This window comes from Salvia hispanica, chromosome 1 (assembly GCF_029641045.1).
Source record: "Salvia hispanica isolate PSC_SH4W2 chromosome 1, Shi_PSC_v1, whole genome shotgun sequence".
Classification (NCBI taxonomy): domain Eukaryota; kingdom Viridiplantae; phylum Streptophyta; class Magnoliopsida; order Lamiales; family Lamiaceae; genus Salvia; species Salvia hispanica.
Window position 1 is genome coordinate 60640547 of NC_142692.1, and position 144179 is coordinate 60784725.

The 144179-nt window shown below is 36.1% G+C and overlaps 10 protein-coding genes and 5 long non-coding RNA genes across 21 annotated transcripts; 5 read left to right on the forward strand and 10 right to left on the reverse strand.

Annotated features, from left to right (window-relative positions):
- Positions 1–9719: 9719 nt before the first annotated feature.
- Positions 9720–13728, reverse strand: LOC125208484 (serine/threonine-protein phosphatase PP2A-2 catalytic subunit). The gene is made up of 6 exons (XM_089067991.1): positions 13159–13728; positions 12174–12288; positions 11148–11256; positions 10985–11062; positions 10375–10566; positions 9720–10296 (listed from the first exon to the last, which is right to left on the reverse strand). Exons 1-6 carry the CDS (start codon positions 13409–13411, stop codon positions 10123–10125), a joined length of 921 nt encoding a protein of 306 aa, XP_088924117.1. The 5' UTR covers positions 13412–13728; the 3' UTR covers positions 9720–10122.
- Positions 13729–21286: 7558 nt separating this feature from the next.
- On the reverse strand, positions 21287–32206 carry LOC125208488 (phospholipid-transporting ATPase 3-like). The gene is made up of 26 exons (XM_089067996.1): positions 31677–32206; positions 31110–31175; positions 30415–30476; positions 29658–29739; positions 29439–29549; positions 28627–28704; positions 28124–28220; positions 27083–27189; positions 26725–26790; positions 26338–26459; positions 26164–26245; positions 25996–26073; positions 25813–25929; positions 25478–25702; positions 24902–25044; positions 24728–24829; positions 24572–24635; positions 24270–24482; positions 23971–24136; positions 23804–23883; positions 23467–23706; positions 22890–23111; positions 22642–22809; positions 22191–22553; positions 21999–22105; positions 21287–21928 (listed from the first exon to the last, which is right to left on the reverse strand). Exons 1-26 carry the CDS (start codon positions 31839–31841, stop codon positions 21595–21597), a joined length of 3660 nt encoding a protein of 1219 aa, XP_088924122.1. The 5' UTR covers positions 31842–32206; the 3' UTR covers positions 21287–21594.
- Positions 32207–32465: 259 nt separating this feature from the next.
- On the reverse strand, positions 32466–34737 carry LOC148934294 (uncharacterized). The gene has a single exon (XM_089067998.1). It carries the CDS (start codon positions 34530–34532, stop codon positions 32613–32615), a length of 1920 nt encoding a protein of 639 aa, XP_088924124.1. The 5' UTR covers positions 34533–34737; the 3' UTR covers positions 32466–32612.
- Positions 34738–39643: 4906 nt separating this feature from the next.
- On the reverse strand, positions 39644–40928 carry LOC148934295 (uncharacterized). Its single transcript, XR_016136137.1, has 3 exons — positions 40838–40928; positions 40586–40648; positions 39644–39871 (listed from the first exon to the last, which is right to left on the reverse strand). It is a non-coding gene; the product is annotated as an uncharacterized LOC148934295 (long non-coding RNA).
- A 10381-nt stretch (positions 40929–51309) lies between these two features.
- On the reverse strand, positions 51310–53825 carry LOC125218059 (glycerol-3-phosphate acyltransferase RAM2-like). Its single transcript, XM_048119658.2, has 2 exons — positions 53274–53825; positions 51310–52200 (listed from the first exon to the last, which is right to left on the reverse strand). Exons 1-2 carry the CDS (start codon positions 53808–53810, stop codon positions 51310–51312), a joined length of 1428 nt encoding a protein of 475 aa, XP_047975615.2. The 5' UTR covers positions 53811–53825.
- A 10260-nt stretch (positions 53826–64085) lies between these two features.
- On the forward strand, positions 64086–68782 carry LOC125219056 (uncharacterized). Of its 2 annotated transcripts, none has more exons than XM_048120918.2 (4): positions 64086–64933; positions 66654–67250; positions 68046–68334; positions 68415–68782. In XM_048120918.2, the coding sequence occupies exons 1-4, from the start codon at positions 64316–64318 to the stop codon at positions 68456–68458; spliced, it is 1548 nt and encodes a 515-aa protein (XP_047976875.1). In that variant the 5' UTR covers positions 64086–64315; the 3' UTR covers positions 68459–68782. The 2 variants fall into 2 exon arrangements, with proteins under 2 accessions (XP_047976875.1, XP_088924136.1); XM_089068010.1 differs by lacking the exon at positions 64086–64933 and adding an exon at positions 66337–66432.
- Positions 68783–72271: 3489 nt separating this feature from the next.
- LOC125185309 (uncharacterized) lies at positions 72272–74169 on the forward strand. Its single transcript, XM_048081832.2, has 2 exons — positions 72272–72915; positions 73503–74169. The coding sequence occupies exons 1-2, from the start codon at positions 72497–72499 to the stop codon at positions 73948–73950; spliced, it is 867 nt and encodes a 288-aa protein (XP_047937789.1). The 5' UTR covers positions 72272–72496; the 3' UTR covers positions 73951–74169.
- A 42-nt stretch (positions 74170–74211) lies between these two features.
- On the reverse strand, positions 74212–75371 carry LOC125185310 (thioredoxin H2-like). The gene is made up of 3 exons (XM_048081833.2): positions 74800–75371; positions 74604–74726; positions 74212–74521 (listed from the first exon to the last, which is right to left on the reverse strand). The coding sequence occupies exons 1-3, from the start codon at positions 74941–74943 to the stop codon at positions 74390–74392; spliced, it is 399 nt and encodes a 132-aa protein (XP_047937790.1). The 5' UTR covers positions 74944–75371; the 3' UTR covers positions 74212–74389.
- Positions 75372–75651: 280 nt separating this feature from the next.
- LOC125185308 (uncharacterized) lies at positions 75652–82845 on the reverse strand. 4 transcript variants are annotated; one of them, XM_048081831.2, is made up of 5 exons: positions 81972–82845; positions 80986–81185; positions 79466–79540; positions 78941–79342; positions 75652–76019 (listed from the first exon to the last, which is right to left on the reverse strand). In XM_048081831.2, the coding sequence occupies exons 1-4, from the start codon at positions 82669–82671 to the stop codon at positions 78980–78982; spliced, it is 1338 nt and encodes a 445-aa protein (XP_047937788.1). In that variant the 5' UTR covers positions 82672–82845; the 3' UTR covers positions 75652–76019; positions 78941–78979. The 4 variants fall into 4 exon arrangements, with proteins under 4 accessions (XP_047937788.1, XP_047937787.1, XP_047937786.1 ...); XM_048081830.2 differs by lacking the exon at positions 75652–76019 and adding an exon at positions 76657–76890; XM_048081829.2 differs by lacking the exon at positions 75652–76019 and adding an exon at positions 78806–78858.
- A 5031-nt stretch (positions 82846–87876) lies between these two features.
- On the reverse strand, positions 87877–89443 carry LOC125218998 (homeobox leucine zipper protein). Its single transcript, XM_048120834.2, has 2 exons — positions 89038–89443; positions 87877–88435 (listed from the first exon to the last, which is right to left on the reverse strand). The coding sequence occupies exons 1-2, from the start codon at positions 89374–89376 to the stop codon at positions 88148–88150; spliced, it is 627 nt and encodes a 208-aa protein (XP_047976791.1). The 5' UTR covers positions 89377–89443; the 3' UTR covers positions 87877–88147.
- Positions 89444–92589: 3146 nt separating this feature from the next.
- Positions 92590–94068, forward strand: LOC125185490 (uncharacterized). The gene is made up of 2 exons (XR_007170157.2): positions 92590–92924; positions 93619–94068. It is a non-coding gene; the product is annotated as an uncharacterized LOC125185490 (long non-coding RNA).
- A 5119-nt stretch (positions 94069–99187) lies between these two features.
- Positions 99188–107220, reverse strand: LOC125218541 (monooxygenase 2-like). The gene is made up of 6 exons (XM_048120229.2): positions 106967–107220; positions 100540–100836; positions 100424–100474; positions 100189–100354; positions 99878–100109; positions 99188–99796 (listed from the first exon to the last, which is right to left on the reverse strand). The coding sequence occupies exons 2-6, from the start codon at positions 100767–100769 to the stop codon at positions 99264–99266; spliced, it is 1212 nt and encodes a 403-aa protein (XP_047976186.1). The 5' UTR covers positions 100770–100836; positions 106967–107220; the 3' UTR covers positions 99188–99263.
- Positions 106980–107470, forward strand: LOC148934296 (uncharacterized). The gene is made up of 2 exons (XR_016136954.1): positions 106980–107120; positions 107218–107470. It is a non-coding gene; the product is annotated as an uncharacterized LOC148934296 (long non-coding RNA).
- A 1171-nt stretch (positions 107471–108641) lies between these two features.
- LOC148934297 (uncharacterized) lies at positions 108642–114533 on the reverse strand. 3 transcript variants are annotated; one of them, XR_016136961.1, is made up of 5 exons: positions 114404–114533; positions 113191–113228; positions 112935–113114; positions 112640–112792; positions 108642–109083 (listed from the first exon to the last, which is right to left on the reverse strand). It is a non-coding gene; the product is annotated as an uncharacterized LOC148934297 (long non-coding RNA). The 3 variants fall into 3 exon arrangements; XR_016136962.1 differs by having other exon boundaries at positions 113210–113228; positions 114404–114527; XR_016136960.1 differs by lacking the exon at positions 113191–113228 and having other exon boundaries at positions 114404–114525.
- LOC125218542 (uncharacterized) lies at positions 114426–114907 on the forward strand. Its single transcript, XR_007175972.2, has 2 exons — positions 114426–114557; positions 114655–114907. It is a non-coding gene; the product is annotated as an uncharacterized LOC125218542 (long non-coding RNA).
- The last annotated feature ends 29272 nt before the right edge of the window (positions 114908–144179 follow it).

Here is a 144179-nt window from a genome sequence, read left to right on the forward strand (position 1 = left end):
CATATTTTGGAGATTTTTTTCCTTCTACAACAAGGCATGGTTTTTCCCTATAAATAAGACTTCAAGCTTCATCAAAAAGAGAGAACTTCTACTTGTAAAATACTTCATAGAGATCAAGACCTAGAGTACTTCATTCGTGCAAGGAGTTGGAGAAGGATTTCAAGAACATCAAGAACGACAAGGATTCAACCCACGGGTTTTATTTGCTTTAGTTTTATGTTCAAATTGTCTTACTTCAGTCTATGTTTTTAGCTTATTCAATTATGTGTAACTAAACTCATAGGATTCTAGGGATGTGTTAGTAACGACTTTGGTTATACAAAATCCTTTTTTTATCTAATATCCGTTTCGTTTTTACTTTGTTTCTTCCCTAAGTAGTTTTGATGCTACATGATTAAGTGACACAATCGTGTATGATTTAATATAACTTGCTTCATAACTGTGACAGAGTTCTAGCGAGTTAGATTCACTTAGCAGACACTACAGTTAGCTTCCCTTAAAATGGCACTGTTAATTGAGAGTGAGGACTTTTCAAGGGTCTTAGGAGCTTTTTGGAGTTACGTGTTAGGATTGACAACCCTAATCTTGTAATCAACACTTGTATCGCATGAGCATAAGCTAGGTGACTCGTCCTTTCAAAGTATAAATTGTGCTAGGGTATTGTAGTTGGAATTTTGTATAACTATAACTGTGAACACACATCCCTGGGATTCCCTTATCTCTATCGTCTTTCTCTGTGTTTTATTCGCTTTTTAGTTGGTCTATGCTTTCTATTGTTTTTAGTTTTCAAAAGTTTTCAAAACCCAATTGTTTTTCCAGATAGTATTTGAGTCTTAGTAGAGGATAGACACTTTGTGTACATCTTTCCCGTGTTCGATACCCGGTACTAACCTTTTGCTATACTATACCTACTCTGTATACTTGCAGGTTTATTTAGTGCTAATAAAAAGTGCATCACTATACCAAGTTGAGCTTTCATATACTCAATTCCGTCCATATGGGCTGAAACTTGGGCAGGAGTCATTTTTGAAAGGTCAGCCATCGTGGCGACCAGGTACATGGACATTAGGGTGTTCGAGCCCGTGCCCGTGCCGGAGCCCGAGCCCTCGCCCACCTGGCTTGATTCGCCGCGGCCCCTCCCTCTCCCTCTCCCTCTCGCTCTCGCCGCCTTGGTCCCTTGCGGCCGACGCCGTGAACCGAAAGAAGACCCCCCTGCATCATCGGTTGGCGTGCCCTCACGTGAGGTGTTGCCTTCCCCGCCGTCACTAGACGAGTAGTGGCCACGCGCCGTGTGCTTCGTTCGTTTCGAGCCCGACTCGACACCGCCAGCCCACCTTTCAAGGTGGTTGACTTGCGACCAAACATCGACAAACTTGAAATATTTACCGACGTCGTCTTTGAAGACCCGCAACGCCGCTCTCAGAATGTCGGCTCCACTGGCTCTGCTTTGATAATTCGCCACCTCTGCCCTATATATCGCGCAAAATTTTTTGACATCTTTGTCGCATCGGTCCCAATGACTGCGGAGCATCTTCAAGTTGCGGGCAAAGGTGTTCTTCGGCCTTCGTGCGTTGTAAACTTCGGTGACTTTTTTCTAAAAAGACTTGTTGGTTTGTTGATTCCCGATGACAGGATCGTACGAGACGCTGATCCAAGCGTCGTACAGAGCCAACGTCTCTTTTTGGCTGTATGGATGACGGGTGCCGTCCCCCACAACCTCGTGGCCGCCCTCTTCTTCCTCTTCCTCCTCGGCATTGACGCCGATCTTGAGGCCGATCCTGCTGGAGCCGGAGCCGGAGCCTCCACCTATTGGCCAGTCGGGCAAAGTGCCTTCAGGCGGCAAAAAATTCTCCGGAATTTGGGATAAACCCGGCGATTGGCCGTACCTCTGGGGGGGAGGGACGATAGTAAGCATCCACATCAAAATGTGGTGTTTGGTACGCCGGCGGAGTGGTCGAGGCTTGGGTGCCCGGCGACGAACCGGGAGTACCCAAAAAGTTGTACATGCTCGCCCAATCGTCGAACGAGTTCAAGTCGAACCCGCCAGAGCGCCGCCTGCCGGAGCCGCCGCCGCCGCCGTCGCCACCGCTGGAGTTTCCATCGCCGGACATTTTTTCAACAATTTGAGAGAAAGGAATAGATGAATGTAGTGAATGGAAGAGGAATGAGAGTAGTGTTTGTGTGTAAAATGGTGAATGGAGTATGGAGTATATTTATAGAATAATAAAAGAAAATTAAATAAAAATAATTTAAAAAAATCGACCGTTGGTTTCAACGGTCGTCTGACCGTTTAAATTTTTATTTTTTTTTATTAAATTCGAATTTTTTGAATTTATAAAAAAAAATTATTACGTCATAATTCCGACGCCCACTCGCGGGCCGGCGAGTGGGCGTCACGCCATACTCAAGCGCGCGCCACGTGGGGCGCAACGCTGTCTCGATACTGTCTCGTCTCGTCGAGACGAGACTGAGACAGCATCGCGTCTGCGATGCGGATGCCCTTATTGCTACAGGAGACGTCCTGACGGATGTCCCATCGGCTAGGAGGAAGGGCGTGGCGAACGTCTGCTATTACTTTAGGCTAACGCGATGGACATCCGCAAGACGGACAAGCTCTCATCTGCGGAAAACATCCATTAGCCGATCGCTGGCCGCCTATTGCGCAGCGAGCGATAGGCTAACCGATTTTTTTATATATACTCTATATTTACAACTCATTGCACTTTATTTTTTTAATATTTAATAAACACCAACAATTAAAATGAATTAGTCGTAATTGTCAATTTATTAGCTAGACTAGGCGTTGGCTAGCCTATTGTTGGGCTGTGGGAAGTCCTTGATGACGTAGCAGACTGTGGCAAATCCTTAATGATGTGGCAGGAAGAATTTTTGGTCTGTCTATTGCTAGCCTATGGCTAGTCCATGGCTTATTATAAATGCTCAAAGAGAGAGAAAATGGAGACAAGAGAAATTAAAAAGTTAAAACAATAGTCACCAAATAGTGTTCTTGTATAGTGAGAAAGAAAAACTGGGAAAGGATGAAAATGTATCTCAAAGGAATCAAAACTTTTGTCAAAAAACCCCAGGTGCATTTTATTTGTACGATATGACACAAATATACGTATAAGATCATTTTTGCAGTTCACTATAAAAATTACTATATCATAAATTAAAGTATCATATAGACATAAAAATAGGAATAAAATCACATTATTTATGGAGGATTAATTGAGAATACATTAATTTTTTCAATAATTATTCCTGTATTAGTATTCGTATATGCTTATTATTTAGAACAGCAGCATTAAGATTTGTTTGTGTTTTTTTAACTAATTTTTTAATGATTTTTTTGTGTTTTTTTAACTAGTAATTTTTATTTTCTCTATCACTTAGTCAGTGAAAAATCAGTTATGACAAATCGAAAGGAAAATAGGTTAAATAGTAAAAATAATATAAAAAATATGATTTTTAGTGCTTTTCTTATAGATTAAAAGGTGCAAAATGGATTTTTGATGAATTAAATTTTAAGTTCACTCTATATTTAAAAAAAATGTAAAATTTATATAGTTTAGTGGAAAGAAATAGTACTCCGTTCGTCCACTCCACAAATGATATCATATCTGTGAGATGGTACGAGACTTTAGGAGGTTTAACTTTTTATGTTAAATGAAGAGAGAGATTATAATTTTTATATTATTATGTGAGAGAAGTTTTATTAAAAATGAAAATATGATATTTTTAGTTGAACAAACTAAAAAGGAAAGTGAAATATCTTCGGTGATATAGAAGGAATACTAGTATACTAATATTACCTACTTCGTTTGATTAAGTTGGTAAGAAAACATATTAGTGCAACCAGCTCAATGGATCATAATCACTTTATAAGTTTAGAATGTGTCAAGTACAGGGTGTCATGTTTGACCATATATCAAATTTTAATATTTTATCTTCAAGAAAAGGTTGACGGAAGACTAAGAATTGGTCATATTATATTAATTCAACAATAACACTATATTCTCCTACTACTATTTTTGATAAAACAAAATCAAACCAAAGGACGAGTTATTATAACGTGATGATTGAAATCAAAATCAAAGACGAGTTATTGATATGTACATAATAACCGTGACTGAATTTTCAAAATATAATACTCTCCTGTCTCATAAAAGATAATGAAAGTAGCGTAAATGCATCGTGAGAATTAGAATTATTCTAATTTTAAAGAAAATACTAAAATGACATAACGAAAGGAGAGAGTATATTGTCACAAGTGTTCTTAAATTTAGAGAGTATTAGTAGTAAGTCATTATCCTTTCAAGCGATTGATTTGAATTAGAATAGCATTAAGTAAGTAGGGTTACAAACATTTTTTTAATATGATTCTTAAATAAGGACAAAGTGGCAAATTTGCAGCGTAATTTGATTATGTTTTCTATCGTGTTATATATGTTGTATAGAAATTAGACATAATTTCGAAACCCACTAAATAATGACCACATTTTATTTTATTTGAAAACAGAGGGAATAGTTTTTACTTTTATTTTGTTTGATCATGGTTGTACCAAATATTATATTTGGCGGAATCTAACTAGTTTTGCTCGATCAGATTTACGAATTAAGGCCGAAAGTCTCTCAGTGAATGACGGGGTTTGAGCCCATAACCTCAGTATTAGTAGTTTTTAAATAGTCAATAATTGCCAAATGATCATAGAATTACTAATATAATTGATGGGCAGTGATATAATGCAAACTCATACTCCCTTCGTCCCAAGATAAGTGAGTACAAACTTGTCGGTACGGGATTTAAGGAAATGGGGTTTTGTTAGTAGAGTGGAAAGTGAATAAAGTAAGAGAGTTAATAAAGTAGAGAAAAAAAAAGTAAGAGAGAGAATACCAAAAAAGGAAATGTGTCACTTATCTTGGGACGTGCCAAAAAAGAATGTAAGTCGCTTATCTTGGGACGGAGGGAGTATATTGTACAAACTCCAAACTATGATCTGGATTATTAAAAAATATCAACAGATAACAAAATAGTAGCAAAAGAAAATGTCAACACAATATCAACACATCATCAACCGTTGACACTATATTGACATTTTCTGTTGCTACTATTTTGTCATCTGTTGACATTTTTTAATGGTCCAAATCATAGTTTGGAGTTTGTACAATATTTAGAGTTTGCATTTAATCACATTCATATAATTGATTATATCATTGAATGATCTCCGTGAACGAATTACATACATGGATATAAATATGATATATTCAAATAATGAGGATGATATGCTGTATACCTTAGGTGAGCTCTTTATATGAGCATCACTCTCGTTTAACGCACGTTTAGCATTGTTCTTTTCGATTTATATATTTAGTTTGATTTTAATGCATTAAAAAATGTTATTTAAATTTTTAATTTCACAAAATTCATAAAAATCAAAGCTTGATTTGCTATATTATTAATTTATTTGAAATTATAGAGAAAATGAGCAAATCGAATATTGATTTTTATGAATTTTGTGAAATTAAAATTTCAATAACATTTTTTAATGCATTAGGATTAAACTAAATATATAAATCGAAACAAATAATACTAAACGAGCGTCCAACAAGAGTGACGATAAGGAGCTCATATAAGGTATGTAGCATATTATCATTCCTCTTAAAATAATAATTCTATAACTTAAAAGAGTAAAGATAAATTGACACAAATTGTATCTTAAAACTAATCTGGAACAATAGGGTTTCAAAATCCGATGGCGCCTGCAAAGGCAAAATGTCATCTGCTTTAGCAAAAATAAGAAGATAAGGGGATATTAATCATTTTGTCATAAATTTGGAAATAGGATTTTGATCTACATAAAACTCAATCTTAATACAAAAACCAAGCCTACGGAGGTCATATTTCGGTCTTTGCTAGTTAATTTTTAGGTTATTATAGTAAAGATGATCTAAAATTATCTTAATATGACCTCAAATCCGAATTTTATAATATGACCTAAATCTGCTTTATAATGAGTTAATGACCCTATGTGTTTTTGATTAATTATTCAATACAAAAATGCATCTCAATATAAATTCCAAACTAAATCCTGACCATGATCGGATGGTCAATAATTAATTAGTTAATCATTAGATCACCTAATTTAGTAGCTAAAAAATAATCTTAATTTGGGATTGCTTGATTATGAAAAATCAGTGCAGACCAATCAATATATAATTAAATTTTATAAAACAATCAATGTTAATCCAAAAAATGCCGAAATCTAAAAATGATTTTAAAATAACTTAAAATATGTAAGGCGGTTGCGAAACAGACCATGGAGTAAAATTCATCGCATTTGGCTATGTTACACAATGAATTTAGTCATCAAAAATCATTTTAAGGTGTGAAATCATCGTTTTTCGGGGATTATTTTAATTTATATTTATTGAATTTGTGTATAGGTTTGTGTTAAAATGACAATCTCTCTTAAAGTGACACCATGACACCACTTATACAACAATATTATAAACGCTACACAGCAATCTATAGATTGTTGTATAGCGTGTTGGACAATCTCTCTTAAAGTGACACCATGACACCACTTATACAACAATATTATAAACGCTACACAGCAATCTATAGATTGTTGTATAGCGTGTTGGATATTGCTGGCCAAGAAAAATTGTTGTATAGTGTTCAATATATTGCTGGCCGTCTTTTCCAGATATTTTTTTTTTGCCACGTGGCAGCTTATTATTCGTTCATGTGTATAAATGATTGGCTAGAAATGGTGATATGGTATTATTTTAAGAGGTGGTGACACCCTAACACTCCCAGTGTATATATTACAACGTGTTATATACTTATTTTACTCGTTATATATTTATTCGACTCTTAATATTTACGATGTACATTTGTTATAGACTTTTTAACTGAAAAAATCAAATTGCTATTCCAGAAATGGTATATCATGATCTTTTGGTTTTAAAAGTCAATCACAACAACCAATTCCATATTAAACAAGTGCCTATTTTGGTGGATGAGATCTTCTCCTGTCCAACAAAACGCCATAAATGTTCGGTTTAAATAGAAGAAAACAAGGAATAAACGACAAATCTGATTCTTTTCCTTTTTAGTTGTGTATTTTTATTTTGGAAAATATTTTAGAGACATAATGTCTCCAAGTCATAATGCTATAATGAGGTTAAAATAGTCATTTTAGCTTGTTTTAGATTTTTATTTAAATTTATGTTTTGTAGATATACCATACTAGGGAGGTGATCAATTGTTAACTAATTAGCAATCCAAAATTGAGATCAATTTTTAACCATTAGATTAGAAGATCTTGTGGTTGATATAATGCCAAGTGTAATATATTTTAAATTTAAATAATAATTAATTAAATTAAAAGAGTATTAATGTCAAACCCTATATGTAGTAATTATAACTAACTACTTTCTCTCCTCAAAATCATCTCAAATCTTTAAATTTACGTAACTCTCTCAATTTAAATTATTTTTTCGCAAAAAATATATCAAATTAAAGATAATTTAATAAGGATTCCAACGAGATCTCAATTGCATATGTTCCGACGATGTTCGGGTGATGAAATTTGATAAATTATATTTCAATTTTCGTACATGTTGATAAGCAACTTTTATCAACAAATGGAATGAAAAATCTCAATATATTGTAGGCAAAATCTCAATATTATGCATGTTCAATCTCAATAAAAATGTGTTGATATTTTCTTGTCCTTGTATTGATATTCTAATGTCATATTGTTGATATTTGTAATACACAATATTGATATAAAAAAACACCCACGAAAATTATCATATAATAACATAATGACGATATTACCCTTTTGTTGATATTTTGTCTACTATTTATTGAGATTTGTGAGCTTTAATCTCATCCACTCATTTTAAAATCCAAGGGTGGAGATTTAGTCTTAATTTTGAATTAGGGTGCTATAAGCATTACAATAAACCCTATCATACTAACCTTATATTTATAAAATGTTTATTAGTGTATTTAATGACTTGATTATGGAAAGTTATGTGGAGTATAAGATATAGTACAGATTTCGGTGGATTAATTAAATTGCTATTTACAATTCAATACTAACCTTATATTTATAAAATGTTTATTAGTGTATTTAATGACTTGATTATGGAAAGTTATGTGGAGTATAAGATATAGTAAAGATTTCGGTGGATTAATTAAATTGCTATTTACAATTCTCCATGAACTCATGTGTCTCCACATTTGCAATTCTTTCTTGTATTCATTTCAGAGAAAATATGAGAAATAATTTAGTTTTGATTTTAATAATCACTTTGAACAAACAAATATATAATTTTAAGATAAAATACGAATAGAAATATAAACAAAGCAATGAGCAAAAATATGGAAAATGGAAACAATGTGTATAATTTGGAATAAAGAGAAATATTAAATAAATCGGAATTTATTATATTAAAATTTCAATAGTTATTTGATGCGAATAACATTTATCATTTTAATTTACTTTTAGATATCAAACTTAATTGTATTTCATGATTTTAAGTAGCGATATAGATTACACAAGGAGATACAATACTTAATCATCCTTAGTTCATTGAATGGTACCACCAACAAATTAAGTATAAATACAATTAGCCGTTTTCATATCTTTACTAATTTTAATATTTTTTTTATAATAAAATAATTTGATGCAAATAAATAGTTATTATTGCTTATTAGATGAGTAAACTTAATTCAAAAGTTAATTTTTATATTAGTGTTCGAATAAAATAAAATTCTCAATCTTAAGGTAAATTAATTCAAATCTTTTTATATTATGCAAATTAGAAGAAAGTTATTAATTGACTTAACTATAATTTCTCAAAATTATTGAAAGTTACTATTAAGATAGTTAATTTGCATTGATTTGACTTTTTTTTAATAATTATACGGTTATACTATATAACTATTTAGCTAATTTCCTTTCATTTGAAATAAGGGAATGTTTGTCCATACATAAATTATTCTTATGGCAAAAAAACATAAGGGCATTATGGCATGAGACATTATGTCTCTAAATCACGTCCTCTTTTATTTTATTAGGCCATGTGTTTCCATTTAAACAATACTCCTAGAAGAAACATTCTCACAAATTATAATTATCATATCAAATATTATGCGTATTTTTTTTGTATCAATATACTTTTTATATTAAAATAAAAATATAAATAAAACCTAAAATGGTATGTGATCAAATACTAACTAAATTACAGTAATAACTAATAACTAATACCAATTTTGTATGTTAAAAATATTAACACAAAGACATAATTTTATCAATGTTCTTGTGTTGATAAACTTATGCCTTATGCCTTTGTGTTGATATTTAAATTTTACATGTTATATTGATATAATTATATCTTTGTGTTGATAATTTTAATACACAGAACTGAAAGTTATTAGTTATTACTGTAAATTAGTTAGCACGCTAGCGCAACCCTAATATAAATTAAACATACACCATATTAGAAATGATAATAATAGCATAGTTCAGTGCTTAATGGAAAATCATAGCTAACATGAAAAGAAAAGAATCTGATTTTCCGTTTCATTTTTGCGCTTTGAACACAACTCCATTTGCTAAACAAAAATGTTAGTATCACCTAACAAAAGACACAGCAGCAGCATCTTTCAACTCAGCTACTATATTCACAACTCCCGAGAAAGCTAAACAACATATACTATGTCTATATGTATCTCTCCCACACCATCATCACATCATTAACTCAAATATCCAAAAAATTCAATTCTACAAACTAATTTCAGGCAAGCAATGAGTTTATTTTCAATGCTACTTGTGATCTTTCTAAAAACCTGGATCCTATCAAAGCCTTTTTAAATTACATAACACCATAAAGATTGTTTTTCAGCTTTGAGTTGGATTTGGGGTAAAATATACAAAACACTCTCCCTGCCATGGTCAGTTACGGCGAGAACGAAACAACGAAACGGGAATTCAGAGGCAGGGCCTAACTCCAAACAAAGAATGATGTCGACAGTAACCGTTGAATAACAACACTTTTTTTTTCCTATTAAGACACATCCACCGTAATTTTAACTGACCTCAGAGCTCACAAGAAGTAGTCTGGTGTTTTGCGGGTTGTGTCAGGCTCAATCTGCCGGGGAGCTGGATCAAACTGAAGGAAGTTCTGCTCCATGTTCTCCCCGATTTCTAGTATTGCAGCCATGTTTCCACAACGGTAGCAGTAGTTTGGGGCGCTAAACACTGTCACCACGTTCTTTTCCTACAACATGGAATATAGCCAGATAAGTTCAGGTTTATGATTTGCATGAGAGATCGATCATTCTAACCCGAGTCCAACCTGACACCAATTAAAACCCTCCATCACAAGCTGGTGGGCCCTTGAAATTAGGGTGAGGCCATTCGTGTGGTTGAACTGAGCAGCTATATCCTGTCCAAAGGTGTAGCCAGCCCCACGTGGTGATATTCCCCATCCGCAGCGATCATCCGGATCAGACCATAAAAGGTCGCACATTGGTCCTTCATGTGGAACCTAGTAAGGACATTGATGAAATACATTTAGCTAGATAACAAAAACTTATAGTTCATTCATATTAAGGTCTTTAATTTTTTAAAATCGAAACAATACTTCACTATCAAAGCAGACAACAGAAATGTGGGAAAATTGAAGATGAAATTTTAGGAAGGCTACCACCTTTTGTTTATTGCAAGAAAAGAAGCAAAAATTCCATTTTGCTAAATTTTGAAATACTATTTTTATCAATCATCAGCCTCAAAATAAAATTGGAGACTAGCACACAAATCAGATTATGGGAGCTGTTGCACTTAAATGAACACTGGGACCAACACTGAAAATATAATAAACAAAAGGTTAAAAAAGGAGATATTTAAAAGCTTTTGCATTCGTTTAATATAAGAAAACAAAAAAGGAAAAAAAAGCTCAGTTGTACCTCCTGTATGCGGTCTAAAGCTCGAATGTTATCCAAGGTATCCAGTGACGGTGAAAGACCCCCATGCAAACAAAAGACCTACAATTAGACCAAAAAGCATCAGATACAGACTTACAGTAAACACACTATAGTCAATACAGATGTGTGTTTTTGTTGGCCAAACCTGACTTTCGATAAGTGCTGTCAACGGCAAATAATCAAATAGATCAGTGAAAGACTTCCATACATTGGCATTGCCATACTTTCTCAAGCACTCATCATAGAACCCATACCTGGCACAAGAAAAAATATGTAATGTTCCTGGAACATTCCAAATCTAAAAAAGTCACAAATTCATAGCTTGAATTTGAATTCTTGCTAATTCTGTCACATATAATTATTTTATACTATCAGATTTTTTTTTACAGACTTCATCCACTCACATATCTAACAATTAGTAGAGTTCTTCACAATTTCTACACCTGGAAAAGAATTATTGCTAATTCTGTCACTTATTTATATACTACTATTAGACTTTTTTCACAGACTTCATCCACTCACATATCTTACAATTAGTAGAATCCTTCACAATTTCTACTTGGAAAAGATGAAGATCACAAATCCTACATTTTTTTTTTTTTTGCATTTTTAGGCCAGAAATCTGTATACTTTTATAAAATAAATCACGACAATATTCTAAGAGAGTTATGCTTCAGATCTTAGAGCATCTTATTTACGTAGAATCTACAATAACAAAGAGATACAAATAGAATCACCCTGGCACTGTCCCTTTGGAGAGATTACGTAGACTCTACAATAACACATAGATACAAATAGAACGTCACTAGGGACTAACTATACTTCTCTAAGACACCTATAAAATTTAACAGCCATGTAACCATATCTTGACAGATGGGGCATCCATACCAGCCATGGTTAGAAAGATTCAGTAAACAAAAAAATATGATCATATTCGTACACCTGTAAACACCATTATTTTAAACAAAATCATCCAAGAACATTATTATTTTTTGAAGTTCACGTTTGGATGTCATTACTGCTTTATACTACAAACTCCCAGATAGGAGGATATGGAAATAAAATCAATTCTTCATGAGTTTTAATATTTGCATATCATTAATTTGGAACCGGAGATCAATTAAAAGAAATTTAACCAGAAGTTCATAAAGGAATAAGATAGATGTCGTACACTTGAGTGATTTGCCGACTTTCATGATTTCCTCTGAGAATTGTGATTCGATCTCTATAACGAACTTTCAAGGCCACTAAGAGTGTGACCGTCTCCACAGAATAGTACCCACGGTCTGCAGCAAGAACATTTTGTTAATCAAATGCTATGAACTAGCCCGAAAGAATGACAGTGAAGATCACATAAAGCAAACCATTTAGTAAGGCAGGTGCATGCATATGCAGTAAAATAAAAAAAAATCACAAGTAACAAACTTCAAAAAAGAAAAGAACACAATAAAAGAAGGCGAAGAAGAAAACCTCTATTATATGTAAGAAAATCTATCCCATCTCCACAAATACGCAAAATCTATCCTATCAAGAATAAATATTGAATAAACATTTCTGACAATAAACTTCCTCAATTACAGGTCAACTTTCCACGCAAACCTTTGCCTTACATAACAAAACCCACAACAAAATATAGTGACACCAGCCATAATTGAAACAGTGTATAATGGAATTGGCTTGGAAGTTGGAACAAATTTACAACCCCGCCATTTCCGCAATCGACTGGAATGAACAATTCCACCGCATCAGAAATAGTTTGCTCCAAGATATCAAACGTCATGCTTAGTACATAGAAAACAAGTCTAGTCATTTACTAGTATATCTATAATCTACATAGTTAAATCCCAGCGACCAATTCAGAGAAAAATACAGCTCACCAGCTCATCAGAAAGCTCAATAAGTAATCTACAATCTTCACAAGCTATGACAACAGTATTATACGCTAGGAATCAGCTCCATATAATTACATTTTGCATCAAGCTACACAAGATGAAGATAGTATAGGATCATCTTCTACTGGAAAATTCCTTCAGATTAAACGAGACGTACACACAAATTCAGCTATGAACCAATTCAGACATCCTCGCCCTAAGATCCCTCGAGACAGCTACTTTAAATTAAGAAAAAGGCCTCAATAAATTCGACAAAAAACTCACCTACGTAGTCCCCCATAAAAAGATAATTCGTATCAGGAGCATTGCCGCCAATCCGGAACAGCTCGATCAGATCGTAAAATTGTCCGTGGATATCGCCGCACACAGTGACGGGGCATTTCACTGGCTGCACATTCCACTCCTCCACCAGAATCGCCCGCGCCTGATCGCACAAAATCTTCACCTCCGCCTCCGATAGCGGCTTGCACTCCATCAATTGCTCTATTTGCCTATCCAGATTCCCATGCCCCGGCATTTTCGCCTCGAAAAAAAATCTATTAGCTGCCTAAATACCGATCTAAAAGTCCTTGAATCCAAGAACACAACAGAAAAATTATTTCCGCCGACGAATCGACGGAGATCTAGAATCGGAGATTGCTAAGAAAAACAATCACAAGCTCCTTCCCCTCATGATTTCTTCGAGCTGAAACTCGCCGCCATTCTGCGATTACAGAAAAGCTGATAAATTAATTGGATTTTTTTTTCTACAAATAGGAACTGTATATATACATTTGAATGGAGATCTCCGTGTGCTGTGTGTTTGTGTGTGAAGACCGAGACGAAATGGTCGAATGCGAAATGAAACTCAAATGAACTCCAAATGAAAGGAAATTAGAAATTTCTCGCCTCCGCTCCAAAACGATTGGTGGGCTGCACATTCGGCATATGATAGAAGTAGTGAGCTCGATATAATGGGCCGGGCTATTTAATTTATTGGGCCTATGATCAAATTTGGTATATTAGGAAAATTTTAATAATATATATGTCACCTTAGTAATTCCAATAAAAAAAGTTTATGACAAATATAAAAGGAGAGAACAAAATTTACTTCTTAAAAAACCTAAATACACCTTCTTTAAGAAATCCTCGGTCCACGAATAAGAGTCCCAGTTCATAATTACCATAAATGGTAAAGAGACCCCACATTCCACTAACTCATTCCACTCACGTATCATTTAAAACTAATATATACAAGTGGGACCCTTATTCCACTAACTTTCTTCCACCCACTGTTCTTAACATTTCTTAAAACCCGTGCCATTTAGAAATGAGACTCTTAATCGTGGACGGAGGGTGTAACCAATTTAAAGGAAAGAAGGTAAATTAACAAAATTGTATACAAATAAAAATTCTCCCTCTGTCCGTGAATATGAGTCTCGTTTTTCCACTTTAGTCCGTCTGCGAATAAGAGTCCCGGTTCACTTTTACCAGAAATGGTAATGGGGTCTCACCTTCTACTAACTCATTTCACTCACAATTTATTCAAAACTAATACATACAAGTGAGACCTCTATTTCACTAACTTTTTTCCACCCACTTTTCTTAACATTTCTTAAAACTTGTGTCACCCATAAATGGAACTCGGGAATGGATCCCCTGCTGTGCAAAATGCCACAGCAGGGGATGTTGTGTCAATCTTCACCCTACAAATGAAAACAAACCAAAATAATCTAAGTATTTAAAATTTAATGGATGGTGAAGATTGGCACAGCATCCTCTGCTGTGGCATTTTGCACAGCAGGGGATCCATTCCTATGGGACTCCTAATGGCGAACAGAGGGAGTACATGTTAACCTTTTGTGTGGATTTTTTTTTTAAAAATTACCTATTTTTAAATTAAAGAAGGTATAATATCTTATCAATTATTCTTACCATTAGTTATTTTTTAAAAAAAATTACCATTAGTTATTTCCTCTCTATTTCTCTTTGTCTCTCTATTTAATTCCTCCTTTAGAGATGCTCTTAGTCCCTAAACATTGCACTAATATTATTTGCTGTTGAAAATGGTGAATCGATTTGGACGGATAAACCTTCATTGAAGGAGGAAGGAAAAACTGCTCCTAAACCACACTACCGTTAGAGACGAGAGGAAAGGGAAAAGGGGGAATATTCATTATGAACTACATTTTGGAAAAGTTAACTACAAATTACAACAAACGACGTTGCTTCATGAATATCTCAGATGATATTGTGCTTGATGCAAAGCAATAAAATAGAGGATATAACAAATAATTCGGTGGGCGATACAGAGATGTCTATCGCGTATGATGGGAACCCGCGAGACAAAATTACTCGAAGAAAAATTGAAAGAATGTTACTTACTTTGTCACACCAGAATGCAGCATTGCAGAAATGGAACCCCCATTTCAATGACACGACAATGGTGATGTTGGTGATGATAGCAACCATGGCGTTCCAAGCGTCCGTCAGCCCACCGGGTGGCATGTGGCAGGAGGGCACGTCATCACACAGTGCCGGAAAAGCAGTGATGGCATCTACTCATCCCAGACTATACAAACAATTCGTCAGTGATACTAGCACGGACGATGGGATCATCTCTCATCACAGCCTTCGTTTCATCTCTCATCACAATCTTCCTCATCACCACTGGAATAACAAATGTAAGTGTCTATTTCCTTCTTTTAGCCAAGCTTACTATGTTCACTGGCGGATACAATTAAGAATAAAGGGGTACGAATGTACCCCCAAAAATTCCAAGTAGCCTAGCGGTAACATACTCATATTTAACAGCGTTAACCAGGGTTCGACTCCCGTCTAGTGCATTTTTAACAATTCAGTGCGTTGTTTTTCACTATTCAGTGATTCAGTGCCTTTATGATTTCTAATTAATCTTTGAATAGATATATTTGTTCTCTCATTTGTTTAATAAAGAATTTTACTGTTTAATTTATTCTTTATTATTCATGGTTTTATTTTTCCTTATCATATTTCAGATTATATAGAAAATAATACCTGTTTTATTTTAGTTTAAATATTTCATACTTTCTCCAAACTAAAATAAACTCCTTATTGTATAAACATCTTAGAATTACCATTTCATAAATGAAATATTTTCAAGTATAAACACTAAAATAATCTCTTTTATACACAATTACAGACTCATTGCAAAAAGAAATAAAGAACAATTCAGTGCGTTGTTTTTCACTATTCAATGATTCAGTGCCTTTATGATTTCTAATTAATCTTTGAATAGATATATCTATTCTCTCATTTGTTTAATAAAGAATTTTACTGTTTAATTTATTCTTTATTATTCATGGTTTTATTTTTCCTTATCATATTTAAGATTATATAGAAAATAATATGTTTTATTTTAGTTTAAATATTTCATACTTTCTCCAAACTAAAATAAACTCCTTATTGTATAAACATCTTAGAATTACCATTTCATAAATGAAATATTCTCAAGTATAAACACTAAAATAATCTCTTTTATACACAATTACAGACTCATTGCAAAAAGAAATAGAGAACAATTCAGTGCGTTGTTTTTCACTATTCAGTGATTCAGTGCCTTTATGATTTCTAATTAATCTTTAAATAAATATATCTATTCTCTCATTTGTTTAGTAAAGAATTTTACTGTTTAATTTATTCTTTATTATTCATGGTTTTATTTTTCCTTATCATATTTCAGATTATATAGAAAATAATATGTTTTATTTTAGTTTAAATATTTCATACTTTCTCCAAACTAAAATAAACTCCTTATTGTATAAACATCTTAGAATTACCATTTCATAAATGAAATATTTTCAAGTATAAACACTAAAATAATCTCTTTTATACACAATTACAGACTCATTGCAAAATGAAATAGAGATAACAGAAGAAAAGAAATTGATTTAATTTTTAAGTCATTTGTAATTATTTATCGTACCCCCAATTTGTAATTCCCGAATCCGCCACTAACTATGTTGGTGTCGATGGGATCTATTGGAGTGAGTTATGGAATGTCCTTGAGCATGACCGATCCCATGGAAACACTGTCAGTTGATATCTTGTTGGGATAGTATTTTATGTCTTTTTAGGCTTTATTGTATTAATTATCTTCTTAGAAGTTATGGACCGTTTAAGAAAGCGATTCCACATGAAAGAATGGCAGCAGATGAATCTTACATCTATACATGAAGATATAGTGCGTGATATTTTACTATTTGACGGCTTGAATGCAGTCGGAAAGTTGCATTCAAATTCAAATTCTCTGCTCCCCTCGTAAATCTGTACTTGTGCCGGATATATTACGGTTAAAGAAATATGTTTAAAATCATTTCTCACTTTGTTTTCAATTTACGTAACTACTCTCATGTCCATAAAGTACTATTCCATAGCCCATATGTTATGTTATTTGTTTTTTAAATTTATTTTATGATTTTCTTATACTATTTGTATTATACTCCCTTTGTCCACGAAAAATAGTCTCATTTTGCCATTTTGGGATATCCACAAAAAATAGTCTTATTAAACTTTTTCACCTACTGTGCTATGCACGGGCCAAATGATTTTCAAAAATAAAAAAATATACTTAAAAGGAATTAAATCAAATTAAAAAATATATAGAAAAAATGTAAAAATTATTGCAAATTATAAATAGAAACTATTTAAGTTTGTATTCATAAGATTATAAAGATTTAAAAAACATACTTCTACTTCTACATCTATCAATCTATCAATTCACTGTAACGGAAGGACAAGAGGGAAAAAAAAAACAGAAACAAAATATGTCATACAAACAAAAGATTGAGAAATACTCCCTCCGTCTCATAGTAGATGTCACACTTTCCTTTTTAGTTTTTCCCACAAAAGTTGTCACATTTCCTCTTTTGGAAAAAGTTTCTTCTCACATCAATTATAAAATTATATTTTCTCTCACTACTTAACACACAAAATAACATTTTCTAAAATCACGTGTCATCTCCCAAGTGTGGCATCTACTATGAGACGAAGGGAATTGTGACATCACCTACTCGGCCTGCGGACGATCGGGTGGGGGGATGTTACAAAATGGAACAAACTTTGTGGGACGGAGAGAGTAATATATACAAGTGCAATCAACTTTCCACTAACTCTTTTCAACTCACATTTCTTAACATTTCTTAAAATCTGTGCCGGAAAGAAATGAGACTACTAATGGCGGACGGAGGGAGTATTAAATATACATATTACTACTCCCTCCGTCCACAATTAAGAGTCTCATTTCTAAATGACGCGGGTTTTAAAAAGTGTTAAGAAAAGTGGGTGGAAGAAAGTTAGTGGAATAGGGGTCCCACTTATATATATTCGTTTTAAATGATATGTGAGTGGATAGAGTTAGTGGAATGAACCGGGACTCTTATTCGTGGACGGACCAAAATGAAAAAACGGGACTCTTATTCGTGGACGAGGGAGTACATGTTAAGCTTTTAATATAATAATAAATAAATAAATTTAAATTCACTAAAAAAATATTTAAATTTATAAATATGCTTTAAAATTTCTCGAAATATGTTTTAGTTGGTCCTAAACATATGGAATTTTTTACGAATTTGGTCAAGAACATTATCTTTTGAATTATTCTGTCACTCACAAATGAAAACGGGTCAGATTTAGTCCTTTTTGGACAACACCGTTTAAACTTAACAGTCAATGACTCTTTAGCCGATTTTGACTGGATTAAGTTACTATTATGTCTAATTAACGACTAATTAAAACAAAATTTTTCAAGAATAATTTAAAACTAAAAATGATTTAAAATAAAAAAAAAAAAAACAAAAAATACAACAAAACCTAAAATTAAGAATCGTTGCCTCTCTCCCTCTCTCTCAGTTTGCACAAAATCAAACTAAAACTCTCACGTTTGTTCTCGGGGCAGTGACAATGAAGAAGCCACGATGTCGTCTTCGTCGATTGGCTCACACCATTTTAAAAAACGGCAATCTTTTCTCTCACAAATAAAGTATAGCTTCCACATTGTAGGTTTTCCATGGCTGTTGACGATTCAGAGTGAAGCCCGATTCTTGCAATGACAAAATTCGTACCGGAATCGGAGGTCACTGCCGAGACTTGTGGTTCGAACGGTCCATAGTTGACGATGTTGGGTTACTGCCGAGACTTGTGGTTCTTGCAAGAACTAGGTTCCTCTCATGTACATGAACCAAGGATGAAGATGAATGAGAATGGAAAAGAATGTAAAATTAGAACTGGGGGTTGGCGACGTGTTTATAAAAGACAAGCTTTTCTTTAAATATTTTTTTTGAATTAAATTGTTATATTTTTTGAAAAAATATAAAAATTCTAATACACACTCTTAATCCGGTCAAAATTCGTAAACAGTCCTTGACTGTTAAATTTAAACAATGCCATCCAAAAGGACTAAATTCGACCCGTTTTCATTTGTGAGGGATTGAATAATTCAAAAGATAATGTTATGGACCAAATTTGTAAAATCTCCATATGTTTAGGACCACATTGAGCCTTTACTCTTTTATTTATACAAATGTTTGAGCATATATCTCAAAGTTATCAATAATTGAATGTTTTACATCCTATAAATATAATTGATTATTATCATTATGTATTGGATTGATAATATGTTAATTTTATCGGCACTAACCTGATTAGCGCCTAGCCCAAAACCTGAACCTATAGGGTTAGGGTTGAACTTTTATAACCGGTTACAAATCACAACCCGATTAACCCGAACCCGATTGACTCGCAACCCGAGTAGGGTTGGCCCGATTGGCATCCCTACTTATTTCTATTTAATTATATCAAATTTGTATTAAGTAAGTGAAAATCATGTGACCCGTGTGTAGCTGATATGAAGTAAGTTTGTGTGACAATTCTCTTTTCTATATGGTGCGTGATTCAACTTGTCAGGAGGAAACCTAGACCTAGTTTTATCGTTGAGACTTGTCTACTCTTGGTATCAAAACCTCAACCACTTCTAGTGGCTAGTATAGTGGAGTAATGATCGATCCCACAGAGATAGAGATGACGTGATACACTTGTGAAGATATCTTGGAAAGGGTTGGCTTGTTGCCACGCATTTGTGGGGTTGAGACTAACTAATATTGACTCAAATGAAAACAGATTCTCTACCTAAGCTGACTAGAAGGTCGGGTATGACTCGAAGTGCAACATATTAATAAATAGTGTGTGTGAATATGGAAGACTTAAACCTAACATCAAAAGCTACTAGGCGAAACTTACTAAAAATGGACTAGACAAAAGGTAAAAGCAACAGGGGACCACTAGCTAACTAACTATCTAGGCGCAGGAAAACTGAAAAAGTAAAAGCTATCTGTTTATTGGACGACTTGACATCAATCCCTAGGGATACTTCTCTCTTGCTTTGAAAAAACTAACCTTCGCGATCTTCTAAGCTAGCTTCCTCCTCTGATGCTCTAATTCCACGGTGCAGTCTACTTACCAGTTCGCACTTTTTTGCTTCTTTTCACTTGATTTTCCTTCGAAACCCCCTAACCACTAAATTGCGCATATTATCGTTTAAGCACGGTAAACTTACTAGTAACCAAGGCACAAAACTCGATTGGTGATGATACTAGTTAACTTTGATATGTAAGTAAGAAAATAAGAGTGAGCAAGAGTGTGATATTTCTTGATCATAACTGGTGACTTGAGCATGTAGTAAAGATCTTTACCAATGGGTCTAATTAGAGTTCATGCTTCAGGCCTTGCAATGCCAAATCGCTCTGATCGGGGAAATGAAACTAATCCATACAACGAAAACTGAAAATTCCGAGGCATCTAGGCAAGGAACCTGCATTATGCGTCAGTATTTTCTACTTTAAGGTTATTCTACATTAGAGGTTTTCAAAATGGGATTTTTTTTTTAGTTTGCATCGGTGGTAAAATGAGTTTTTAAAACGAATTTCGCGTACGTATGCATAAAAACAAATTGAGCAATTGATCATGAGGAGAGCCTAAATATTCATATTTTGTAAAAATCTAGGCATTCCGTTCCACATTATTGCAGACATTTCTTTTTGGCACGTATTTAAGAGAAAATGTATTAAGTGAGTTGAATAAATGAAGAATAAAGTAGGAAATGAAAAAAGTAGAGAAATGAAGAGAAAATAAATAAGAGATAGTAAAATATGTGAAAAAAAATGTGTTGACTTTTACTAGAATGAGAAATGACTATACTACTATAATGTACCAAAATGACAAAATGACTTCACTACTATATTAGCATAAAAAATAATTACAAATGGTAGTATCATTTGTAAGTATTAGAACATACTATAATTAGATGACAAGAAACGGGCATTATGCAGCAATGGTGTTCATTGCTTGTAGCGAAATGAAACACAATTAAACGAACAAATAAGCACAAAAGAAGAGATTTGATGAACCTCAGAAAGACGAATGTATATTGTGGCGATTCCCAAAGAATCGCACTACAAAGCTCGATGAGCCATACAACAACTATATACTCAACTAAAACTACAAACTTAGGAAAAATCTTAATAATTGGCCAACGCAGAGCTACAGCCACCATGAATGTGAAACGAACATTTATAGCATGAGAAATTGCTATAGTTGTTGTGATATGATACATTCGAATTTAAAATTTGCTATATAGAAACTGAGGGTGGGGAAGAAATATGCAAAAATGGGCAAAATTGAGTGTGATTAATTCCTCTGTGGTGTTCTAGGAGTTCTTGGGGTTCTCGGCGTCTTCGGCTTGCTCCTCATGCTAGCTCTCCGAGCCACATCCCACGCCTTTTGTGGAACGTACACTCCAGCTTGAGACGCAAAGAACGACTCATAACCGGGGGAATCGAAGGCGAAACCTGTGTGCCTTGATTTCTGTCCTGGGAGTTGCATTACAGCGTAGCTACGAGCCTCGTCTGGGGAGAGTTGGCTCTGTCCGACCTCGAGTAATCCAATCCTGCTTGTGTCGGCCTCGTGCCTGTGGATTTCTTGAATGATCTGGTAGTCATACGGGAAGAACCAGCGCTGCGCCCTGAAATTGCATCGAACAAGGAGATGAAACACCATATACGTCGATGGGGGATAAGAGTCCTAAGTCTTACCCCATGTAGACGAAGTCGCAGAAAAGTGCAGCGACTGGGACGAGAAGGAGAGTGAGGTAGAAATAGAAGGTGCTCATCAGGACAAATATGACAAAATAGATGTTCTCCTGCAGAATATGAGGCCGAACGCATGCAGAGGATTAGCGTCTGACTGAACGAGGGGTGTTGGAACTAATGGTCAAGAAATGTTACCTGCTCCTTGTAAGGTAGGGGAATGCCTGAGTAGATGAAGACAAATATGAACCAAAACAATATGCTTCCTCCAACACTAATGTGATGCCATCTGGTGACTGTGTTGCACATCATGAGGAGACGCAGATTGACAGTCACGATAACGCATGTGAAGGCCATTGTACTAACGTCCCACAGGCCAAATAACTTCCCGGATGAATTGATGGCTCGTTTACTTGAAGCAACAACAACATAGTAGAGAATCAGTGATTGATAAACTGCAAAGAAAGCCCATGTATACACAACCCTCCATTTGAAAAAGGCATTCCTTATTCCTTCCTTGTACAGCTCGGGGTATTTCTTTGAAAGGGAAGCATTCACGTCCTACAGAAAATGCGTGCAAAAATCATGAATATTTTCCACATACAAAGTTGAAGAATAAGTTACGGGATGAAGCAAACATTCAAAAAACCTTGTCGAAAAGTCCAATAATGATCACAGGCAGTGCTGTGAAGATGACATTGTAGAGAGACTGGAACCAATCATCATAGAACCTTTGGCCAGAAAACCCAGTTTCGAAGGTGAACCAAAATTGAGTGAGCGTAAACATTAAGTTCTTGTAGAAGAAGTACGTAACAACCTACAAAAAATTTCGATGCTGGTAATTGTCTGTATAGAAAAAATGTTATCTACTAGGTATAAAACTCTAGAAGAACAAACCTTGCATATTCTATGATATGACCATCGACCATGCACCAGAAGTAAATCTGTCAAAAAGCGGAACTGTGCAATGGAAAAATCACTGGCCATCACTGCCTGCATACCTTCCTGCCCACTTATTCCTACACCAACATGAGCAGCCTGAATCATGCTAACGTCATTAGCACCATCACCTATACTAAGAGTAATCCTGTTCACCCCCTTTTTAACAAGGCTTGTAACCTGAAAGCAGAAAAAATGTTGAAGTCAGCTTCCAAGTTCGTATAACAGATGGATGAGGACAGCCAACGATCATGAAGGCTGATTGCCCAATCAACTCTGAATTAATAATATGTCGTCTGATGTGAGGGTTATTATCAACAGATGATGATAATAGGAGCTTTAAGAGTTGTTGGCAAAATAACAAGAATAAACAAGCGGTGACTAAAGAGGCATCCATGTCGAGATGGCAAGCTGTCTGAAGCAATTAATGGCATACTTTGATTCAGTTACGCATATACCTCAACTATGTCCAGCCCCTATTTATCAAAGTGATAAAAAAATGTGAAACACGCAGATGCCACCTTAGGAACCTTACTTGTGCCTTCTGTAGTGGAGAAACTCTGCAGCAAACTACGGCAGTGCAATTCAAGCTAAAATTTAGGAGCATTCCACGTAAACTGGGGTCCAATGCGTACATCAAACACTTCCCATCAATTATAAGTGCCAATTTTGGTCCTGAATCCATATGAAGATATTTTTGTGCTTCATCATGACAACTTTTAAGCTCATTCTTCACCATCTCCTTCATATAGCGAGCTAGCTCTATTTGATCACCCTATCATCAATTAACAGTTTAAGAGGTGGGATACAAAATGAAGGCTTATGTACCACATATAGATGGCAAAAGCATGAGTTCAAAGTATGGCTCTTGCCTTATCTTCAACTTCTCTGACAGCCTCAGTTTCTGAACTAATTACAAATTGCTTCATGCCATTATTTATTAACCTGCACGCTGTAGTAAAGATATAGTAGAATACATCAGCTAACAATTACTAGGTAGCAAACCAGGAAAAAAAAATGAAACCACCAATTTCACTACCATAGGCAATGTTTATTGCTGTTTCCATCTTGTCTCCTGTTAGAACCCAAATTTTAATTCCAGCTCGAGAGAGGGTCTCTATACACCCTGGTACTCCCTCCTGGAGCTTGTCTTCAATGGCAGTGCATCCAATCAAAATAAGATCTTTTTCTATTAGTTCTGCAACCTGAAAATTTTTATATGTTGGCTGTGAATACTGATGACCAGCTATTGAGTCTAAGAATTATTCAAGTAGCATGCAATTAGTAACGCAAAATAAAACTGCACCAGACATATATGAAAACACTGGCTACACATACTTCATCCAATTTCTTCTCTCTATCCCGCAGAGCAGATTTTGCATGAATATACTTCTCATTCCAACTTTCATATACATCAGGCTTCAAGTTTTTATAAGCCAAACAAAGAGTACGTAACCCAGAGGCTCCAAATTGCTCTAAGTGCTCCCTACTCGTTCTTTTCAAATCAGGGTTACCATCCGCTAATCTTTCATATATCACAGTATCGGCACCCTGTAAATCCATCATAAAGAAAGAAAATCGTCAAATTATTGTTTTAACTTAATTCCTAACCAAAATATAAAAAAGGCTAAAAAAGTAACCTTGCAGTAGAGTACTAGTCTACCATCAGGATAGCGGCAAACAACAGACTGGCGCTTCCTTGTACTAAACTATGCCAAAAGAGTTCGTTATTTAAAAACAGTAATGATTGTGTGCTAAAAAAGAAATTCAGAAGCAGATTATAAATGTCAGATTACCTGTTAAACTCAAGAACATTTAAAATTTCATAAGGAACATCCTGAACCTTTCCCATCTTGTCAACATGTGATTCCCGGACGAATATCATTGTGGGGGTACGTCTGCAGGTAAGCCATGACCCGTTCAAGCGATTATGTAGTCAAATATGTAAAGCAGCCACAATACTCACATACCTAAAGAAAAAAAAGCCAAAATTCTTTGCGGCTACTACCAAAGCAGCCTCATCAGGTGATGCAGCTTGATATCGAATCCTTTCAGGGGATTCATCACCTTCTGGAAGCACAGTATGGCATATTGCTAGGCACCTGAAGAATTCCTATACATAAACAAAAATAAAAAACTTTTTTAGACAATGAATACGCATCAAGTAGAGGACTCAGCAGTGGAAGTAGGTGAGTAAATGCATTGTTGTTTCATCCTGAAAAGTTCCCCCCAATACATAAAGTTCCTACCAGTAACCCTCTAAAAGTAGCATAAATAAGTCGACATAATAACAGAATTGTTCATTAGTGTAACCATAATACTCAAAGATTGAGGATAAAGGAGATCACAAAAATAGATTTATCATTTCACACTTACGAACTTTGATCATGAGAGAAATGAAAATCCTGGATATTTCATTATATGCACGTGGACAAGGGCAGGAAGAAAGTAAATTCCAAGTAGAACAGAGGCCACAAAAGAGCTTGAGTAAATTTTTATTAGATTTAGGTAGATGTCAACATCTTTCCTAAATTAAATCAACCTACTTTGCAAGAATCAGGATTAGGTTCATTCCTCCAAGCTCCTCTGATAAGTCGTGCATCATCAAAGTTGAAACCCTTTTCATGTGTTGCACTTGACTGCTTCTGAGCCATTCCAGTCTCCATTTCACTGACACCTGTACCATATACCTCTCCCCCAATTGAACATTTGAAAAACTCCATCAAGTTACGAGTCAAGGTCCCAGTTTTATCAGAGAAGATGTACTCAACCTATCAACAAAACAGATTAAAATGAGGTGAAACATTTGTGCTCAAACCCTTTAATGCTGGTGGAAAGAAACAAGATATCCCTTGAAAGATCAGCAAGGCAAAATATCCACCTGCCCAAGTTCCTCATTTAAGTTAGATGTCCGTGCCAATGCAGGGGTATTGCTCTCCGCATCGTACATGCGCAAGTCATTGTTGATGAATTGGGTTGATTGGATAAATTTAATCATCTGAATTAAACAAGAAAATCTGTTCATATTTTAACAACAGTAGCCTCAAGAAACAGAAGCAATTACCTCCACCGAAACATAGAGAGAGATTGGAATGATTGGCGAATACAGAGTTATATGGGTAAAAAATGTCAAGATAGCAACCTATAGAAAACAAAAGAAAAAACTAGAAAAATGAGATGGAAAACACACAAGGTGAGAACAGACAAGCAAATCAAGGCAATAAGCACATACCACAAATCTGCTATCAGGATCGAACTGTGCCTTTGATCTGTCAAATCTCAGATAGTAATACTTGCGGTTTATGAATATACCACTGAAAACGTCAAGAAAGTGTGGCATTACTTCTTTTAAAAAATGTGAACAATCTCGGCAGCAACCTTTTAAACTGAATTATGATAGGCAAACCTGCCAATTGATCCCAAAAGAGACATGCAGAAAAGAACAGTAAACAGTGCAAGTATCAGCTTGTCAAGTTTCTTTTCTAAGGTGCTTCTTTTGGAAGGGATTTTCATGGAGTTCATCATAACCTGAAATTAGACAATAGCAATCACTCATATACATATTAAATAGAGTAAGAGATGACTACATAGAGTCTTCAATGATATAGACAGAGTAAAGTGGTCTCCAAAGTCTCAGACTGTCAAAAATCATTTGACAATCTCCTAACAGCCATAGAAACACCGGAGCATTACTCAAAGAAAGCATTTTCCACCACTGGGGAAGTCAACAAAAATATCAACTAGGAAATGGGAAAAATAAGACAAAAAAATATAAGTAGATGAACGAAGATACCTTCGTCTCATGCCCAGTAAAAATGACAGCACCTACAATGTACTCAGTGTTTCTTAGACTACACCCCTACAAAAAAGTAAAACACTCATTAAGAAATAATCAATTTGAATCATCAGTTGATATAATAGCAGAATTATACACCATAGATAAGAAATTTCATAACAAGATTCTTAGGGCATACAGATACTAAGCAAATATAAGCACAGTTTATGCAGATGATGGCAATAGAAAACTAAAAATTGAGAAAAAAAGTAACAGTCTCATCCAGTAAGAAAGGTTAGTCCAATCTAGCAACTACAAATGAAAAAAAATTGAATATGATATACTGAAGGAAGAGCGCCAGAGAACGAGTTCATACACGTAAAAGAAGTTGGTTCGGACTGAGAGGCAAGATCTGTTTATCAATGATCAAGTTTCCGGTGAAGGTATATAGAGAATTATTTGGTTGCTCACATTGGACCTCACCTGCATTTAAAAAATTTATGTACATCAAACATATAGGCTTGTTAGTTTTTATTTCCACAATAAATCCTGCCAACTGTCTAATACACTAAACACTCAAAAGACGTTTCTAGTTATTTTCACTCAAAACACCCAAAATAAAACCCAGTTTTCAGTCTCATATCATCACTTGCAGAGGGAGCCACCACTTAATTATTCGTCACCACATGAACTAAAAATGTAAGGTCAAAATTAACTAGACATATAAATAATACAATCAAGCGAACATACTTTTGTTTTCATACCTACAACTAATACTATTAAGGTCAAAATTATTCATCCAAACATATCTTTAATTTACATACAAATATGAATATACACTTCTTCAAAAACCATGATACTCCAATAAACAGGGAGCATAGGAAGTCGAAGTTGGAAAGGAGAATGAAATCAAACTACCCTAAATGTCTCACAAGTGGGTGTATCAAGTAAGATATCATGTATTTGATCAATGGAACAATCTGAATTTTGTGTGGATCATCGTAACTCCACCAGGATGATAAAATACTACAAATATATTTCTTCAGCAATTCATTCAACCAATAACCTGGCTTATGACTCAAAGTTCACAATCTAAAAATTTGATCCTCCCAATATAAAAACTTTTAAGTGGTACAAATATAACCTCAAGTAGCAAGATCACCATCTACTTTGTAGTGGACCCTATGAATACAGACAGAAAATCAAACTTAGTGTTGTTACATGTTACTGCTAGGGGCCCTATCTTTTGGTTATTTTAGTGACTTCAGTTCAATTGGGAGAGACTCTAGAACAAGGTCATGGAAATGGTTCAAGTGACTTCTATTCAGGCAATACTATACTCAAAACTGGGGGGGGGGGGGGGTAAATCTATAGCTCAGATAATGAATGAGCCAAGCAACAAAGAGTCAAACAAAACCTTTGAATTCAGAAACTTTGTTTGGTGATACAAAGTCCCAAGTCCTTTCCGGTGCCTTCCGTATCTTCAAGTTAGTTTCTCCATCAAGATTTGCAGTCTGCAAAACAACCACAATACGAAAATGAACTGAAAAATAGAATGTGAGATAGAACATATACAGACCAGATTCATAAAATGCACATAAACACAGGGAACAAGAAATACAGAAAATGACAGATGGACCAGATCTTCAAGTATATATTATTTACCACTTCTGGGGTGCGTTATATTGCTAACTATTTAAGTTGCTAACTCTGCTAACTCATCAATGCAGTGTATTAAAAATGTCAACACATAATATCAACCCATTATATTGAAGTTCAACAAAATTATGTGTTGACATTTTTAATACACTATGTTGATGAGTTAGCAAGTTAGCAACTTAAGAAAGTTAGCAATTGATCACACCCCTACCATTTCTAAAGATAATAAAAGGCAATTGTTTTAAAGCAAAGAATGCTAACCTCAACATAGCATACGCCATCAGGGTTTGTGCTGGCCAAGAATATTAAATCGGCAGGAAAGAATCCATCCTGGTTCACCTGTGATTGGGAAAACAATCATTTAACTGGAAAAACAATCAAAAGAGTTACTATATACTATGAATTAAAAAAAAAAAAAAAAAAAAAAAAAAAAAACCCTTCATAAATTAGTCTTAGAAAAATGAACATCTATAGATTTCTGCCATTTCCCCAGAGAGTGCCAGATACACAAAAAGTATCATCTACCGACTATTACCAGAAAAAGGGAGGCTGATTAGAGGTCCAAAGTGCTACTCAGCTGTCAAAAAAGCACTTGCTTTCAAGTGCACAAACATATAATTAATTCCATATAATTATTCCCAGGGACTAAATGCATCTATAGCTTCTTTGAGATTCCCGCCGTCCCATTCAAGGTGGCCACCTTCCTTTTTTGTTTGTCCCAATCAAGATGGTTGATTTCTAATTTTGGAAATGACTCTCCCTCTCTCCTCTCTCTTCATTAAAATATTTAACTACCTTTTTCTCTCTACTTTACTTTATCCAACAACTCCTCCTAAAATCCTGTGCCACTGTGGGATGGAGATAGTATATTATTGAACATTCAAATCTCTCCACAGGTAACATGTTATCTGCTTCAAAACCACAGATAAACTTAATAATCAAGTTAGCAAAACTAGGTAGGTTTTGTACATGCAGACATCATAAGTTTAAGATCTAGCCTTAACAGATAGAGAAAGCTATTTGACAATTGACTGACAATTGACAGGGAAAAAATAAAAGAACAGCTGACTTACTCTAATAATATCTCCAACTTGCAGCTGCTTCCAAGGGGTAGGTACCCAACTCCAGTCATGCAACACTTCTACGGTGGAATTATTGATTGACAAGTCATTTTGGAAACGTTTCTTCATGTAGGAACCAAAAGAATAACAAGGAAAAAACAACGTGAGAAGTAATTGGACTTGGATTCTTCTCTGGCATGGACTGAAGAGAGAAAATGATTGAGTACTCACCCAATCCTCCCATGCTTCCTTTATGAGGGACACAAGAAGTACCAGTGTCAGTGGAAGCACATTTGTAATTGGACTTACAGGACTGCAAGGAAACAAAACTTCATAAGATGCAGATGCATTCAACATTAAGTGCAAAAACTCTTCAGGGAGCACGGTTAAATAGTTAGTTAACTCCCAAAACTCTCTCCAAATATATCACTGGGTAATTTCAACAAACAAGAATAGTAATGTGCACAGCCAAATTAAAGAATATCAAGTGGATTCAGCTAGTTAAATGAAAGGTGTCTTGAATGGGCTATGGCGCATATCAAATATGGAAAAATGCTCAAACTGTTCCCCACTGAAATAAATAAAAGAAAAAAGTAGGGAAAATAAGTTCCATCAAGAAAAACTCAGTTTGCAAGCTTCGACGACTCAGGCTCATAAATTGGCTTCTTAATGATATTTAGTTTCAAGCATGTGATTACAACATTATGCAATGGGGATTCTGTAACTTACTATATGCTAGAGAGTGTAACTTTGGCCTGCACTGAAGGAATCAATAAAAATATTAGTTTGCAATGCAATTCTTACTTAATAAGTGTTTCCTTGGATATGTGTTCAGTCAACTAGGATGACGATTTTGAGTCTACAATCACACTTAAGTCAAAAAATCCACTTAGTCAGTAGGATAAGGATTTCTAAGTCTACAATTGTAATGCAAAGTTACTTGATTTTGAAAGTTCATGGAGGGCACAACTGTATGGCAGGAGCATACCTCACAGGAGTGCATGACAAGATTGAGATCATGAGAAAATAGAGGTTAGCAACCCTTCTGAACTGTCAACACAAATTAAACAAGACGGAATCAGGTCAACCACAAAAGCTGGAGCTTAGAATCTTATTCAAGACACCCTATCAAGTTGAACTAAATACTCACACACGACTTTGCATTCAGTTTCATGATTGGAACTTGTTTTTGTCATGCAATAGTGGAAATTTCCCCCAAGGATGTAAACTGTTAATATTTTCTTCCTCGAAAAATAAATGAAATTTTTCTTGATATCAAGCTATAGGATGTAATATAATTTCAAACAAATTTCATAGAGCAAGCAAGTAAGCTCTTCCATCTGCGTTTATACAAAAGAATGATTTGATAATCCAAAACTGTCACCATGGAGCTAAGTACCTCTTGTTGCAAACAATATTTGGAGTACCACCACAGGTCAAAGAAATTCCCTTACGATTTAAATCTTTTTCCCAATACTCATCCCTTATTGCTGATAAATTCCATGCAATCATGCATATTCGAACATGTATTAATTAGATCTTCATAATTTGGTGAGTCAAAGATATACAAATTGTCATATTCTAATGGAGGTTTCCAAAGACATTGGGTTCAATAATAATATTTTTAGTTTAATACAGAGTATAAGATTATCTAATCTTGAAAATAGAGCAATGAAAATTTACCTGCTCGAATAGCCCCTTGGGTAAGAATGTAAACATATCATACTTTGTTGTTGATACAGAATTAGCCTGAAAATCAACAGAATTAATCAGATTACCACACACCGTGTATGTGTCACGTTTACTGATCAGCTATAGTCAAATAAAGGATTATCTCTGCCACCACATGGATGATCTTTTGCATGTAGAGTTGATTGAAAACGAAAGAACCAGAACTTAACTGCTCCAAACTAGAGCAAATCTCTAGGTACCAAAATGTTCAGATAACTCAAATAAGGTACCTCCTCCCCTTCCCCAAAAACAAGTTCATCACTCCCATCATCCATGACCAAAATTTTCAAACAGTCAGTTATGCACTTAGATAGTTTGTACTACTATTTAAAAACAATGGACCACTCCTCATTTTCCTAAATTCAGAGGCTCAGAGCCCTATATACCTCAAAAGATCACATATCCAGCCCTCTCACAAACACCTTGAAATTGACAATGTCGTAAACCAAGGATTGCATTTTTATTTTTCCCAAACCAGACACACAAAAACGATAAGAAAAAACCAATAAAAAATGAAACCTTAAATTTGGTGTGCAAATTCGCGTCGCGATCATTGCAGAAGATGGTCCTATGACCCAGCGCCTGCGGCTGAACTTTCCCCAGACGGACAGTTTGAGACGAGGCAATGCGGTCCTCAGAGGACGCGGCGTCACCTCCGCCTCTAGAACCTCTCCACCCTGCCATCGCAGAAAACCGTATGAATGTGCAGAGAGAAAGTGTATAATCCCTATCAAATGGAGAAAAGGAGGGGGCGATTGGGGAGCTGAGAGTTGAATGAAAATGTGGAATAGTAAAATTGAAGAAAAGGACAGTAGAAATTGGGGGAACTGATGGTGTGATTGCAATCACGATGGAGAGGGGAAGAGTTCAATTTGTGTCAATCGCGCGTGGAAATTGGGTGATTGACCGCCACGTGTTGCTCAGTGTGGAGGAGAGAAGTCGAATATCCGGCTGCTTTGGATGCATCCGCGGCGTGGAGCAACGGCGGCGTTCTCGCGCAGTTGTGGTTGAGAGTTGAGACGGTTGCGATTTCAAAAAAAGGAGGGGATTTTGAATCAGTCACATTTAATTTTTTTATTTTATTTTGTTTTCTAATTTCTTTTTTTCGGAAATACATAGAAAACACTATTTTGTGCATATATTTTAGTAATGTGATTATAATAGTTTAATTATACTATGCAGTATAGTACATGAGTTTTATTATTCTGTTATCTTTCTTGTTCATTTATATCAGCCAAGTCTAGTATTCTACAATTGCTCTCCTAAGTATTTAAATTATCATCAACTTTGTTGAGGCAAAACCATGGATTAATTAGAAACTGTGTAAGCATCAAGATTATGGTGGATGAATACAGTTTTTTTTACATGGAATGTGACATTTTCCCATTATCTGAGTAATGAGTTAGAACTAAGATGCTAAGAAAAATATTGTTGAAGAAAAAAAAATGTTAGGTCTCAAGGCCGACAGGGTTCAAGTGGTGCGCCACACAGATCTTTGTTTCCCACGTACGAGCCTCTCGGGAAATCGATCAGAGGCTCCCCGTATGGAATTCTTCCCTCGAGAGAATTGCTCGAAAGGTCCAAGTCCTTGAGGTTCTTGAACTTGAGAAACTCATCTGGTATTCTCCCGGTGAAGTGATTTCTCTGCAGCTTCAGGTTTTCCATGGAGCTCGCGTTTCCCAGTGCCGGTGGTAGCTCAGAGTTGAGGCTGTTGTAGCTCAAGTCCAGGCTCTTCAGTGACTCCAATCTCCCTATGGAATCAGGCAGTCTACCTTTGATCATGTTGTGTGATAGATTGATGTATTGAATGTCGAGTTGCATCGTCCCCTTGCCTATTTGCTCCATGCCACCCGTGAAGCTGTTGTCGGAAAGATCAAGAAACGTCAAGGATTTCCCTTTATATCCCCATTCTAGAGAGCCCGCTAGCTTGTTGGAATGGAGATCTAGCACCCCGAGACTTGTTAAGTCCATGATCGAGCTTGGGATCGTGTCTACAAGGCCGTTTGCTGATAAGTTCAACGAGTAGAGCTCTGTTAGTTTACCAATCCATCCCGGGATGCTTCCTGTCAGGCGGTTCGCTGATAAGTCGAGCTCTTGCAGTGGGCTCGGAGTGGTAAGTACATCCTCCGTTAGTCCACCTTTGATATTGCAGCCGGCCAAGAAAATTCTAGACAGGGAAGGCAACTTCAGTAGCCACTTGGGGATGTTGGAGAAGTTCAGCTGGTTGAATGAGAGGTCGAGCGTTTGAAGATTCGTGAGGGCTGTCATTTGGTGTGGCAACGGCCCTTCGATCAAGTTGTACGAGACGCTGAAAATGAGTAGATTCGCAAGCTGGCTCATCGAGGCTGGTAGTTGTCCTGATAGCCTGTTGTTGTTCAGGTACAGCTCTGTTAATGATCTCAGATTGCCTATGCTTGAAGGAATCAATCCGTGTAGCACGTTGTTTGCTAGCGAAACTCGTTGCAGGGACGACAGGAACCCGAAGGAGTTTGGGATTTTTCCTGTCAGGTTGTTGTCATTGAGTCTGAGGAAGGCCAGGGAAGGCATTTGGCCGCGGCTTGGAAGCCGCGGAATCCCCCCAACGAGGTGGTTGTTGTCGAGGTAGATAATTGATACAGCCTTCAACCTAGTTATCGAAGATGGGATTCGTCCGGATAACGAATTGTTTGACAGATCAAGCTCCTTCAGACACTGCAATTCACCAATGCTGCCAGGTATGCTTCCTGTCAGGAAATTGTTCTGTAGCTCGAGGCGTTCTAGGTTCGATAACTTTGATATCGACTCTGGAACAGCACCCGATAATCGGTTGGAGTGCAAGTCCAACATCCTCAGCCCTTGGAGATTTCCTATGCTTCCAGGTATAGAGCCAGTGAAGCTGTTTTCAAACAGGTATAATTCTTGGAGTTCAGACAGCTTAGCGATGCTCTCAGGCAATGTGCCTTTCAATTTGTTGCCAGAGAGGGCAAGCTTCCGTAGCCTGGGGAGACAGGAGCCGATCGTTGGAGGGATCTCCCCGGTTAAGTCGATGAGGCCGGATAGGTCAATGGCTTGAAGAGATGTGAGAAGTGTAATTGAAGGGGAGAGAACACCAGACATGGAAGTTTGGACAGGAACATCATCTGAAGTGAATAAGCCCGGGAGATTGATCTCGGTCACTCTCCCGGTTGCATTATCGCACGTTACTCCTTCCCAGCTGCAGCAGCCATGACCGGTCCATGTCTCGGTCCGACCAGATGGGTCCGACCGAATCCCCACCCGGAAACCTTCTAGCCCTTTCAGGTCATTGGAGTGGCAAATCTCTCCAGCACCAACAAGAGTTGTTACAATAGCTAAAAACCACACAATCTTGAAGTTGAAGAACCACATTTTCTTCATTGAAAAAGGTAATGTGTGTAATGAAGAAAGTTCTTAAATTGGTCAAAAATTTGTTGGAAAGGAAAGATTTTCTGGTTGTGGTTTAGCCCTTTACAGATTGTGATGGTGGGAAAGCATAAATGTGTCTGAATAATTATGCCTCATCACATTTTTGTGATATATACTGTAACAGAATCCCATGAAATTACTATGCTCTTAACAGAATCCCAAAAAGAAATCTGGCATGAACATTTTTTATATATTTTTTTCTGCAATATAATCCTTATTTTTATGGGGGACCAACGCACTGTCAGAAGAAGTTGCAACTTTGCTGGCAGATGTTACTCTATCCTAAACAAGTTGAACTTTTATTGTTTTTTTCCCTAATAAAATAATACTAAAAACAATAATAGTAGTAGTGTACGTAGTATAATATTTTGTTGCGTTGATATTGTAACTTGAATTTTTAACTTTAGATTATCACATTGGCATTGGACAGTGGCACCACCACTGAGTCACTGACAACTGACAAGATTTGAAGATTGTTTGTTTTGTGGGATGCTACATTTCAAGATTTCAGCACACTTGTTTTACAATTTCTATGTGTGTTGGATATAATTATATAGAATTCCCAACTAGGGTTCTCAACGAAAACAAGTGAAAATATAATCTCACTAACCGTTGTATAATAAATCAACTAGTCCAATTACCTGTCCATGTTTCGTGGCTTTTCTAGTAAAAGAAAGACTACTAGCCAAATCATGTGCTAGTATATGAAATGAAAGGGGAATGAGCTGCAAACATTATGTAATTTCTATGCTTGATATGGAAAGGATAAAATTGTGATTTTTGTTTGATTCGTTTCCCATCATTCCTAGTTAATAAGTCTCTGGTATGATAAAATTATTTTGTATTATTAAATTAATTTTTTTAAATATACTCCATCTGTCCTTGATTAGGAGTAGCACTTTGACCGGGTACGGGTTTTAAGAAATGTAAAGAAAAGTTGGTTGAAAAAGTTAGTGGAATGTGGGACCCACTTTTTTATATTAGTTTTATAATAAAATGTGAGAAGTGAGTTAGTGGAATGTGGTACCTACTTACCATTTATGGTAAAAAGAAGTGCTACTTTTAATCGGGGACGGACCGAAATAGAAAAATGCTACTCTTATTCGGGGACGGATGGAGTAATATATATAAAATTGATATCTATTTATATTATAGTACTTCATATCTATACAATATACAAAAGGTGAGTTTTGGGGGTATTTAGGAAAATAAGGTGAGTTTGGGGGTAATTAGGGAAATGTCCTTTTAAAATAGATATTATTTTTTAAATATAACTTTTCTTTTTGAATGAATAGTAGTAGTAAAATTACGCAAACTAAAGTTATTTAGTTTTATAATTAGTGGATAAGAGTTGGTTATTTAGTTTCCATAATTAGAGGATTAGTGATATAGTTAGTGGCATAATGGTTTTCAATAATTTATTCAACGTTTCAGGGCAACCGGCTTTAGCCAGGTGAAAATCTCATTCCAACCACGAATTACATATTAATTGATTGCCATTATTATATGAGACTCTTTTTCAATTGATTGAAATGAAATTTAGGTCAAGTTGATGTTTTTTATGAATGTAGAATGTCCATTGATGATTTTCTGGTTAACTCTAGGATACCTATGTTGAGAATTGATCAGTCTCCAGTGGAAATGTGTGGCTTAATCAAGCAAAATCAGGGTATGATTATTATTGCATATTGTTCTTTATAAATAGTTATAATCCTTTGGTATCAAGCAGAGAAGAATAGAAAAGTATATTTTCATTTCCATTAGTTTATCAAGTTTCTTTTCTTTAGTTTATCAAGTTTTCTAAATTTTTATAATTTAGTTATTTTGTTGGAGTTCGTAACCGATGGCCTTTTGTTATTCATGATTTACTTTGTACATATAACATTACTTTTATAATGGTCAGTTTCATTTTTCTTATAGGGAGTCATATGTTTATGGGGGATGAATGTAGCCAATTTATTTAACATAATGAGCAAGGGCGCATCCTCCCGATCCAGTGGTTGTTCTCCAAGCCATTGCGCTTCTGTTACGGATGTTTGCTTCCATCCCTTTGAGAGCATCATTTCCAGTGGATCCACTTATGTTAAATGCTGATAAGAAAATAACAACATACCTTGACCATGTTAGAGGAAGTTCAATAAATGAAGAATCAATTTATGGGACGCAAAATTCTGGAAGAAGACGTAGTGGTATGGAGACGCGATTTTATACATTAGGTTTAATTTGTTAAAGCTTCATTTAGTTATATATTTCAATACATGAGTTTAGTTACATATTTCAATACATGAGTTTCATCAAATGATTACTAAAGTTGTTAATAGAATATATATATTTATTAATTAGTTACGTTATGGAATTTCTTAATTTTTTTTATTTAAGTTATTCACCGTATTAATTTAAACTAATTAATGTTTTAAATAAGTATGTGTTTTTTGAAAATTTATCAATTTAAATAAATAAATTTTGATGTATAATAGTATAAACAAATCAAATGAGAAATGAAGAAGAAAGAAATTTGATATTCTTTTAATTAAAATAAAAATTAAAGTAATAATTTATAGAGGGAACATCTTTTTTAGTCTATGAACTTTGCCAAAGTATTATTTTAGGTCCGTGAACTTTGAAAATATCATTTCAGGTCCATCAATTATGGGTTAATATCATTTGAAGTACATTTTTACTATTTCTAAGTTTTTCTGGACGAAAATACCCTCGATACCTTAAAGGATATATATTTTTAATAAACTTATCATATACTCATATTTTTTATAAATATCTTTATAATATATTTTTGACGAATTTTCTAAATATAATTTGACCTTCAATATTATCACTTAATTATGTGACAAGTAAAATTGCTTCTTCAATTTTTATATTAAAGAATTTTAAAATTGAATAAAGAACTTTTCTTTAATAATAAAAAATTTAATAAGGATCTTTTCTTGCATGTCACTTAATTACAAAATTAAGTGATAATATTGAAGGTCAAATTATATTTTAAAAATTCATCAAAAATATATAGTAAAGATATTTATAAAAAATATGAGTATAGGATAAGTTTATTAAATACCCTTTAAGGTATCAAGGGTATTTTTGTCCAAAAAAACTTGGAAATAGTTAAAAAGTACTTCAAATGATATTAACTCATAGTTGATGGACCTGAAATGATATTTTCAAAGTTCACGGACCTAAAATAATATTTTGGCAAAGTTCGTGGACCAAAAAAGATGTTCCCTCTAATTTATATTATATATTTAAGATTTCAGATTTCATACAGTGATATTTTTATGAATTTGTAAAATCATTTTACAGCATAAAGTAAATTTAAATAAAAGAAAATGGATCGTGCATCGCACGTGGGTAATACTAGTATAGTATAAACCAACGGTCTCATCTTTTCTTTTTTTATATGTCACACCAAAATTAGTCTTATATTAAAAATGGAAAATTACTCTCAATATTTTACAAATTTTTTATTTTGTTCTCTTATAATTCATTCACATTTTCTTTTTTACCCTTGTACTTTACCCAATTTAACCCTTTATTTATCATATTTTACCAGTTTTTCATTAAAATTCATGTCGTCCCCCATAATAGCACTATTTCTTTTATGGACGGATAGAGTATTAAATTATTTTATTGGTGTACATAAAAATTAACTTTTCCTTCACTAAAAGATATAAATCGTGATAGCAATTTGCAACCCCAAAATACTGAATGAAGTGTTCGGTCATGCCAAAATGCACTTGGAAATTATTGGGGATGACTACTAATGGCATGATTCGTGAAATGAATAACTACTGCGACAAATAGATTTAAAGATTCTAAATAGAGTACGGATGTTTTAGAAAGTTATCGAGCAAATAAATGAAATGGGTGTAAGAACACTGGCAGATTGAAAAAGTTTAACTCGTGAGGTCGAATATAGTAAAAACTAATATTGTGTATTTCCTTGCATTGTCATCCCGGCTCATTGATACGGGTACAACGACCCAAGCATCAATGAACATACCTATAGCTGTGGAGACATCGGAGACCTCAGCGGACGATACGTCGGAGCCACCATCGGCAGAGGAGTTGACGAAGGATACTAGTGAGGAAGGAGGAAACTCAAGAGAGGAACAGGGGTGTCCTTCAAGACAATCGAGGCAGCCCGCATGGTTCAAAGACTATGTTTCCCGCTAGAGTTAATATTTGATAGTATTTATTATTATTATTGTTTTGCTGAATTATTTATTTTGGAACTTTTTGAGTCGAGGAATTTATAAGCTCCGTTTCGGGTTTTCTTGTTGGTTCTTTCCCGGAATGATCGAGTCGAACCAAACCTAGGGTCCTTAGTATAAATAGGAATTCTGTACATTGAATCCACAAGAATCAATATCACAGAATTTTCCTAATATTTTGTCTTTTATTTTATCGCAAGATTTCCTTCGCCTCAACCCTACTTGGGATCGGCGCAGCCGCAATCCGGCAAAGCAACTCCATTCAGGCCTGATACAAGATTACCTTGTATCATCTGGTGCTTTCACCTGATCTCTCTCCACTGCTTACCATGACGACCAATAATCAGGGGGTTGGCCGCATCGAACCGATCGGCGTGACCACTACACCACCGTTTGGCGTGACAACAGATCCAGCGGTATCAGCTCTATCGTCCCAAGTGGTGCAACTCACGACGATAGTGAGTGAGATGAAGTCCTGAATGGAAGGATCACAACTCCGACCCAGCGATGCGTTCGTGTTGGGCCGCCCTCCACCGGCGCCGCCCTTCTCTACAAACCAAACGATGCACACGACGCCTTTTCCGATATTCGCGTTCTCTCCAACCCCCACAGTGGGCATCACTACCCAGACCCATGCACTACCACTGTTTCCTCCAGGGTTTTCGCAAACCCTGGGACAGCCTACGGCAATATCTATGCCGCAGTTCGGGTTTCAGGATACCGGGAGCACAATCCCAGCAATGACGAGGTTTATACTGTCACACCTCAACACTTATGACTTATGCACTTTCAAAAAAATAAATTCAAAATTTTAAAATAAATAATCCACACGTCAAGTAAATAAAACACACATATTATATATTTTCAAAACCCAACATTTATCAAGTACATATTGCAAAACATTCTATACCGTAGTGGGACCCTCTCACCACTCTATATACTACACATTTATCTACATGCAAAAATGATGAGGGAGAGAAGTTGCCAAAATGCGTCAGCCGCCGACCCTGATAACATGTGCAATTCCTACGACTCATCTCAACCAAATACTTCACTCATATCTTATTCCTGAAAAATATTAGTGGTTTATATGAGCCACAACTCAGTGTATATAAATCTTACCTTTAATTCCATAGCCCAAACAATCAATTATATTCTTTAACCAAATAGGACACTTAGGGTGCAAAGGAGCCTAACGCACCCCTATATATATATATACATATATATATATATATAACATATGTTCAACAAAATAAAAGATGATTCCATATAGATATGCATATGCCACTCTGTTCAGTTTATTATTCTGTGATAGATCAAGCCTGACATCTGTTCGGGATTCCATTGTATCTGACCCGAAGGTCTCATTGCCATTGTACATATATATATGACCCGAATGTCCATTGCCATTGTATATATGACCCGTAGGTCTCATTGCCATTGTATACATATATATGACCCGAAGGTCCATTGCCATTGATATCAGACCCAGGGCATGATTGTCACAGATCCTCTTTAATTCAATGATTAAAATAATTCCAAACCATGTGCAAACATATCAACTGCATCAAGTACATATTTCTATCATATTTCATCCAATAATACCATTATAATATATGACATATATCCATTGCACAAATTACATATTCATATCATCTTTCACAGTCAATATCAAATAACACATAACTATATCATGTTCATATCATATAGTCCAAATATTCACTCTAAGTCAACACATATCAATTAACCACATAATGCATGTAAAATTAAAAGTGTACACACCTGATTATGATAGGAAAACTTACTGAATCCCTGAATCCGAGTTATAATCTATAACCCTTGATCCTATAAATTATAAAAGCAAGATTTAATTGGAGAAAATAATTTATTTAACTACTATCTACATATAACCAAAAATATATATACATCAAATATATAGATGCAATCATACGCATGACTAAAAAAAGTCGAAATCATACGCATGATTAAAAATCAAAGTGTATTGTATAAATTGAGATTAAATAAACTTCTCACCTATTTGGCCAAAATATTTCCTTACTTTTTCTTTTCTTCAGCTAACCTCTTCTAATATCTCTTTTTCTAAAAGTTTTTGCGTATAAAAATATATAATTGTATATAAATGTTCACATTGCACTAGCCGACTTAAACCAACAATTTGGAATGTTATAACTCCAAGTGGCAATCCTAAGTACAGGTGGTGCTACGTGTCCTCCAACATGAGTTTACAAAAATCATTTAATAGTCAAAATTCAAATATATAAATAGAGTTAGTAATTAGGAGATTAGTCATACTTAATTTTGTGCCTATATGTATAAGAACGTGTGTGTGTGTATATATATATATATATATATAGGGTAGCATTAAACTCCTTTTACCCCTTTAGATACTATTTCCTTCTTAATCACATCCATTAGATTAGTATGATGGATGGACTAGATGAAGCCTCACAAAATCATCCCGTGTTGCATTATTAGGTTCATTCTGTGCATTATATGGGTAAAATTGTAAAACAGCCATGAATTAAAACGGCAGGAGCGAGATTTAAGCAATCCTTCTATATGCTCACTCTCTCTCTCACTCCAAACGTCTCTTCCCATCAACCCACGATTCTCAAATCGTCTCCCCCTTTCAAACTAGGAAAAACCCTAGCCGCTACTCAAATTGAAGAGACACCACCACTCCCGCCGATTTTTCGCCGTGAAAGCACCGCCGGTCGACGATTCATAGTTCTAATGTGATTCCTTCGCCGTGCGATGATAGATTTACAGTCGACAACAAGGCGGGTTTCAAAAGTTTCGATTTTTGGTAAGAGACACTTCTAATCGTCAATTTTCGTCATTAAAACAGTGACGATTTTTTCACACATTTGGTCGACACATTTAATGATTCAATTTTTCGTAATACCCACTGTGAATCGCCTATTTTCACCGCCGACACACAACCTAATCGTCGATTATTGATAGGGTTCATTTTTTCGTAATACCCACTGTTAATCGCCTATTTTTTCGTAATACCCACTGTAAATCGTAAAATCGTGTTCATTTTTTATAGGGTTCTGTCCATTATTGAAGTTTGTAGTGAATGACTAGTTTCCAATTGTGTATTGGGCGATTTGGTAGATGAAATCGTATCTGGGTTGATTTTTGGTTTGTCTTGCATTTGCCTTTATATTCATTCGTGCATTATTTGATGCAATGTGTACATTATTGTAGGTAGTGGTGTGCATTACTTTTTTGTTTGAATCTACATCAGTCGGTTTGATAAAATGCCTTAAAATTGAGTGAAATTTGTATTCATATTTGCATTATTTGTTGCCATTTGTACATTATTGTAGGGAGTGGTGTAAATTATTGTATGGAGTGGTGTACATTATGTTTTTTGTTTTACTTTAAATGCTTCGGTTTTATAAAAGGTCAATGGTTGATAGAATGTAATATTCATTGGTGCATTATTTGCTTACTTTTGTACATTATACAGTTAGTATTGTGCATTAATGCGATACATTATTGATTTTCGGGCAGCGGCGAAGCAGCCTTGGTTAGATATTGACGAAGCGGTGGATGATGTTCTTCCACTTGCGATTGTGCAAAAGTTCAGGGAGAGGTTGGTTGAGCAGCAAAGGTCCTATTGCCTCCCGTCTGATTTCCAAGAGGGAAAAGGCTATAAAGGAGACTACTAGGCCTCTTAGACGGTGCAAGGCTTGCGATGAGATGAGACATCACGACTCTAGAAACTGTCCAATGTTTAAAGAGATGGCGGAGGAGAAAGAGCTTCATAAGGGCAAGAGGAAATATTGATGTATCTTGTACCTAAAAACATTATTAGTTCTAGTTTTCGGTTTAGTCTTAGTTATCATTTCGTTTCGAATGTGTTATTAATCCTACCACTGTCAACAATTTATGCATAATAATTATACATTATTAGTCTGTTAATGTACATTATTAGTAACGAAGTTGTACACTATTGTCTACAAGCACTTAACTTTCTGTACTTAAATAAAGGGAGTAATGCACATAAAATCATTATTAATGCAAGACTATTGTTCGATAATGCACGTTAACAAAGTAATGGAATAATGGTATAAATAAAGGGAGTAATGCACAGAAAATCATTATTAATGCAAGGCTATTGTTCGATAATGCACATTAACTCCCGAAAAATGCAAATTTATTATGCATAAAATGTTCACAGCGCTAGAAATAATAAAACTAAGACGACGAAACAAATAATAAAACTGAATACAAAGACGAAAACTAATTTTTTAGGTACAAAACACATCAAGCTTTCCTCTTGCCTTTACTAAACTCTTTCTCCTTCGCCATCTCTTTAAGCATTGGACAGTTTCTAGAGTCGTGATGTCCCAACTCATCGCACGCCTTACAACGTCTAAGAGGCCTACTAGCCTCCTTTACAGCCTTTTCTCTCTTTGAAATCAGTTGGCTCGCGGAGCTGCTAGCATGACCCTTGGTCTTTACAACATCCGGAGGATGGACCTCTTGCTACCCTCCCTGTTGCATACGACAGAATACCTAGTAGTTACACCGTCCGCCGTCTTCCTCATTCCTTGTTTTCGCGTATCAAAACCGACGGTGTGGGCGTACACATCATAAAACGCATAAGCAAAATCAAGGGATTGGAACTTCTGACCAACCACAGGCTTCAATTGTGGAGAACATTCAAGTACAAACACTATACATAAAATCAAGACAACAAGCATATTAGAATTTAGTTTCATTATATGATATGAACCATACATTAAATATAAGAAAGAATACATTACACAGTACTATTCGTACATTATATAAATCCAGAATTACAACACAGCAGCACATAAAACAAAATAAACAACAAACCCTAGAAGAACACGAAAACAATAATATGGCGTGATACGGGGCTGCTCCAATATGGCGACGACGAGAAGAAGTCGAAACTAATGCTTAAACCTTGCGAAAAAAAATAAACACTCAACCCTAGAAGAACTCGAAACTAATGCTGAAACCATGCGAAAACCTTATTGCTTATTGATTTAACAAAAAAACCAAACAAAGGGTTTCTAGTCACGCTGAATCAGTTTAATCACAAAATAAATTCGTCTAAAATTACCTTCTTCCATTATTCAAGAACACGAAAATGATAATATAGCGAGCACGATACGGGGCTGCTCGAATATGGCGACCACGAGAAATAAAACCGCTGCAATCTGTATAATTTTCTGCAATGGAGAAAGATTGAAGAATACCGGAAGAAGAGAAAAAATATTTTGTAGAATCTTTGGATTGAGATAATCAAGCACTTACCATAACCGTCTGCATTGTGATTACCCTAAAAGCCCTTATCAGTTTTTTTAATTAATTAAAAAGTATAAATCAGCATCTAATTTCGTCCATTAGATTTAGAAAATAGATGGCCAAGATTAAAAAGGAGAATAGAACATTATATGGAAGAAGGATATGAATACATCCATATATATATATATATATATATATATATATATATATATATATATATATATATATATATATATATATAGGGTGCGTTAAAATAACAACACTCTTAAAATGATACTGTGACACCACACTAGACTGCAATATTATATATGCTAGACTGCAATAGTATAAACGCTAGACTGCAATCTATAGATTGCAGTCTAGCGTATTGGATATTGCAGTCGGGAAACATTGCAGTCTAGTGTATTGGATATTGCAGTCCGTGAAAATTTACCCTTGAGCAATTTTTATGATTGCCACATGGCAGCTTATTATTCGTCCACATGTACAAATGATTGGCTAGGAATGGTGGTATGGTGTTACTTTAAGAGGTGTTGTCATTTTAACACAATCCTATATATATATAATTAATGCACAAAATACTTCCACAATTCCATACACTCATTCACGTTAGTACATACGCACACACACATTTAAATAATTATGGCATATATATACTAATTTAATTATACAATATATACACATTCATATTTAAAATTCTCATGAATCAAAACTATCTATATATTCGACTATACCGAGTCGATCATAACCATAAATATATTCTCTATGACACATTCATATCTTTGTAGTATAAATGACAATAAAATATGTCATGACAATATAATATGATAATATGCAAAATAATGCAGGTTTCGGGCTAGGGATGTCACATATACATCCAGTTTCACTACCCTGGCAGGTACCCCATTCGGAACCACGATCAGCGGATCGCCTACACATCTCTCGCCCTCCGTTGGTGACTGCGGCTTCTTGTTGGGGCCCACCGGGGTCTACCCCTACATTCGAAACATTCCACACTGATCAGAAACGACCCAAAGTCAAGATGGATCCACCACAGTTTGACGGCACGGAGGTGAACAACTAGATTCGGGGCGTTCAATTCTATTTCGATCATGTGGGAACACCGGAAGCACAGCGATTGCATTATGTGATCATGCTTTTCGAACCCGTGGTAGCTGATTGGATTTGGAACTATTGTTCGAGCCATGAATTTTTGACTTGGCCCTAGTTCTTAGACGATGTTCGGCGGCGATTCGACCCCCAATGTTACGTTAGCCATGTTGGTCTCCTCAAGAAACTACAGCAGACAGGTACGGTCTCTGAGTATCAATTGGCCTTTGAAAAATTACAAACTAAAGTGGTAAGAGTCCCTGACCACGTTTTACTTGATTTGTATGTTGCCGGTCTGAAACAACCGATTCAGGACGAAGTAGGAGTCTCACCCCAACGACACAGCAGGGCACCGCCAGCCAGGCATCACCGGCTCCGGTTCCCCGAGCATCTTATTCGGTGCCGAGTTCGTAGAACACCGCTGCCACACCAATCATTCGCCAATCTGCATCACAAAAGGCAGAGCATCGACGACTGGGACTCTGTTTTTATTTCCCCGAAAAGTGGATTGAGGGCCACTTCTGCAAACATCGATTCTTGGCTTACATGGGGGTGTGTGAGGATGAGGATGATCCGGTAGAATTCCGGGAGGAAACCGATCCCGAAGAAGTCATCGCAGCAGATTTGTCCCATTTATTGGCCATAGAAGGGAAGCGGTAGTCAAAATCTCTCACACTGTCTGGATCGATCGGGTCAGAGGTTGTTACGGTGCTGGTGGATACGGGTAGCTCTCATGATTTCCTGCACCCTCGAGTCGTGAAGAAGCTTCGCCTTCCGCTTACGGCCATACGGTCATTCAGGGTTTACGTGGGGAACGGTGAATCCTTGTTGTGCTCCCATCTCTGCAAGGCTACTAATCTGACAATGCAGGGCACGCCATTTTTGATCGACTTGCACATCCTTCCGGTTCATGGTTCGGACGTCATACTGGGAATGGAGTGGTTGGAATCCCTCGGCAGAGTTACCACCGATTATGTTGCGAAATCTATGGAATTCTTCATGGGTGATAAGCTCGTCGTCCTCTCGGTGCATCGCAGGCACCGACATTGCTCTCACTAAATTCCTTTGCCTCCATCATGTCACATTCTTCGTTGTTTGAGTTATATAAGTTGGTTGAGACCTCCCAAGGGGCTGACTCAGATTCGCCATCACAAAAGGCCGAGCTCCATGCAGATCTGCCGCAGGGGATCAGCAGCATCCTCGCCAGACACGAGGAGGTTTTTCAGCTGCCCCGAGGGCTGCCACCAGTCAGGCAGTTCGACGAATGCATCCACCTATTGCCCAATGTCAAACCGGTCAACGTGCGTCCCTACCGATATCCATACTTTCAGAAGAATGAGATTGAGAAACAAGTAAAGGATATGTTGGATCAGGGAGTAATCCAGCGCAGCCATAGCCCTTTTTCTTCCCCGGTATTATTGGTTCGCAAGAAGGACGACACAATTCGATTTTGTGTCGATTACAGAGCTTTGAACAAGGCAACGGTACCGGACCACTTCCCAATTCCGACGGCGGACGAGCTTTTTGACGAGTTAGGTGCAGCTCACTTCTTCACTAAATTGGATCTCATGTCCGGTTATCATCAGGTTCGTATGCATGAGTTAGACACGTATAAGACAACATTTCGAACGCACGACGACCATTTTGAGTTTTTGGTGATGCCGCTCGGATTAACCAATGCACCATCGACCTTCCAATCTGCAATGAACTGCATTTTCCAGCCCCTCCTGCGAAAGTCAGTCATAGTCTTCTTCGATGACATTTTAGTTTACAGCGTACTTTGGAGTCACACAGCGCCCATCTCGATCAGGTTCTTTCTATTCTTGCGGGCCATCAGTTTTTTGTAAAGCTATCTAAATGCCCGTTTTGTAGTACGACAGTGGACTATTTGGGACATCTGTTCACGGAGGGTCAGCTGAAGGCCGAAAATCGAGGCCATGGTTGTTTGGCCGACGCCTACATCTGTCCGACAGCTTCGGGGTTTTCTGGGTCTCACAGGTTACTATCGCCGATTTGTGGCGCATTATGCAGTTATTGTCGTACCCCTTACGGACCTTTTGAAGAAAGATTCTTTCTCTTGGACTTCGACCGCTTCAGACAGTTTTGACGCCTTAAAAAAGGCCATGACAGGTGCTCCAGTGCTTCATCTGCCGGATTTCTCGCAGACATTTTATTTGGAGACAGACGCATCCGATTTTGGCATTGGGGCGGTGCTTATGCAAAATGGTCACCCTCTCGCCTTCTTCAGCAAGAAGTTGGGGCCACGTCGCAGAAGTGCTTCCACTTATCATAAGGAGCTTTACACGATTGTTGAAGCGGTGCAAAAGTGGCGGCAACACCTGTTGGGCAGGGAATTTGTGATTAGAACCGATCAGAAAAGTCTGCGGGAACTTTTACAACATGTCATTCAGACACCGGAACAACATCTTTATGTCCGTAAGTTGATGGGTTACAAGTTCACCATTGAGTATAAGGCTGGGACAGCCAACCGGGTGGCGGATGCATTGTCGCGCCGTGATGAGGAGGTCAGCAACGAGGCTGCGCTTCTGATAGCATTGGATCACCCACGGCCTGATATTTTAAATTTTCTGCGGGAAGAGACGGCATCCATTCCGGAGTTGAGCAGTCTGCGAGATCAGATCATGGCTGGGAGCGCGGACTCGAAATTTATTTTTTCGGATGGCCTAATTTAGTGGGGTCGATGAATCATGGTAGGCGCAGACTCCCCCTTACGTGAGGCATTATTGCATGAGCACCATAGTACACCTCAGGCGGGTCACCCGGGGTTTGAGAGGACGCTGCGTCGTCTAAATGCATCTTTCACTGGCCGAGAATGCGGCAAGATGTGAAGGCCTTTGTCGCGTCATGCATTACGTGCCAAACAACGAAGTATTCGACTCAGAAGCCGGCCGGTTTATTGCAACCACTGCCGATTCCGACACAAGTGTGGGAGGATGTTTCGATGGATTTCATTGTCGGTTTGTCGCCGTCGAGGTGCTATACGACGATTATGGTAGCGGTGGACCGGTTATCGAAATATGCTCATTTTGCACCTCTACCCGCACATTTTGATGCCTTGAGAGTTGCGAGATAGTTCATTGACACGGTGGTAAAACACCATGGTTTTCCGAAAACATTGGTTTCGGATCGTGATCCAATCTTCTTGAGTGATGTATGGCAAGACATGTCACGCCTTAGTGGCACCGCGCTGCATTTCTCCACGGCGTATCACCCACAATCCGATGGACAGACGGAGGTTCGCAACAGGGGTTTGGAGCAGTATTTACACGCCTTTACTGCAGATCGCCCGACTAAATGGACGACCTTCCTTCCATGGGCGGACCTCGCTCTTAACTGCTTCCACAACGAGGGGATTGGCACGTCGCCGTTCCGGGCCCTTTATGGTCGTGAACCACCTCCTTTGGTTGTCGTCCAGCCATCAGCAGGTCACATTAGGAATGAACTGGTCGTTGCTGAGATGATTGAGCAGAGAGCAACCTTGTTGGTGGAATTGAGGAAGAGTCTCGAGCGCTCTCAACAAAGGATGCGTGCAAGTGCAAATAAGCATCAACGAGACGTCCAATTTGAGGTTGGTGATAAAGTTCTTCTCAAATTGCAGCATTACAGACAGCATTCAGTCGCGTGACCACTGTCCGCGAAGATGCACGTCGATTTTATGGCCCATTCACTATTACGGAAAAGATTGGTCTGGTGGCCTACCGCCTGCAGCTACCGCAGGGATCGCGGATCAACGATGTGTTTCATGTGAGTTTACTCAGGCCCTATGTTGAAAGTGGAGCAGCAAGTGAGGTATTTGATCTACCGACTGAGTTTGTGGGTGCCCGTTCAGTGGTCCGCCCAATTAGGATCCTTGAGCGTCACGTGGCTTTGAAGGACGGTCAGCCTGTAGAGCAGGTGCGGGTGCAGTGGTCCGAGGAGGAGGAATCGTTGGCGTCGTGGGAACCTCTGGACATCATTGCTGCGCGTTTTCCTTCCCTCCTTGAGGACAAGGAGTCTTTTAACGGGGAGGGGGTTGATACGGGTACAACGACCCAAGCATCAATGAACATACCTATAGCTGTGGAGACATCGGAGACCTCAGCGGATGATACGTCGGAGCCACCATCGGCAGAGGAGTTGACGGAGGATACCAGTGAGGAAGGAGGAAACTCAAGAGAGGAACAAGGGCGTCCTTCAAGACAATCGAGGCAGCCCGCATGGTTCAAAGACTATGTTTCCCGCTAGAGTTAATATTTGATAGTATTTATTATTATTATTTTTTTGCTGAATTATTTATTTTGGAACTTTTTGAGTCGAGCAATTTATAAGCTCCGTTTCGAGTTTTCTTGTTGGTTCTTTCCCGGAATGATCGAGTCGAACCAAACCTAGGGTCCTTAGTATAAATAGGAATTTTGTACATTGAAATCCACAAGAACAATATCACAGAATTTTCCTAATATTTTGTCTTTTATTTTATCGCAAGATTTCCTTCGCCTCAACCCTACTTGGGATCGGCGCAGCCGCAATCCGGCAAAACAACTCCGTTCAGGCCTGATACAAGATTACCTTGTATCACTCATCGTTGCTTTTACTGAAGTAATCATATTTTTTTTCTTGCTTGAATGAGATGTCGAAATATGTGACCTGGGAATCGCAACTCATCTTTTCACTTTTAAAAGTTAAAAATTGTTCGAGGTTAAAAATCACAAATTCAATGGATAAGAAATCTTTTAGATAAAAAGTTGAGGATGAACAAGTTTATTGACATTAAAAATTATAAATTGATTAAATTCTATTGTTATTATCATAATCTTATTATCGAAATTTGATTATAATTAGTTAATAATTTTTAATGCTTGACATAGCTAATCAAAATTGTTATAGATCTATTAAATCATAAGTAACCAATCTATTATTGCTCAAATTCCCTACTTGAATTTTAGGGGTTAGTTGGATGAACAATCATAATTAACTAATTAATTTGAAAGATGATGTCTAACATTAGAGAATTGTTATCAACATAATTTGAGATGGAGGATACGAAAGAAGCTGGACACATTTTTGGGAATCAAGATTATACATAAGATTCTTAGAAGCTAATGTTTTGCCTATTTAAAGAATCATACATTAAAATTGTACTTAGTCTCTTTAGCATGCAAAGTTCCAAAAACGGATTCCTATATTTCCAGCATAGAATATGTGTCCTAAGACACCCAATGAGATTGGGGAGTGAGATAAGTTCTATATATGCTTCAGTAGTTGAAAGCTGATGCGAATAAGATTAGACGATTTTTACCTCTGTTTTATATAAACAACATGTAAAATAGAGCTTGGACGAACAGATTAGACGAATTAGAGTACATAACGATACCAACAAGTCGTTGGGTTGGCCAACCTACCAACTTCGTGACCCGCTGAGAATTATCCTGACTCTAACAGATGTAGTCACCGGGTTGGCTAGCTTGCCAACTCAGCGACCCACCAAGAATGACACTGACTCAGCAAGTTATGGGGTTGGCCATCCTGCCAACTCAGCGACTCCTTGAGAATGAAAAGCACCCACATAGTAAATGAAATTAGGAATGAAGAAAAGAAAAACGACAGGAAGAAGGAATCTTAGTATAGGTGAGTTGAGGAAGCCCTCTGTCCGCAATATGTATGCAATAAAAACACATGAAAAATTGTAGATTTATAGGTAAATAAGCACTAAAAAAAAAAATCGGAGAATGACACTTTTTAATGCTATTAAAGACGCCAATTTATGTATCCAATTATACCACCAACGCTTCATAGTAAAGTGTCCTTATTATTAGTATCCAACTAAAATTAAGGGACACATATAGAAGCGTCCAAACAAAAACAAAAGCAAAAGATTAAGATAATATACCCTCAACTTACGGACGCTTTCTTTTGCGTCCTAAATTATGGTTATTTTTTAAAATTTCCTAAAGCTATTAACCGTGTCTCAATTTTTGTGTCCCTAGAAGATATATTTTTTTTTAGTGAAGCCGATATTTTATTATTGTTTACATATTCAACTCTACAATATTTCTTTGGACTAATCAGCGTGATGCAATACAAGACAATCAACATCCCATAAGTTTACTCGGCTTCACGCGAGGCTTCTCCGCCACCGTTCCGTCGTTTCCAGCGAGCGCACGATACTTATCTTTCCTCGTGAAAGTGGTGCACTCGTACGACAACGTAGCAGCGATCACCCTCTGTATATAATTTGCCACATCGTGGCTCATCTTCCCACCTCCGCACGTCAGCTCGCGCGGCAGCTTGTTGAGAAACGTGACCTCATAGGCGGGGCTCGGGTTCATAAAGAAGTAAAAAGGATCCATCCCCTTCCACCCCCGCGCCGTCGTGCCGTGGAACATGCTCATCCGGTTCACCATCGCCACGGGCACAAGCTCGTCCGTCAGCTCCGCGAAGAGCGCGCTGAACCGGAGGAGGAATGGCTCGCGGCACGTGGTGCCCTCGGGGCAGATGGCGAGGTCTCCCTTTTGCAAAAGCTTCTTAATCATGGAGGCGTCGGTGGCGCGGTCGCGGGTGAGGCGGACGGTGGGGATGGGGGAGATGAGCTCGGAGAGGCGGGAGACGGAGTAGGTGACGGCGGGGATGGGGCGGCCGAGGGCGGTGGAGAGGAAGATGGGGTCGAGGAGGGTGCGGTGGGAGCAGATGAAGAGGACACCGGAGTTGGTGGTGGGCGGGGGCGGGGGGTTGCCCTTGATGGTGACGCGGACGCCGAGGGCCCAGAATGCGTAGTAGACTAGCGGCATGGGAAGGAGGGAGCCAGCGGCGATGCGGAGGCAGGCGAGGAGGAAGCCAACGGGGATCCAGAGGATGAGGAGGAGCGCGGTCAAAGGGTTCGGCTTTTGAACGAGCCGGCCGTCGTGGAATACGACCGGTTTGGGTAACTTATCGGCGTCTACGGCCTTCACTTGGGATTTTGGTGAGACGATGTAGCCCTCCTGCATTCATTAGATGACATTTTATTTTTAGGGTCTTTAAATTGAATGAATTAATATCACTATTATTGTTACTTCATTTGTCTATCTATGGTAAATTTCATTTCTAGTGAGGGCGATTCGCATTTTCTAATGACAAATACTTCAACCAATTATAACAATTTTTTAGTAACATGTAGCTTGAATAACATAATTCGTAATCTTAAGGGCGGTTTGATAAGGGTAGATAAGGAAAGATAGTTAAGTTATCAATTTTAAATGAGTGTTGGGTAGCTTAGATAAAATATAATTGTGGCCCGTATTAAATAGTTAGCCCGATCAAAGCAAGCACAAAGTAACTATCTCATTATGATAAATAATCAGGAAAAAAAAAAGGTGTGATTGTGTATCTACCATATATAGTGAAAGTGATCAGGACTTCTAATGGCGGATGGACTAAATGGTAAACCGAGACCCCTAATGACGGAAGATGGAGCAATAAAGTGTGAGTGTGATAAGTTAGTGGAATGTGAGGTCCATGTGCTTCAATTAGTTGTGGATGGATGAAAAATGAAATTGATGTCAATTAATCATGGACAAGAACTAAGGTTTAGAAATTGATATACTTGGAGGCTTATAAATATAGGATTTGATATACTTGGAGGCTTATTATATTCAACTAAAAGTCAAACAATAGAAAAACAACAATATTACATGACAAATTGCAACAAAAACTACTCCACGGTACTAAATACTCCCTCCGTTCTATAATAATGGAAGCGTTTCTTTTCGGCACAGAGATTAAGAAAAATTGTGTTAGGCGAGTTAAGTAAAGGGAGAATAAAATGTAAAAAATGAAAAAAGGTAAAGAGATGAAGAGAGAGAAAAGTAAGATAGAGTAAAGTAGGTTTGGAAAAATATATTGACTTATACTAAAAATGGAAATGAATGACAAAATAACTCTATTACTATGAAACGGAGAAAGTACTAGTACTACTATAAGATAGCATTACCACGATCCTTATCACTTAATCCTTATGCTAATTCTAAAACCAAAACTATTAACCACACTAACCAGTTAGATTAAATATAATTACCTTGCACAACCTCATGAAGGCAAAGTCCGTATGCCTATCCCCCAATCCAATCTCCGGCGCCGCCCCACCGAACGCCGCCACGAGCGCGTCCGCCTTGTTCTTCCCGACCAACACCCCGGGCTCCGCCACAAACCCCGTTGCCCGGCCGCGGTAGCTCAAAATCTCCGTCCCCAACACCAAATCCGCCCCCAAAAACTCCTTCAAAAACGGCTCCACCATAACCCTAGGGTTCGCCGTAAGCACGCACCGCCGCCCGCATGATGAGAAAACCCGCCATGTGTCCGGGTGGAGGTCGCCCGCGTAGAACTTTGGCAGCACCGCCCGGGCCACCGACTCGATGTCCGAGACCCTCATCCCGGCGAACGCCGCGAACACGAGCACGCGGATCCCGGCGGACTCTGACACCAAGTAGTATAGCACGGCGGCCGCCGGCGAGAGGAGGAGGAGGAAGAGGAGGCGCAAAATGCCACCAACTTCGAAAGCCACGAGAGCGAAGTAAGGGAAAGAGCTCCTCCCTATGAGGAGGGTTCCATCCATGTCCGCCACCACCGTGTCCTTCTCCCGCCCGATCGACGGACAGTTTTCGATGCTCGGGAATGTCGCGGCGGCGGCGGCCATCGGAGTATTTTTTTTTTTTTCTTTATTTTATTTGAGAAGATTACTGAAATGCATGCATGGGTTATGTTTGGGTATAAATAAAGCTTAAGAATAAGAAAAGGGACAAAAATTGGGGATTTTTTTAGTGAATGGCGAAAAGATTTAGGGTTAGGGATTTTAGTACTAATTGTAGAAGTTGACAGCTTGATTAATTTAATGTGATTTTTCAGGGGGTGTGTTGCTTTTATTGGATGAAGTGTGCATTTCTTGACTTGGTTTGGCTTAGTAATCGTCGCCTTTTCATTTTTTGTCTTGTAAATAGGCCCTATCAACAAATTTACTTTGTAAGCTTAGGTAGTCACGATATGTTCTCAAATTTAATCTCGGCGTGTGTTATTTAGTTTTCACATGTTAATTTTATTTTGCAGTATTGTGGTGTCTATGTACTTAATTTGCTAATAATAACTACTCCCTCCGTTCCATAGTAATGGAGGCATTTCTCTTCGGCACGGAGATTAAGAAAAATTGTGTTAGGTGAGTTAAGTAAAGGAAGAATAAAATGAAAAATGAAAAAGATAGAGAGATGAAGAGAGAAAAAAATAAGAGAGAGTAAAGTAGGTGTATAAAAATGTGTTGACTTTTACTAAAAAGGGTAATGACTCTATTACTATGGAACGTACCAAAATGACAAATGACTCTATTATTATAGAACTGATAGAATACTTTTCTCCAACTGAGAGTGTGTGTAGGTTTTGCTAAAATTGGAGAAGTATTTATATTGCATGATGGTGTATAGAAAGGGTTGCAATATGTGAAAAACCAAATCTTACTATACAAAACACAAAATTAAAATATGGAGGTCATTTTTAGAAATAATCGGAGGTCATTGAAGAAAGATGATCTAAAATGATATAAACATGATCTCAAATCTGGATTTTTAAAATGACCTAAAAACTAATTAATAATAACAGTAGTATAAGATGCATTTTTATTGACCATTACATTGGAAAAGTTATATAGTCAGGATTTGCCTTGCATTTTGTTTAAGATCGATTTTGTTTTGATCAAAATCCGATTTAGAAATATTTAACTAATTGATTATTACTTACTCATTGTTACCTTTCAAACGTCACATTCTACTAACTCATTATCACTCATATTTTATTATAAAACTAATATATAAAGTAATTCTCACATTCCACTAACTTTATAATTCATTCTTTATTAGTGTACTTTTTAATTCGTGCCAAATTAAATGGTGATATATTATTGATCGAGAGACTATATAAAATATGAAGACGCAACACGGGCCAATCCATTAATTTCCTACTTGTAACTAAGCTTAGTTAAATTGTCATGGCCCAAATTCTATTTTAGTTGCGTGAACTCACGATGCGAGACCCATTCTCTTTTATTTAAACTTATTTTATGCTATAAAATGATTTTATAAATTCATAAAAATATCATTGTATGATATCTGAAATCATAAATATATAAAATAAATAGTAATTATTAAAAAATATAAAATCAAACAAAGAAAAAAAAATAACACATATACCGAATGAGAAACAATATTATTATTTCAAGTTCTAAACTCATATAATCAAATGAGTTTATAAACTAAAATTTGCACACAAATCACATATCATTTAAATAATTTTTAGATCTATACTACAAAAGATCAATCACGAACACATAATAAAAATAATGTATAAATATATATTAGAAGATAGTCAAATCGATCAAAATCATCAAAACAAAAATACAACAAAATAGCATGAAATATACAACCGATATGCATGCATTTAGCCAAAAAAAAAAACCTGGTTGCATACCCTAATAGTATTTCCGCATCGCCTACTTCCCGTGTAACTGCTACCACCCATACCACGTCCAGGAAAGACAAATGAATAAGAGCGGCCACCAACCTAATATTCATATAGAGCACTACATGAAAAAATTATACATTCGACACTTCACAATAGTACATGAAGAAAAGGGAAAAAAATCACATAATTAAGCTTGACACTTCAAAACATAAATCACTTCCACCATAAAGACCTGCAAAGAGAACAACATAAACAATACGAAGAAGAATATGAAAAGGCTGTGCTCATGCACGGCCGCAGCAAAGAGGGCCACCCCGTTTGCTACAAAGTACGAAATTATTTGCTCTTTCTCTAGCATCTCTAGTACTCAAAACTGTATTTGGGAGCACGGCTGAAGAGTATAAATTGTAACCCTCCAATCTTGAACTCCTGCATTATTACAAATCATGAAACATATTTAAGAGTTAGAAAACCAATTAGGTTTTGTTTTGCCGACTGGGAGATAGAGGGAGGAGTGAAACAGGGTGGAAGGAAACCCGGCGAAGCAGGGTAGTGGAGCGTGGTGGCGGGGAAAGGCGAGAGAAGTAAAAATACACGGAAATAAAAACTTACCGGCAGCGTTTTCCAGCGACTGGGTGAAGAAGATAGAAAATTACCTAATTTATTATATTAATATTTGGTTGGTAATTACTTAGTGGGCTGACCCATATCAGCAATTACATATTTTATTGATTAGTTAAACGACTATATACACACGTTTTTTTTTCTAAATTAACAAATAGAGATATTAATTGTGCAACATTACCACTAACTATACCACTAATCTACTAACTATAGAAATTAAATAACCAACTAACACTTAATCACACTTTTATATATTTTTAATTCATTTAATATCTATTTTAAATGGTCATTTCCCTAAATACCCCTGAAATTCCTCTTATTTCCCTAAACACCCCCAAAACTCTCCTTTTATATATTGTATAGATAACCGAGGAGCTGCTAGAACATAGAAAATTTCCAAGATTGTTTTATACCTATACACAAATTTATACTCCTTCTATTCATAAAAAATAGTCTCATTTATAGATAAAAATAAATTTTAACAAGAAATTGATAAAATAAGAGAGAGAAGGAGAAAAAGTGGATAAAGTTAAAGAACTAGAAAGAAAAACTAGGTAAAGGTAAAGTATGGGAGTGGAGAAAAAATGAGAAAATTATAAAAGAGAAACTTTTCATTTTTAGAAATGAGACTATTTTTTATGGACAAAATGACAAAATTAGACTATTTTTCGTGGAGTGAAGGAGTACTTATCTTTTCGTCTCATAAAAATATGTATTTTTGGAATGACATAGAGTTTTAATGCAGGATGGATAAAAAAAAGTAATTAAAATATTGTTAGTGAAAAATAAAATTACGGAGAAAAAACTTCCTAAAATATATAACTAATTTTAAGAAATGGATAAAAATAGCAAATATAGACTAAAATGAACAAAGCTAGCTATGCCTATGCTATTGTATCACGTCGCTAGCGATTAATTAGCATCTGCTTTTATTCTTGTACACTTGTTACGTAACACAGTATATTTTAATAAGAAAAACAAAAGTTAAAAGTATATCAGAATGAACAATTTTTTATTTTTACCTTCAATTGTATAAGTATCAAATTACAAATTAAAATTTCAAAAATATCATCAGAGCTTTTTTAACTTTGATTTAGTTTTATTTGAATTACTTTTTTTAATTTTTAGCATTTTTTCCCCGAAAATACCATCAAGCCTTAAAAGACATTTCAATATATTTACTACTATCTCTCTTCTTTATTTAAAATATTTAATATTTAATATATTTATATTTTTCTTTTTCTTTCTTTTCTGTTCTCTCTTACTCTTATCTTGAGAGGACATTTTTTGGTAGTCGTTGAATCTCCACTTGTACTAGAAATGGAATCTAATTCCGTCAACGTAATTTGACCATATCATACACGTGATAGAATATTTAATTTTGAGAAATTAAGTTATATATAATCGGTCTACCTTCCGAGTTGATGACTGTGATATAATCATTTCTCTAGATTAAAATATGTCGCAACAATATGGAGTTACGAGATAATTAATCACATATTATACGTGTAGACCAAAACGCGTGGCAAATAAGCATCGTGGCTTGACACGTAACTGTCCACGCAGTATGTGTATTTTTTAATTATTCAATTTTCAATGAAACAAAAAAAGGATAAAAAATGGTAACTTTACCCAGTTCTTTAATTTTTCGATATTTGACAATAGAAAACTCGATATCTTTGAAGATATTATAGAATAATATGCTACAAAAATAAATCTCTGTGGGTGGGACAGTAATTGGGTGCACAAAATGACTTCCATTTATGTTGGGTTGCAATATTTAGAAAACAGAGAATCTGCTGCTTTTATTACAAGTTAAGACCATCGTAAGTGTGTGTGGAGACAAACCCATTCACCCACTATATGAGGACCAAATTTAACCCAAATATTAATTTCTTTTTCCCAACTATCACTAATAAGTCCTTGTGTTTTATTTACCCTCATTAGTGAGAGCACTTTTATCTGATGGTCAACTTGTCTCATTACATTCTTGATATGACTTTACACAGCTATTGGAGCGGATACGAGAAAAATAATGGTAGGAATATTTGAGCCCTTTTTGTTATGTTCATAAATAATTTTGTACTAGTACTATATTTGTTCTTTTCCTTTTCACGAACTCATTTTTTTGTAGTTAAGTTTTATGTTCTTTTTTAGCACTCCTTAATCCTTCACATCTCTAGAAATTTTGTGTTGAATAGCGTTAGCTTAATAAAAGTCGACGATCATTTGATAAATTCGACAATATAAAAAAAATATGATGGAATTTATAGGGGATTAAACCCCATTTGCATGATGTATGTGTCTGCCTATACTCGGCGGTGACTTAGTGCATTATATATATGTTACGAGCTGTCACATCGTATAGACTATAGTATTTAACATGAGCAGAGTTTACTCAATATGCACCTTATGAACATAATTAACGAAGAGGAGAAATGTTTCGTACCAAAGGGAATAACTCATCTTAGAAGACTAGTTTGTTAGAAGAGAGAGTTCATTTAGTCTATAAATTTTACATCGGTTGCTCTTACGGTCGACGTGAGACATTGAGCCAACATCTGTTGGTCACAACTGGTTCTTTGCGAGGCCACCACTCCAATTTCTCATTGGTCACGGCGAGTTCTTTGCAGCGGCGTATCCAATTAAGTACAAGGAGGTACAATTAAATCCCCAAAATTGTGAGTAGCCTAGTGATAAAATGCTCCCATTCCTAGCTATAGACCCGGTTTCAATTCCCCTTAAGCTGTGATTTTGGCCATTCTACCTATATTTTGGTTTGTATATTTGGCTAAAATCATTTAAGTACTCCATTATTTATGTTTCTTATTAATGTATCATTAATATACTAATATATTATTTGTTTTTTCATTTGTTTTAGTTTTGTTACGTATGAATATATTATAGGCTGTAATCATAGTTATTTATGTTTTTTAATTATGATCATATTTTATTATTTATACTATTAGTAAATATGATACATTCTGTTTTAAAATTTTTAAAAAGTCCTTCTAAACTACTAATTAAATAAATTCTCTATTATATAATAATAATAATAATAATAATAATAATAATAATAATAATAATAATAATAATAATAATAATAATAATATTCTCTATTTTATATAGTGAAAATTTTCAAATAATAAAACGCAAAAAATTATTTTTTATACTATATAATCATTTCACTCACTTGAAAATAAATAATTGAGATAATAGAAAAAAATAATTTATATAATAGAAAAAGATCAATTGAATATTAAATCTCTAAGTTAATGTAATTATGAATCGCACCCCCAATTTAAAATTTCTGGATCCGCCACTGGTTCTTTGCCCAGCCACCACTCCGAGTCGGCCCCAAAAGTACCAGTTGGGTACTTTTGGGCCGGCCACCACTCCAAGCCATTTGGGTTATGGGTTCTTAATGAAAGCACTAATATTACTAACCAAGCGGAATAACTCATCCCAAAATATTAGCCTGTTAGGAAAGAGACCACATTTAGTCTATAAATCCCACATCGGTTGCTCTTATGGCCGATGTGAGACATCGAGTCCATAACAAGAAGGGGGCGCCACACTGTGGGATGCAGTGCACCCCCCATTGCTGGAGTTTGGGACAGGCATCGGGTGGGACGGGCAATGCGGGCCTGAGTGCAGGGCTCGCATTTCAGGCGCGACGCCACACCGCCAAGGTGGGATGGGCCCGGGATGTTGGGGAGCATTCTAGGAGTTGTGTGCGGTCGAAAATTTTTTGAATTTGAAATTCAAAATTCTATACATACAACCCAATTTCACTTAAATTTAAAATTTGGAATTTAAATTTATTATTTCAAAGAATTTTAATTTTTTTGGAATTGTAATTTATAGTGGTATGTGCTCCTACTTTTTCAATGAAGTAATTTAGTTATTTATAGTGGTACTTTTTATTAATAAATTAAAATTAAAATTATTGAGGTAGAAGTTGGGAGGATGTATGAGTTGTATGGTGAACAATACCCCCGTCCCACAATAGGAGTCACTCTTATTGTGGGCACGAGTTTTAAGAAATGTAAAAAATAGGAAAAAATTTAGAAAATTAGAAAAAAAATTGGTAAATTAGGAAAAAAATTACTCGGATAATGTGCTATCACCAGTGGATGGATGTCAAAATTGTTTCACAAATTTAAATTTTGGTTTCATATTCATTATATATTTCTCTAATAAAAGAAAAGTATAAATATATATAATTGACACTTTGCTTAACTATTCATGTGGGGGTGTCATATTCTAATGGCACCCTAATCCAAAATCAAGACCAAATCTCCACCCTTAGATTTTAAAATGAGTGAATAAGATTAAATCTTACGAATCTCAATAAATAGTAGACAAAATATCAACAAAAGAGTGATATCGTCATTATGTTATCATATGATAATTTTCGTGAATGTTTTTTTATATCAACATAGTGTATTACAAATATCAACAATATGTCATAAGAATATCAACACTAGTACAAGAAAATATGAACACATATTTATTGAGATTTTTACATGGTTTTATTGAGATTTTTTTATGTATTTGTTGATAAAAATCTGGTTATTAACATTTACGAAAACTAAAATAAAAAATATCAAATTTCATCATCCGAACGTCGTCGGAACATATGCAATTGAGATCTCGTTGGAATCTTTATAAAATTATCTTTAATTTGATATATTTTTTGCGAAAAAATATCTAAATCGAGAGAGTTACGTAAATTTAAAGTTATAAGATGATTTTAATGAGAGAGAAATTGACATTAATACCCTCTAATTTTATTTATTAATTTTTTTAATTAAAAATATAATCCATGTGGCATTATTTCAACCACTAGATCTTCTAATCTAATGATTAAGATTTGGTCTTAATTGGGATTGTTAATTAGTTAGTAATTGATCATTCCCCTTGTTGTGGGTACATATATATAAGAAATACTATGCAGTTAATATTTCATTACAAAATTTTATTTAAGAAAAAAAAAGGTCAATCAAGTAGCTTTGTCTTCTATATGCATTAACATATAGTTTCAATGAACATACTCTCTCCGTTTCCTAAAAATATGAATTTTAAAAGTCATATATATTATGTAAAATTGATAAAGTAAGAGAGAAGAAAAGAATTGATAAAATTAATAAATTAAGAGAGAAGAAAAGAAACATATATAAGATAAGCAAGATAAGCAAGAGGAAGATAAAAGTAGTAAAATTCTTGTTAATGAACTGTAGTGGATTGTAGATTTATTTTCTTAAATGAATAATTTCATTTTTAAAAAAAAGACAAAAAAGAAAAAAAAAATTATTTTTTAAGAAACGGAAAGAAGGTCAAATTTCTTTATTTATTAATTGGACGGGAGAAATACATCTAGACATCCCTATAAACTTTTTTTTTTTTTGTTTCAATAGGGTTTAGGATTAGAAATATATCCATACATCCCTATACTTTAGTAATTTTTTTTATTTTAATAGGGTTTAGGATTAGAAATATATCTAGACATCCCTATACTTTGGTAAATTATTTTATTTTAATAGGGTTTAGGATCGTAGTGGATTGTAGATTTATTTCTTTATATAAAAAGTTTTTATTTTTAAGAAAAAAACCAAAAAAAAGTTTATTTTTTAAGAAACGGAAGGAAGGTCAAATTCTATTAATTGGACGGCAGAAATATATCTAGACATCCCTATACTTTAATTTTTTTTATTTCAGTGTAATAAATATTCTTTACAAAACTCTAGTCAAGAAAAAAGGGTCCTTCAAGTAGTTTGTCTTTTGTATGCATTTTTAGAATATAATTTTAATGAATATATCAAATTATATATTAAATTTAAAGATCTCTATATTTCATTTTGTTGTTTCATTAAAATTCTTTTGTTTTTATTTATAATTTTATTGGATTCTTATACGTTTACATTTTATTTCATTAAATCCTTATTTACAGTATTTTAACTTTTTTTTGGTAATCTAAATAATATCAACATTAATAAATTTCTAAAAATTATATATTCGGTAAAAGTATTTTGCCTAAAAAACAAGAACTCGGCTGGTGAAAACAAGAGGTATGTGAACAAAATTTGTATCTGCAATACAAGAATTAAAGTAAAGCAAAATTTATGAAACATGTTAATTAAGTTGAGCTGTTGGTGGCTTCTAATTGTCTAATCCTAATGAATCGAATTAAACCATGTGTAAATAAAAATGATTGCGTGTGTTGATAACCTCTCTCCACTATGCCTCCAAAGATATTCATTTGTGTAGATAGTAAAATGTTGAAGAGCCTTTTTATGTTTGAACTTAATATTAATTTTTTATAATAATATTATGTGGAATTAATTTAAATAATCAACAAATAATATGTTAGTTTATAACAGAAAATTTAACAATTTTATTAAAAAGATGAAAAGATATCAAATATAGTAATAGAGTTACTAAAACAAAAAAAATTACTAGTATATAAGAATCTAATGAGCAAAAGTTAAAATAGATTACCTACGAATTTGTAGTGCCTTAACCGTACACAGTGTTTATTGATAGTATTGTGTACTTTTTTAAGAATAAAAACAAAGTAACAAAATCTTAATTACTTATAGAAAATTAGTCATAATCTTACAGGTTTCAACAACCTTGGCAAACGCTACCATATTTTTCGTGCCCCCACAATTAAATAGACCAGTATTTCTTTCTAACTGTAAATTTATTGTTATTATTATTTTGTAAATCTGCAATTATGATTTATTTTCGATACAAACCACGTAAAACAGTCTACAATTATTTATTTTTTCAAAATGTGTGTTTCGTGTGCAGTGTGTATCTGGTAGATGGACCTCATTCTTCGTTACATCACACTTAGCTTTCTTGAAATTTTTAACTCACAATTTTTTATCATTTATGTTCATTCTTTGAAAATAGTCAATTCTATTTTATTTTTTTTAAATTCTTGATGGAACTCATTATTCGTTAATAATATTTCAATAACTTTTTTTTTTATATTTCTTATTTTATTAATTATACTCCATCCATCCTATAGTAATAGAGTCATTTTGCCATTTTGGTATGTTCCATAGTAACAAAGTCATTTCCCTTTTTAGTAAAAGTCAAAACATTTTTCCACACCTACTTTACTTTCTCTTACTTTTTTTCTCTCATCATCTCTCTACCTTTTTCATTTTCCACTTTATTATCTCTTACTTAACTCACCTAACACAATTTTTGTTAATCTCTGTGCCGAAAAGAAACGCCTCAATTACTATAAAACGGAGAGAGTACATTGAAATTCATATCATTTTAAAAGTGTCTATTTTATAGGATAAATAGAGTACTCCCTCCGTCCATAAAAAATAGAGCAATTGGTTTATGACACGAGTTTTAATGTAGAATTGGTAAAATAATAGAAAAGGGAAAAAGTAAGAGAGAATGAGAAATAGTAAGTGAGAAGCAGTATTAGTGAAATTATGTGTATGGTTATTATTGTTGAAAACTTTCTATAAATAAATGTGCTCTATTTTTTTTTTGGATAGACGAAGTATTAGTCAATCCCGGATGAAATCATGTCACCAAAAATACTAGTACTCTAACACAAATGGAGTACATGTAATTAATATGGCTTGAATTTGCATATCTGTTTGATGGATCTTGCTGAATATACATCTTATTTTTACCTTTTTAAAATTTGGGATTTGTGAAAAACGCCCTACTTCTCCCCCTATATATATACACTAGAGGTTATGAAACATTGTTACTACCATCAATTAAAATTAAATTCCAAATTATGAAACCACATCAAAATTTCCAAGACGTCAACTCTTTTCCATTTCTCCCCAATTTCAACCATATCCTCCCACCCCAAGAAACAAAATCACTACACTAATTAAATTCCTCTTTTCACAAATCCCTTTACTTTTAATTTTAATTTGTTGCATGTCACAACAATATTCCCCCAAATTAGTTCTCTTTTTCCCTTTCCAAAGAAAAGGAAAGTGAATGGAATTCTTCACAAAGACTCCCGCCGTGAGGCTGAAGAGCCACCTCAACCGATACCTCACCGCCGGCGACGACCAGTCGTCGACGCGCCAGAGCCGCTGCGGCGACGTGAGGCGGGCGCGGTGGCTGGTGGAGCTCGTCGACACCAATCCGCATGTCGTCCGCCTCAAGAGCTGCCACGGCCGCTACCTCACCGCCTCCGCCGCCGCCGCCGCCGATCCCATCTTCCTCGGCCGGAAGGTGCTCCAAACCCTGCCGGAAAATCCGGCGAGGGATCTGACGATCGAGTGGCAGCCGATCAGGGACGGCTTCCAGGTCAAGCTCAAGGCTGCGGGCTGCGGCACCTACCTACGGGCGAACGGCGCCGCGCCGCCGTGGCGGAACACGGTGACGCACGGCGGAGCCGGCGGCCCCGGGAATTGGCTGGTGTGGGACGTGGAGGCGGTGGAGGTGGCGGAGGATGAGGCCGTGGTGGATTATTGGTCGATGGTTTCGAGCCTCTCGCCGGTGGCGGAACAGATTTCGGGGCTCGATATTGGTGGTTACGGCTTTGAATCGCCAGTTTCAGTGTGGTCGCCGGCGCCGGCCACGCCGTTGCGGTGGTGGTCAATGAATAAGGTATGTTTTATTTCTTAGTAATAATTTTGTTTACTTAATTAGAGATTATTTTTAATTTGTGATATTTCTTTCGGATTTAGGTTGTTATATAAGTTTTAAGTTTGATGAAATATTACTAAAATAAGATTTTGTTATTTAAGTTTAAGATCGGGTAGAAAATGGTGAAAGGAAGTAGAGAATAAATGTCTATAAAAATAGTTTTATTTTATATATTAGGGCGTTAAAAAAAATCTCATTTCTAAAAATAAAAAATGTCTGTTTTACTTTATTACTTTTTCTTCATTCTCAACTTTATACCCTTTCTATATGTTCTTACTTCGTTCATTTTTTTTTTCTTTTTACTTTATCAATTTCACATTGTGTTATTTATAACTAAGACTATTTTTTCAGACGGAAGAAATAATATTGTTGTTATTGAGAGAATAAAACAGGATAAAATAAGTTAGGTAATAAATTCTATTTAAGGCATTATGCAAATAGGTTGGTTAATTTAATTATATTTTAGTCTTTTTTTTATTAATTGTTAAGTACAAACTTTACTCTAATTTGTCATTTCAGTCATATAAGTAAAAAAAATTATGCAAGTAGTTATCAAGGAAAATGTCAAAAATTTGTACATGGGAATTTCATACATTAAGTATCATTAAATATGAAAGTTGACTGTAATGAACATTATTTACCATGATTTATTCATTCATAGCTGGTCCATATTTGTGGCCCCTAGTTATTCAAAAGATTTTCTATTGTTGAAAATATGAACCGTGAAAATTCACTAGCATCTTTTTTTCTTTTATTTATTCACTTAAAGAAAATTAAAGTCATAAATTAATGTATTTTGAAGATATAATTCAGACTGTAAATCCCAAACCTTAATGATATAGTTTGAGTTAGAGTTATACTAATTGATTGCAACATAAAGATTATTGCGCTTGTAGTTAATGTTATAAATCTGATTAATGTTCTCACATTCGCAGATTATACCACTAAAAAGTGTACAACCAACAAAACTGACAAATATTTATAGAAAATCGTAATAATATTGATTAATAGAGAATAATAGTTTAAGAAACGGCCGTAATTGTGCTGCTTTAGGAATTATGTTGGTGTGGTTATTGCGTAGGGCGTCATTAACCTCTCATTACTTTGTATAATTAGATGATTAGTATTGTATTGATTAATTTATTAATTGGGTTATTCATGCTATGATACTACACACGTCACGTTCTACTATATATTTATATTGTGGGGCTAGTTTGTAAAATGACGGCCTAAATGGGATTGCGTGTACCGTTTCATAAAGCAAAAAATATTGCTCTTTCTACGGTGCACAATTGATTGAAATGGCACTAATAATTTAAATGTCGATACTCGCAATTTACTTGGTTTGATTTTGTTTAACCTCAATATCGATACCTTATATTTAAATCATAACGTATCGTTTGATTTGTTGCATAACTCTGTTATTTTCCTTTGATTAGATGCCAAAGCAAGAGGATCATGTAACCAAATTTTCATCCAACTGAAATACTCCATTTGCTTATTTTGTTATATTTTCCTTTCATTTGGAAAAAGATATTTTCATAATAGGAAATGTTTAACTTTAGATAGATTAAATATTTTTTTTTATAAAGTACATAATGATACTTATTTTATTTTTATCAATTGTTTAAAATATATACTAAAAGTAAAAATCATATAACCCGTGCTGGTTCTCTTGCAGAATCACGAGCAGCATCTCCACTCGTTTGGGCCACGAATGTCAGCAATCGACTTATTTCAGAATGCGAAGACGGTGCGGCTGAAAGGCTCGCACGGGAAGTACCTCGTGGCCGAGGCCGACAAGGTCTCGGTCACGCAGGAGCGCAGCTGCGCCTCCAAATCGGCGAAATGGGAGGTAGAGTTCGTGGAGAGCTCCGACACCATAATCCGGCTAAAGAGCTGCTACGGGAAGTACCTCACCGCATCGAACCAGCCGTTCCTGCTCCGCATGACGGGGCGCAAGGTGCTGCAGACGCTGCCACCGCGCCTCGACAGCTCGGTCGAGTGGGAGCCCATCAGGGAGCGCGGCGCTGTCAAATTGAAGACAAGATACGGCCGCTTCCTGCGGGCCAACGGCGGCCTTCCGCCGTGGAGGAACTCGATCACGCATGATATTCCGCATCGGGCGGTTACCAAGGACTGGATTTTTTGGGAGGTTCATGTTGTGGAGTTTCTGCCGCCGCAAATCGCGGTGGCCAAGGAGGATTGCTTTGCCTCTGACGCGACCTCTCCAACCTCCACCCAGTCGTCCATGTCCGCTAGTTTTTCTAGACAAGAGGTAATTTCCATTACTCAACTCTCCCTCCGTACAAAAGTATCTCATTTTGCCATTTTTGTCTGTCCACCAATAAATGTCATCTATGTTGTTTTATTTCTTTTGGTAATGGACTTTATTTTACTCACATCTCACTATAAAATCCTCCACTAACCTTTTCCACTTACTTTCTACTACTACATTTCTTAAAACTCATGTCTAGCCAAATTAGCCATGTGGACAAAGGGAGTAACAAAATTCGAATATTTAGAGAGTATGGTGGAGTTTGTGTGGTAGAAAATTGAATACTCCCTCCGTCAATGAATTAAAGTCTCACCTTTACTTTTCACGAGTGTTAAAAAATATGAAAGAAAATGAGAAAAAAAGTTAGCAGAGTGTGGGTCCCATAAAATATATTGGTTTTATAATATAATGTGAGTGTAATGAGTTAGTGCAAAGGACCTGTTACCAAAAATGAAAAAAGTAAACACGGACATTATTTCATAGACGGAGGAAGCATCTAAATTGAGTTTAATTTAATTATCGTCATTGAAAATGCAGTTCGTATGATATGTGTGTGGGGTTATGGATAAAAAAAGGAAAAGGTGGATTGATTTCAGTTCTCGTCTATGAATACAATTCATATGATTCCCAGTGTGTGTGTTTATGGAGTATTAAACTGTCCTATAATTGAAATGATTTCCAATTTCAGCTATGAATTTAGTGAGTATGATTATTGGGGTGCGTGTGTGTTTATGGTTACTCTATGAAATGTAGTTGTTTTAATTTGTGTTAAAATAATTTGGGGGTAATAATTAGGTGCAGTGGGATGATTCGCCTAGAAAGGCAAGCGACGGCAGGCTAGTCTATTTCGATCTAGCCAATGAGCATGGTGAGGTTGAGAATGAGTATGGCGAGGTCGAGTGCATTGCATTCAAGGGCTTCCAAGTGAGCGAATTGGCAAGCAGGCTGGAAGACGAGCTAGGAATCACCGGCCTCACCGTCTGCACCAGAAGCCCACTGAACAGGAAGCTCCACCCTCTCCGCCTCCACCTCCCTCCCAACAACGCCACCATGCACGTTGTCGTGCTCCCCCCTTCATCAAAAGGTAGTCATCTATTTGGACATAAATTGGCCAAATGAAACATTTCTGCTGACATCTTCTCGTGTCGTTGTTGGCAATGTCAGTTAGCGAAGAATCAGAAGAAGAGACGGAGGAGCCTGTATTTTAGAAGGAATTCAGAAAAGGAAACAGTTTTGCTTCAATCTATGTTTGATAGTTCAACCTTGGAAAATGACATAATAATGCATCAAGATATTTGGTGGGTATACACTACATCAAGGTAACAAAATGTAGCAAGTATACTTGCTAGTTTCTTATGCATTTCTTTGCACGGTTGGAATAGGACATCAAGTAGAGGATCGAGTATAATGCTGTTTGGACAGCTTAATTTCTGATTGGCTGCCGAATTTGTAATAATAATTGATGTAATAATGTCTCAATCATCACTAAGTGACTGAATTTCTTTGATGATTCGAACCCCTCTCCCTTTTTATTTCCTCTTTTAATCTTTATTTTTACTTACAAAAATTTACCAAGTACCATTGCAGAAGACATAAATGGTAGGCTAAAAACAACTCAACTTAGTGTTATGCGAATTTAACTCATAAAAGAAATATGGAATCCTAAAAGTTCAGTTTCTATAATACAAATACAAAAATCTACTCTGTGTAAGGAAAACTGGCAACCTAATAGCGCCATAATCTCATCGTCGTAGTTATCGTATCAAAATACGAGTAATGAACACTACAATTGAAACAATGAAGAAGTAAAATTGTGAGTTGGTTACCAAAATTTATGGAAAATGTGCTGCATCTATAGTTAAACTGGTGATGTTTTCACTCTAAGTAGTAGATTGAGTATTCAATCATCTTAGGTATATAGGAAAGAAAACAAAAATGTTGTAAAACTAATCGCTTACATCATTAATTCCACAAAATCTTGGTAGAGCAATAGCCACGTTCCGTGAAGGGGGGTGCTTTCTACTTTGTTTATTTAAAGAAAAATATCTACAATTAAAAGAAAATAATTAAAACTATTAAGAAAATTAGAAAACAATAATTGGGCCAGACAAAATAAAGTATTGACCCACATGATGGTAACACATTATTGGTAGTTATGGAAATGGGCCAATATTTTCTTGATAAAACGCGGCCCACCAGAACATAAACGACGCAGTATTTGCCAAAGCGAACGTTGCAGCCAATGAAAACGCCAAAATGGATCCGTGGGCCCCACTCGCTTACGCGCTTGCACGTTCTTGCCCTTTCCATGACATGCCTGTCACGCTCAAACATGACAATTCTTTTCTTTTTTCCTGTTTTCTTTAATTGTACAAATATTGTGGAAATATCTATATTTGGTGTTTAACTAGAAAATATTTAAGGCTTATTTAGTCAGAAAATTAAAAAAGGATGTCTTTTTTTTTTGTTAAGGTGAAAAATGAAACTAGTAATGCATTTGTTATTCCAATAAATATTTATCGGCGTTAAATTCGTATTTTGTTGAATTGGCTAGTTTTATTTTTGTTTGTCTTATTTTAAAGTCGCGTCATATTGAATTTGAATATGTGCCTTTTGACTTGGGATATTAACAACACACAAGAAATTATCTCCAGTTATTGCATAAAGTGAAAAGTTGAATCTTATAGGAGTAGTACTTGTTTTCAATAGATATTAACAATACTACAAACACAACTCACAACAATGACTATTATTACGATAGTTAAACAATAATGAGGTTCTGAACATGATTACACAAAGTTCGCAACATATTTGTGAATTGATTAAATAACTTTAGATATAACCAGTCGTACTTTCGTTTGCTATACTCCATTCTTACTTTAAAAACGGGGATCACCTACTAAATCTGTTTCTTGAAAATAAATTTTTTTTATTTCAATAAATGAATTGCACAATCAACAGATACTAATTCCACTACTTTTTCTCTCTTATTTTATCCACTCTATCTCTTATTTCTCTTATTTTACCAATTTTGCAATAATTCTCGTATCATTTTCAAAGTTTTTAGTCTTATTAAGATTTGTATATTGAAAAGCATTTTTCGAGCATGTTGCACGGATAAAATTATTTGTATACAATAAATTTTACAATCCAATTTTAATCCCAAGGCGAGGAGAAGTAATTTTATCACATCGGTATTTGCTTATGCATTTATAAGATGTTTGTCAAATATTTAAATGTATAAAAAGCAAACAAGTCTAATTCTTCTGCATAGTAGACTGGTGGTAAATGACGTCCACAAAAGGTGACGCAGTTGATTCTTTGTAGAAGAGAAATAGAATTTCACAACTTAGATAGGGTTTGACTACCTATCGTTAAAGGCTGCAATGTTAGTCCGCATATTTCCTACCTTAGGAAATAAACAACACTGATTTGGTATAGCACTGAAGGATTCAAAGTTGGAAAAAGTCTTTCTTGTTATTTACTGAAAGACGAGATCTCGGTGATTGTGCACTACTTTGATTTATTAAATAGTGCGGATTTTTCGTAATCTAAGACACCTGATATCTTAGGTAGTGGTGATCAGTGTCTGGAGGTACTAGTATTGTTATTGCAATTAATCGTGTGTATAGTGCATCCACTTCGATGATATCCTCAAGGGGTGTTCGAAAAAGGTTTTATTATTCAAAAACCCGGCCGGTTGAATTTATTTCAGAATTATAAATAAAGATTTTGAACTAGACACTCTTGGAACGAGATAATATTAATTAATTAAGTCAAATAGCAAACTTAAATTAATTAATTAATAAATATATATTAGACACGGAAAATATTAAAATTAAAGATGTAAAGTCAGATTACTCGTAATTTAAGTTAGACGGGCAGTCAATATTATTTTAATGCGGTGACTAATAATAATATTCGGTTAGACTTGTACTCCCTTTGTCCCATTAGAAATTAAATATTTTCCTTTTTAGTTTGTCCCATTAAAAATGAAACATTTCCTAAAATGGGAACATCTTTATCTCTACTTTTTCATTTCTCTTACTTCACTTTCTCTTCATTAACTCACAACATAACACTACATAAAAACCTATGTCAATTTCCAAAAGTTACGTATTTAATAGAACGGAGGGAGTATTAATTTGAGGTTCAATTTAATTAATAAAAGTCCAACAGATTTGACTCATTCAACCATCGACCCATCAAACCTTTGTTAAGGGAGATTAGATAGAAGGTAAATTAATTAATTAATCAATTTCGGTCAATAAGAAAAAGGAAAAATAGAGAAAAATGGATAAGATAAAATATTAAACATAAAAACTAAAATATCCTTTAAAACTAAAAAGGGCAAAAATATTTAAAAATAAGGCAAAAGTATCTTAAATGTAGTTAAATCTTTATATCTCTTTAATGGCTATTGACACCTAATATTATAAAAATTTTCATAAATTTGTTCTTCTTCACAAATAATTGTTAAATTTTTCCTACCAATGACAAAGTCCGACTATATTTAATTTGTTCTTATATGACATAAAACAATGTTACTATTGAAAAATGATAGTGATATGATTACAAAGTCACAAAAAGTCAGTTATGATAATCAATCTTATTTTAATATAATTGGATTTTTCGCCGACGGAAAAAATTCAACAACTATTTAAGTTTATCACTCCATATTCCAAATTCAAAGTTTATGTAAAAAATTACTCCCTTCGTCCCAAGATATTAGATCAACTTTCCTTTTTGGGATGTCCCAACATATTAGACTCATTTCCTTTTTTAGCAAAAAGCATCTATCTTATTTTATTCTCCACCTACTTTTTTCTCTCTTCTCTCCCCTACTTTTTCCCCCTCTCATACTTTACTCTATCCACTTTAACTACTTAAATATCAATTCCTTAAATCATGTGCCCAAAAGAAGTGAGTCTAATACTCTGGGACGGAGGGAGTATCTTTTTTGAAAAGTTTCGTCCTTAAATCCTCCAATGATATATTGTTAAGGAATTTTGAGTGTATAACTACACCCATGCATAAGTATAATTAAATGAAAATAATATGGTTGCTTAAAAAGAGTAGAGATTTAGTTTGTGGTTACTTTTGTTAATCTGGTGAACGTTCTCTCCTAACTGTAATCTCAGAATCTCAAAACGCCTGTCATTTTCAAAATTATTCCGATTACTCGCCGGAAAATATCGCTGATCCATTTCACCCGAATTGATCTTTCTCTCGCAATTCAGTTGGAAATGGGGGTTGATTACTACAACATACTGAAAGTATCGAGAAACGCGAGGGACGAAGATTTGAAGAAATCGTACAAGAGATTGGCGATGAAATGGCACCCGGACAAGAACGCACTCAACACTCAAGAAGCGGAGGCCAAATTCAAGCAGATTAGCGAGGCCTACGATGTTCTCAGCGATTCGCAGAAGCGGCAGATCTACGACTTGTACGGCGAGGAGGGCCTCAAATCGGGCCTCTACGCCCCGCCTACCGATGTTTATAAGTTCAGCCCTAGAGATGCAGAGGATATTTTTGAGGAGTTTTTTGGTGGGCTGAGGAAGGCCGCGGTGATGGAGACTAAGCTGCCGTGTAGTTTGGAGGAGTTGTATAAAGGCTCGAGGAGGAAGATGAAGATATCAAGAATCGTTCTTGATGGCTCAGGGTAGGTGCTTTTTTTCAGTTTTTTTGGTTGATTTTTGATTTTTTGCTGTAATCTAATGAGAATTGTGTGGGATTTTGTGGTAAATTTTGTTTGCTTGTGAATGTTTTTTTTTCCTGAGTAGTAATGTGTTGGTTAAGAATGAGATGCTTGCTTTTTTTATATGGTTAATTGATTGATATGCTTTCTATTGTACTAATGTTATTGGCTTTGGGAATATTGGGTTTTTGCCTTCTTATGATTGAGGTGTGGATGAGCTAACTGCTGAGAGAGGTAAAGGTTTTCCTTTGTGTTTGTCTTGATTATCTATTTTGAGCATAAAAAAAAAGGTTTTGAAGGAATAGATTTCTTGTTTTAGGTGGTGCTGGATGGTTGGCATAGATGAGCTAAACTTTGCTTCATGTTAGTAGTTTAAATGCTGTTGTCGTAGTATATGTTTTCCACCCGCTTTTCGAGTCCAAATAGCGTTCGATTCATAAACAAATTTGTCAGGATGCAATGAATTCTTAACCAGAAACGTGATGACAAGTGTTTGCATTCCTTTTGTTGCGTTCTTGTTTTTATGTGAGCGTCGTGTCATCTTATTGCAGCAAGCCCGCCACGGTTGAAGAGGTTCTATCCATACACATCAAGCCCGGTTGGAAGAAGGGTACCAAGATTACGTTCCCTGAGAAAGGGAACCATGAAGCTGGGGCTGCCCCGGGAGACCTAATCTTCGTTGTGGATGAGAAGCCCCATCAGGTTTTCAAAAGGGACGGCAATGATCTGATAATCCACCTAAAGATCTCTTTACTCGATGCTCTCACGGGAAAGACTTTCAAAATTTCAACACTAGACGGGCGAGACCTCACTGTCTCAGTGTCGGATATCGTAAAACCTAGCTATGAAATGTTGATCCAGAATGAGGGCATGCCTATATCGAAAGAACCAGGCAAACACGGAGACCTACGGATCAAGTTTGACATCAAGTTCCCCTCGAGGCTCACGGCTGATCAAAAATCGGACCTAAGGAGGGTCTTGGGCAAGAGATCCGGTTAGTTCTGGGGTCAATTGGAATGCTTATTAATTACTCTTGTTAACTTGATGTATATTCTTGAACCATTTTATTTTCGGAGAAATATATGTTCTTGTGCATAGTAGGATAAACAGATTGAGGCTGGTTTCCTTTTCATGTTTAGCCAATATCTTTTAGCTCAGATATTGATGTGAAAATCTGTAAAAATGCAATATTTCTGTGTAATTTTGTTTCAAACTATATATCTTGATTTATTGGTTATTTGGAGATGTCACTTTTGATCAAATAAAACTGTTTCCTTCAGCATTTTTTTGGCCACATCTAACATTTATTAGAAACATATGGATTGAACTGCTCGACTCATAAACGACGGTGTTAAGGCCAGATGGCCTGCAGACGAGCATATAGCTTTGTTTCAAGCTCGAGTTCTTGAAAACTCACTAGAGCTACTATGTTCTGTGTTTAGATTCTATGCTTGTCAATCTTCTTCCTCAGGTCTTCCTTCTTGGCTCCAACAACCTTATCGACCTCTTTCCCTCTCTTTATCAGCACAAAAGTCGGCATTGTCTGAACCCCGAATTCCTGTGCCACATCCTGTTTCATATAATTGCAGAAAGATCAGTTTTTAGACATATGTGACTAGATTTTTAACTGAAAAGGACAGGCTATATCATACGTCCAACTCATCAACATCAATCTTGATGAAGTCCACGTCTGTGTATGTTTCTGCAAATTCGTTTACTGCAGGTTGAATATACTGGCAGGGCCCGCACCATGCTGCCGTGAAATCAACAACGAGCTTTCAACACGAGAGGAACTGTTAGAAGCTCACACGATTACAGGTAATCAATTTAGCAAGCCACATCACTTACCAGTTTTGGGGTCAGTTTCGAGGCTTCAAAGTGGATTTTCCAGGTCTTTGACGAGTGGAACGCGACTACCTGGCCTTTCCTCGTCGTTGATCTGTAAGTTCTTGCAGGTGAAGTCCCATAACCGGTGGAAGCTCCAACTCCCATCTTTTTCTTCTTCACAAATGTGGTTAGCTAACTTGATCTCTTTTTTGCTTTTTCTGTTGAATGTATATTTTGGTTTGAATTGAGGCTTGCTAGTAATGCTTATTTTTATAGTGGTTGATAATCCACTTTTTCCATGCAGAATATGTTCTTGAATAGACTTCTTTTATGTTGATGGCTTCTCTATTGATCACGGGAAATATAATATGGTTTTATTTGTAATCTATTTTTCAGAAAGAAAAAAAAGGCCCAAAATCATTGTGTGGTACTCTTTATTCTAATATTCTTATAGTAAGTTATATATTTAAATTTTTTATTTTAATAGAGCGCATGGAACCAGTCGTTGCTGCAAGTGTTAAAATAATCTGATGGGATTTTAATTATTATAGAGTATTTTTTAAGTAGGAATAAGAACAAATGAAGTATAAATGCATAATCATACTACTAGTATATTGGAATGGAGAGAATAAGCATATGTAGGTTTGGTTTGGTTTGGTTTGGTTAGTATTCGTACGAGGATAGTTATCTTGAATCCATCAAACGACGTGAGAGTCGGGTCAACTTACCTATGTGATTCCTTTTTTATCTTCAGTTTTACCTTGATGTGGTTTTAGCTCAATCTTAACTGAAACTCACAATCTCACCGATCGGCACCGATCAAACAATGCGCAATAGATCAACTTCACACGAAATAGAACTCACAATCACGAATGATAGGAATAGAAGAGGATTTTGATTGAATATAAGAAGTAACAATATAATGGGAAAGAGAGAATTGAACGAGAGAACTGCTTCGGATCTACGATCCTTGGCCTATGACAATCACACAAATAACATGCCTAGAAAGATGGTGGCCGATCCTTTTATAGTTGCCAACATGTGCCATGCCACTTCACGCGTCCCATGCCATCCACGTGCACTTAACCACCTTACCATAACCGCTTTACCAGTTCATCGCCATCTGCCACCTCACCGCCAACCTCTCTGCCAGCTCATCATCACCAACGGCCTTATTCTATCCTTGCCTCGTTTATTAAGTACTTAACATCCTATTCTTACGTTGCATGCCGCACCGAACCCTCCACGGTCGTACATGCAACATTTACGTGATGAGAAGGTGTCAGTGGAATTCAACTAATTGATCTTTTCATGGAGCAACTATAGTAAATTAAAAGTAGAATTTGTTTTTTACTTATGGAAGAAGAATTGAAAAAAACCATGAGGTTGACAAAAATGAAACACAAATATACAACCCAATATGTGCCATGTGAGTGCAATAGGAGTATTGTGTGCGCGCGCGCATTAGTAGATATATAAACAACTTAAAATAATGTATATAAGTATTTAAATTAGTGTTAAATTTTGGTTGATGAGTAAATGAGTAAAACTTAAAAATGATTTCATCGTAGTTGGTCAAGGAATATGTATTAGATGATACAATACCTACTAAATGGAGAGCAACGAATAATAAGTTGGATGTATTATGATATGAGGTAGAAAATTACGAACCACAAGAATTTAGTAACTCAAATGAATATAAAGATCTAAACCTTTTGTGCTTAATAATGATGATTGCCCACCACTAACACTTCATTATTCCTCTCTTTCCCTTTTCTATTTTATCACCAGAAATCAAGTTTAGATGTTAGGAATCAAACATATTGCTATTCCCCCTAAAGCTGATAAAATAAAGTGTAGGATACAAGCTACACAATATTTAAGAAACCTATTTCAACAATTCTCAAACCTTAGATAATATTCGTCAGTGGTGGCTAAAAAACATACTACTAATAAAACAGAAAAAACATAGAGTAACAAAACACAATAGAGCTAGCCAAATTGCTACCAGCTGCATCCTATTTGAGCCAATTGATATTCTCTGGTGTATAGCACTAACCACCAAAGCAACGATATCTCGAATAAACGCGCAAAATGCGTGCGTGTGTTGGCCTGATAATAGAGTGGTTAGAGCATTCCCAATGGAGGTGGCGAATTCTCGGCGATAAATCGCCGGTTATCGCCGAATTATCGCCGGCCATTGTGGCGAAGTCGGCGATAATTCGGCGATAATGTTGCCGTTGCTTCGCCGAGTGGCGTTCTAACGCCGGATTATCGCCGAGCGATCGCCGGCCACTGTGGCGACGCTCGGCGATAATCGGCGATAATTAAAATTTTTTTTTTTTTTTTTTGAACCCAACGGCTATTTTACATTCCACCCCTATAAATATTTCCTCCACTTCCTCCATTCATCACCCACAATCTTCATTCTCTCCATTTTCAATCTCTTCTCCCAATCTTCAATTTTCATCAAAATTATGAGCTTTTGGAAGAAAAGTTCCCGATCGGGTAAGGATAAGGGTAAGGGGAAAGAGTCGAGTTCACAAATTCCCAACACGGATGAAGCAAACGAGCAGTGGATGCAGTCGTTGTTGGCGATGGGTTCTCCTCCCGGCCAACTTCCATACGGGGGTCCGTCTCCTTTGCAGACTCCTCCGGCGCGGAGACTTTCTCCGTACTTCAACTCTGCCGGCAGAATGCCCTTTCCAGCCGACGATGTGTATCGGCCCCAGTTCGACACCCCCGGATCAACCCCAGGCGACCAAGAATCTCAGGCCGCGACACTGAGCGCGGAGGACTTCGAGGTGGAAGAAACGCCCACCGAGCCGCCTTCTAGGAGCGGGAGGGGGAAGGCGCCGGCGTCGTCGGCTGCGACTGATACGGGTTCCGATGAGAGGCCGAAGCGGGTAAGGACTACTTACACTCTGCAAGAGTCCGAGCTGATAGCCGACTGCTGGGCGGACACGTCACAGGACGCGGAGCGCAGCAACTACCAGACTGAGATCATATTCTGGGAGCGGATTGCCGCGAAGTACAGGAGCCACAAGACTGCCTCAATGAAGGACCATGGCAGCGAGGCGATCCGTCGGCATTGGGAGCGCCTCATGAGGGACTGCGGGCACTTCAACGGTATTTATTCTAACTTGATGACTCACATGACGAGTGGCCAGAACGAGCACATGGTCCGAGATGAGGCCATCCGGATGTATAGTAGCCAGTACTTGTCGACGAAGGGCTTCAAGTATTGGAACATCTACGATAAGCTGAAGGATCTCCCCAAATTCCGGACGGGAATGCACGACGCGCTGCACGGGAAATCGGTGCGCTCGCGACTTAGCGTTTCGGAGAGCGAGGGGAGCGCGGCCCACATCGACTTGAGTGGGGATGGTCCGCACGAGCGCCCGGAGGGAGTGAAGAAGGCGAAGGGGAGGCGGAAGGGGAAGGGCGCAACGTCGGAAGTCGCGTCGGAATCCGTCATCGACTTAGAAAAAGCCACTTATTCGAGCAATGTCGCCAATCTGACCCAGATGTACACGCTGTACTTCACCGGCGGCGGGACCCCTGAAGAAAAGGCGGCCCTCTGGAAATGCATCCAACACCTGCAGAGTACGCTGGGGCTCGATCCCGACGCCCCTCCGGCCCCTCCGTCTTAGATTTTTTTTTTTTAAATCTTTGTTTATTTGCGTTTTTTATTTGTAGTTTTTTTTTTCTCGTTGTATTATATTTTCCAATGATTAATACAACGATGAATTGTTCATTATTAGTCTATTTATTAAATACATTTGTAGGGAAAATTAAATAATATAAAAAATAATGATGTAAAAATGAAATGTTGAGTTAGGGAGAAATAAGGGAGAAATAAGGGAGAAACCAATGTAGCACTTGGCTAAAAACTGGGGATAAATTTTGGTGCTGATGTGGCGCTGATGTGGCAGGAGTTAGGGAGAAATAAGGGAGTTTTTAGGGAACTCCATTGGGAGTGCTCTTAACGTCAAATACCAAAGGTCTCGGGTGAGTCAGTCCACCATTAGTTTTCAAAAAAGATTTCATTTACTGACCATTGTGTACTTCCACATTAAACTACAAAAAAAGGTGCAAAGGTTTCCATGATACTACTACCAAATAGTCCTTCATCGATAAGAAAACGACTTTAAAAACTTACCCCAAAACAAGAAAACCAATGTGCACCCGTTAACAAGATCTAGGATGCAGTTTGAGCGCTGCCAGGCGGGCCCTGGTAACTGAAGTTTCCACCCATACCCCTGCCGCCTCGGCCTCTGTAGTTATAATGGTTCCTTGGCTGGTAGCCACCAGGCTGATCATAGAACTGGCTACGGCCATTTTGATAGCCTCCCCTACTGCCCCCTCGCCCTCCACGGCCATTACTGTACCCTCTACGGCCACCGCCACCACGGCCACCTCTGTAGTTCTGATATGGCTTACGAGGGCCGTGATGTTGCTCCTTCATGTCCGCGTCTGTCAAGTCTTGATAAGCATCACCATCAGGTATGCCATGCTCTGTTTGGGCCTGATCTTCTGATTGATTTTCTACCTCTATTCCTCCCTAAGACCAACATGGTGGAGCATCATTGAATGGTCAGGTAGATATAATAAGCGAAACAGAGAACAAAATCCATGTGAATACCTAAGCTAGCTGAACACTTGTATTAAGAGGGAAAAAGACTACCTGTTGAAGTTCTTCAATTTGTCCAGCTTCATCAACATATGTTTCATTGTTGTGCGAATTGGGAGATTGTTCTTCCTGAAAGACAAGGTTCTATAAATGTGATGCAAAGGAAAAGAACATTACAACTAATAGCAAATGATAAATATAAAGACCAATTTATAAATATCTTCCTAGGGTTGAAGGAGTACAAGTTCTGGCAGATAGTCTCATATCTACTCATAATTCGCTCATTTTGTACTAGATAAAAAAAATGTGCAAGAAAAGGACCCACTTCTCAGTTCTCACTACCATAGTGACGAAGATATTCTATTTGTGAGTTTTTGAATAGGTATTGAAATGAAAAAAATTAAATAAAAGGATTTAAAGATAAATTCATATGGTAACATAATGGCTGTCAAGATTCCTAGTCAAACTCTCTTGTCTGCTCTTTTACTGGTGGAGGATTTGATTGATAGTCTGAATTTTGGATGATATGGCGAGATTTGAATGGTTGATATTTGATACTAATCCAGAAACAGTTTGGTATTTAAACTGATATTGCCCCAATTATACAAGGTCATTTGAGATTCAACAGGCAGAACCTCAGTCCTGATGCGATTTGTGAAGGATTATTCAAAGATTCTTTCAGCAGCAACAACCATACATTTCTAAGACACCTACTTGATCAATTTCATGATACTCAAGATTTACTAGCTTAGAAATTTCCTAGATGACATAAGAGAGGCTTCAGAGGCTCTTAGCTATAGTTTATCAAGAATTCCAACATTTTATTGCACAAAGAATGATGAACCGCAAACAATACCATATACAATTTCAGCATCCTTAAATAGAACTTCCAATTGTACAGACAAAACTAGGACAGTGGAGCAATGCATACATATATGATGTATCATTATGATTTGTGATTAATGAAGGATTATTCAAAGATTCTTTCAGCAGCAACAACCATACATTTCTAAGACACCTACTTGATCAATTTCATGATACTCAAGATTTACTAGCTTAGAAATTTCCTAGATGACATAAGAGAGGCTTCAGAGGCTCTTAGCTATAGTTTATCAAGAATTCCAACATTTTATTGCACAAAGAATGATGAACCGCAAACAATACCATATACAATTTCAGCATCCTTAAATAGAACTTCCAATTGTACAGACAAAACTAGGACAGTGGAGCAATGCATACATATATGATGTATCATTATGATTTGTGATTAATGAAGGATTATTCAAAGATTCTTTCAGCAGCAACAACCATACATTTCTAAGACACCTACTTGATCAATTTCATGATACTCAAGATTTACTAGCTTATAAATTTCCTAGATGACATAATAGAGGCTTCAGAGGCTCTTAGCTGTAGTTTATCAAGAATTCCAACATTTTATTGCACAAAGAATGATGAACCGCAAACAATACCATATACAATTTCAACATCCTTGAACAGAACTTCCAATGTTACAGACAAAACTAGGACAGTGGAGCAATGCATACATAAATGATGTATCATTATGATTTTACCTCTTGGTGAAACTCAGTAACCGATGCTTCAACTGTGATGGGCATGCTGACTTGAGGAACAACAGAACCATGGACAGATGGCACCTGAAAAGTATAATTTCCAGCAGCAGCAGCCACTTCAACTGGAGCTTTTATTTCTGGAGTAGTTGTAAAGTAGTCCGAAGCCATGATTTTGTTTAACTTTTCCCTCAATCCAGTATCTAAAATAACCCATGTGAGTGAAAATGTAGACTGGATCTTAAGGATACATCATTTTGCATAGTCCAAAATGTTATGAAAAATAAACTTCAACAACAAAATTTTAAAGCATAACAGAATCAAGGTATCAACAGAAAAATCACTTTCAGGACAGAATCAAAGTACAAGCAAGAAAATCATGTTACAGGAAATAAGGAACCAACACACAAATCACATTACAAGACAAAATCAAGGCACCAGGAACAAACTTATTACAGGACATACTCAAGGTACTAGCAACAAAATCCTATTACAGGATAAAATCAATGTATCATCTACATAATCACATTCTAAGAAAACAATCAAGAAACATAGCAAGAGCAGCATCAGGTAATATTACAGTAGTAGTAACACTTAATTCAGTATCCATACAGATAGATAGAGGAACACACGCAAATATGACTGCCAAGATACAAGTATAGTTGAAATGGCATTAGCTTCTTAAATGATTAACAACACAATGCAGTACTTTGACCAATAAGTGAAAACAATACTGATAATGCCAATCAAAACCAATTTAATATCACACATCACAATATATCCACAAATACTAGCTATATTGTTATAATGCAAGGAAACATCCCTATGTAAATGATTACTCAAATATATCACAATTGCAAGACATTGATTACTAGTAAAAAAAATAGATATAACTTCAACCAAAATTAGAATCTACTATGCCAAGCAATCACAAACGATAAACAAATCAAGAGCAAATGGCACAAACAGTGATTGCAAAGTGTTCATACAAGTGATATTTGACCCTGGCTCGATCGGTTGGTCCGCATTGGCAAGCCACAGCTTAGCACGCTCCACACACTTCTCCAGCGAGTCCTTGTGAGACAAGCTCTGATTCACCGGCCGTGAAATCAACAAACCCCCAACCGTCGCAATCACGTCCAAATCCGACTCTTTGAGAGGATCACCAGCAGCATCATCATCGGTAACGTAATCGTAGGTCAAGCAGCAATTCCTCTCGTGCGTCCTCGTCAGCATGTTATCATTCGCCCTAATTAGAGTCTGCACATCGAAAATGCTACCAAAATAGAGCAGATTTAGCAGATCAGAAACCAAAGAAGTGTCTCCGATCCGTTCCTTCCCCTCCGGCTCGGCAGCAGTGTCTCCATCGTTCGCGACTTCGGAGGACGAGCTATCGGTTTTGTGGCTGTTCTTCGTGAGAACAAGCTCAATTTCCTGATCGACGGCGAGGAGGAGCGGCTGGCGGATTTTCTCGAGCTCGTCAATGCCGGCGACGATGTAGGGTTTGGAGCGGAGTGTTTCCTCCTGCTCTTTGTTGAGAGTTTTTCCCTGCGCGCGAGAATCCTCCATCTGCGAGATGCGGTTGAGCTTCTTCCGCAGCGCGCGGAGGCGCTTGTTGATTAGATTGAGGACTGGTCCCTCGTTGGCGATTTCGGATAGAGACGGAGCTGGAGCCGCCGCCGCCGCCATTTCCGGGCGTAGAAGGGAGAGTAGAAGCGAGGAGGTTAGGGTTTAGCGCCGCCGCGGGCAGCAGAAGGGGGCGAGGCGAGAAAAGGGCGGGAGGAGGAGAAGGCGTGGAGTTGGGATTCAATCAGTAGTAGAAGCGGCGGTAGGGTAAAGAGAGAGAGGGATTGGTGAGTCGATTTTTATTCAGTGTTTTTGGAAGGGTAGTGAGGTCAATGTATAAGTCAATTATGGATATATTTAACCGATTATATTGCTTATTACCCCGATTTGTGTGTGCATTGAAAAACAAAAAATATATAATTTGATTGTAGATTGCAAGTTAGATTAGGCATAACATATACCTCTTCCATTTCATAGTATTGAATGCGTTTCTTTTTGGCACGGAAATTAAGAAAATTGTGTTAGATGAATTAAGTAAAAGGAGAATAAAGTGAAAAATGTAAAAGGTAGAGAGATGAAGAGAAAAAAAAGTAAGAGAGAATAACGTAGGTGTGAAAAAATGTGTTGACTTTTACTAAAAAAGAAAATGACTCTATTACTATGGAATGTACCAAAATGGCAAAATGACTCTATTCTATGAAACGGATGAAGTACATTTAATCAATTATACTCTTTATTTCTACGATTTGTGTGCATCTAAAAACAAAAATTATACCAACAGATTGCAGTGCAGTTTGCAGCGCGGAGCTGTGGTGACCTTGAGATCACTCAAACCCCGCCACTCGATGGGAGACTTTCGGCCGTAATCCGCAAACCCTGTCAAACAGTATATTTGCACCTTAGATTAGGCATAAAAAACATATAAAAACAAAAATATTGCTTAGATTAGGCATAACATATACTCCCTTCGTCCGCGAATAAGAGTCGTTTTTCTGTTTTAGTCCGTCCGCGAATAAGAGTCTCGGTTCACTTTTACCATAAATGGTAATAGGGTCTCACCTTTCACTAACTCATTCCACTCACATTCCACTCACAAGTGGTATTCCTATTTCACTAACTTTTTTTCCACACACTTTTTTTCACATTTTTTTAAACTCGTGCGCCTATGAATGAGACTCCTAATGACAGACGGAGGAAGTGGTATTTAACCAATTATACTGCTTATTTCGAGATTTGTGTGTGAATCTAAAAAACAAAATTTACGTAACCTGATTGTAAGATTGCAAGTTAGATTAGTGATAACTTAAAATTTGCACAAATTTCGAGATTTGTGGATTGACCATCTCAGATTGGGCTCAAAGCAACAGTGCACAACTGCGCCATCCGCACATACCTTAGGGCTTAGAGCATCCCATCCATGAAAGAGCATGGATGTGAGACCGGAGTACCGGACCAATATTTATTTATTTTTAATACCTTACTCTTTCGCAAGAGTAATGACACTCACATTCTTGTTCTTCCGCAATCTTAAGGGTTCCACCATTCTATTATTTAAATACTTTAATTACGAAATATATTTCCACAATATTAAAATGCATTCAAAATATCTGAACTACTATTAGAAATTACTCCCTCCGTCGCGGCTAAGATGACATATTGCTTAGTCGGCACGAGATTTTAGGAATTATTGGTTAAAGTATTTAATTGGAGAGAGAATGTGGATGGAAGTATTAAAGTAGAGAGATAAAGAAAGATGAATATTTTAATAGGGGTGAGAAAAAGTGGTTGAGTGTATTAATTGGAGAGATAAAGTTACCAAAAAAGGAAATGTGTCATCTTAGTTGGGACAAACTAAAAAGGAAAATGTGTCATCTTAAGCGGGACGGAGGGAGTACTAAAAAATTAAAATCCTAAAAATTAAAATTTACATACTTAAAATCCTAAAAATTAAAAATTACATAATTAAAATCCTAAAAATTAAAAACTACATCAGTAGAAATTTAAAGAAGACTAGTTCGATGGCGGCGGGGGAATCCCCAATTGCTGTCGGAGGGTTCGTATCCTCCAGTGAGCATCTTTTTGCTCGGCAGTCATCCGAGACGTATCGGCGTTAATGACGTTAGTCAAAATGACCAATAACGTGTTGGGGTTTGGAGGCATTGCAGGGGGTGGAGGCAGCACAAAGGGAGCGGGAGCGGAAGTCGTCGCCGTTTTCCTTCTCGACGGCCGGCGTTGTGAACCGCTCGAGCTGGCATCAAAGCTATCCAAGTGAGCTCCGATAAGTTGGCTTGCCACCTCGTCCTCGCCAACGTCGGATAGCGACCTCGACCTTTAGCAGGAGGAGTTGGAGGAGGATTGGACGCCTCCCTTATACTTCGGAAGATGACACACCTTCTGCCAAGTGTTGAGATGCTTGAATGGTTTGTAATGTATTGTTTGGTAGGCTGACATGGGGGTCGTGATGATGTCGACCTCGTTGGTGCCGCTCCCTGCCTACCGCGGTTACTCGAGGTAATACCCCTGGAACTTTTGGATTTCTTCGTTAGCTCTTCTGATGACATTGCACACCATACTCTCAGTGCGCTCCACTGTTCCAGCCGTTAGGTCGGCATTGTACCAGCGAGTGACGCAGTACCAAAACCTCTCCCCGGTTTGGTTCATGCGTACCTCCGCATCTTGGGAGATCGCGACATATGCATCGCATATCTTCTCCATCTCGGGCGGAGAGTATAGGTGCGGACATTGGGGTCACCGACACTGCCACGGGTACGGACACGGACACCACGATCACCGTGACTGCCAGAAGCGCCCTCCGGAATTTGGGACAACAGTTGCGTCGAGCGCTCCCTCCTGATCTGTGTTCAGGTGCCCACCCGTATTGCCTATCGAGGGCATCTTGCATGTCCACCGGATAAGGCCGGTAGCCACCCGAAATTTGCGAACCTTGGGTAAGAGGAGGGGGCGAGATATTCTTATCTGGCGAAGGGAATGGCGAACTGCCGAGCAATCGTGGTTCCATCCGCAGGAGTAGGATGGGTGTTCACCGGAGCCGGACATATTTGCAAGAGAGAAAGAGTGAGAATTTAGAGAAAATGAGATTGATGACAGAGTTGTTTGGTGTAGTGTGGTATGATTTTTTGTGTTGAAATTAGGGGTATTTATAGATGAAAATGTGATTTTTGGGATAAAAATAATGAAAAATAAATTAAAAGTGAGATAAAACTGATATATTTTATTGGGAAGTGAGAAAATAAATTTTTTTATTTAAATATGAAAAATCAGATTTTTTGAATTAAAAAAAAAAAATATATATATATATATATATATATATATATATATGAAAAATGCCAACGGCATTGCCGTTGGCGAATCACAATGCGTCGGCACGGTGGGTGCTCGTTGCGACGAGCACCTCTGTGGATGCTCTTAACAACTCGATTTTTCAAATTATTGGCGTAGCATTTTGAAATATATTTTCTTTTAATTTTTAGAAAATCCCAAAATCAAAATTTTAAAATAGTATTCTTTTTAATGTAAAAAGAGTAAAGTATGAGAGATGGAAAAATAGAGGTGTGAAAAGAATAAAGTAGGTGAAAAATAAAATTAGAGAGAAGAATTTTTGCTTAAAAATAAAATGACTAACTTATGGTGGTTGGACATCTAAAAACTGGAAATGACTCGCTTAAGTATGACAGACAAAATAGTACGTAACAAAGAATTTAATATTTTAATTACATGGTTGCAATTTATACGAAATAACAAAGAATTTGATGTGAACAGTTGTCTTGTTGTCCATAAATATAAAGGAAAAACATAAGGATGTCAATTTTGGACCCGACACGATAATCAGACACAAATCAGCATGAAAATAATGGGTTCTGGTCAAGTCTTATTAGGTTTGTGTACTTATTGGTTAACCCTTTAAGAACCTGAAAATTTTGGGTTGATTGTGGGTTCGATACAGATAATCCATTAAGAAATAATATTACTATTATTTTTTATTTAATTTCTTGTTAATCAAATTTTAATAGTGGAAAATAAATTTTTATCATGTAAATCAAGTTTAAAATTAGATTTAATCATGATGTATTAACAAGTTTTAATCGTGAAATATCGAATTCGAGGCATTATCGTGTCGTGTCAACCCATATTATATCGTGGCTCAAAAGTAAATTGTACTCACTCCGTCCAGAATAAGAGTTATTTTGTCACGACACAAGTTTTAAAAAATGTAAAGAAAAGTGGATTGATTAAGTTAGGGCAATATGGATTCCACTTATATATATTAGTTGTATAATAAAATGTGAATGAAATAAGTTGTTGGAATGTGGGGACTACTTACCATTTATGGTAATAGTGAATTAATACTCCTAATTAATACTCCTACTCATGGATGGACAGAAAAAGCAAAAAGCACGACTCTTATTTAGGGACGAAGTATGATGTAGAATTTCAACTGGTTTGGATTATGGATGATCTCAGAAAAATTCCCTCTAAAACCAACAAAATAATCTTTCGCAATACATAAGAGCATCTCCAATGGTAGGCTAGCCACCGGCTAGCCGATTGACGTGGCTAGCCGATCGGCTAGCCGAACCATTAGAGTAGGCTAGTCGAATTTCGGCGAAAAAATCGGCGTGGGCTAGCCGATCGCGTGTGGCTGGCCGATGCGCTGGCCGCCATTGTGGCGGCCCGATCGGCCAGCGATCGGCCAGCGCTATTTTTTAATTTTTGTTTAATTCTTTTTTTTTAATTTTTGAAAAACTATATAAATGCGATTTTCTCTATCTCTAAATTTCTGTACAAGAGCAACATCTAGCGATGGACAACAACAACTAGCCCAATACAAAATTAAGACCTAAAACAAAAACAGCGAGACCCCCGTTCGGCTAGCGGCAAACTATAACGGATTCAAGGCATACTAACATTTTTAATGTATTTTTTTAATAAATTAGTGAGGAGTAGAATGGGGCGGTGGCTCGTGTGTGGAAGCCCGGATTTTTTTTTATTATGTAATTTTTTTGATTTTTAGTTAATGTACTTTTTTTTAAAAATAAAATTAATGAATTTTCCCGTATATGTCTCGTAAATTTAATTCGGTAATTTAATCGTGATTTTAATTTTTTAAATGTAGTATATTTTGAATTATTTTTATTGCGGCTGGCCTAAATCTGATGTGGCAGGTAGATTTTTTAGTGCTGCTGACGTGGCAGGGGAGAGAATGGCTAGCCTATTGCTGGCCTATTGCTTGCCTATATACCATTGGAGATGCTCTAAACATTTAAAAAGAGAGAAGAAAAAAAAGACACTAATACAAGAGAAAGGGTATATCTTAACAAGGAAAAACATTACCAACTTACTCAAGTATGCGGGTCGAATCAGGTATTATCGTTACATTAGACATATATCCTATTCCTAACAAAAGAGAATCAGAATAGCAAGACTGCAAGAGGACTGGATGAAAGCTACACACACATACAACCTACACTCAATGATCTTCGACAGAGTCTCACTTAATTCATAACTAAACCAGCAATGCTATAAATTCTTGGTTTATATGTTTACAACAAGGGAGATTCCGATATGCCCTTTTCAAGAATCACAATATATCATCATAAGCAACAATTTCCCTGCCCCTGAAAGTACCTGAACCACCACCAACAGCAGCAGCAACATTAAGCCCATCATTGTTGTTGGGGCTGCTATTTGTGGCCTCGTTGCCACCTCTCTCGTCTCGAGGATTCACTATAGCTGACCCCAGCTTGTTACCTCTTCCATGCCTGCGGAGGGGCATTTCGGGCCTCACTAGCCTAGACGACAGCCCTTCCTTCCTGCCAACTCCCCCCTCCTGCTGTGAAACTGGATTAGTTGCCCACATCACCTGAACCTTCACAACACAACAGTTCGGCATCAACCACACTTAGGTCATACATAATTACTACTATTAAATTTGCTCTACGAAAACCATCACATTCCACATCTACACCAATTTCTAATCTCCCCTCACACACACAGAAAGTTCAGAAGAAAAAGCTTTTCGATAAATCCCGATTGGCTAAATTCCCAATTTCCAATTTTGACGCACACACACAGAATGTAGAACACAAACTACATAAGATCTTTCTTGGATCCATTAACTGGCTAAAATCAGTTCAATAGCTTTTCAATAAAGCACAAAATTTTCAGTCTCCACACACACAAAATGCAGAACACGCTGTTCTTACTTGCATTTCTTTACTAGCTAAAATCAGAAAATTAGCTTTTGAAAAAAAAAACCTAGTTAGCTAATTCTCAATTTTTAATCTCCCTCGCTCACACTCACATACACATACAAACAATGAAAAGACAAGTTTATTTCTTGAACCGATTCACCAACCACAACCAGTTTAACTTTAACAGCTCATCAACAAACCCCAATTAGCTACAGCAGACGCATCAAGAAATCGGTTCGAATCAAGACTTAATAAAAGAGAGAAAGAGGGAGCATACTGGAGTGGAATGTAGGGAAACGGGAAAACTGGAATCAAGGGCCGCATCGACGGCGGATTGGGCGGCCTCGTTGGATCTGAAATTGATGTAAGCAACTCCATCAGGCTCCATCCGGGTCCGCGATATGGGGCCGTACACTTCGAACCTCGATTTGAGGTCGAGCACGGAGCACTCCGGGGGCACGCCGATCACCACCACCGACGTCGGCACTTTAGCGGCGGCGGGCTTGGAATTGGCGTCGGCATCGTCCGCGTCGAGGGTGAGCGGGCGGCGACGCTTCGGCAGAGAATAAGGGGCATGGCGGGAGTAGTAGGGCTTCTCTCTCTTCCTGCTATTCATGGCTGGAGTCAATTTCAGTTTCGTTTTTCCCCCTTTCTTTCCCAATCTAGGGATTAGGGTTTAAGTTGAAACGATGAGTACCAATCATTTTCAACATTGTTAAGTGTATTTGGTTTGTAAGATAAAATAATATTTACTTAGAGTAACTTCAATGGAAGAAGGTAAATGAAAAGGGTATATCATGCTTATACCTTCTCAAAAAGTGCAATATACTTTTTTAAAAAGCAATCAACTCCAAGGATAAAAGGTATATAGAAAGGTATATCATTTAAAAAAAATAAAATAATAGTACAAGATGCATTAAAAAACATAAAGTGTAATACCTTCTCAAATACCTACCCCTTGGAGAATGATTTTTTATGAAAAGAAGGTAAATATGGTCGTTATATGATTTTACCTCTCCATCAATAGAGAGGTAAAGATACCTCTTCAAAATGGGAAAAGGTATAATACCTTCTCAAATACCTCTCCCCTTGGAAAATGATTTTTCATGAAGAAAAGGTAAATATGGTAGTTATATGACTATACCCCTTCATTTACCTCTCCCCTTGGAGATGCTCTTAGACAAATGTCTCAGGTGTCATATTTTTTCTTTTTTATTTGTCTCACAAAAGATATTACATTTTTTTTTATTTCTGAGGTTAATATAAATATATTATTTTTTCTTTCCATTAATACACAAAATAACACCTCCTAAAATTTTGTGTCAATCCCCAAATGTGACATCTATTATGAGACAAAGAAAGTATTAAGATATAATTTAGGATTGAGTTGTGAGATTGTTTTAGTCATATGTGGTTAGCTATGACTAATTATCCCATGATTATTGAGTTATGAGATTGAATCTCATGAACTAAACACACAACAAATTTAATCTTAGATACAAACCTTCAAACTGAACACCCCTTATAATTTTACTCCCTCCGTTTTTTAAAAATAGCAACTCTATCATTTTTAGTGCGTTCCTTAAAAATAACAACTTTCAAACTTTCCACTTTAGGAAATTTTTACACCCCTAATAAATTGGACCCCATCATCCACTAAGACTAATTTCATTACTTTTTTCTCTTCATCTCTCTTACTCTGCCAATTTTTATCACTCTCTCTTACTTTACCAAATTGTACATTAAAACTTGTGTCGTTTCAAATTTCCCTATTTTAAAAAAACGGAGGTAGTATTTAATGGGGAGCACTATACTCCCTGTACTCATATGGATACAACATCCTACCAATCTGGACCCTTTAATATTGAGATGTGTGGTGTAGATTCCATAAACTAAGCTTGCATCGTTTATTCAATTCGTTGCATCGAAGGGTAAAATTGCCAGTTCCCATATGAAAACAGGTCTTACGAAATTGAAGGCGCAAGATTTCAGGATCAATCAATATACATCCCCATCAACTTAAATTCAATTGAAACCTCTCAATTGAATCTTTCTACTCCCACCTAGACCTGCCCACGGTTCATGAACCAGCAGTTTCGGTTCGGAACCGTCGGTTCCGGTTTTGAAAAATATGGAACCGGAACCGAACCGTGAGACTATTTCACGGTTTCGGTTTCGGTTAAAAAACCAGCGGTTGCGGTTCCGAATCGCCGGTTTTTGGACGGTTCGTAACGGTTTAGGTTCGGTTTTGCAGTTTTTTTTCTTTTATTTTTTTTTGTCATGTAGTTTGAAATTATAAAATAAATTGAAATAAGAAAATAGATAGTTTAAATTGAAGTAAGATGAGTAAGGTGAAAATGATATCAAATTTACAATTTCAATATACAAATTACAATGTGATATAATTTACAAACAAATTACAATGTGATATACTTTACAAACAAATTACAATGTGATATAATTTACAAGTGTCGTACTCGTCTAAACGTAAACAAAAAAAACATGAAATGGGGGAAAAAAGAAAAAAATTAAAATGGCTTGAGCTCAACTTAAACTTTCAAAGTTAGACTTTTCAAATTTAGATTGAAGAGAGAAATTCTTGAACAAGAATGGGGTGAATGTAAGTGAGAATAGAGGGGAGTATTTATAGATAAAAATGGAGGGAAATGAAATCCAATTTGAATTTAAAATCAACATTTAAATAATAAATAAATAAAATTTAAAAAATACTCCTCCGTCCCAAGATAAGTGACCTACTTCTTTTGGGCACGAGATTTAAGGAATGATATTTAAATAAGTTAAAGTGGAGAGAGTAAAGTATGAGAGAGGGAAAAGTAGAGGAGAGGAGAGAGAATAAAGTAGGTGGAAAATAAAGTAACAGAGATGACTTTTTGCTAAAAATGGAAATAGGTCACTTATAGTGGGACACCCCAAAAAGGAATACAAGTCACTTATCTTGGGACGGAGGGAGTAGTGTTTTGTGCAATCATTTTTAAATAGTGCAACCATCACCAACCACCAACCAATGAACCAATCAATTTTGAAGAATGCATATTCATATTTTGAAGACTACATTATCATACGTAAAAAATGGTGAGGTTGCATTAACTAAATTAATTGAATTTAATTGATCTTGATTAAGTAAAACTAAATCATGTATGATCAATAATGCCAATGAACCAATCATTTTGAAGAATGCATATTCATATTTTAAATACTACATAATCATACTTAAAAAAACGGTGAGATTGCATATATAATGCTTTTATATACGAAAATAGTGCAACATTAATGCTACTTTTGATAATTACAAATTTTGATCTCATTTTGGTTTCTGCGACATTTTGTGCATTATTGCCACAAAGCACCCCTTTTCAATTTTTAGCAAAATAGATGTGGAATAACAATCAAATTGTATTAAATGTGATTAGTTATTTTGAGAGAGAAAAACAACATAATATACAGAAACAACTATAAATATTCACACAAGTCAATGTTCATATTTAAAAGTTCAAATATAAATCATGTTCCCTTCTTAATTTTGGTAGAAATCAAATCAATATCAAATCAATATTAATTCATGTTGGAACCGTGAAACCGCCGGTTAATCGGCGGTTCAGAATCGTCCGGAACCGGCGGTTCGGTCGCGGTTTCGATTCGAAAAATTTGGAACCTGAACCGAACCACGGTTCTAAAATTCACAATTTTGATTCAGAATATTTCTCGCGGTTTCGGTTCGGAACAGTAACTGGCGGTTACGATTTCGATTTTAACCGCTGGTTCGATAAACCTTGGACAGCTCTACTCCCACCATAATCGGTCACATATCTCCACTCCTATCAAATTTGATAAACCTAGATGCATCTTGTTGCTTTTCCACGGCCCCCCACTAAAAAACATTCACGAAATTCAGATACGAAGTTGCATCTCTTCCCAAAAGAGAGCGCAGAGAAGATTACGTTGGATACAATAATTTTATCCACAAATAAAGCCATTTCTTTCTTATGCTTTTGACCAGTAATCTCAGTTCCTTCAATTTTTTTAATCGATGTTTAGACGATATTTTTTTATTTAATTTTATACGGTTTTCAGTTTGTTCTCATGGCTAAAAGACGCTGTATTTTGAAATCCCCGATGACTGACGGCGCAGAAACTTTTGGAATGGTAAGTTTTGGATTTGTTTTTGGTAAATTTCTGGTGTGGGAATTTAGGATTTCTATCAAATTGGAGCACAAAGTGATCTATGTTTTCTGGGGTGGTGATTTTTTTTGTTCGCAATCACACAATGGTTTGATATGATATACATCATACATGTATTCCAAAGATTGCTTAATTTGGGTGAGAATTTGCTTAAGTTATGGGAAAAATTGCTTAATTTGAGAGTAGGGAGGTTTCAATTTATTCAAAGGATTGCTTATTTTGGGCAAGAATTTACTTAAGTTGTTGGAAAGATTGTTTAATTCGAGTGTAGAGAGGTTTCAATTTATTCGAAATATTACTTATTTTGGACGAGAATTTGCTTAAGTTGTTTGTAATTGTGCGTTAATAGTTTGCTTGTTTTGTTTGAAATATTGCTTCATTTGTTTGAGGATGTACTTATTTTGTACAACAATTTGCTTATTTAGTTTTCTGAAAATTGCAGATATTTAGCCTTAGCACTAATTGAAGGCAAAAACACATTGTTGGTTGGATAGTGTTAGCATCATACTTTTTTGGTTTTTTTTTTTGTTATAAATTGATGCATATTTGAAACATAGAAAATGCAATATTTTTTTACGATTGATGCAATAAATATGTATTCATTTACGAACTGCATCTGGATTATACTTGCCTGACTCAAGTGATTTTATTTATCCAGCAGGTAACAAGCGCCAAAAGGGAGGAAGCAATTAGTATGAGACTGAAATGATGATGTTGAAAATTTGCAGCAATGACAAAGGGACATAAAATGACTATATTTCAAAATTCTTCGGAAAATTTTGCAAGCCTGACTGCAACAATTTGAAAGATGTTTCCTAATTTTAATGGAATATGCTCTGATTGAAACTCTTGGAGATGGCTCAAACCAAATATTCGGAGTTTTATTGACTACGTGTCTAATGTCACCGAGTACAATTGTAATATTGTAGTGGAAGCGTGATATTTTTATGATCCATTATTTTGGACTGGTGGAATGTCTTTTAATATTGATGCATTTCGTGACATGTTGTGCAAACGTGTATGCTCATGTATTTTCAGATGAGTATTGTATCCAATATGTTTACTGATGCAATTTTATTGGTATTAAATGTGCACCGTATTTGTTCTAGTGCAACGTATATTCTAGTTCAATGAAATGCGATGACATGATTATTATGATGCAATGATTTGAGTATTGTGAGCAACCATATATTAATAAAATGCAAGCAATTTCTCGTGTATTAGATGCAACTGTTTGTGCATTAAGATGCAATTATTTATTTTGTAAAGCATACGATGCACTTGGTAAAACATAAAACTCAAATATGAACCTTATATATTGCATTACCAAAAATTAAATCTTTTATTGAAACTGAAAACGAAATAAAATATTTAAATCTGGGGATGAAATACATTTTTAATTAGACCGAAATATTATATTCTAATGAATTATTGATATTCATGAACACTCTTGTCAGAAATTATGGAATTCGACATTGTAAATTTAGGATAATTATAATTAATTTGGATTTCTGATTGAGAAAGAAATTATATAATCTTAAAAGAAAGAAAAAATAACTTCCCAGTAAAATAGTTAATGCATCAACAATACATCGGAAGAAAAATATTACTGATTGAATTGATTGGGCGTACATATAGGGTCAAAATTGCAAGACTTTTTGTTCCCTTTTCTTAGGGATGTCAATGTAGCCCGCAACCCGTGGGCTGGCCCGAATAGCCCGCTAAATTTATAGGGTTAGGGTCGGAAATTTCTAGCCCGATAAAAACAAAATCCGATAAGCCCGCACCCAATTAACCCGCAACCCGTTAGGGTCAGGTCCGAAAACCCGATGGGCTGGCCCGATAACCCGCTAAAATTTATATTTTTCAATTTTTTACTCCTAATTCAACACTTTGTTGACTAATTTTATGACATAGATAACTAAAAAAAGATAACTTTCAATTTTATGGTAAATATATAAATTATATATTGATTTTTTTATTAATATAATAATTGTTAAATAAATTAATCTCACTAAAAGAATATTTAAATTTTTAACATCATTAAAATTTCATGAAATATCACAAATATTAGTATTTTATGATTGAGTTTAAGCATATATATCAAATTTATCATAATTAAATATTTTATATTTTATAAATATAACTAATTTTCATCATGATTTATTGGATTGTTCGAGCCTTAACCTTATCGGTAGCAACCCGATTAATCCGTCGGGCTAGCCCGAAACCCGAGCTTTTAGGGTTAGGGCCGAACTTTTACAACCCGAAAGAAATCACAACCCGGCAAGCCCGCACCCGATTGACCCGCAACCCGAGTAGGATTAGCCCGAAACCCGATGGGCCGACCCGATTGACATCCCTACCTTTTCTATATATATGCAGCATAATAAATAGTAAATCCTAGGTGGATGTTTCCAGGTAGTCCGATGTGTTAATCTAATGGATGATATGTGTAGAAAATTGTGAACTCAAATTGTGATATTTTTGAAGTGCATCCCAGTGTTTAATTTAGAGTAAAGGTTAAAATTGGTCCTGAATATATGACCATTTAACATTTTTGGTCCTAAACATTATCTTTTGGATTTTTTGGTCCTGCACATATGAAAATTTGATCATTTTGGTCCTCCGTCAACATTTCTGCTAGAAACTAACGGTCAACGGGTTTAAACCCGATTTTGACCAAAATTAACATTTTAATTCTGATTTTCTCCTTAATTAATTCACTAACTATTATTATAAATATTCTTTTAAAATTAAAAAATTAGAATTAAATATTATGAAGAAACTTGGGGGATTGTTGAGAAGGGTTCAGCACCGCCGCCGGAGAAGTGTTGGAGCTCCGGGTGGTGGTGGTCGGCGATGCTGAACAGCGGCGAGGCGACGGCGGAGGTGTAGGGGTTCGTCGGCAGGTGCATTTGCGCTCACCTCTGCTTCGACTCCGGTGAAGTCAATTTGGACGGCGGCGGCGATTTGAATTACTTGCAGAGGTGACGAAATCGCCGGCGTGCAGCAGTACATCTGAAACGAGCAAGGGGTCGGGGCTGTCTCTGTTTAGATCTGAGAGTAGAATCAAGGCGAGGGAGCGGGCCAAGGAGCGAGTCGCGGAGAAGGAGAAGGAGTCGACTCATCCGCCCTCTCTCAACCCTATCTCTCACACTACTTCCTTCACCGAGCTCTTGAGTGGCGGAATCGGTAATTCCAACTCCGGCGCCCCAAGGCACTGGTCCTCCACTCCCATGGACTACTTCACCTCTGGCCTACTAGCCCCGCCCTCCGCCGCTCGTTCCGCCCGCGCAAATGCACCTGCCGGCGAACCCCTACACCTCCGCCGTTGCCTTGCCGCTGTTCAGCATCGCTGACCACCACCACCCGGAGCTCCAGCACTTCTCCTGCGGCTGGACCCTTCTCAATTAATTAAATATTCTAATTTTAAAAGAATATTTATAATAATAGTTAGTGAATTAATTAAGGAGAAAATCAGAATTAAAATGTTAATTTTGGTCAAAATTGGGTTTAAGCCCGTTGACCGTTAGTTTCTAACGGAAATTTTGACGGAGGACCAAAATGATCAAATTTCCATATGTCCAGGACCAAAAAATCCAAAAAGATAATGTTTAGGACCAAAAACATAAAATGACTATATGTTCATGACCAATTTTGGCCTTTACTCTTTAATTTATACTTATTGCTATACTCTGATTAATGAGTTATTTCATGGATTAATTTATAATGATTGGTACTCACCGTTACAATTTCTGTTAATTAATCATTTTTTCAATATTCTTATAATCTTATTTAATTTCCTTTTCCCCCTTTCTTTCCCAATTTAATAATAAAATAATTAGATATAAATGACTATGATTATTTTGGTTGATGCTACACTAAGAAATAAGTATATATACACATGTAGCCATTTTTGTATTTTTTTTAGAAGTAAAATAATTGAATGTGAAAATCTATGATTAAATTGTTGGACAATAACACTAAAGAAACTAAGTATATACGCATGCAGTCACTTTTATAACTTATAATTATAAGAATTTAAAAATACTACTAATATTTCATTGGATGATAAAACTAAGAAATTAAGTATATAATCATGTAGTCATTTATAACTTGGAATTATCAGAATTATTTATAATAAAATAATTAGATATGAATGACTATGAAAATTTTGTTTGATGGTAAGAATAAGAAATTAAGTATATATGCATTTAGTCATTTTCATAATTTAAAATTTTAAAAATTATTTAACAATAAAATAATTGGATATGAATGACTATGAATAAATTGTTGAACGATAACACTAAGAAATTAATGTATAGAGTCGTTTTTATATCTTAGAATTTTAAGAATCATTTAATTATAAAATAATTGTAAGCGAAATATTTTATAAGAAATTCCTTATCCATCACGTAATAACCAAATAGCAAGTTCTATACATATACAAAAGGAGAGTTTTTGGAAAATCTTATAAGAGTAAAGGTCAATTTTAGTCCTAAACATATGACCAAAAGATGAATTTGGTCCATAACATTCATTTTTTGAAAAACAAGTCCATAATAAATGAAATCCTTGTCGGTGTGGTCCTTTTTTACGGTTCCGTTAAAAAACTAATGATCATGCCACTGTGCAATTAGAGTTGACCGTTAGTTTTTTGACGGAACCGTAAAAAAAAGGACTACTTAGGTGACATATTTGTTATGGACCTTTTTTCAAAAAGTTAATGTTTTAGACCATTCATATTCTGGTCATATGTCTAGGACCAAAATTAACTTTTACTAACCTTTACTCATTTTATAGTAATGCCATTTGACTTAAAAAATTATACTCCCTCCACCCCATAAAAATATGTGTGCCATTTTCATTCCATCCGGCCACAAGTATATGTGCATTTCATTTTTTAGAAAGTTATATCAATTTAATAATGTAGGTCCCACTATCCATTAACACTATTTTAACTCTCATTCTCCTCTCTCTCTTATTATCTTAGTTCCCGTTCCAAATCCATTGCTTATATTTTTATGGGACGGAGGGATCATGTGTGATTAAACATATGATTAAATGTTAAAAACGTGTGATTACGAGAACTCTAATAAATTATAACGTACTTTCTTATGTCAATAGAAGACAATCAATTAGAATTAAATTTAATCTAATAAAACCACACAATGAGAGTAGCACTTGAACTTCTACACATTTGGTTCATGTTAAAAAAAAATATATATTGAGTCACTAAGAGTCAATAGAGAAGAACATAAAAGGGATTAGATTGCCAAAAGCTACTAAATTTTCAATAAATACCAATTCTGTTAATTAAAATTGTCATGACCGTGGTGAAAAAAAATATACCTCACGGAAGTGATTCTCATGCGCTGCTGCCTCAAACGTGCTATTGCCGTCATGAACTGAAAGGTTTCACGATGAAAGTCCAGCAAATGCGCTGTTGGAGGAAGAACGAAAATGAACATTACGTCTAAAAAGGTTGAGGAGCTACCAAAAATAACATGGATTAGTTGCTAGAAATTGCAGGCGATGAAGTGTAGAGAAAAACATGAAGGAGACGATGAAGTGTAGAGAAGAAGATGTAGGAGGCGCTGCGAGCGTGAGAAAGATGGAGGATATCAATTTTTATTTATTTTGAATGTTATTTTTGAAATTTCAATTATGTAACTTAAATTTTAATTATGAAAACATAAATAGTCCAAATCAAGTTTTTTTAGCATGCGAATTACAAATGTAATATCAATAGTTCAAATCTACTCTCTCTGTCCCACTCTAAGCGACATAGTTTTCTTTCGAGATGTCTCACTCATACGATACATTTAGAAACATCTCTTTCTCTATTTTCCCCCTCTCTCTTACTCCCTCCGTTCCATAATAATAGAGTCATTTTGTCATTTTGGTACGTTCCATAGTAATAGAGTCATTTCCCTTTTTAGTAAAAGTCAACACATTTTTCCACACCTCCTTTATTCTCTCTTCACCTGTTTACCTTTTTCATTTTCCACTTTACTCTCTCTTTACTCAACTCGCCTAACACAATTTTTCCATTACTATGGAACGGAGGGAGTACTTTATACTCTCCACTTTACACACAAAACAATAGTACTTCATCAAATCACATGCCGAATTAGAAATGCTTCACTTAAAATGGGACGGAGGTTTCTTTAGCTTGTGAATTACAAATGTTTGGAAAGGTAATGTGAATTGTGAAACATAAATAAGACCTATGAAACGTGTTTATTTAATTAATTATACTGTCCAATGCACACAACCAAAGAAAAAATCAGCGAAAATCTAAGTAGAAGTAAGAAGTAAGTTTCCACAATCAAAATCAGACATTCTAACAAAAGGCTCAACAGTAAACTTAGACAAAAACATCTTCCTAAAAAAGGAAACAAATCTGTTATCAGTCTCTTGCAAGACACCAACAACATATGCTGTACTGACAAGACTAAAGCTTCTCCATCTCCTCTCTCTCCCGAACTTGTCCAACCCCTTCTCCATTTTCACATAGACCTCCTCGTCACCCACTTGCGATAGAGCTTCGCCCAGACACCTTGCAAGAACGACGGAATCCTCAATAGCAGAACATGCTCCTTGACCTAAGTCCGGAGTCATCGGATGCAGGGCATCCCCGAGCACACACACACCCTTCTTCACAATGTTTCCAAACAAAATGTCCCATGGCGATCTGAACTTTAGATGCGCCAATGAGATGCTATCTAGCTCCGTCCTCTCCACTACATCCAACACATGGTTCTGTGCAGTGCCGATTTTACTCATCACAAACTGCTTCATTTTCATGGGATCACGCTCGCTCTCATCATCTGCGCCAAACCCAAACCATGCACACTATGAATAGACACACACTATGAAGAGACACAAATTAGAGCAAATCAGTGACTCACATTTGAATAGTGATGGACTGAAAGTGCAGAACCAGTATATGCCCTTGTCATCACAGGGTGCAAAACCAAGGCGCACGCCTCCACCAAAGTAGGCATAGAGCTTCGGCTCGAAGCCATGGCCTTGTGGATACACCACGTAGCCTCTGATGGCTGCTCGCCCAGCGCTTATTGGACTCTTGAGCCCCATCCACTTTGCCACAATTGAATTCACTCCATCACACCCCAGCAACGCCTAATTTTGATTATAATTTGTTATTTAAAAAAAAAACATCAATATTTTGTAGACTAAACTGAATCTTTTTTCTCTAGACCTTAGCTCGGTAAACAGAGCCATCTGCAAGATGAACTAGTTTGAAGTTACCAGACTCCTGAATGTTAACAATCTTGGAAGAATATCTCACACTCTCCCGTGGCAATTCTCTCTCCAGAAGTTCCAATAAATCTGTTCTTCTCACACATCTGCTCTCAAACTTGCCACTACATGTAATTTGATTAACAAATACTACTAAACAGATTCAAAATTGGACAAAACAAGGACTTACTTACAGCTTGAAATCTGTCTCAGAAGAGATGGAATCCAAGCAACCAACTTCAAACCTAATAGGAATACAAGAAAATGAGCAAAGGAAAGGAAATGATATGAGAGAATTAGAGGTGCAAACCCTTGAATTGGGAGAGATTTGGCCCTCATGGCGTCCCCGATTCCAACTGCATCAAGAGCTATCCACGCATTCGTCCACATGGTTAAGGCGAAGCCCGTGGATCTTAATTCATCAGACGACTCCAAAACCAGACTCTGAATGCCCAACCTATGCAGGCCGAGAGCTGTAGTAAGGCCAGCTATGCCGCCTCCAACTATTAAAATGTCTTGCTCGTGGATCGTAGCTTCCATCTTAAGATGAAGGATGGATCTGGATCACCTTTGATGTGTGTGTGGATCGCCTTTTTATTTTCTATAGCTGAAGAAGAAAGCAAATTGGCTTTTGCATTCAAGTTGGAACACACTTCAAGATTTGAATATTTGTTTATTCATTTCAAATTCTTTCCGCTCAATCAAATCAAGGTTACATACGCAGTTTTTCTTTTTCATTATTTTTTTTCCTCACACTCCAAATCTCCGGTGGTGCCCCTTCCACTAGAACTTCCCACTAAGGACTTCCCACAAAACTATCTGCCATGTCATCACTAGGACTTCCCATTCCACTGCCACATCACTAGGACTTCCCACTAGGACTTCCCGCAATTATTCAATTTACGGACTTTAAAATTTACGGAATTAAAATATCGACACGGAATATGAGAAAATTTGAAAACTTCATTAAAAAAAATTACATAATTAAAAAAAAATTACATAATTTAAAGAAAATTACATAATTTTAAAAAAAATTACATTATTTAAAAATAAAATTACATAATACCCTCGGCTCTCACTCCTCCTCGTCCTCGTCCCCGTCCTCGTCCCCGTCGCCCGTGCCGCTGCCGCCTCCGACGTGCCCGCCCTCAATCTCGACGCCATAATCATCAATGGGTGGCATTCCTAAATCGCGCCGACATTGATCGACCACATCCTTGCACAGCCTTTTGAACACAGGATCGTGGGTGTTAAACCACTTACTCGTGCTCCGTCAGGGTCTTCGTTAGTTGCGCGAGGGCGAGACGGTCGCTACCTGGGTCTTCTGGGGCTTCCGATTCGACCTCGTAGGACCCGCTGCCGCTGCCGCTTCCCCTCACCATCCGCTGCGCAGCCTTTTGCCCCATCGGGCGACGACGACGACGAGAGTCTGTTCGTGGTAGTGGGGACACTTCCTCGGCTTCGGGGAGCTCGTGCGAACCAGCACTGCTGCTGTACTCACCGGAAGAGTTGATCTTCGTCCGCTTCCAGTCCGAGTCGACACCCACAACAAACTTTTGCGACTCCCTGACCACGAGAAAGGCCTTCCATTGGTCAAACTCTTTGAACTTCAATTCTTTGCCGGGGTACTGAGCCAAGACTCGTCTCTTCACATCATCCTCAGACATGCCGCTGGTTACCATGCGCATGTTGTTTTGGTAGAGGGCGGCAAAACGACTGAGCTTAGGCCTCAACCGAAGCCACTGTTTCCGGCATTGCTTGGAAGTGCGAGGCTTCGCTCCAGACGGTTTGCATATGCGGTAGGCCTCACTAATGCGAAGCCACAATCGATCAACATACTGGTTCGGCCCGACATAGGGATCCTCTACTACACCGAGCCAGGCCTTTGCAAGTGCGGTATTTTCCCACACGGTCCAGATCGTCCTCCTCTCCTCCGCCTCATCCTCACCCTCCTCCTCTGCCCCCGTGTTCAAGGAAGAGGTCGAGACTTTGCCCTTGCCCCTACCTCCGCCCCTGGTCTTGCCCTTGCCTTTGCTCCTGCCCCTTGCAGCAGGCTCCGCCTCATCGGGAGTCTTACGGATCGGCGATAGCCCCAACTCCGCTCCCAGCTCCTCTAAAGAGAAAGTCTCGATGCCGGCGTACAGAGTCTCCGGAACAGTACTAGGGGAATCGTCGGCCAACAAATCTATATATGGGCGATAGACAGATTCCCTAGGCGTCCTCGGGCTCCTGTGCTGCATCGACCCACCCACTGCCATATTTGGCGGCGTACCGCCCATCCCCACTGCCCCGGGCATCATCCCACCCACCCCCGCCATATTTGACGGCATACCGCCCATCTCCGCTACCCCTGGCATCATCCCACCCACCCCCGCCATATTTGACGGCGTACCACCCATCCCCGCTGCCCCGGGCATCATCCCACCCATCTGATTCATCCACTGGAACATATTGTAGAACATTTGGGGAGTCATCCCCACCATCCCCGCCATCCGGGGTTTCATCCCCGCAAAGTTTCCCTCTGCTCCGGTGGGAATCGGGGGTGTGTTTCCTCCGCTCGTGGTGGGGGAATTCCTATTGTACTCCATTGTAGTAGAAATGAAATTTGTAGATTTAGAGAGAGAAACTTGTCAACACAAGTGGTGTGAATGAAATGAAGTTCAACGAGCCCTATTTATAGAGTTTAAAAAAAAAATAAAAAAAATATTAAAACCGGACATCCGAACGGGACGTCCGAGTGTCGCCACAACGGCGGACGTCCGCCCGCCCGTGGGGAGGACGGGCGAGCCCATGCGACGGGCGCGGGTGCCCTTCGGAGCCACTACGGCGGACGTCCGGTCGGACGTCGACGACGTCCTACCGGACATCCGCCATTGGAGACGCTCTAAGGACTTTTACAATTTACTACCTCCGTTACATACTAATTCATACGTTTCATGCGAATTAAAAAAATGTGTTATGTAAGTTAAGTAAATAAATTATAAAACAAGAAATTAAAAAAGTAGAGAAATAAAGAGAGGATAAAATAAGAGATAGTAAAACTACTCCCTTTGTCATAAAAGAATATACACTTTAGATTTGACATGGGTTTTAATGTAAAATTAGTAAAGTAGTAAAAGAGAGATAGTGAGAAAAAGTAATTAAAGTATTGTTAGTGGAGAATAAGTCTCACCTCATTAGAGAGAAAAGAGTTTCCAAAATTAAAAAGTGCATATTCTTGTGGGACGGACTAAAAAGGAAAGAGTGCACATTTTTGTGGGACGGAAGGAGTAAGTGAAAAGAAATATGTTGATTTTTACTAAAAAAAAGAAGAAATGACTCCACTACTGTGGAACGTACCAAAATGACAAAATGTGTAACATCCCAAAAAAAAGGGTTAGAAAATTTTATTTATTTATTTTCAAAGAAACTCCTCAAATTGGAGTTAATGGATATAAAATTTGATTTTTGAAATTGTTTATGACTAGTATTTCTGTAAGGGATTTATATCTTATAGGCAATGACGGACCCAGAAAATCCAATTCGTGGTGTCGAAAACTAATTAATAAATATAATATAATATAATATTTAAATAATTATTATATATATTAGTAAAATTTGAATATTGCATTATTTTTCATTTGGCAAGGTATTTAATAAGTTGAAATTATATTCTTCTGCCATGCACGGATACCTCGTTCAATTAAATCGAAGGTACTATCTTTTGTTTTAACTGGATTGTCACCAAGGATAGTGGTCACCCAGATTGTTCACTTTTGTTTGGACATGGACGAGGGGAGTATCTAGTTCCTGAACTTTTCTACAAATATCCTTCGTACGCAACTCAAACGTTCTTATCCTTTTTTTTTGTTTTAATGACTAACTTTCTTTCTGATTACATACTTTTTCTCTTCACTGCTCGGGAAAGCAAGAAGTGTTTATAATTGTTCGTCTATATTCGAGTCAATACTATGTTCTTAGAAGGAACGCATAGCTTAAGATTCTTAGTTCCTGGAAATACCTTACATGCAATGTGATTCATGAATTTACTCGAAAAGACACATTCTTTCAAAATCCCTTAACTTTTCTCAATCGAGAAAATATTTCATTTTTTCGTAATAATTTGCATAGAAATGCACCCCTTCCATTTGCACCTTCACTACATCTACAAAAAATAATGTTACTTCTTCTTCATCATTTAAAATATTTACTCGATAAAAACACATCAACTATTTCCTCAAAGCCTTTACTCAATAAAGAAACATCACCTCCTTTATCAAAATTTCCAAACTCTTTCTCTTGAATGTAACAAATTACTCTTTTTCTTTACAACACTCACTTCCAACTCTTTCTTTCGAGTCTATACTCGATAAAACTCATCTTTCTCAAAAATCTCATCTCTTTTTTTTCTTCTTCATTCATTCGCTTGAAACAAAAAAAACCTAATAAGACTCATCATACATTTCTCAAAAATCTGATATTTCATACCGGACCCGTTCATTTGACCGTCGGTCCCTGTACCTTTCTCTTTTTAAACCTTTTGAACATCTCTACTTGATTTTAAAAGAAAGAACAATTTACCTTTTCCTTGTTGAGCGTGATTGGTGGGAATGCTGATTCGTTGACTAATTAGATAGTCTAGTGATACAAGTCTAGACTGGTAACTGAAAGAGACTCTTGGGTTCAAAGCATCAAAGAAACTGCTCTGATACCACTCTGTCATGACCGCACTTTGCTAAGGATAGCAAAGCTGGGAAACCGTGACTAGGGGTGAGGAATAAGAAGAGGGGAACAGAAAGGGGATAATAATGACGAATATTCACTCAGAAATAAAAGGGAAACAACTTCAATTAACTTTTAATCACAAGAACTCGAATGGAGATCTTACTCTTCAATAAATATTTATCAGAGTATAGAAGAACAATACGCAGCGGAATGAACACGGTCACATGTATGGAGACATGCACCTCTGAGAGCCTCTACTTAAAATATAAAGAAAATCATAAACTCTGCTCAGCATTCCCCACCGTCACTGCTCAACCTGCATATTTAGAAATATATGCAGGGCTGAGTATAAAATACTCAGTGAACACATTGCCGAAACATACATACATAAAATGAAAATATTGTCATGCCATCACAATAACACTCGAGGGTTTTCTCTTAAAAGGCCCGTGCTTACAAAATTCTTTGTTCGACTGCGCAGTCTAAGTTCTTTCATACTTTGCCATATCTGAACACCAAGTGCCGTGGAGATGGTGCTCTCCCACGGTCACCTACATCTTTCTCCAGCCGGGGAGGTGGCCACCTCCCAACGGCCTCCACTATCTCATCTTTGTGCCGTGGAAGGTGGCCACCTTCCCACGGTCACCTGTGTACACTAATCCGAGTAGGGACACCACCCTCACTCGAACCCGAATTCGATTCTTACGTTCCAACCAAACAGATAGGCATAAAACAAATCATTTATGGCAAGACAACATCATTTTCACAAATAACAAAACATAAGTTTATATTTTCATCCACATTAGTATATAGGATAGAAAAGTTAACTTCGTTCGTTTAATTTCCTTAACTTGATTTTCTCGTTTTGACCTTAACTTGCGGAGATAACCTTTTTCAAGAATAAAAACAATAAAACATAAAATACTAATCAGACTTCAAGAATTTCTTAGACTTTAATAGGAATGCATGCCTCCTAATTAAAGCCTTTTATCTCGCTTTTCATCTTTCGCATATTTTAGATTAGCGGCCGCCCAAGGCGTTGCGTGCGACGCCGGTCTGCCGTTCACGCCCATATTTCTCTGTTGGCGCCTCGTAATTTCCACCACAATATCGAAATAAATTCCCAAAAATTATTCAAGCTCATAGTTAAATTATCGCAGTTATTTCCCTTCGCTTTTATATTTATTTTGTACTTGGGCAAAGATTATTCGTAGTTTGCAAATTATTCCGAGACTTAATTTAATAATTCCCCATGATTTAAATTGATTTATTGGCCCAAAGAATTATTAAAGGTCCAAGACTTAATTATTTTACTTGGCCCACCTTATTTCTCCACAATTAAAAGAATTGAGCCCAAACACCCAAAGCAAAAGGAAGGAGGCCCAAATTTAATTGTATACTCCCATCCTAAACACCACACGGTCAACCCCTCTCTCTCCCTTTTCCCTCATTTCTTCCGCCCCAAATCAGACCCCATCGACCTCAAACCCACAGCGACGGCAACTCGCAAATCGCCGGCCGTCACGCGCTCACTGGTCGCTGCCTCTCCTCCCTCTCGGCCTCAACCCCATTTCCCCCAATTTGAAAACCCCAACCTAGGAGTCCTAGTTCCACCATCTCCGATTTCTCCACCAGTACCGACGCCGCGCAGCTCCGCCGTCGAAGTCGCCATCACCTCTGCTGTCTGCGCATAGCCGGAAGCCGTCGCCCTCGCCGAGTGCTCACCCAGGTCCGCCGCCGCTGTCCAGTTCAGACCGGAACAGCCCTGAGGCAACACGGCAGCCCCCAAAACTAAGCCGAACATCCCCGAACCACCCCGATTCAACCCGCAAGATAAGTTCTTACTCAAAATTATGTTCTTTCTTGCATTTGCGTTTAATTACCATAGGGTGTGATCGATTGTAGTGTTCGGTTCAAGTTCACTGTTCAATTGGTGATGTTTCATTATGGTTGCTGGTTGATTAAGCTATGTGTGGGGGTGATGTGGGGTGATATGCGATGTACAAAGACGATCATAAGGGAAAGGATTTTACCTTCGTGGGTATGAACTTGGTTGTGCAATCTGTGGGGCTGAAAAGGAAACTCCTTGTGCTTGGCAGAATCGACTATGAACTTGGATAATTGGAGCAAGAATTACTGTTCTCCTAATCTCTGACCCTCTCGGCTTCCTCTCTCAATTTGCTAAAGGTTTGCGGTTTGTGAAAGATGGGAATGAGTATACCGTGGATATCATGAGGCACAAACTGAGAATTTGGAATTGATTGGGATTATCCTTGTGTGTTAGTGTGCAGGAGGTGGAGTGTAATCAAGCAGGGGTGGAAGAGATGATCAAGCGGGAGGTGGAGGTGGAGGAGCTACGTGGCTTGAATGGGAGGGGAGTAATCAAGGAGGAAGAGAAAGCTATTGCAACTTGTGTAAAGAGGGACATTTGGGCTTCAAGAAGAAATTCTTTTAATGATTTGGGTTTTTCAAGAATGGGCTCCAAAATAATGTATTTTTTTTAGGCCCACAAGAAATAAATTCTTTTATTTCTATTATATTTTATTTCTTAAATTTAAATTTATTACATAAAATTTATAATTAGTACTTTAGTGGCATGCTAAGTACTAAGCATAATTTACGACATCTCTTGATCGATTGCAAACATCTAATACTCCTTTAATTTTCGAAAAGGATTGAAGATTAAACAAGAAAAATAAAAATTCGGACACCCATTTAACGTCTTTTTAAGATCAACTAAAGATAGGAAAGATTCGGGATGTTTGAAGATCGGTATTTAGACTGTGTGCACAGAAAAGAATAACAAGATTCCTAGGTCCAGCAAATCCACTAGATCACAAGGTCTAGGAGCTCACTAGTCGTTGGAAAATCTCGGTCGTCGGACACACAGAATACTTATTCAAAAACCCTCAACCACTTATACTAAAACTTAGCACAGGGAAGTAGGGATCGATCCCACAGAGATGGATGCGTAATGAACATGCTTAAGGATCTGGAAATTATCTTTGGGTTGGCTGCTGCCACGCATTTTTGGGTTGAGGAAATTAAACTAAACTTGGAATTGAAATCTGCTACGCTAACAACTAGATCTAGGCAAAACAGAAATCATGCATGTAAATTGAAATCGGGACAATCACTAGATCTAAGAAATTATTCTAAATTACCTAGATCTGGGAAATAAACTGACGGTGTGGACCATGGCTGAAAAAGCAGAGTACGGACGAAAAGCTGGTAAAACAACTAACTAAAGTACTAACTAACAGCGACATCATCCTCTCCAATTCAAATTGCACAAAAACTCAGAAGAAACAGGTACAGAGCGTAATCGGAAAACAGAGCAGACTGGATTTTAACAATTTAACGAAGAACAATTAGGAACTAAACAGATCTACGACTACTAGACGAAGTAAGACAGAAAGGAAGTAGAAAACTCAAAATTCCATGCACAACTTGAATCCCCTGTTCAGATCCAACCTCGAATGCTAAATCCACTCCGGATCCAAGCATCCGACACAAACTCCGGCCAAAAAACATCCCATAACTACAAAATCACCAGACAACCTCCGATCAACAACAACACCTCAGATCTACAGCCAAATTCCCCAGATCAAGCACCAAAGTGACAAAAACAGAGATTAACATGCAACTTGTCGAAATAAAACTTCAAACAACAGGATTAACGTAGATCAACACGAGATAACACAAATATAACAGAAACTAAAGGAATGCATAGATAATCAGTAACAACAACAACCAAATCGACTTCCAAAAGTGAAGTTCGAGCTAAATAAAGTGCAAAAGAACCGAAAGTAAATAGATTGTATCTTCGCCCTTCACGCGGACGGTGTTACGACGGACTTTCTCTGAAGATGAGACCCTTAAAACCCTAAGCTACCCCAGAACTCCCATTTCCCAAGTGTGTGTGTTGTGTGTGAGCTAAGAGCGAAATTGTGTATCCTCCTTTGTGTGTTGCATGCTCCTTTATTTATAGGCGTTGAAGTGGGGCCCAACGAGGTATAGATAGACTTTGTTGCCCTCAGCTATTGACTCCCTTCTTTTAGCCTTCTTTTTCTTCAATTCTGTTCACTTTTCCTTCATTCCTTCTCCGTTTCCTCCAGCTTCTCCTGGATCTAGCGATTCTGTCACACACCTGGATTAAAAACTGTGTTAGACCCAGTAAAATGTAGTGCTTTTCACCATATAACCGATGCATGAAATTGGCCTTATCAATGTTACATTCCACCCACCTTAAAAAAAAATTTCATCCCGAAATTTGAGGTTCTCGTATATGAGTAACTTGGGTAGCACAAAAAGATAATGTTATTGTTCTCGCTTCTTCGATGATTTTAGGAGCTCTAATAAATCGTGGCCTTGACGTACCCTTGAAGAAATACCTCATCTTCTATTTTATTTTTCAACTCAGATCGGCACGCATCAACTTAAGATTTAGTGTCAATTTGCGCTCCCTTGATCCTAACATGAATTCTCTGTACTACATCAACATTTCATTTATCGCGTTTCGTGTTAACATTTATCTTTTACAAACTTCGTGCCAGACCCTCATTGGTAGATTGTACGAGTAAGTTTTTCAAGAAGCGTGGAAACTGTAATGGCCTCGTCACCTCCACTCAAGATAAGAAGAGAAGAAAAGCTGCAAGGGTCTTCTTAACCATACTCTTAGAGTTCAAAAAATTTCTTATTAGGAGGTTCTCGTAAATGGTACTAAAATAATCCAGAGTAGCTGTCAATTTGAAAAGGGATGATAACTTCAATATAGTAGGGTTTGGAACAATTAGACACAATGGGATTTGAATACAAGCAAAATGCCCTGAGCTGCGATCACCTTTGGTTTAAAACATTGTGATATGAGATCATGTCAATAAAATTTTGAGGTTTATGGATAATCCAAGGAAACGTACTCATAACAGAGATAATCATAACAAGATGAGGAAACAAAATGTGGATAAACTTAAATTTGGAGATGCAGAAAATCCAAAGATGGGGACAATAATGGCAGTGTGACTATGAAAAGAGACCGTCAATTCTTAAGGAAGAATTTATCAACAACCATGTGTGGAAAACACAATTGGTTAATGAATTGTCTAGGAAGAATGTTCTTCTTGAACAGTAAAATTGCCTAAGAGAAGGCATAAGATTATTCAGAAATTTATAACTCAAGTAACTTTCGAGATCAGAAATGGGTGATAGGAACTCATAGAGTTAAAAATATTGATTTCTCCTCTAATGAATCAAGGGGGTTGTAGTCAACCAAAAATTTCATAAAAAGGAGGATAAGAGTAAACTAGAGGCGAGTCACAACTTGACATATGAAGAGAAATTGTGGCGACAACTTGCACATATGAGTTATTTAAAGGTCCTAATCAAACAAATGAGTATTATCAATGCATAACAACAAGATGATACCCTGAAGTGCGAACAACTAAGAAATATCAGGGCCAAATGCGAACAACTGATCAACTGTTTCAGAGCGGGAGGAAATAACGACCTCATTTTTGAAGGAAGATCATGAGCACCGAACAATATGAGCTTAGAAACAAAATCATGAGTTATTTCAATGTCTTAATCAAACATACATGTATTATAAATGCACCGAGACAAGATGATATCGGAAAAATATTCGGACGAAGGTGCGAATAGTTGATTAAAATTTCTTTAGGGAAAGAGCAAATAAATAACACCCTCACCTTGAAGGAAAATTATGTGTGTCGGACAACAATGACCTTAGAAATAAAAGCATGAGTAAGGCACACTATAACTCCACACCACCCATTTTGGAAATACCAAGATGTACCAATAATATAAAATAGAAATCTGGTGGAATGGTATGAAGAGAAGCATCTCTGCATTCATCGAAAAGGTGTAACAAAGGACTTATTTGCATGATTGCCCAATTTTGAACAAAGAATTACTGTTATTTGCGTAATCATTGATCATAACACTTGGTCGAGATTTGAGGTTCACTTGAGACTTTAAACAAGCTTTTAGAAGGAACTGGTAACTAAACTAAATTTGAGCACGGCATTTACCCAGTAACAGACGAGCAATAGAAAAGAATACTTCAAAGCCTAGAGAATATACTAAGAGCAGTCGTGCATGATAGATGGAACAATTGAGAATCTATCTTGCCCCTAAAAAAATTCGTATACAATAATAATAACTAGACCACCATTAATATGACACTATACGAGAGACTAGATGGGAAAAGCGCAGATCACCACTTTGCTGGGATTAAGGTAAAATATATTGACTAAAATCTTTTTTTTTAATCTACAAGGGCGGTTCACCATCTTTCGTCTCTTTTGTGCATGATAAAGAAAATCTTGGGAACTAGTTCGTTTCACAACTATGTCCGACGACCATAGTTGAAAATCACGGCTCTGTAGTGTTCTCGATAATTCACGATGGTCATTCTCGTTGCCTTTTACTTTTTACACATGACTAAATTCTTTTTACTAAGTTGAAATTATATTCTTCTGCCATGTACGGATACCTCGTTCAATTAAATCGAAGGTACTATCTTTTGTTTTAACTGGATTGTCACCAAGGATAGTGGTCACCCAGATTGTTCACTATTGTTTGGATATGGAAGATGGGAGTATCTAGTTCCTGAACTTTTCTACAAATATCCTTCGTTCGCAACTCAAACGTTCTTATCTTTTTTTTTTTGTTTTCATGACTAACTTTCTTTCTGATTACATACTTTTTCTCTTCACTGCTCGGGAAAGCAAGAAGTGTTTATAATTGTTCGCCTATGTTCGAGTCAATACTATGTTCTTAGAAGGAACGCATAGCTTAAGATTCTTAGTTCCTGGAAATACCTTACATGCAATGTGATTCACGAATTTACTCGAAAAGACACATTCTTTCAAAATCCTTAACTTTTCTCAATCGAGAAAATATTTCCCTTTTTCGTAATAATTTGCATAGAAATGCACCCCTTCCATTTGCACCTTCACTACATCTACAAAAAATAATGTTACTTCTTCTTCATCATTTAAAATATTTACTCGATAAAAACACATCAACTATGTCCTCAAAGCCTTTACTCAATAAAGAAACATCACCTCCTTTATCAAAATTTCCAAACTCTTTCTCTCGAATGTAACAAATTACTCTTTTTCTTTACAACACTCACTTCCAACTCTTTCTTCCGAGTCTCTACTCGATAAAACTCATCTTTCTCAAAAATCTCATCTCTTTTTTCTTCTTCTTCATTCATTCGCTTGAAACAAAAAAAACATGATAAGACTCATCATACATTTCTCAAAAATCTCATATTTCATACCGGACCCGTTCATTTGACCGTCGGTCCCTGTACCTTTCTCTTTTTAAACCTTTTGAACATCTCTACTTGATTTTAAAAGAAAGAACAATTTACCTTTTCCTTGTTGAGTGTGATTGGTGGGAATGCTGATTCGTTGACTAATTAGATAGTCTAGTGATACAAGTCTAGACTGGTAACTGAAAGAGACTCTTGGGTTCAAAGCATCAAAGAAACTGCTCTGATACCACTCTGTCACGACCGCACTTTGCTAAGGATAGCAAAGCCGGAAAACCGTGACTAGGGGTGGGGAATAAGAAGAGGGGAACAGAAAGGGGATAATAATGACAAATATTCACTCAGAAATAAAAGGGAAACAACTTCAATTAACTTTTAATCACAAGAACTTGAATGGAGATCTTACTCTTCAATAAATATTTATCAGAGTATAGAAGAACAATACGCAGCGGAATGAACACGGTCACATGTATGGAGACATGCACCTCTGAGAGCCTCTACTTAAAATATAAAGAAAATCATAAACTCTGCTCAGCATTCCCCACCGTCACTGCTCAACCTGCACATTTAGAAATATATGCAGGGCTGAGTATAAAAATACTCAGTGAACACATTGCCGAAATATACATACATAAAATGAAAATATTGTCATGCCATCACAATAACACTCGAGAGTTTTCTCTTAAAAGGCCCGTGCTTACTAAATTCTTTGTTCGACTGCGCAGTCTAAGTTCTTTCATACTTTACCATATCTGAACACCATGTGCCGTGGAGATGTTGCTCTTCCACGGTCACCTACATCTTTCTCCAGCCGGACGGCCTCCACTATCTCATCTTTGTGCCGTGGAAGGTGGCCACCTTCCCATGGTCACCTGTGTACACTAGTTCGAGTAGGGACACCACCCTCATTAGTATGTAGGATAGAAAATTTCACCTCGTTCGTTTAATTTCCTTAACTTGATTTTCTCGTTCCGACCTTAACTTGCGGAGATAACCTTTTTCAAGAATAAAAACAATAAAACATAAAATACTAATCAAACTTCAAGAATTTCTTAGACTTTAATAGGAATGCATGCCTCCTAATTAAAGCCTTTTATCTCGCTTTTCATCTTTCGCATATTTTAGATTATTCGGCGGCCGCCCAAGGCGTTGCGTGCGACGCCGGTCTGCCGTTCCTTGCGTGCGACGCCGGTCTGCCGTTCACGCCCATATTTCTCTGTTGGCGCCTCGTAATTTCCACCACAATATCGAAATAAATTCCCAAAAATTATTCAAGCTCATAGTTAAATTATCGCAGTTATTTCCCTTCGCTTTTATATTTATTTTGTACTTGGGAAAAGATTATTCGTAGTTTGCAAATTATTCCGAGACTTAATTTAATAATTCCCCATGATTTAAATTGATTTATTGGCCCAAAGAATTATTAAAGGTCCAAGACTTAATTATTTTACTTGGCCCACCTTATTTCTCCACAATTAAAAGAATTGAGCCCAAACACCCAAAGCAAAAGGAAGGAGGCCCAAATTTAATTGTATACTCCCATCCTAAACACCACACGGTCAACCCCTCTCTCTCCCTTTTCCCTCATTTCTTCCGCCCCAAATCAGACCCCATCGACCTCAAACCCACAGCGACGGCAACTCGCAAATCGCCGGCCGTCACGCGCTCACTGGTCGCTGCCTCTCCTCCCTCTCGGCCTCAACCCCATTTCTCCCAATTTGAAAACCCCAACCTAGGAGTCCTAGTTCCACCATCTCCGATTTCTCCACCAGTACCGACGCCGCGCAGCTCCGCCGTCGAAGTCGCCATCACCTCTGCTGTCTGCGCATAGCCGGAAGCCGTCGCCCTCGCCGAGTGCTCACCCAGGTCCGCCGCCGCTGTCCAGTTCAGACCGGAACAGCCCTGAGGCAACACGGCAGCCCCCAAAACTAAGCCGAACATCCCCGAACCACCCCGATTCAACCCGCAAGATAAGTTCTTACTCAAAATTATGTTCTTTCTTGCATTTGCGTTTAATTACCATAGGGTGTGATCGATTGTAGTGTTCGGTTCAAGTTCACTGTTCAATTGGTGATGTTTCATTATGGTTGCTGGTTGATTAAGCTATGTGTGGGGGTGATGTGGGGTGATATGCGATGTACAAAGACGATCATAAGGGAAAGGATTTTACCTTCGTGGGTATGAACTTGGTTGTGCAATCTGTGGGGCTGAAAAGGAAACTCCTTATGCTTGGCAGAATCGACTATGAACTTGGATAATTGGAGCAAGAATTACTGTTCTCCTAATCTCTGACCCTCTCGGCTTCCTCTCTCAATTTGCTAAAGGTTTGCGGTTTGTGAAAGATGGGAATGAGTATACCGTGGATATCATGAGGCACAAACTGAGAATTTGGAATTGATTGGGATTATCCTTGTGTGTTAGTGTGCAGGAGGTGGAGTGTAATCAAGCAGGGGTGGAAGAGATGATCAAGCGGGAGGTGGAGGTGGAGGAGCTACGTGGCTTGAATGGGAGGGGAGTAATCAAGGAGGAAGAGAAAGCTATTGCAACTTGTGTAAAGAGGGACATTTGGGCTTCAAGAAGAAATTCTTTTAATGATTTGGGTTTTTCAAGAATGGGCTCCAAAATAATGTATTTTTTTTAGGCCCACAAGAAATAAATTCTTTTATTTCTATTATATTTTATTTCTTAAATTTAAATTTATTACATAAAATTTATAATTAGTACTTTAGTGGCATGCTAAGTACTAAGCATAATTTACGACATCTCTTGATCGATTGCAAACATCTAATACTCCTTTAATTTTCAAAAAGGATTGAAGATTAAACAAGAAAAATAAAAATTCGGATACCAATTTAACGTCTTTTTAAGATCAATTAAAAAGATAGGAAAGATTCAGGATGCTACAAATTTATTAAGACTCTAATGATAAAATACAATTTAAACTAATCAAGCACATCTTATCTTATTAATTAAATTTACACTTGAACAAAGAATTAAAATAACGCTGCATTAATCAATATTAGAAACTATTTCAACTACCTAGGTTTACTAAAAGAAAATTAGAGCACTGCGCCGCCGCCGCTCTTCTTTCTCCATTATCGTCACGTCTCTTCTTTTTCAAACTTTTCAAGAAGCTTATTATTCTAATTCTCTTTCTCTTCTCTCTTCCATGTCGATGAAACAACCATAGCATGGGGTCGGCCCGGAGCAGCCCTGGGTCGACGGCCTATTCTGAGAGGTTTTCGGAGGTATTCACGGACCGGCGGTGGAGTCGGCCGACCCCACCTGGGTCCGTCAATGCTTATAGGTATGAAATGCTAAAAAATAGTATTAGTACTTGTAAGAATAAATAGAGTACTTATTAAATAGAAAAGGTGCCGTGGGATATTATGAATTTCCAGGAAGAGAATGATATTAGGCATAGTTAAATAATACTCTCCCCGTCTGTGAATAGAAATCCCGTTTTCCTATTTTAGTCCATTCGTGAATAGGAGTCTCGGTTCATTATTACTATAAATGGTAAGGAGACCCTACATTCCACCAACTCATTCCACTCACATATCAATTAAAACTAATATATACAAGTGGACCTTATATTCCACTAACTGTCTTCCAACCACATTTCTTAACATCCATGCTGAAATGAAATGAGATTCCGGGAGGGGAGGGAGTATTGAACAATCTAAGAAAGAATTGCAATTATTATTAGTATTATTTTTAGTATGCAATAATTATAAATTGATTGAACAAATCCTTTCTTTTTTCTAGTGTCGAGAACTACGCGTGGCAGTAAATGAATGTCCTCCAAAGAGTGGAAATGGAATGATCTTGAGAAATGTAGATCTATATATGCATGCTTATCTTGAACTTGTTAGAATTTTTGGGCTTCCATATAACTAATTTAATGTGTATAACTATCTTTCAGTTGCCCAATTAAAATGATCCAATAAAGATTAAGATTTGGGCTAAAGTGTATTTAATTGTTATGGAAATAAGTGTAGATACCATTAGGGCTGGGTCGATACGATATACCGTATCAAAAATTTTATTTCGTAATCATCCGAAAATATCGATATGAAAGAATTTCATATCGTTATTGTACCGAAATTTCGGCATGGAAAAAAACTATACCGTTACCGTTTCAAAATTTCGATATATCGTACCAAACTTCGGTATACCGTTCTGAACGGTATATCGATATTTTGTACGATATACAAAAATTTTATACCATTTGAATACCTTTGTACCAAAAAATATAATTTCAAAACTGAAAAATAAAACCAAAATTAATATAATTTTAATATAATAAAATAAACATTGTCCACATCTTCATAATCAAAATATATATAATTAAGTTATATGGATATATTTATGATTTAAACTTTTAATCTTAAAAAAATAAATTATATTATTACTATTATTATTATTATTATTATTATTATTATTATTATTATTATTATTATTATTATTATTATTATTATTATTATTATTATTATTATTATTATTATTATTATTATTATTATTATTATTATTATTAACGGTATAAACGATATGTATAGATAACTCGATACGTATTGATTTTCGATATATTTCGGTATACCAATAATATCGATATATACCGTATATTCGATATAAAACGGTATATCGCGGTATAAGAAAATTCATACCGTTATCATACCGAAAACTTTCGATACGGTATTGTATCGTACCGAAAGTTTCGGTATACCGAATATTCGATATTTTTTGATATTTTTCAATACGATACGATCGATATACCGTTTTGTCGGTATATTTACCTAGCCCTAGATACCATAAAGTAATTTTCTATTTGATGAGGGACCGAATAGAAAATAAAGGGTCTTATATTTATATAAATATAAGATAGGGTTATGGTCCCCAGACGTCAGAAGAACATTCGATATCTCTGTATTCTCTCGGCAGACTATTGCGAAGAATGTCTCTGATCGTTTGGAAGATCCATAGCGCTGCAAAGCAATTCCGCCTTTCAATTCATCATGGATCAAGGTACGCTTCCGCTCTACAGTTTATGCTCCTTCTCCGTTGTTCTCGGTTAATCATCATAGAGAGCTTATGTAATTGTTCATTCAATTATTCCAACAAGTGGTATCAGAGCCACTCTATTGATGATTCTCTGAGAATTGGAAAAGGAGAATTAAGGTTTTTTTTTCTCGTTTATATTTGGATTTCAAGAAATTAAATTTCTTGATATTAGGGTTTGTGATTTCGGTGATATAATTCTATGTCAAAACTTGGGAATAGAATGAATTATGCAATATCCTTGTTAAATACGACCGCCGGTTTTAAGAAACAGGAACAATTTGAGTATGAATTTATAATCCATGCTATGCACATGCCGTGAATTTCCTTTGTTGAATAAATTGAGTTTTTTTCAATTCAAGGTTATTTGTTTGTCACGCATACCCGTAATTTCCTTACAGTTGTATTAAGATTAAAATTTCCTTATTACATGTGTTTTACTGCCGCCACATATTAGGAACAGTGAATTGAGTATTGTTTTGTGATCATTATGCATACCAAGAATTTACTTTTGCTTGATGATTTTACAATTTGTGGTGGATGTTTGGTAAAGTATTCACGACAGAATTATTTTGGTATGCAAATCAATATTTTATAAAGTATTTGGTTTGCTTTTGTGGTAGAGGAATATCTTTTATTTCCATGAAAGAATTGATGAATTGATTTATCAATTCAAGTTTGTACGTATTGATGTACACCTATTGAGGTTGTTCTAGTGATGAACTGAATTTTCAATTTATGGTTTTATGTGCGCAAAAGCATGTATAATTTATTATTGAGGATGATATTTTGGTTTAGCAAGAATTTCATTTGGAGAATTTGAGTTTTGGTTCTTGCTTATTAAGGTAAATCCTTGAAATTTTGAGTTTGTGTTTCGTGCATTTGTTTGGTTATTTATTTTGATGTTGTGTTTGATTGTTATGTTCGTTGGTTACAATCTTGGAAACATCAAAATTCAGAATTTTTGTCGATTTTGTGGAAAAATAGAATTTGAAAAAGTATATGGAATCCCATTAGAAGTCAGCAATTTGCGATTTGCTGGGAGCTTCTGGAATGGCTGTCAGGATTCAGTGACTCTCTGAGTTCGCGAGGTACATGAGCCCACTGACTCATTGGCTAGCCATTGTATTCCAGAAAGTTATCAACGACTCGCTTGCGAGCGTTTATATTCAGATTTAAGTTTTATTTTTAAATTCAAATTTTTGGGTACATCTCATGTTCCTTATTTTCTACTAATGAGGGTGTATTTTAATGCGGATATTAGTCGGCCAAAAGGAAGATTAATATTTGGCACGAAATACTTGTGGTAATAAATACGTGACAATTATTCAGTTTTCTTGTGAGAAGTGTGATGCCTTGTCAGTATTTAACCACTTTAAGGAGGTTGCCATTTACAAGTTCATATTACTGTCAAAAGACTTTATATGGATGTTGTGCTCGGTACCTCGTAATGTTTTACTAATGTTCAGAGTAGATTAGTCGAAGCAAGACGTTGCAAAAGTAACCTCTCTTGTCTAGATTTCTTTATTGCAAATGTTAGGACAGTATGTGTATATGTATTTTAATGCAGATATTAGTCGGCCAAAAGGAAGATTAATGTTTGACACGAAATACATATATACCTGTGGTGATAAATATGTGATTATTATTCAGTGTTCATGTGAGTATTGTGATGCCAAAAGGTGGACATTACTTGACCAGATCTTATTGTCAATGTTTGATCACTAAAATGAGGTTACCAATTACAAGTTCATATTACTGTCAAAAGACTTGATATGGATGTTGTGCCGGTACCTCGAGATGTTACCTTCTTATTTGGATTTTATTATGTGAGCATGACAACTATTTTGGTTTTGTTCTCTGTTCAGTTATGATGTCTGCTTCTGCAGTTTCTTCCAACATGAACATATGTTAGTGTTGAATGGGTCAAATTTTAAGGATTGTAAAGATTATATTTTGATTGCTTTGGGTTGCATGGATCTGGATTACGTGCTAAGGATTGAGAACCTACTTCTCCTACGGACGTAGTACTTCTTATCGAAGGAGAAACTACGAGAAGTAGGAATACTCGAATCGTGTAAGTTTACTGATAATTGGGTTTAGCATCCCAGAAGCCTTTCGAGGCACTGTATCTGAGTATATCACTAAGGATAGTGAATACCTTGCCAAAGTTAAGGAACGTTTTGTGAAAAACGATAAGATTGAGACAAGCGGGTTTGATCTCAATAAAGTATATAAGGGCAAGTGCAACATAAGGGAGCACATTATGAAAATGTCTCACGTTGCTTCACTCAAGCTTGAATTCTAAAGACTTATTTGTGCATTTGGTTTAACACATCTGGTCAGTATCTCAAGAAATAAAGTAAAGGGCATTAAGAGAAAATGTATTGAGAATGTTGCTATGGATAAGGGTTCATCACAAAAGAAATAACATAAGGTAATGATAGTTATTTCTTTTGTGGTAAACATGGATATAAAAGGAAAAATTGTAAATATCACGCATCGCGTGCAAAGGAAGTTACAATTCTTGTTTTGGTCTGTTATGAAGTTAATTTGGCTTTAGTCCCTAATGATATTTAATGGGTAGATTTTGGTGCTACTACTCACATAAGGTTATCAATGCAAATGCTGTCTGAGCTGCCGAAAGTCAATTGGTGTTGAAAGATACTCCATCCGTCCCAGATTTATAGTCACATTTTGCCATAAAAGTCCGTACCACATTTATAGTCACATTTAGAATTTTCCATATTTGGACATAAAATTTTACCCCATTATTCACTAAAATTACACTCAAATGTCATTATCTGCATTAAAATAAATCAAAACAAAAATAAAAAACCAAAAAGGAACTCACCTTCAACCAATTCACTTCATTTATTACACACTCCATCATCCCATTCCACCATCTCATTTCATTTATTACACACTCCACCTCTCACTTCATTAATTACACATTCCACCAGTTCCTTAAAACCCGTGCCATAACTAAATGTTACTATAAATCTGGGACGGAGGGAGTACATCATAAGTGTGATATGATAAATCGGTGGAAGTATAGGCTATTGGGCATTGTAGATTGTTATTAAAGACTGGAATTTTTCTGATTTTGAAGGATACTTTATTGTACTGTATTTTAGACAAAATTTGATTTCTATTTCTGCTTTGGACAAATTTGGTTTTTCTTGTTAATTCAGAAATAGTTAAGTTCTTCCTTCAAATAATTCTAGTATTGTAGGCACTGTTTCTTAAGTGCATATAACAGTCTTTGTATACTCGATTATGTTACTTCATATTCAGAAGCTTTACATGTTGAATCAAAGGGGACTAAGCAAATTAAATGATGAAAATTTGGTTAATTTATGACACAAGTTTTTTGGTTATATCTTAAAATAAAGGATTGTGAGACTTGTGTCAGATGTTGTATTGAATACACTTATCTTTTCAGAACTTGATTTGTGTGTTTAATATATCGAAGGAAAGCAGACCAAACTTAAGAAATTAGGTGCCAATAGAGCTATACATTTTAGAATTGATATATACGGACATTTTTGGTTCATTCACTTCGGTTTCTTGGAATGATCAACAATATTTTATATCATTCATAAATGAATATTCTTGTTTTAGGCACCTACATTTAATCTATTAAAAGTCTGAGGCTTTAGACAAGTTCAAAATATTCAGGGCTGATGTTGAGCTCCAACTCAACAAAGACATTAAGAAAGTCAAATCTGACCGTGGTGGCGAATACTACGACATAAATGACTGCTCAAGTGAACAATGTCAAAGACCTTTTGCCTTCTATTTGGAAGAGTGTGGGATCGTCCTTTTGTACACCATGCCGGGATCGCCTAGCATAAGTGGTGTAGTTAAAAGACGAAATAAAACTCTTAAAGATATGTGAAGGAGTATGATTTATCATTCTTCCTTGTCGCATTCGCTTTAGGGAGAGGCATTAAAAACTGTAGCATATATTCTCACTTTGGTCTTCCAGAAAAATTTAGGGGTTTTTAAATTTTATGATCCCACAAAAGGAACTAATTTTTTGGACGAGAAATATAGTATTCCTTGAGGATGTTGAGTTTGGGGGGAAGAATGTGTTAAGGAACATTACTTTTGAGGAGGAGTCTGTATAGACACCTACTACTGCTTCTGACAATGATCAGATATCAATTACTATCATTGAAGAAGAAGCATATTAAGAACCTCAAGATGATATTGTTGTAAACATTCAATCTCATGCGGAGGATATCATTTAAAGTCAATCTCAACAACCTCAATTAAGACTCTCGTCAATGGTACAACAAATTTTATAAAGTAGTTCTTTCATTTGGATTCAGAAAGAATGCTATTGATGGTTGTGTATATCACAAGTTCAGTCGGAGCAAATGCATCTTCTTTTGTACTTGGAAATCGAAAGAAATAATTTTCGATTGTCACAGAATGGATATAGTGAAAAGGTACCTAAAGTATTTGAGATGCATAATTGCAAGTAAAGAAATACCCCTATGACCAAAGGAGACAAACCTAGTCTCATTCAGTGCCCTAAGATAAATCTTGAGATTTAGAAAATGCAGAAGGTTCCATATGCTTCGGTGATTGGGAGCCTAATGTGTGCTCAAGTGTGTATTAGACCCAATTTGGTTTTAATTGTTTATATGTTGGGCAAATATTTCAATAACCCGATATAGATCATTAAGAAGCAGCAAAACGGGTTATGAGATATTTATAGAGAACTAAGCATTACATGCTCGCATACAGAAAATCAGATTATTTGGAGAGATCTTTAGGCATTTTGATTCTGATTTTGTTAGATGCTAATACAGTATAGGATCCATTTTAGGTTACGTGTGTCTATTGGCTGTAGAGCCATTTCGTGGAGAAGTGTTGAGCAAACACTTGTAGCTACTTCTGCCATGACAACAAAATTCTTAACTTGTTTTGGGGCATCTTGTTAATGAATATGACTGTGAAATTTTGTCATTAGGCTACATATTGTAAGGTATTGAAAGATCACTTAAGTTATGTTGTGATAATAACTCTGCAGTATTATATTCTAAAGCAACAGGAGCTTCCTGGTTGTTAAATAAAGGGTTCGGAATGGACAAATACATATAGAGCATAAGGGAATGGATTTGATGATTACAAATCCAGTCATTAAGGGACTATCACCTAGGGTCTTTCAGGAGGGGCTTGTAGCCTAAATGGGTGTTATGTTGTTTAAGGGTACTTCCGTTCAGTGGGAGTAGTTTTGGTTATTGCTCTATATTGTTTTTTGAACATGTAGTTATAAAACTCATGTTATTCTCTGCAGAAATAAAGTATTTGTCCATTAATTTTGGTTTGATCTCACTTTGGGAGGACCAGTTGGAAATAGGCATGTATGATCACCTTACATGAAATTTCCATGCTACACTTCATAATTGATCTGTTGTTGATTATATTTGCATATGTGATTACTGATGGGTTTAATCATGAAAAAATATGGTGACTGCCCCTTTAGTCCTATGTCGATATGGTTGATAATAAGATTGTTCGGAAATACACTATGTGATAGCACTTTTGAGCGCTCATTCGGTTTGTACGCATTTATTTGGTGTCATGTGTTGCCCAAGTGGGAGATTGTTAGAATTTTTGGGCTTCCACATGACTAATTTAATGTGTATGGCTATCTTTCAGTTGCCCAATGATAAGGCTAATTTCATGCATCGGTTATATGGTCAAAAGCGTTACAATTTGCTGGGTCTAACATGTTTCCTAAGCCAGGTGTGTGATAAAATCGCTAGATCGAGGGAATGCGGAAGGAAACGGTCTAGCAAAGGAATGAAGTGAAGTGAGCAGAATTCAAAGGAAAAGAAGGCGTGACGGAGGGAGTCAGTAGCTAAGGGCAACAAAGTCTATCTATACCTCGCTGGGCCCCACTCCAACGCCTATAAATAGAAGAGCATGCAACGCACAAACAATCACTTTTTTCACTCTCTTTTAGTTCACACACATAACACACACTTGGGAATGGGAGATCTGGGGTAGTTCGGGTTACGAAAGGGTTCATTTCTTTAGAAAGTCTCAGTTGCAACACCGTCCGCGTGTGGGCGAAGATACAATCCCTTTAAATTTCAGTTGTTTTGCACTTTTGCGGTCGAACTTCACTTTTGGGAGTCGACTTGGCTGTTGATGTTACTTGTTATCCTTTCGCTTCTGTTGGTTTGCATTTATTTGTGATATCTCAAGTTGATTTACGTAGATCTTGCTGCTGAGAGTTTATTTTAACAAGTTTTATGTCGATCTCTGTTTAATTTTGATGTTGTGGTACTCGATCTGGGAATTTGGTGATAGATCTGTGTTTTGTTGACTGATTGGAGGTTGTTGTTTAAATCTGAAGTGATGAAGTGTTTCTGTTGGTTGGAGTTTGTGTCGGACGCTTGGATCCGGAGTGGATTTAGCGTCTGAGGTTGGATCCAAAGTGAGAAAGGGTAGTTGTTGGATAGATTTGAGTTTTCTGCTTGTTTCCTGTTTTACTTCGTCTAGCATCTGTAGATTCGTTTAGTTCTTCGTTGTTATGCATTAATTTGATTTAGATTTAGTTCGCTCTGCTCTGATTTCGTTCATGTTGTTTTTCTTATGAGTTTCTACGCAATTTGGTTGAAGAAGATGATGTCGCTGTTAGTTAGTTCCTGAGTTAGTTATTCTGCCAGCTTTTCGTCCGTACTCAGCTTTTTCAGTCATGGTCCCCACAGTCAGTTTGTTTCCCAGGTCTTGACAATTGGAGTAGTTTCTTAGATCTAGTAATTGAGCAGTTAATTTTCTTTGCATAGTTTTCTCTGTTGCTTCGCCTAGGTCTAGTTGTTAGCGTAGCCGTTTTAAAATTCCCAAGTCAAGTTTAATTTGTTTTCCTCAACCCAAGAAAAAATGCGTGGCAGCAGCCAACACCAAAAACAAGTCCAAATCCTTGAACATGATTATTACGCATCCTTCTCTGTGGGATCGATCCCTACTTCCCTATACTAGGTTTAGTAAAGTGGTTGAGGGTTTTTGAAAGAGTGCTCTGTGTGTCCGACGACCAGGATTTCCTACGACCAACGAGTTCCTAGTGTTAGAGTTTGTATACTAGAAATCACCTTTCGAGTGATTGAATACTGTTAAAACTCTCATTTTATTTTCCAAATGAATAAATAGATTATTTTTGTCATAATGTTGTTATATTTTACATTTAATGGATGTTTATTGCATATTTAAATGTATAAGTAATTTAACAAAGTCTAAGTCTTTGTTTTAGTAGACCGGTTGTGGGCGTCGTCCACTTTAAGGTAACACGGTCAGTTCTAAACAAAGAAAAAGAATTATTTCACAACCTAGATAGGCTTAGACTACCTATCGTGAAAGGTTGCAATGTCAGTCCGATTATTTCTAAGCCTTACTGAATTAAGATGACGTTGGTGTGGTATAGCACTGAATGGATCTAACAGCGAGACAGTGTTTATGCTATCTACTGAAAGACGAGGTCTCGTAAATTATTTCTCAATCAATGTACGTTAGCATTGAGCATACGGTATTGATTATGCACTACTTTGACTTACCAAATGGTGCGGGTTTTTCGCAACCCAATAAGCCTGGTATATTGGGTAGTGGTGATTAATATCTAGCGGTGCTAGGATTGCTATTATGTTGAATCGTGCGCGAGGTGAGTCTCGTTTGATAACATCCTCAAGAGAAGCTTGAAATGAGGTTTTATTATTCGGAACCTAGCTAGTTGGAGTTTAATTACTCTATGAATAATAAATAAGATTTTCTTGCTGAGTCCTCTCTTGGAATAAACAAGATATTAATTAATTAAGTCCATAGCAGACAATAATTAATTAATGGATGTTTCTATCTTAAGTGCGGGAAATAAATATAAAGTATTGGAAACCCGAAGTACTTGTAATTTCGGATTTGGATGGGGAGTGCAGTATTACTTCTGTAGTGGCTGCTCGTAATATTCCAATCTTAAGCTTATATTAAATTGGGTTTAATTTAATTAGTAAAAAGCTAATTGGGGGAGCCCATATCCAAAGCCTTCCATAGATCCCTGACTGGGCCCAATATGTGACTTATTATAAATAGGAGAATAAAGGAGACAGAAAATACACTAATTATTTTCTCAAAATTTTCGGCCCCTACTCCTAGTAGTAGTCGAAATTTTCTCTCCTCCGTGGGAAAGGATTTCTGTCTTCTCTATTTAAGTCCTAGTGCGCTGGTGAGATCAGCCCACCCCGATATCAGTTCACAGTCCGGGAACCAGTCAGAAGATCTGTGGTTTTGTACTGAAGATCTTCACGTGGAGAAGGCGCTAGCCATCTTCGATTCTTTGGAGAATCATCAAGGTATAATGGCTAAACCTTAGAACAGCATGTTTTAGGTTTCTATTAATTTAAAGCATGTTATTATTTGAGTTTTCAGCATGATACGTGAGATAATTACGCGAATAGAATTTGTCTAAATAATCCGCTAAATAGATCTGATTATTATGTAATTGATTTATTGCATGCGCTTCCGCTGCCAACCCCTTCACCTAGACCGCGTGATCTAGTGGATTTGCTGGACCAAGGGAACCTGTTTATTTCCTTCTGTGCGCACCGCAACAAATCGAACAAAATCGTACTTTCACCCAATAAAGTGATCCAATAAAGATTAAGGTTTTGGCTAAAGTGTATTTAATTGTTATGGAAATAAGTGTAGATACCATAAAGTGATTTTCTATTTGATGAGGGACCGAATAGAAAATAAAGGGTCTTATATTTATATAAATATAAGATAGGGTTATGGTCCCCAGACGTCAGAAGAACATTCGATATCTCTGTATTCTCTCGGCAAACTATTGCGAAGAATGTCTTTGATCGTTTGGAAGATCCATATCGTTGCAAAGCAATTCCGCCTTTCAATTCATCATGGATCAAGGTACGCTTCCGCTCTACAGTTTATGCTCCTTCTCCGTTATTCTCGATTAATCATCATAGAGAACTTATGTAATTGTTCATTCAATTATTCCAACAGAACTGAGATATTTACATAAAGATAATAATAATTAATAAAGAAATTATTAAATAACTAGAAAACAAGAAAAGTGATGAATAGCCGAGAATATTCCAGAAGCTAAAGCCATGATTTTATTTGTCCACCTTCTTGCAAATATATATACACACATCACTCTCTTTTAGAAAGGGGTAGACTCTCGGCCCTCTCGCTATATACATTTAGAAAGATTTTCCTTTTCGATTTATATATGAGTTTAATTGTGAATCAACGGGAAGTCCATAAATGTCGGTGGTCTGCTACTGTTATTATAGAATGTCAAATATTATATTTTGATTGTTCGATTCAAAATTGTTAACTTGAAGATAAAGGAAATTGATGAATCTTGAGAATTAAGTGTTAATTGGTTGAATTAGATTTACATGTTTATAGCAGGTTAAATACGGGGATGAGATCCTCTGCTAAACACAGAAAATAATGAACAAAACGCTGACTCTTTATTTTTCTTTTCATTATGATTTTTTTATCGTTACTGATTTCTTGGTTTATGCATTTGATTCTAACTAAGCGCTATTTAATTATTTTTCATGACATTTTAAAGTTTTACTGTGGATCACTTTTTATTTATAAATAATATTATAAAATTTAATTAGATTCCTAATTATCATATTTATACTCAGTAATTATCATATCACATTATAACTATGATTTTTTTTAATATTTTTATTCTATTTTACATTTTTTCTTGGTTTATTTACTATTTTCAATTTAGTTTTAAAACTACTTTTTTTTATTTAAAATCTCAGAGCTAATGATTTTATCATAGAATAATAATTTTTCTTTCGAATCAGTAATTGAAATCTTATAGATATTCCCTACCAGTTTTAGAATTATAATTAAATGCATAAATAAGGAATCTTGCAAATCTACAATAAAATGTTAGTTAATACGTAAAAGTTTTTAAAAAAATCATAATAAAAAGAAAAGTAAAAAGTCAGCGTTTTGTTCATTATTTTATGTGTTTAGAGCATAGCAACAAATGCTGTGTTTTGTTACATTGCAGAGGATCTCATCCCGTTAAATATGTGATAGGATCCCGTTAAATATGTGATGGGATAGAAATGATTTAGAGTAATTTTTATGGAAAATTAGAGATGACTAAGAATCTCATAAGAATCTCATTTGAGTAGGGCTCAAGGATGTAAATCTTATTTGCTTTGATTTAAATGTATACATATAATTTAGACTTTGATAATATGCATAATCTAATTTTATTAGAATCAATAATATCAATTGATAGACTTTGGAAATTTGATAAAAACGTTAAAGTTTATATAACTGATGATTAAATCATATGAATATATTCTAGACATTGATTTGATAAAATTCATCGTTTAAGAATGAATGGATTTTGAAATTAAGATAGAATATTGGAGATGAGGAAGTTAAGTAATATAGCAATGAAATTATTTAGTAGTTTTGATTTTGGATTGGTTTCGCATAATTATAAGTATGGATATAAACTTAGGAGGATCTTCTAAGAAGGTTTAATATTTTAAACATCTTTTTTCTTTCTCTTAAGAAATAAACTGTGATTGGTAACTCATGAATTGCAGAATAATTGCTAATTTTTATTTGATAGGTTCAATGAGAAAAAAACGGATAAGAAGTGAATATAATCCTAAATGAAGATATAAGGAATGGGTATAATTAATTTGAGAATTTGTTATAACCATATGGTATTTTTTTTAAAGTTATTAATATTTGTTGTGAATAGTGCTGGGTGAACAGTAAAAGAAGCTTTGATTCTTTTTAATCAAATAACTTAATGATGTGAAATAAGTATGAAAATGAAATATGTGGTTAATAATGTTATGGAAAGCAAGTAGAATTAACCTTTAGAATTTAGTTAGCTGTTTAGTATATTTAGTAAATCTATAACATAATTGGAATCAAACTATAAATAGTTGTCGATAAATAGTGACTGTTATTCTAATACCGAAGAATGGAGAATAAATGAAATTAAAGTATAAATATATAGAATATGATGATAATAAGGAATGTTGAGTAATAATTGAAGAAATAGAATTAAGAACAAAAGAAAATAGAAATTGAGATTATTGTTAAAGTTTATAGAATAAGTGTGAGAATATGAGATTACTAGGAGTTTTATGTGATTAATAAATGAAGCGAGAAGCTTATCGGCGATAGTAAAAAGGAAAGAGGATTTGGAGTGACCGGAACATTAAGGTGGTGAAGGGCTTATGCTCAAAAGTCTATCAGGTAATATACTCAACATTTAATAACTTAATTCTCTTATGTGGTGCTACTATGTGTTAACCGTGAACTTATGATTTCCGTTTGATTATTTATGCATTTGCGATGTATTAGTATGGTGGACATGAGGTATAAAATATAGAAATATTGGATGAAATATGGTAATGAATGAATTAACGAATGAATTGGGAATGAGATGAATTTACGTGTCAACATGATGATTAATGTGATGCCACGTGTTTGGTTGATGTCGTTGGGCATAATTGACATGTTGTTGGTGAAGGGCTTATGCTCAAAAGTCTATCAGATGAATTGACATTGATATGTTTTGTGCACCACATTTACTCATGGGGCCATACAGCCAAGCAGTGGATGATATTTGATGATTTGCCCATGAGTTATAAGGCCAAATGATATAAGTATGTAGGTGCACCATGTTCACTCATGGGGCTATAAGGCCAGGCGGTTCATGATACATGATGATGAATTGCCCCATGAGCTATAAGACCAGGTGGTACATGTATGAGTGCTTTATGTTGCGGCTTATTCGATCGGTCCACACGTGGTGGAAATATTATATGATTTCGATCGGGCCTCACACAGGGGCATATAATTGTCAATGTACCCGTGTTGTCGCCAAGCACGTGGATGAGGACTTAATAATGTGATGTGTGGGTGATGTTGAACTTGATTATGTATGTTTGATCGATACTTATTTGAATTAGTGAATTATCTGTGTGTCCAAGAGGTTAAACTGAGCATGATGATGGTGCTATGGTTATGCGATGCAATTTGTGATGACTATGTGCATATGGATGCTTATTGACTTGACATCTGAACTTGTGGTTAATCGATTGATTTAGATATCCTATTGTTATGTTGTGCACCGTTGAATTTCGAGTATATGCTACTTAGTTATCAGGAATATATATGTGATATTGGATATTGGATAATGACGGATAAATAAAATGAGTAACGTAGGATTTAAAGAATATAAAAACATGTTTATTAATTGTAGAGGGTTACGACTAAAGTCTTATAAGTGCTAGCATTCCATTATATCAGAATACCATAGCGGGAGCATGATCATTGGAGAGTTACTGATCACGGCTTCAGCATATGTGTCCAGTCCTGTTAGATGTGGTATGCACAGGATTTGGTTCTTATAATAGCTTCCATTGTGTATCTAAATAATTTTAGAACTATGACGAATAGTTTAATGGTTTAAGATTGGATTTTTAATTCATCATAATTGATGATACCTCTTTGTGATGTCACTTATTTGGCTGAATGTAATTCGGATAGGGGGTGTTACAAAATGACTCAATTACCGTGGAACGAAGGGAGTAATATCTTACTCAAAATTATATATTCTAATTTCCGCATATAAAATATCACATGCTCTCTACTTTATTTTGTCTTACATTTTATTTTCTATCTTATTTTAATCTCTATCTTCTTAATACAATAAAGAACATTACATAAAACCTACTCATTGTGTTCCATAATAGTGGATCATCTTTTCTTCAAGTGCCCAAAGTCTTGGGCAGTTTGGGGTAAGATCATGCTCTGGCTTGGCATTGCGAGGAGATCGACGACGATTAGGAGTGTCATCAAATGGGCAGGACGACATATTAGAGGATCACAGATCGCTCAGATGGCAAAGAGGATTGCTCTTATGGCTTCAGTGGCGATCATTTGGAGGACTCGGAACAAGATTATTTTTTATGGGAAAGCTTGGGACGCAGCTAGGGTCATTTTTGAGATCAAAAAAGCTACCTACAGCATTTTGTACTCACACTTTCCACACGAGCAAGTCCTTCTCCACCTTCAAGACAGATGATGAAGCCCTCAGGTTTTAGTTGTTTTGGTGTACGACACTCTTTGAGCCACTCATTAGGGTACACTTTTTCCCCTTGGGGAGTTTTATCCCATGGGGTTTTTTCCCCAAGGGGTTTTAACGAGGCCCGCCCACTCTAGGTTTAGATGGGTGACTTGATCCGTGTTCGTCCTTATTTGGGGCTTGGCCCGTGATGTTTGTCTCTTGGTCTTTACCATGTTGCTTTATTCTAGCCGACTTGTGGCTTCGCTATTGTATGTCCTCAGGTATGCCCGAGTGTATGATGTAAACGTTGGTTTTGGTTCTATTTGATTTATTTATTCATCAAAAAAAAATAATAATAATAGTGGAGGTATTTCTTTCCAGCATGGAAATTAAGAAAAATTATATTAAGTGATTTAAGTAAAGGAAAAATAAAGTAGGAAATGAAAAAGGTAAAGAGAAATGAAGAGAGAATAAAGTAAGAGAGAGTAAAGTACGTGAGAAGAAATGTGTTGACTTTTACTAAAAAGGGAAATAACTCCACTACCGTGGAACGTACCAAAATGACAAAATGACTCCACTAGTATGGAACGGAGGGAGTAATACTAACTAAAATAAAAATATTTCATTTTAAATAGGACAAAGGTGGTAGTGTTTACAAATAAATAAATAAATACGACACTGGCCCCATCTTCCATAACCGATGCACAATAACTTCATCTATATACTCCTTTCATCATGGAGAAATAATTTAATTGTGGACGATGTGAGTTTTAATATGAACTAGTGTCACACTCGTACGATGCACGACCGCGTTGATTTTCTATTCGAACGAACTCGAACTGTGAATCTTCATTTATGAAATGAGACTACTATCATGATATCTAGACTAAAACTCACTAATGTATACAATAACAGTATATTATTCAAAAAACGCATAAATCAAATATGTTGCGAAAGTAAAAACTACAAATGACAACACACATGTGAATTAATATTTAATGTTTAACAAAAAGAAAGTGGAAAAATTATTGATATATGCGTTGGGGCATTATTGACCTGAGCAAATCCAAATTTCAATATCCTAAATTACATGATTCACTTTAATTAATAAATTAATTATTAAAGATAACTTCTTTTTTTAGATATATAACTTTTACGTTTAATAAATATTCTTGAGCTTTTCAATTTTTAAATTTCTATTATAAAAAAGTGAATTTTAATTATCTAAATGTTATGACATATAAACTTAAACATGATTTCAACATAGGTATTTGTTAGTTTTAATTTTTCCGTGTGTGAAAAAATAGCAATTTACAAATACAAGTTAATGAACAAATCGAGGAATAGATAGCTTTTCATCCTGAAATAAAAATATAATACAAATATAATTGATAATAAAAGATTAAAAGAACTTAAAAATTATTTTTATTAATATTGGCTTAAACAATAAAAAAGTAATAACAACTTCACTAAAATATTCTGAGTATTCAATGGATCCACTCACATAACTTACACAAAAATATTAGAATTAATTCTTACATAATGATATCAATATAATATAATATCATGCCCTAATTATTTTTGTTATTACAACTAAATCATAAATATCTATTCTAAATACAAATAAATAAACAAATTCGAATACAATCAAAATTAATAATTATAATTTGAAAACATAGCTTGACATAAAATAAAATACACCATTTGTTTTTAATTTGAAAGCAAATAGAATGTACTAATGGATAAATAATTAATCCGTAAAATTAATTGTTGTTAAATATAAGAGCATCTGCAGCGGTGCTCTTAGCTAAGAGCACCCGTCGTGCCGTCGGCGAGACACATACCCTGCTTGCCGCTGTGCTCTTGCCGACGACATGACCCTGCTCGAAGAGCACGTCTAGGTGGCGTCTCCCGATTGGCTCATTTTTATTCCGTCAAATTTATTTATTTTTTTAAAATTTATAAAAAATTGAATATAATTCAGAAAAAAGAAAAAAGAAATCGGATTCCGAAAATATAGCCGTTTTTTTACCATTTTTTTCACTTTTTCTATTTTTTATTTTTAAAAAATTATTCCAAAATCATCTATAAATACACACATTCATAATCCATTCTTTACCTCAAATTATCTCTCATTCATACTTCAAATTTTTTTTATTATGAATTTAATTATATAATTTTTAATTTTTAGAATTTTAATTATGTAATTTTTAATTTGTAGTAATTTTGTAATAGTATTTCAGGTATTTTAATGCATTTTAATATTGTGAAAATGTTTTTAGTAATTAAAGTATTTAAATTGAATAATAGAATGGTGGGACCCTTGAGCACGCTCTTGCGGAAGAACATGAAGTAAAAAATGAATGAATATGAGTCCGGACCCACATCTATACTCTTGCCTAAAAACATAGATGTGGATGCTCTAAGGGCTTAATACATAACATGTGGCTACAAAATAAAATTCAACATCATTAACGTGAAAGACAAATCAATCACAACCTTTTACTAATCAATTACCACTATGTATAAAAACTTTAGGGTTACCCTATCCCTTCACAACACCACCTCTCAACCCTAAACTTTTTAGACAACTTTATCAAAAACTGACACTAGGATTCGTGAATTTAGTCTGATGTCGGAAAGTAACCAATATCTCTTACTTTATTATGTCTTTATCTCTCTTACTTTATTTACTATGCACTTAACATACTATATAATCTCCATGTCGAAAAGAAGTGTCTCAATTACAAAAGTACGGAGGAGTACAATGTTTAGATATTTTGTTTAAGGATTACAACATAAAATTGTTCTCGTCAAGTTTCAAATAATTGTTACTAGTTAAGTGTAAAATGATGATAAATAGCAGTGAAAGAGTTGAATGCATTCTACAGTTAGGGGGTGTTCGGTTTGCAAGATTGTATCCCGAGATTAAATATGTAATGTTTTTGGTTCATGAGATTCAATTCCCCAACTCAATCCTAGATGGATAATCATGGGATAATTAGTCATAACTAACCCCTTATAATTAAAATAATCTCACAACTCAATCCTAAATTATATCTTGGTATTAATTTTAAAAGATAGGTAGTCCATCACCATTAGACACCAATATGGTCAGAATCGCACCTAAAAACAACATTACTAACTTTCACTTACGATTCTGGCCATACTACTTTTCCAAGGATGAAGACTACCTACCATTTGAAATTTCATTTAGTATAAAAGACAATAAGGTATTATTTGGTGGCTATGTTATGTTTTAACTAGACATGATATTGTAGAGATACAATGATAATAGACCTACGGGTCAAAGCAAAAGAGCAAAGAGAGACCTTCGTGAAAATGTCAATACAGAGAGGGGCCTTCGTGGAAAGGTCAATACAAAGAGGAGCCTTCGTGGAAATGTCAAATAAATATAAGGGACCCACGGGTCGTATACCATGAAAATCCCGGGCAGATACCAAGCTTGATCAGTCATAGAATATTAAAAAGGATCATAGAGACATATGCATATGGATATGAAATTGTTTATGATATTTATTGTTTCTGGTTATATATATATAGGGTCATATTCTAATGCTTATAGCACCTTAATCCAAAATCAAGACCAAATCTCCACCCTTAGATTTTAAAATGAGTGGATGAGATTAAATCTTACGAATCTCAATAAATATTAGACAAAATATCAACAAAAGGGTAATATCGTCATTATGTTATCAATGATAATTTTCGTGAATGTTTTTTTTATATCAACATAGTGTATTACAAATATCAACAATATGACATAAGAATATCAACACTAGTACAAGAAAATATCAACACATATTTATTGAGATTTTTACATGGTTTTATTGAGATTTTTTGATGTATTTGTTGATAAAAATCTGGTTATCAACATTTACGAAAACTAAAATAAAAAATATCAAATTTCATCATCCGAACGTCGTCGGAACATATGCAATTGAGATCTCGATGGAATCCTTATAAAATTATCTTTAATTTGATATATTTTTTGCGAAAAATTAATTTAAATCGAGAAAGTTACGTAAATTTAAAGTTTTAAGATGATTTTAATTGGAGAGAATTGACATTAATACCCTCTAATTTTATTTATTAATTTTCTTAATTAAAAATATAATTCATGTGGCATTATTTCAACCACTAGATCTTCTAATCTAATGGCTAAGATTTAGTCTTAGTTTGGGATTGCTAATTAGTTAGCAATTGATCACTCCCCTATATATATATATATATATAGGAATGTGATCAAATGAAAACTCAAAATATTGTACAAACTCAAAACTATGATCTGGACCACTGGAAAATGTCAACAGATCAAAAAAAAGCATCAACAGGAAAATTTCAACAGAATTTCAACGGTAGTCAATGATTGATGCTGTGTTGATATTGTGTTGATACTGCGTTGACAGTAAAATCTTGAAATTTTACACTGTGTTGATATTGTATTGAAACAGTGTTGAAGCTGTGTTGAGGAGTTTTGAGTTTGTACAATATATAAGTTTGACATGATCAAATCTGGTGTTATTGACACATGGGCTTGTTAAATATTGACAATATATAAGTTTATGTTACTTGTTAAATATTCTGTATTGTTGCTATGCTCTTTGTTGTCATTCTGTTTCATTAACATTATTTTGTTGTGTTATGTTGGTGAATTATGCTTTGTTGACATGACTTGAAAATCTGTTGACATGATTTATGTTAGTTGTTAAATATTCTGTGTTGCTGCTATGCTCTCTGTTGACATTCTGTTTCATTAACATTATTTTGTTGTGTTATGTTGGTGATTTATGCTCTGTTGACATGACTTGAAAATCTGTTGACATGATTTATGTTACTTGTTAAATATTCTGTGTTGTTGCTATGCTCATTAACATTATTTTGTTGTGTTATGTTGGTGAATTATGCTCTGTTGACATGACTTGAAAATCTGTTGACATGATTTATGTTACTTGTTAAATATTTTATGTTGCTGCTATGCTCTCTGTTGACATTCTGTTTCATTAACATTATTTTGTTGTGTTATGTTGGTGATTTATGCTCTGTTGACATGACTTGAAAATCTGTTGACATGATTTATGTTACTTGTTAAATATTTTATGTTCCTGCTATGCTCTCTGTTGACATTCTGTTTCATTAACATTATTTTGTTGTGTTATGTTGGTGATTTATGCTCAGTTGACATGACTTGAAAATCTTTTGACATGATTTATGTTACTTGTTAAATATTCTGTTGACATCGTGTGTTTGAATTGGTGTATCCCAATTAAACTGGACATTTTGATCCTGGTAATTTGAAGCATGTTCTGATATTTTGGCTTACATAACTTATAACAATTGTCTAAGAATTTTACAAGAGTGCGGCCACCTCTTTAGATATAACTATAGGGATAATTTTCTGCTTTAAGTGAAGCTACTTGAGAAATCAGCTCAATAATTCTTGACCGAGGAAATAAACGTTAGTCTAAGTGGATCAATGTTTGGTTGGATTTTCTTGAATGTAAAAGTCCATATGATATAACCATAATGAGAGTCCTTAACTTGACATAAAAAAATCGGTTAGTTATTGGCTAAGCAAAAGACCATAAAGCCTGAGAAGGTTGAGAAACATGGTTGAGTTTGGAATCTATGGATACTTTAGGTGCAGACTGTTAAACCCTTTTTTCTTAATCAGTTATGAGCTTTCAAGGGAGATGTATGGGTTATGAGCTCTTTGTTGATTGGTGATTTATACTCTGTTGACATGACTTGAAAATCTGTTGACATGATTTATGTTACCTGTTAAATATTCTGTGTTGTAGGATTTGTTATTCCAATTTGCAAGCCTGAGTTGAGGCCTTATGAAGGTAAAAAAATTTCTTCCCTTGAAGGTCAAAAATATTCTGTGTTGTAGGATCTGGTATTGATCCTCAAATCTTTAAAGATGACTGTGCTGGATCGTCGTCAGTTGATAAAAATGATTCAATCATGAACATATATGGTATTGTTGTACCTGAAGAAATAACTGCACATGCTCCAAATGTGGTTAGTACAAAAGGAGGTGCACATGACAAGAAAAACAGGATTAAGTCAAGCATAGAGAAAGCAATTGAAAAAGCAAATAAACCCCATAGGCGCTGTGGAAAGTGTCATAAAGTTACCGATCATAATGCTAGAAGTTGTGGCAGAAAGCAGACATGATTGTTTTTTTTAATAGTCAGAGTTGTTTATTAGTTGTTGACATAGACTACAAATTATTGACATTTTCTTGTTAGTTGTTGATATCTGATTGACATCTATTGACATCTCTATTGACATCTATTGTATGATTCTGTTTTTTTTAATATTAAGATTTTTTTTCTAAGTTTTACACCTTTCTTTATACATGGTGTTGACATTTGGTTACAAGTTGGAGTTACGCTTGCCTCCGTACTCCTCACTGATGAGGGCGTCTAGGGTGTAATTACAATTACAATTCCTGTTTTTAATGTCAATTATATATACCAGTCATGTCAACAAGTATTACAATTATATCAACTATGGTGCATATCGTGTCAACGGTACATAAAAGTCATGTCAATTACATGTTAAAGCCGTGTCAACTACACGCAAGCCATGTCAACTATATTAAATACTATGTTAACTACGCATAGAACCATGTCAACAATAATTATACGTCATGTCAAGTACGTATAGACCCATGTTAACTATGTTACATACTATGTCAACTACGCACAGAACCATGTCAAAAACAATTATAAGTCATGTCAACTACGCACATAACTATGTCAACAATAATTATAAGCCATGTCAACAACAATTATAAGTCATGTCAATAACAATTATATCAACTATGGTGCATATCGTGTCAACGGTACATAAAAGTCATGTTAATTTCGCATTAAAGCCATGTCAACTACACGTACAAGCCATGTCAACTATAATACATACTATGTTAACTACGCATAGAATCATGTCAACAAAAATTATACGTCATGTCAACAACAATTATAAGTCATGTCAATAACTATTATAAGCCATGTCAACAATAATAATAAGTCATGTGAATCATAATAAAATTAACAGAAAATATACATTCTAATAAGTTCAAAAGTCAAAATCCACAATTGTAGTTGTTTTGAAATCCATTCCAAAACAAGAAAGTTAACAACATCAAACGTTAAATACATCCCAAATTTTGTTTCACTTCTTCTTTCTATAAGCAAACCACTTTTTGTGTTTGTTGTTTAAACTAATCAATTTGTGCTTGTTTTCTTCCATGCATGCATCAGCCACTTCTAAAATGGGCACTCTCTGGTTGTTGTAACTTGATGCAATCAAGTTGTAGCAATATCTTCCATGCAGTATCTGGAGTATCTTTATGCTGCGTGCAGACAAGCCAATATTCCATTCACTACATTTTTTACCAACATAAGTTTCCATGTGTCTTATTAAATAGACACCACAGTCATTTATGTTGGAGCTTGTGGCCCACTTCAAGGAAAGAACATTGATGGAAGATTTGTTAATATTTTCTGATATCTCTAACAAGTTCTTCTTTTTGTAGTATGCCTCAAACATATCTTTCTGCAAATATATTAATAAATAAATTAAAGTACACATAAAAAACATTTTAACATGGTGCAAAAATTATATCAACAAAATGTAGAGACTGTTTCAATAACATAGAAAAAAGCATACCAGTAAACCAATTTCATGTCCATACTCCTCTAATGCATCCATGCCCTTAACTGATTTTCTGTTGTCTATGATCTCAATGTTACTTTGTTTCAGCCAAAATACTACCAGGTAGTAATGTCGGTGTTCACAGATTGGAAAGAAGACCTATATGACATGGAAGATAAAATTACATTCAAAGAACACATCCTAATATTTTCTCAAAAATTTCATTGTTAGATCTAATTACCAAATCAATGTTTCTCCAATCAAATTCTGGTCTTTTTTGAATTTCATTCTCTATTTCATCAATGAATTTGTTTGTTGCCATCATAGCCTTCCAACTTTCCGGCCAATTTGTAACATTGAAATCCTGTATTTAACATGTTTGGTTAAGGAGACGTGTGATTCAAACATTTTACATAAATTTTTAGATTACTTACGGATGGAGATGTTGTCATGAAAAAGCGTGCAGGTGATGTAGTTGGCTTTTCTTTTTCAGTGTTGTTCAAATGTGAAGCCCATGTGTCAATAACACCAGATTTGATTTCTTTATGGGGCTTCTCTGAGTTGAAAAATTCCTTGGTTGCCCAAGTAAAATCATCATCATACACACATGCATTCCTGAAATGAAGTTATAAAAATGACATATGAACAACAATCATAAATCTTGTCAACTGTTTAGAAAACTAATTTTTTTTTTAGATCATGAATATAATTAAATTATACATACTCATATGTTCTTCCTATTTCTACTATGTAGTAGTAGAGATCTCTTTCAGTCTGCTTATTGCATCAACAAAATACACCGGCTTCCTTTTCATTAGAAGCCTTTGAGATAGATTTTCGGCAATAATAATCTGTTTTCCATCCTCTACACTTTTCTTTTGCTTTTTCTTAATAATAATTAACTCTTTCTGAGATACTAAGGTACTCCTTTTTCGCTTGGATGTTTTTCTGTTTTCTGGTTTAAAATCAAATATAATAAATCTATATCAATTATACAAAGTATCATGACAATAACAAGTGTACTCTGTTGACATCAAGTGCATGTATATTACGAAAATTATTTCAGTATATATACCAAGCACAATTAACAAAATTTCAGGCATTAAGTATGCTCTGTCATTAACTGATATTTTCCATATATAGTAAGAACAATTATCTTATTACTATTATGTCAATAGTTAAAGTTTATAATGTTGACATACCCTCTTGATTATCTTATAAAGTTTATGGCAAGCATACTTTGTTTACATAAATAAGACTATGTCAACAACTATTTAAACAAGCTTACAATATGTCAATAGCTATTGACATACTACTACAACTATACATATGTTTTCTACAGTCATCCTAACAGCCATTGAAACAAGCATACACTATGTCAATAGTTGTTGACATACTACTACAGCCATATATTTGTATGTTTTCTATAGCCATTCTAACAGTCATTCAAACAAGCATACACAATGTCAAAATAATTATGTCAACACCTATTCAAACAAGCATATACTATTGTCAACAGTATATTATTATAGCTATGTCAATAGATATAGCAAGCACAATTAACAGAAGGTCAGGTATGATGTATACTCTGTCTATTAACACGTATATCCCATATATAGCAACCACAATTATCTTATTATTATTATTATTATTATTATTATTATTATTATTATTATTATTATTATTATTATTATTATTATTATTATTATTATTATTATTATGTCAATAGTTGAAGTTTATAATGTTGACATACCCTGTCGATTATCTTATAAAGTTTATGGCAAGCATACTCTGATTACATAAATATGACTATGTCAACAACTATTTAAACAAGCTTACAATATGTCAATAGCTATTGACATACTACTACAACTATATATATGTTTTCTACAGCCATCCTAACAGCCATTGAAACAAGCATACACTATGTCAATAGTTGTTAACATACTACTATAGCCATACATTTGTATGTTTTCTACAGCCATCCTAACAGCCATTCAAACAAGCATACACTATGTCAATATAATTATGTCAACACCTATTCAAACAAGCATACACTACTGTCAACAGTATATTATTATAGCTATGTCAATAGCTATGTCAACAGTATATTATTATAGCTTGTTCTCTTCCGTTTTTTCCAGCAGCATTGTTCGTTTCCATCTCTTCCGATTATACCATCGCTAATCAACAAATTTTTTTTAGCAGGAATCGAATTCATAAAAAACGAAATTCAGATGTGTTTTAATACACCAAAATCGAAGCAATATACTTAAAATTTGAATCAATTTCTTAACCTGAAGAAGTGCCTATTCTCTTCGATCGCTGCTTCAGCCAATTCAGCTTCAATCGACGTTTCAACCGATTCTTTTCGATTTTGCTCTTTTATCATCATTGTAGAAAACTCTATTTGAATGTTTACGGTTTGAATTTTGAAGATCAGCGAGATTTTGCAGATTTTGAAGGGGTTCGAATTGTATGAATTGTATGAAGATTTGAAGATTTTTCAGCAGAGTTTTAGAGAGGTTTTAAGAAATTGGATTGAAAAACGTTTTTATGTTTTAAGCTTTTTTATTAATGAACTTACAATTATACCCCCTTGTTGACATAATGTGCTATTTGTTGACATTTTGTTAATCTTGTGGATTAGTGGCCCATATTGCATCTCATTTCTCAATTTAGCTAAATAATCTCAACCAAACAAGACTATATATATATATATAGGGGAGTGTTCAAATCCATAACCCAATTTATGTCAAATATCCATGTTGATCTCATCCCTCCATTTTATCAATCCACCGGATGATATGGCTCCCCTTTATTTGTTTTGAAATAATTACTATAATCAAGAAAGGGTAAGGATGACATATGATATATTATGCGGTTACTAACTTTCCATGATTCACGCCATTTTTTACAGCATGATTTATCTTCCCCCTGTAATTGAAACCAAATCAAATTCGAACTTAAACTCCGCGCCGTCCTTCATTCGTTAACTTTCGAACTGTAAATTATTTTCATGAACTTAAAATCTGCACCGTCCTTCATCATCTAGTAAGAATCTCTGCGCCGTGCTTCATCATCTGAACTCTAATTCACTATTGTCAACGATGGAAGATTGTAAGTATATTTTATGCATACCGTTGTGACGGGGCCGACCCGAAGAAGAAGAAGTCGACGGCTTAATTGTTTCTTTCGAGTGAAATTCGGCTAATAGAAATGAGCTTATACGTGTAGAAATTATTATTGAAGAGGTCGATGCAAGCTAGATGTTTACCATTTTTACAAAGACTGCGGAAAAACTAGTAAAATTGGGGGAGAAAGAGATGGAGTCTGAGATAAATTTAATGGAAGAGAGAGAGTGTGCATGATGTTTATTCAGAGTACTATATTTCACAAACGTATTAAAATATAATTATGCTGAAACCGCATAATGTTGCAATACCAACTGAATAATGTATATAACAACAACATGAAGACGCTTCCTGATTACATTATTGCTTTTATTTGCATACATTAGTGTATTAAAATTGTTTTAATGTACTGTTTGTGCTTAATAATGTAATGTATATCACAAACACATTGCATTCCAAAGCTCATACGCATGACAACAATGTGAATAACCATGCTATATATTATTCTCAGTTGAATATTGGATAATGTATCACTAAGTGGTAAATAATGAAACAAAGGGCATTCAAATAATGCCAACAAACAACTTAATATGTTCTATCTGAAATGTTAAATTTGTCTGTTTAGTGCTTCGGACGGCCATCACTATTTGGAAAGCTGAAGGTCAGATGCACATCATCCTCTGTGATACGAACAAATTCATCTTCTGGAAATTTTAGCCTGCACCACTCCCTCTTGAACCATTACCAACTCTTGCCCTCTTGGACCCTATACATAAGTAGATAAAATATGTACGATTAAAAAAGAACTATTGAATAATGTAAATTTTGAAAATTATGTTCAAAGTGCATAATGTTACAAAACTAACTGTATAATGTAAATAAACAACTGTCATAAGACCCATCATGTTTACATTGTTTCTTTTATTAGTATACATTATAATTATGTTCAAAGTGCATAATGTTACTGAAGCTGCTCTCTTTCGAATCAGTAACTATTTAGACTGTGTGCACAATAAGAAATATCAAGTCTCCTGGGTCCAGTGAATCCACTAGATCACAAGGTCTAGGAACTCACGGATCGTTGGAAGATCTCGGTCATCGGACACACAGAATACCTCTTCAAAAAACCCTCAACCACGTATACTAAAATTTAGCACAGGGAAGTAGGGATCGATCCCACAGAGACGGATGCGAAATTAAACATGCTCAAGGATTCGGGACTATTTTTGGGTTGGCTGCTGCCACGCATTTTTTTGGGTTGAGGAAATTAGACTAAACTTGAGTGAAATCTGCTACGCGAATGATAAGGCTAATTTCATGCATCGGTTATATAGTGAAAATCACTACATTTTGCTGGGTCTAACACAGTTTCTAAGCCAGGTGTGTGATAAAATCGCTAGATCGAGGGAATGCGGAAGGAAACGGTTTAGCAAAGGAATGAAGTGAAGTGAGCAGAATTCAAAGGAAAAGAAGGCGTGACGGAGGGAGTCAGTAGCTGAGGGCAACAAAGTCTATCTATACCTCGCTGGGCCCCACTTCAACGCCTATAAATAGAGGAGCATGCAACACACAAGATATACCACTTTTTTCACTCTTAGCTCACACACAACACACACACTTGGGAAATGGGAGTTCTGGGATAGTTTAGGTTTTAAGGGTTCCAATCTTCAGAGAAATTCCGCCGTAACACCGTCCGCGTGAGGGCGAAGATACAATCTATTTACTTTCGGTTCTTTTGCACTCTATTTCGTTCGAACTTCACTTTTGGAAGTCGATTTGGTTGTTGATGTTACTGATTATCTATGCATTTCTTAGTTTTCGTTATATTTGTGTCATTTCGAGTTGATCTATGTTGATCCTGCTGTTAAGAGTTTTTATTTCGGCAAGTTGTATGTTGATCTCTGTTTTTGTTACTTTGGTGCTCGATCTGGGGAATTTGGCTGTAGATCTGCGGTGTTGTTGTTGATCGGAGGTTGTTGGTTGAATCTGAAGTTATGAAATGTTTTTTGGCTGGAGTTTGTGTCAGATGCTTGGATCCGGAGTGGATTTAGCGTCCGAGGTTGGATTTGAACAGGGGAAGTCGAGTTATGCATGGATTTTGAGGTTTCTGTTTACTTTCTGTTATGCTTCGTCTAGCATCCGTAGATCTGTTTAGTTCTTAATTGTTCTTCATTAAATCGTTAAAATCCAGTCTGCTCTGTTCCGATTTCGCTCATACTGTTTCTTCTGAGTTTTTATGCAAATTGGTTGGAGAAGATGATGTCGCTGTTAGTTAGTACCTTACTTAGTTGTTTTTCCAGCTTTTCGTCCGTACTCTGCTTTTTCAGTTATGGTCCCCACCGTCAGTTTATTTCCCAGATCTAGGTAATTAGAATAGTTTCTCAGATCTAGTGATTGTTTCGGTTCTAGTTACGTGCATGCTTTTGTTGTTTCGCCTAGATCTAGCTGTTAGCGTAGCAGTTTAAAATCCCAAGTTTAAGTTTGATTTCCTCAACCCAAAAAAAATGCGTGGCAGCAGCCAACGCAAAAACAATTTCCAAATCCTTGAGCATGATTATTACGCATCCATCTCTGTGGGATCGATCCCTACTTCCCTGTGCTAGGTTTTAGTAAAGTGGTTGAGGGTTTTTGAAGAAGTGCTCTGTGTGTCCGACGACCAGGATTTCCCGACGACCAGTGAGTTCCTAGACCGTGTGATCTAGCGGATTTGTTGGACCTAGGAAACCTGTTATTTCTTTCTGCACACAGTGACTACCCACACACCAGTTGTGTCTCTTCAAATGGCGCCGTCAGGGAAGGATGGCGTTTATTGTTATTGCGTTTAAGGATTTGGTGTAAATAATTTAATTTCTGTTATTTTGTTCTCCTTGACAGCTTATGAACGCGGGCTTCCATTCTGGAAGTTGGTCGAGTTCATATGGGTCAGGGAGCGGCCAATACAAGTGGCGAGTCAAGGA

Bases quoted from the DNA above. Each gene is read 5' to 3' on its own strand.
- LOC125208484 (XM_089067991.1), bottom strand. From the start codon at position 13,411: ATGCCGGGGCATGGGAATCTGGATAGGCAAATAGAGCAATTGATGGAG. The intron at 11,257-12,173 runs GTACGACATCTA...TTCTTGTGCCAG, and splicing joins AGTCGGCAAATCACTCAAGT to GTATGGGTTCTATGATGAGT. The intron at 10,567-10,984 runs GTACAACTGAGC...TGTCCTTACTAG, and splicing joins CTTTAGACCGCATACAGGAG to GTTCCACATGAAGGACCAAT.
- LOC125208488 (XM_089067996.1), bottom strand. From the start codon at position 31,841: ATGGCAGGGTGGAGAGGTTCTAGAGGCGGAGGTGACGCCGCGTCCTCT. The intron at 26,791-27,082 runs GTATGAACTCGT...ACTTTTTTGTAG, and splicing joins CGAACCAACTTCTTTTACGT to GGGTGTAGTCTAAGAAACAC. The intron at 24,483-24,571 runs GTTACTTTTTTA...ATGGATTTACAG, and splicing joins GACTAGTACTCTACTGCAAG to GGTGCCGATACTGTGATATA.
- LOC148934294 (XM_089067998.1), bottom strand. From the start codon at position 34,532: ATGAAGAAAATGTGGTTCTTCAACTTCAAGATTGTGTGGTTTTTAGCT.
- LOC125218059 (XM_048119658.2), bottom strand. From the start codon at position 53,810: ATGGATGGAACCCTCCTCATAGGGAGGAGCTCTTTCCCTTACTTCGCT. The intron at 52,201-53,273 runs GTAATTATATTT...TAATGAATGCAG, and splicing joins CCTTCATGAGGTTGTGCAAG to GAGGGCTACATCGTCTCACC.
- LOC125219056 (XM_048120918.2), top strand. From the start codon at position 64,316: ATGGAATTCTTCACAAAGACTCCCGCCGTGAGGCTGAAGAGCCACCTC. The intron at 67,251-68,045 runs GTAATTTCCATT...GGTAATAATTAG, and splicing joins CTAGTTTTTCTAGACAAGAG to GTGCAGTGGGATGATTCGCC. The intron at 68,335-68,414 runs GTAGTCATCTAT...TGGCAATGTCAG, and splicing joins GCTCCCCCCTTCATCAAAAG to TTAGCGAAGAATCAGAAGAA.
- LOC125185309 (XM_048081832.2), top strand. From the start codon at position 72,497: ATGGGGGTTGATTACTACAACATACTGAAAGTATCGAGAAACGCGAGG. The intron at 72,916-73,502 runs GTAGGTGCTTTT...ATCTTATTGCAG, and splicing joins ATCGTTCTTGATGGCTCAGG to CAAGCCCGCCACGGTTGAAG.
- LOC125185310 (XM_048081833.2), bottom strand. From the start codon at position 74,943: ATGGGAGTTGGAGCTTCCACCGGTTATGGGACTTCACCTGCAAGAACT. The intron at 74,727-74,799 runs GTAAGTGATGTG...TCGTGTTGAAAG, and splicing joins CGAAACTGACCCCAAAACTG to CTCGTTGTTGATTTCACGGC. The intron at 74,522-74,603 runs GTATGATATAGC...TATATGAAACAG, and splicing joins TTGATGTTGATGAGTTGGAC to GATGTGGCACAGGAATTCGG.
- LOC125185308 (XM_048081831.2), bottom strand. From the start codon at position 82,671: ATGGCGGCGGCGGCGGCTCCAGCTCCGTCTCTATCCGAAATCGCCAAC. The intron at 81,186-81,971 runs GTATGAACACTT...GGGTTATTTTAG, and splicing joins GCCAGGGTCAAATATCACTT to ATACTGGATTGAGGGAAAAG. The intron at 79,343-79,465 runs GTAGTCTTTTTC...TGTTGGTCTTAG, and splicing joins AAATTGAAGAACTTCAACAG to GGAGGAATAGAGGTAGAAAA.
- LOC125218998 (XM_048120834.2), bottom strand. From the start codon at position 89,376: ATGAATAGCAGGAAGAGAGAGAAGCCCTACTACTCCCGCCATGCCCCT. The intron at 88,436-89,037 runs GTATGCTCCCTC...TGTGTTGTGAAG, and splicing joins TTTCCCTACATTCCACTCCA to GTTCAGGTGATGTGGGCAAC.
- LOC125218541 (XM_048120229.2), bottom strand. From the start codon at position 100,769: ATGGAAGCTACGATCCACGAGCAAGACATTTTAATAGTTGGAGGCGGC. The intron at 100,475-100,539 runs GTTTGCACCTCT...TATTCCTATTAG, and splicing joins AAATCTCTCCCAATTCAAGG to GTTTGAAGTTGGTTGCTTGG. The intron at 99,797-99,877 runs GTGAGTCACTGA...GGTTTGGCGCAG, and splicing joins CAGTCCATCACTATTCAAAT to ATGATGAGAGCGAGCGTGAT.